This window comes from Hypanus sabinus (genome assembly GCF_030144855.1).
Source record: "Hypanus sabinus isolate sHypSab1 chromosome X2 unlocalized genomic scaffold, sHypSab1.hap1 SUPER_X2_unloc_6, whole genome shotgun sequence".
Classification (NCBI taxonomy): Eukaryota; Metazoa; Chordata; class Chondrichthyes; order Myliobatiformes; family Dasyatidae; genus Hypanus; species Hypanus sabinus.
The window spans coordinates 239724-371907 of NW_026779006.1; the positions used below are offsets into that span (position 1 = coordinate 239724).

At 45.3% G+C, this 132184-nt stretch overlaps 2 protein-coding genes and 1 long non-coding RNA gene across 3 annotated transcripts; 2 read left to right on the forward strand and 1 right to left on the reverse strand.

The window, feature by feature from the left end:
• Nucleotides 1-31265: 31265 nt before the first annotated feature.
• Nucleotides 31266-32684, reverse strand: LOC132385933 (zinc finger protein 239-like). The gene is made up of 4 exons (XM_059958167.1): nucleotides 32591-32684; nucleotides 32312-32482; nucleotides 32003-32146; nucleotides 31266-31288 (listed from the first exon to the last, which is right to left on the reverse strand). Exons 1-4 carry the CDS (start codon nucleotides 32682-32684, stop codon nucleotides 31266-31268), a joined length of 432 nt encoding a protein of 143 aa, XP_059814150.1.
• Nucleotides 32685-61183: 28499 nt separating this feature from the next.
• LOC132385943 (uncharacterized) lies at nucleotides 61184-82004 on the forward strand. Its single transcript, XR_009509350.1, has 4 exons — nucleotides 61184-61616; nucleotides 74967-75082; nucleotides 76028-76055; nucleotides 80748-82004. It is a non-coding gene; the product is annotated as an uncharacterized LOC132385943 (long non-coding RNA).
• Nucleotides 82005-83859: 1855 nt separating this feature from the next.
• LOC132385941 (nuclear factor 7, ovary-like) lies at nucleotides 83860-101058 on the forward strand. Its single transcript, XM_059958173.1, has 7 exons — nucleotides 83860-84286; nucleotides 84753-84848; nucleotides 85259-85492; nucleotides 87304-87326; nucleotides 87413-87531; nucleotides 97387-97518; nucleotides 98934-101058. The coding sequence occupies exons 1-7, from the start codon at nucleotides 83876-83878 to the stop codon at nucleotides 99503-99505; spliced, it is 1587 nt and encodes a 528-aa protein (XP_059814156.1). The 5' UTR covers nucleotides 83860-83875; the 3' UTR covers nucleotides 99506-101058.
• Nucleotides 101059-132184: the final 31126 nt, after the last annotated feature.

The following is a 132184-nucleotide window of genomic DNA, read 5'->3' on the forward strand; positions in this document are numbered from 1 at the left end:
TGGTTTCACTTCTGCGGTCATCAATGATGCCCTCACCCGCATCTGCCCCATTTCCATACTTCGGCCCTCGCCCCATCCCGTCACCACAACAGGGACCGAGTTACCCTTGTCCTGACCTACCACCCCGCCAGCTTCCGGATCCAGCACATTATCCGCCGCAACTTCCGCCACCTGCAACAGGGCCCCACCACTAATCACATCTGTCCCTCTCTACACTTCTCTGCTTCCCGCAGGGATCGTTCCCTCCTGGTCCACACTTCCCTCCCCACAGATCTCCCACCTGGCACTTATCCCTTCAAGCTTTCTCCTTCGCTCCCGCCCACCACCTTCTTTATGGGGCCCCTACCCCTTCCCTCATCAGTCCTGACCGAGGGTCTCGGCCCGGAACGTTGACTGCTCGTTTCCACGGATGCTGCCCGACCCAGCGTGTTGTTCGCGTGCAATTGCCTTCCTCAGCGACGACGCAACCTGCAAGTTAACCTTCAGGATGTTGTGTACAAGGACTTTCCAGACCCATTGCATCTCAGATTTTTGTATTTTCTTTCCATGTGGAAAACTGTCTGCTCAATTATTTGTTCCACCAGAGTGCATAACCATGTATTTACCAGCGTTATATTTCATTTACCGCTTACCTGCAAAGTACACCATAACATCTCCCCCAACGATTGGGTTCAGGCTGACTGGCCTGTAATTTTCTTTCTGCTGCCCAAGTCCTTTCCTAAAGAGTGGAAGGACATTTGCAATTTTACAGACCACCGGAAACACGCTGGAGTCCAATGTTTCCTGAAAGACCTGTACTAATTCCTCCACAATCTCCAGGGTGCAGATCATCTGATCCGGGTGACAAATGAACTTTTAGGTCTTTCAGCATTGAGCACCTTCTCCTTTGTAACAGAAACTGCATTCACTTCTATTTCCTATCACCCTTCAACATGTCTTCCGCGGTGGGGACTGATGTAAAATATTCATTTAGTTCATCTACCATCTCGTTGTTCCCCTTTATTCTCTCTCGGACCTCATTATCTGGCAGTCTTATACCTATTCTCATTTCTCTTTTATTTTCAATGTGTGCTTGCCAGCTTGCTTTTGAAAATTTTTGCCATTTGATTTTTTTTTCGAATTCATCTGTCCTGTATCTTCCTCATTTTCACGGAACCCCCTGCAATTTCAGCTCTGCTGTCATCCCTGCCTGCTCCGACTTCCAATTTACTTTTGACAACTCATCTCTCATAGGACTGTAATTTCCTTTACACCACTGAAGTACCGCGACGTCAGACTTGTGCGATCACCTTCTATTCAGAAGTCAGCCCGAGTCCACAGCACTTTCGTTAACCTTTGAAAATACCTGATTCTACGAAGTTCTTTAAGTTCACAATGAGGCGGAGAAACACTCTTTATTCCCCCTGTGGCAGGGAAGGGTAGAGTCAAGCAGTGCATTAGTGATAGGGGACCTGATAGTTTGCGGTACAAAACTATCAAAAGCCACAAAAGAGACCCAGGATGCTGCCTCGCCTCCCAAGTGCAAGGGTCCAGGTGTAATCGAGCGGCTGCAAGATGTTCCGAAGGGGAAGAGTGAACAGCCAGAGGTCGTGGTGCATATTGGCACCAATATCGTTTAAAAAAAGTGGAAGAGCTTCTACAGACGGAGTATATAGAGGTTGGAAATAGGGTGAAGAGAAAGACATACAAGGTCATAATTTCTGGATTACTTCCAGTGTCATCGGCTAGTGTGGCTAGGAATGGGATGATAGTACAACTGAATGAGAAACTGAGGAGATGGTAAAAGGGGCAGTGGTTTAAGCTTCGATCAACAGAACATATTTTTGAACACGCGGTGACCTGCAGAAGAGGCACGGTTTTCATCTGAAATGGAGGAGAACTAATATTGTGGACGGGAAGTTGGCTAATGCTACTTGGGAGGATTAAGCTGGTATTGTAAGGGGCTGGGAATCGGAACACCATGTCACTGAGTGAAGGACTGGACACAAAGGTAGTTATCAGTGAAAGCACGGACAGGCAAAATCAAGTAAATATGTATGATGAGACATAGTTTGAGTGGCGTGTATTTCAATGCAGGGAATGTTATAGGTAACGTTGATGAACTTTGAACATAGATAAGTGCATGGAGCTACAATGCTGTGGCCTTGACAGAGACTTGGTTGAGAGATGGGCAGGGAAGCGTAATTAATCTACCAGGCTTCAAAAGCTGGAGCAGGAAGTAAAAGAGGTGTGAGTTGCACTACGAATCAGGATGAATATCACAGCCGCACTAAGGGGAGACATGGTGCAGGATTGAGACACTGAGTCTATTAGAGCAGAACTCAGGAACGGAAAGGGTGCTATCAAGCTAATGGGATTGTACTACTACCTGCTGTTGGATAATGAGTCTATTCAGAAGTCCTCTCAGTGGGTGAGCAGTAGGGTGACAGAAACCACAACTCCTTCACTTCCAAGATAGCTACAAATAAGAATGGGATATTTGTAAACTGGAAAAGGGCAACTTACAAGAGCATTAGGCAGGAATTAAGATGATCTAATTGGAAATAACTTCTCTTCTGGCAAATCCAGGTCGGACATGTGCTTAATCCAGTGCTTAATCCATGTGCTTAATCCAGTGCTTAAGGCCTATTTGCACAGAGCACAGGAAAGTTGTGTTCCCGTTAGAGGGATGGACGGGGATGGAAAGAGAAGAGAAACTCGAATGCCCACAAAAGAGAAGAATTTAGTCAAGAAGAAGAAAGAAAAATATGTCAAGTTTAGGAAGTTAGGATCAAATGGATTAGATGAAGGCTATACAGAATACAGAAAAGAGCTTAAAAAAAGGAATTTACGAAAGCCAAGAAGGGCCATAAAACATCCTTGGCAAGTAGTATTAACGTGAATCCCAAGGCGTTTTATACATTTATCAAGACAAATTGATAAAGGGGGCGAGGGTAGGACGCCTCAAGCGTAAAGAGGGAAATATTAGCGAGGATGTGGAGAATATGAGTAAACTACAAAATAAGCACTTTGCTTGATATAACCATATAACAATTACAGCAGGGAAACAGGCTATCACGGCCCTTCTAGTCCGTGCAGAATGCTTCCTCTCACATAATCCCAGCGACCTGCACTCAGTCCATAACCCTCCATTTCTTTTCTGTCCATATACCTATCCAATCTTACTTGAAATGCCAATATCGTACCAGTCTCTACCAACTCTACTGGAAGCTCGTGCCACACAGCTACCACTCTCTGACTAAAGAAGTTCCCACTCGTTTTACCCCTAAACGTTTGCCCCTTAACGCTCAACTCATGTCCTCCTGTTTGAATCTCTCCTACGCTCAATAGAAAAGGCCTATCCACGTCAACTCTATCTATACCCCTCATAATTTTAAATACCTCTATCAACACCCCCTCAATCTTCTGCGCTCTAAGGAATAAAGACCTAGCTTGTTCAAACTTTCTCTGTAACTTAGGTGCTGAAACTCAGTTAACATTCTAGTAAATCTTCTCTGTACTCTCTTTCTATTTTCTTTGACGTTTATTCTATAATTCGATGACCAGAACTGTACACAACACTCCAAATTGGGCCTTAGCAATGCCTTGTAAAATTTTTACTTTCCATCCCAACTCCTAAACCCAATGCTCTCATTTATAAAGGCCAGGATACCAATAGCTTTCTTCACCACCCTATCCACATGAGATTCCACCTTCAGGGAACTATGCACTATTATTCCAAGAGCACTCTGTTCTACTGCACTCTTCAATGCCCTACAATTTACCATGTCTGTCCTATTTTGATTAGTCCTACCAAAATGTAGCACCTCACACTTATCAGCATTGAACTCCATCTGCCATCTTGCAGCCCACTCTTCTAACTGGCTTGACTCTCTCTGCAAGCTTTGAAAACCTACTTCATTATCCACCACGCCACTTATCCTAATATCATCTGCATACTTACTAATCCAATTTATCCCCCCATCATCCAGATCATTAATGTATAAGACAAATAACATTGAACCCAGTACAGATCCCTGAGGCGCACCACTACTCACCGGCCTCCAGCCTGACAAACAGTTATCCACCACTACTCTCAAACATGACATTCCACGCACAAATCCATGTTGACTCTTCCTAATCAGACTCTGTCTATCCAGATAAATAAATATACCATCTCTAAAAATAATTTCCATTAATTTACCCACCAGTGACGTGAAACGTACAGGCCTGCAATTGCTAGGTTTATTCTTAGTACCCTTTTTAAACAATGGAACAACATGAGCAATACACTAATCCTCCTGCACCATCCCCGTTTCTAATGACATTTGAAATATTTCTGTCTGAGACCCGGCTATTTCTACACTAACTTCCGTCAAGGTCCAAGGGAATATCCCGTCAGGATCCGGAGACATCCAATTTTATGTTCCTTAAAAGTGCCAGGACGTCCTCTTCTTTGATCATCATAGTTTCCATAACCTCCCTACTTGTTTCCCTTACGTTACACAATTCAATATCCTTCTCCTTCGTGAATACCGAAGAAACGACATTGTTCAAAATCTCCCCCATCTCCTTTGGCTGCACACAAAGCCGTCCACTCTGATTCTCTAAAGGACCAGTCTTATCCTTCACTATCCTTTTGCTATAAATATAACCGTAGAAACCCTTTGTATTTATTTTCACCTTACTTGCCAAAGCATGGCTGCAGGGTGACCAGGACTGGGAATTAAACATACAAGGGTTTTCGATCATTAGGAAAGACAGGCAAGAAGGAAAAGGAGGTGGGGTGGCTATGTTAATAAAACAAGAAATCACTGCAATAAAGCGAAATGATATTGGCTCAAAGGATCAGGATAACGAAACAATTTGGGTAGAAATAAGAAATAGTAAAGGGAAAAAAAGCAGTGGTGGGAGTAGTCTATAGCCTCCAAACAGCTGTAACTCAGTTGGTCGGATCATAAATCAGGAAATAGTTGGGGCTTGCAATAAGGGAACAGCTATAATTATGGGGGATTTTAACTTTCATATTGACTGGACGAATCAAGTCGGACACGGCAGCCTTGAAGAAGAGTTTATTGAGTGTATTCGGGATGGGTTCCTTGAACAATACGTTACTGAGCCGACAAGGGGGCAAGTAGCCTTAGATCTGGTCCTGTGTAATGAGACAGGACTAATGAACAATGTCCTAGTAAACGATCCCCTTGGACTGATTGACCATAACATGGTCGAATTCCATATTCAATTAGAGGATGAGAGGGTTGGATCTCAAACAAGCGTTCTGAGCTTAGATAAAGGAGACTATGATGGAATGAGAGCAGAATTGCTTAAGATTGATTGGGAAAATAGATTAAAGGGTAGATCGGTACATGATCAGTGGTGTGTATTTAAGTTATTTTACAACTATCAAAAAGAATATATTCCACTGAAAAAAAAGGGTGCAAAAGAAAAAAATAGTTATCCGTGGCTAAGTAAAGAAATAAAGCAAAGTAAAAGACTAAAAAGAAAGTTATATAAGGTAGCTAAATCTAGTGTGAAGATTGAAGATCGAGAAGCTTTTAAAGATCAGCAGCGAATAACAAAAAGATTGATTAAGAAGGGGAAGATAGATTATGAAAGTAAATTGGCGAAAAACATAAAAGCAGATAATAAGAGTTTTTATAGTTACATATAAAGAAAAAGGGTGGCTAAAGTAAATGTTGGTACCCTAGAAGATGAGACCGGGAAATTAATGGTAGGAGGCATGGAGATGGCGGAAACGCTGAAAAAGTATTTTGTTTCAGTTTTTTACAGTAGAGGACACTCAAAATATCCTCACACTGGATAAACAGGGGGCTCTAGGGGGAGAGAAGCTAACTACGATTCAAATCACCAAGGAAAAGGTACTTGTTAAATTAATGGGACTGAAGGTGGATAAATCCCCTGGACCGGATGGCTTGCATCCTAGGGTCTTAAGGGAAGTGGCGGTCGGGATTGTGCATGCATTAGTGATAATTTTTCAAAACTCGCTGGACTCGGCAATGGTCCCGGCAGATTGGAAAAATGCTAATGTAACACCTTTGTTTAAAAAGGGCAATAGACAGAAGGCTGGGAATTATAGGCCAGTTAGCCTAACATCTGTGGTTGGCAAAATGTTGGAATCGATAATTAAGGAAACAGCAACAGGGCATTTGGATAAACATGTCTTAATCGGACAAAGTCAGCATGGCTTTCCAAAAGGAAAGTCATGTTTGACAAATTTGTTGGAGTTCTTTGAGGACATAATATATAGGGTAGATAAAGGGGAACCAGTGGATGTGGTGTATTTGGACTTCCAAACGGCATTTGACAAGGTGCCACAGCAAAGATTATTGCTTAAAGTAAAACAATCATGGGATTGCGGATAATATTCTGGCATGGGTGGAGGATTGGCTTTCTAACAGAAAACAGAGAGTTGGGATAAATGGTTTATTCTCAGACTGGCAGTTGGTGACTAGTGGTGTTCCGCGGGGGTCGGTGTTGGGACCCCAACTCTTTACAATCCACATTAATGATTTGGAGAAAGGGACTAAGTGCAACATCTCGAAGTTTGCTGATGACACAAAGATGGGAGGGAGTGTAATGAGGGCGGAGGACATTGAAACCCTGCAGGGGGACATAGATAGGCTGAGTGATTGGGCAGACATTTGGCAGATGAAATATAATACTGACAAGTGTGAGGCCTTGCACATTGGCAGGAAAAATAATAGAGCAAGTTATTATCTAAACGGAGAGAAACTGGAAAGTGCTTCTGTGCAAAGGGATCTGGGGGTCCTGGTGCAGGAAACACAAAAAGTTAGTATGCAAGTGCAACAGGTGGGCAAGAAGGCCAATGGAATGCTGGCTTTTATTGCTAGGGGGATGGAGTATAAGAATAGGGAGGTCTTACTGCAGTTGTACCGGGTATTGGCGAGACCACACCTGGAGTACTGCGTGCATACTTATGATGGCTCTCGAGGCAGTGCAGAGAAGGTTCACTAGGTTAATTCGGGGGATGGGTGGGTTGATGTATGATGAGAGGTTGAGTAGATTGGGACTCAACTCATTGGAGTTCCGAAGAATGGGAGGCGATCTTATTGAAACATATAAGATTGTGAAGGGACTTGATTGTGTGGATGCGGCGAGAATGTTCCCATTGATGGGTGAAAATAGGACTAGGGGGCATAACCTTAAAATAAGGGAATGCCGTTGCAGGACTGAGATGAAGAGAAATTTCCTCACTCAGAGGGTAGTGGGTCTGTGGAATTTACTGCCCCAGAGAGCTGTGGAAGCTACAACACTCAATAAATTCAAAACGGAGATAGACATTTTCCTGGATAAAAATGGCATTAGGCGATACGGTGAGCGAGCAGGTAAGTGGACATGAGGCTAGGTTTAGATCAGCCATGTGATCTCCTGGGCCAGTTTTCGATAGCCTGGATGGGTCGGAGAGGAATTTTCCAGATTTCTTCTCCTCAATTGGAAAATCGCTTTTTTTTTTCCCGGATGATCACATGGGTTTGGGCGGGATGAATAATAAAATAAAATGGGCGGCATGGTGCCCTGTTGGTTGGCACTGTTGCCTTGTGGGATTCGGTGATAACTAGAGTTAAGATTGGATCAGCCATGATCTTGTTGAATGGCGGAGCAGGCTTGAGGGGCCGATTGGCTGATCCCTTACGAACAATGCAATACTATATAGTTCCCCGAACCAGTGGACACACATCCCTCTGTTGTGCTCGCCAAGTGTTCTCAGTAGCCAAGCCGTCACGACAAAGCGCCAGCGCTGTCTGCTAGCTACTGTCTGACACAAAGCTTCACACGCGAACTCATGTAAACACTCAGAGATGCAGACACACAAAGATTCATTAATAATGAACACATCATGAACTTCTAACATTTTAAGGTGTGGGCAGCAATTTGGCAATGCAAATCTATTTCAGGCACTGCAAAGTATTGGGTCTGTCGGTGGATATGAGGATGCACACAGATTGGGGTGCCCTTTGATTTAGGGGTGTGATGAATCTCAAGATTATTTCATTTACAGATAATTTAATAACAAATACACTTTGAGTTGTGTTCTTCTTATTTTATTTAAGGTGCAGGCAGCTTTTTGTGATTTGTTTGAAGTGAAACCCTGTAATGGTCTAATGTGCAAGTGGGGAATAAGTGGGCTTGAGTTGCTGGGTATGTAGATGGATTTGGGAGTGTCGGCAGGTTTGGGGTGCGCACGGATCTGGGTATGTAGATGGATTTGGGAGTGTCGGCAGGTTTGGGGTGCGCACGGATTTGGGTATGTAGGTGGATTTGGGAGTGTCGGCAGGTTTGGGGTGTGCACGGATCTGGGTGTGTAGGTGGATTTGGGAGTGTCGGCAGGTTTGGGGTGTGCACGGATCTGGGTGTGTAGGTGGATTTGGGAGTGTCGGCAGGTTTGGGGTGCGCACGGATTTGGGTATGTGTGTGGATTTGGGAGTGTCGGCAGGTTTGGGGTGTGCACGGATCTGGGTGTGTAGGTGGATTTGGGAGTGTCGGCAGGTTAGGGGTGTGCACGGATCTGGGTGTGTAGGTGGATTTGGGAGTGTCGGCAGGTTTGGGGTGCGCACGGATTTGGGTATGTAGGTGGATTTGGGAGTGTCGGCAGGTTTGGGGTGTGCACGGATCTGGGTGTGTAGGTGGATTTGGGAGTGTCGGCAGGTTTGGGGTGCGCACGGATCTGGGTATGTAGATGGATTTGGGAGTGTCGGCAGGTTTGGGGTGCGCACGGATTTGGGTATGTAGGTGGATTTGGGAGTGTCGGCAGGTTTGGGGTGTGCACGGATCTGGGTGTGTAGGTGGATTTGGGAGTGTCGGCAGGTTTGGGGTGCGCACGGATTTGGGTATGTGTGTGGATTTGGGAGTGTCGGCAGGTTTGGGGTGTGCACGGATCTGGGTGAGTAGGTGGATTTGGGAGTGTCGGCAGGTTAGGGGTGTGCACGGATCTGGGTGTGTAGGTGGATTTGGGAGTGTCGGCAGGTTTGGGGTGCGCACGGATTTGGGTATGTAGGTGGATTTGGGAGTGTCGGCAGGTTTGGGGTGTGCACGGATCTGGGTGTGTAGGTGGATTTGGGAGTGTCGGCAGGTTTGGGGTGTGCACGGATCTGGGTGTGTCGGTGGATTTGGGAGTGTCGGCAGGTTTGGGGTGCGCACGGATTTGGGTATGTGTGTGGATTTGGGAGTGTCGGCAGGTTTGGGGTGTGCACGGATCTGGGTGTGTAGGTGGATTTGGGAGTGTCGGAAGGTTTGGGGTGTGCACGGATCTGGGTGTGTAGGTGGATTTGGGAGTGTCGGCAGGTTTGGGGTGCGCACGGATTTGGGTATGTAGGTGGATTTGGGAGTGTCGGCAGGTTTGGGTGCGCACGGATCTGGGTATGTAGGTGGATTTGGGAGTGTCGGCAGGTTTGGGGTGCGCACGGATTTGAGTATGTAGGTGGATTTGGGAGTGTCGGCAGGTTTGGGGTGCGCACGGATCTGGGTATGTGTGTGGATTTGGGAGTGTCGGCAGGTTTGGGGTGAGAACGGATCTGGGTATGTAGGTGGATTTGGGAGTGTCGGCAGGTTTGGGGTGCGCAGAGATCTGGGTATGTCGGTGGATTTGTAGGGGGACGGCGGGTTCGGCGTGGGCAGGAATTTGGGAGTGTACACAGATTTGAGGATTGTGCTGACTTTGGGATGTTTTGGTGAATATAGGGGTGCACAGGGATTTGTGGATGTGAACATACATAGAGGTTTGTCAGCGAATATGAGGATCCGTGGATGTGGGACACCCACTGATGAGGGTTTAAAGATGGGTTTGTTGAGGTGCGAAGATTTAAGGGGATGTCAATGATTATGCGAGAAATATGTATGTGGGCGTGTGTTCGCCATGTTCCTGCTATTTTTAAAGTGGACGCAGCTATTTTGTAAAGTGGTTGAAGTGAATCCTGCTCGGTGAGAGTGTAATGTGTAGGTGTGTGCACGGATTTGGGGTCCGCATGGATTTGCGGATGCGCGCATATTCGGGAACTGTCGATGAATCTGGGGGTGCATACGGATTTGGCGGCGAATGTTGCTTTGCGGATCCGCACAGATTTAGGGGTAAGTCAGAGAACGTGTGAGTGTAGTGAATCTCCGGGTTCCGTTTGCTTTTGGGGTGTACGCTGATTTGAGGTTTTGCCAGTGAGCACAGATTTGGCGGATTCGGGGGTGAGCACTGGTTTGGGGACCCGGTGGATTTAGAGGTGAGTCGGAACTCAGGATTAATTCCATATGAACTGTTACCTCTGTTCTTGTTTTTACATGTTTTTCATGTTTCATTGTTTTTGTTAACTGCTTGAAATAATTCTTGCTCCGGGATAATCTGATGTTCAAGTGGGGGTGTCTGCCGAAATGGAGCTGTGAAGAGTCTCAAGGTTGTTTTATTTCTACATACATGAATAATAAATGCAATTTGAAATTTGACCTCTGTTCTCGCTTTGTTACGGTTCAGCGGCCATTTCGTGAAGTGTTTGAAATGAGAGTTCGAGAATATCTGCATTGCGGAGACAGATGGGAAGGGGCTGAACCAAGGGGGATGAACTGAATTGGAGGTGTACGGTCACGTGTACAGTCAGGCAGGGACAAGTAGAGAAACAGACACAGAAACAAACGGACGCACACAAACACTCATAGACAGACAAACACACACACACACACACACACACACACACACACACACACACACACACACACACACACACTCAAAACTGCACGTCCTTATCCGCAAATCCAGCTCTCAGCCGTGTTCTTTGACACATACGGAGTGACATGATTAAAACATACCCCCCCCACACTAGACAGCTCAATTTCATGGCATGTGCTCGGGTTAGGGATTGGTCCTGGATGTGCCCCCAAATGATCTGTGTGTGACAAGGTCTCGGAAGCAGATGGAGGATTTAGTGGATATGAAATTGTGTTTATTCATCAACACAAACAGACATTTTCTTCGAGGCCCTCTCAGTAGAGTCCCACAAGCACAAACTACATCAATAGTTTATACTCTTGAAGAGAATAGAACAGTAGGTGATTCAGGACAATTTCAAAGGCACAGTGACATAATTTACTTCAATATTCTGTGTCAGACAGCTGGTTCCTTTGAAGCACATATTTACAGTGGAAGTACATTTAATTGATAAGACACCTCGGACGGTTCAGTCACATTTGTTGTAACAAACTAACTCCCACAAATGATCTAAATATTATTCATTAATTTAATCACAATCTGTAATCGCAGGGATTGCACCTGTCTGACGTAATTGGTTTGTAAATAATTTTAAAACCTTCATTTTTCAATCTGTTGAAATCTGTCCCTGTGGAATTTCTAAATGGCTTTAAAACCCCAGGCATGCGCTGCCTTAGCATTTCATTCCAAGAGATCGGCTGTCGCACAAAGAGACAAATCACTGACCAGGGAAAATGTCTGCAATGTTCGATATATATATCAGTGCGGAGAAAATATTGTACGTGTTCATTGCCGTCATTGGAATTCCTGGTGAGTGAGCAAAGCAATTCATGTTCGGTATTTCTGTGTGTTCACCGGCGTGAACCTGTTTAAGATAATGTTACAAGATTACAACCTGATCATCATTGCACAAATATCCATCAGAGATACAGATCCTATCAATTTCACATTTGTGAATTTTCATATTTAATAACAAGTGGAACTAAGTCTATGTTTCTCATCTAACTCACGGGATCGAATAGAAAGCTGTTCTAGCCTTGAATGTCCCAGTGTCGGGGCCAAGGAGTTCGCGGGGAAGTTGTGACTGGGAGATGTTTGCATTCTGAAGTACACTTTTCCTAAGTTATTGATCAGAAGAAAACCCTGGTCCTGCGCTTCATGTCTCCCTGTGGAGTCTGTCACAGTCGGATCCCACTGTCCGTTGGTCAATAATTGTGACTGATCACCTGAACCAGTGTTCACGGATCTGCTGTCGTGTGTTATCGAATTGAACTACACTGCAGAACTAATCCATTAGTAGAGCTACTCAGCCACAGGTCACTAAGTGGTTCCTTCTTTCCCTCTGAATCCCGTCATAAATCGGGGCAGCGCTTCTTCCCCGACGAATTCGGAGACCCCCATAAATCGGGGGACTCGACCCGAAACGAAAGATTATTCAATTCCATGGAAGCTGCCTGACCTGCTGAGTTCTTCCAGTTTTGTGTGTGTTGCTCCTTTATATATCCCTTCTCGGCCTCATCAGATGCTGATTTTCCAGAGTTCTGGTCAGTCACACTTAATTCAATGAAACCGGCCCCATCAGCGACTGGAATGGGGATCAGCACAGATCGTTGTTGTTCATGCTGATCGTTCTTATCGCCAACGATTCCCCACACATCGTCTTATCTTCACACTGAAGAAGAGAGGTCAGACAGTGCGACCACTTCTGGTGTTAGATTAGCTGCCGTTTACAGACTCCAGCACTCCCGAGTTTTAGCTAAATCGCGATCCCATGTTAAATCACGCACAATGTTTTCAGTAATGCCCAGTGTCTCCTCTCCCCAGTGAATATAGTGGCAATTCTGATCCTGTCCCGAGGAAAGTGCGGCCTCTCTACCTGCACCACTCGCTATCTGGTGGCCATGGCAGCGGCCGATCTACTGACCGTTGTCACCAGCGTCATTTTGACTCGAATCAGAGTGTACCACTTCCCGTGGAGTTTTCTGAGCATCACCCCTGTGTGCAGTGTTATCGACGTACTGCGGTACACAGCCACAGACTGTTCTGTCTGGTTCACCGTCGCTTTCACCTTTGACCGGTTTGTCGCCATTTGCTGCCAGAAACTGAAAACAAAATATTGCACCAGAAACACTGCGGCTGTGGTTCTGACAACAACCGGCGTGCCAGCGTGTCTGAGAAGTATTCCCCGCTACTTTGTACGGGAACCCAGTGTGATCATCGACAATATACCGTGGCTCTGTATTACCAAGGACAATTATTTCACTGACCCCGGATGGGTAGGTTATGACTGGCTGGATACGGTTTTAACTCCGTTCCTCCCTTTCGCTGTGATCCTGCTCCTCAACGCTCTGACAGTCAGACACATTTTAGTGGCCAGTCGGGTTCGTAAGGGGCTGAAGGGTCAGAACAAGGGGGAGAACCGCCGTGACCCGGAGATGGAGAGCAGGAGGAGGTCTGTGATTTTACTCTTCACCCTCTCCGGCAGCTTCATCCTCCTGTGGATGACATATGTTGTAAATTTCATATATTATCAGGTCGCAGGAAAAGGAAACGATTTCAATGACGCTGAATGGATCTTTCAGTACGTCGGGTTTTTCCTGATGAATTTCAGCTGCTGCACGAACACATTTATTTACGCGGTGACTCAGTCGAAATTCAGGGAGCAGGTGATCAGCGCAGTGAAATATCCCGTCACTGCGGTGCTTCATTTCATTAATAAAGCCGCATCCTGAGTAGTCGCCAAGGCTCACATTCGTCTGCGGATATATCCATCTATTCCCATTCACTGTCAGACATTCCAACAAGGTGGCGGGGATCGACTCAGATGCTCGTTTACTAACCCAATGTGTATCACACCAGTCTCCGCTATCTCGTTTAATGATTGGCTCAGTTAAGGAATTAAGTCAGGCTTTTGGATAAACGGCGGTTGAAACTCCAACTTAAAGGCACATTCCCGTTGTCGGTTTTACTGGACTGTGGCGTAGACAATTGGGAAATAAAATCCTCACTGTTTCTGTCTTCTAGTAAAAGCTAAATTACCCCCAACAAATCCTATCGATTATACGCAATGAAGCACAACACTGCGAATTTAGTTAAAGTCACTCACATGACTTAAGAAAGCGGTTAAATGGAATCAATCAAGGCTCCCCAAAATTCCAATCACGCCTGTATGATTTATTTCACGATGTGCTTCACGCTAAAATGCCCTGTGTTCAATTGTTGCGCAATAAAAAAAAACTTACACGATCCGGAAGCATGTTTTGCAACATGACAAAAGGAATCATTAAGCATAGTAAGTCAAGGCGATATAATTCCTTCCCTTCTTGTTTCTCCCATAAACCCTGCACTTGTATGTTCCCATTCCAGTTCATGTCAATATCGTTCCATCCCTTCTTGTTTTACCACTTTTTCCCCATGCACCCAACACGTTTCTGTATTCTCTGAAGGTGTATCCATTTTCCCATCAGTCTTTCCAAAAGCTCCTAATTTTCAACATACATAATTCTGAACTTCTGATTTGTTAAGTGAAGGGTCTTTATCCACAGTTGAACTTTTGTAATTTACAGTCAACCCACTCATTCCTCTCAATACCTCTGTGATCAGGGACCTATAAGAAGAAAATATATACACAAGTACTTGAATATGAATTAATGCCTGATGAGTTTCCAATAGTAAATCTGATCGACTACTAGAATAACGTGTTTAAGAGTCATCAAAACATAAAAACAATCTGAACAATTATAACGTTATCTGGAAAAAAATTCCTCACCCACCTTAAGCCTAAAATGATGGCAACTACTTGTGCTGTAAAAGGATAAATGTTTGCAAAGTAATTTCTCTATCATGTTCTGTACTTCAGGCATAAAAATGGGCTCCTCCAGCATTCCCACTTAAATTAACTTTCGTTCCATCTGTGACAATGCTTGAAAATTTGACATGATTAGTAACGATTGATGGTTAACATATCATAATAATTTTCCTTAATATTCTGATGAGGCATCAGATTCTTCGGCAGTACAGAATATTTACATTGTATTAAAATGTGCAAGCTAAAATCGACTAATGTGATTGGGAAAAGAAAACAAAGTAGATTTACTGAGAACGCGACACTGGGGCATATTGCATCATCCAACAAGCCCATACTCTAAGCGTGATAAGAGTCCAGATATCCAAAACTGAAAACACTCTTCATGAGTGTTACCACCCGCCCTCTGACACACTTTCAACAGCATGATAATGTCTCTGCCCCCTGAAAATATCAGGTATGTTAATATCAAGTTCAGCTGCCGCAATTGTGCGGGTGATTATCCCATTTCACCCAGTAAAACTGGAACATGTGACGACTTTACTGCATAACAACACAATCTTAAAGTCCATGCTTGCATCACATCCAAGCATTATAAAGTTGAAGATGAAGCTGACACATAAGCCACACAGTCAGAATCTAGATCAGCTCTAATTAAACAATTCTAAATGGATTTAGAAACTCTAAACAAAGATTTTCGTGTAACACCCAATGATATCCACATAGACAGCTGAGAATATTTAATGTTCCTTTTTATTGATCAGTTATTATAACTATGTAGCGCTTCCATGTCAGCTTATTATCCACCCATATGCCTGAAAATCTTTGCACTGGCAGGTCTTCAAGAGTTTGATCGTATGTTCAAATCATCTGCAGATCAATCAATCTTATTTGTAAAACACATAACTTATGTTTAGCTATTGAAAGCTTCATCGTCATCTACTTCCTTTTTTCAAAGATATTAATAAATAATTGTAACTCCTTACACTAAAATACAAATTTCTGCCTCTAATCCAGAAAGCTCCTTCATCTGTACATAATAATTTACCGACGCTATCTCGGGAAATACCATTAACCATATAATTATATAATAAAAGATTACAAATACAGTCTTGTGCGGTCCCAGTCGCTATCTCATACACACCAGGATATATCTTTCCCACTCGTACTTGCAGGGACTTTCCAAATGACAAAAAATACAGAAATAAATGATGCAATTTCCCCTCTCCTAATTTCCAAAAGTCCTTCCTTCCATAAATATTACATGCCTTTTCATTATCAAAAGTACTGTCATTGCAGCAGCTTATTTTAACGGTGCTTTCCTAATATCGTATTCAAAACATAAAACTGAATCCAAAATCACTCTCCCCTTGCACAATATACTGTGATAAAATGATATCAGAATCAATAAAATCAATAATCAATAAAATTGCCTCCCTCTTCAAAAATATAATTCAACCGTTTCAGTACTATACGTCCATAAGTTTACATAAATGAGAGGTTATATTGGTCCGTAACTGGAAGGATCAGATAGGGAGCTCCGAGTTTAGAACAGGCAATACAACTGTCATTTTCCACAAGTTGTAAAAATGAACCACTTTAATACCCCACCTGTTGAATGATATATTTCTACTGCATATGCCACATACGTTTAACTCACATTCACAACTCGAAACGCTGCTCTTTTCATCATAAAACTGGTAACACCAGTTACACCAAGATATATTTCTGCAGCTCTCACAATAATTTCAATTCCCCCAGCAGGACGAGGTGTTTGATCAGTGCAATTCACTGTTGCATGCGGCGACTGAGGAGAACCCAAGTGCGGGACACCGGCACGTCGACTGAGTTGGGGATGCCGGCGTAGACATGAACGTAGAACAGCAATCCGGAGGAATCTTGACAAGGAGACGGGATTTACAGGGACTATATGGAAACTAGAACTGAACTTAGAACTAACGGTTCTATAAGACAAGGGAACGAAGTATCAAACGAGAATAAACCAACAAACTGGCAGACTGTGATAGTGTCGCCATCGTACTTATTTCACAGTCTCTGATGAAAACCAGGTGTACTGTAATAAAGTAAACTAGATCAATTGGAAATCTAATGACTGTTATTAGGACATAAATCACGGAGAAATGAGCGTTAAAGGGGAACAGCCAACAGGAACCATGACTGTACCCCTCCCTCAACGGGAGCCTCCCGGCGACCCCCTGGCTCGTCTGGATGGTCCCGATGGAAATCCCGGATGAGAGAAGGGACCAGGATAAAGGAGCGGGTAATCCAGGAACGTTCTTCCGGGCCGTAGCCCTCGCAGTCGACCAGGTACTGGAGACCCTGCCCCAACGGCAAACGGAACATCCAATAACCACCGGAAGGTGGACGCCGGATGGTCGTCGATGACCGGGTCGGGGGGGGAGGGGTAGAGGGGGTTCGGTCGGAGGGTACAAGGGGCTGACAGAAACCGGTTTTAACTGGGAGATGTGAACTGTAGGATGGATCTGCATTGACGAAGGTAGTTTGAGCCGGATTGCCGTGGTATTGATAATGCTCTCAAACTCGAAGGGTCCCAGGAAGCGGGGGGCGAGATTCTTAGGCTCGTTCTTGAGAGGAATGTCTCTAGCCGAGAGCCACACCATCTGCCCAGTTGGATACTCCGGAGCAGGGGTACGATGGCGGTCGGCAATTTTTCAGTTACGGTTGGCTGAGCGAAGCAGGGCCGTGCGTGTGCCTTCCCAGATCTTTCGGCACCTTGTATATGGGCCTGGACCGAGGCTTTTCCCCGGGCGCAGACGGAACATGCAGAGACACAGGAACGGGTGGCGGCGTCCATGGAGGGTCATCAGAAATGTCTCTTCAGGAGGGTCAGAGTCCGATCGGTCCCGGGATGGCCGGCGAAACGAGAAGTGCGCCCCCACTGGAGAACCTGAGATCGAGCAGAATCGAGTACAAAGAGGCGATTGGGAGATCCGATGCATGGGTCAGGTTGAGTCCGTTGGGCCTCCGTGACTCTGGACCCGATCTCCCAGGCGAGGGCAGCCACTACACAGGATGGTGAAAGGATGGTCTCGGGGATGGGAAGGTCCTTCTCGGAAACGTATTGACCGGAGAGAGCATCGGGCTTCCCGTTCTTGGTTCCCGGACGAAAGCTGAGGGTAAACCTGCACCGGCCAAAAAATAATCCCAACGGGCCTGTCGGGAATTCAGGAGTTTGACGGTCCGGAGCTATTCAAGGTTCTTGTGGTCTGCAGAATGAGGGTTGACCCGATTGAAACCTACCGAATGGTGAATGCCTCTGACAGAGCTGTTGTGGAGAGGATCATACCTCTGGTGGGAGAATGTAAGACTAGAGGACACTCAGATTGGAGGGGCATCCATTTAGAATGAAAGCACGAGGAATATCTTTAGCTAGAGAGTGGCGAATCTGTAGAATTCGCTCATCGTCACAGGCAGCAGTGAGTGCTGTCCGTACGTACATTTAAGGGAGAGGTTGACAGATTCTCGACTGCTCAGGGCATGAACGGATATGGAGAGAAGGATGGAAATGGGGGCCAGTGGCGTACAGTAAATGGATCAGCCATGATGAAATGGCGGAGCAGAAGCGAAGGGACAAATGGCCTAATTGTGCTCTTGTATTTTATAGTTTAATGGGCTCAATCAGGGCAGATCAATTTCCAATTAGTGACAAGACATCGCATCGACCCTTGTGGAAGTCGAGTACGGAAACTGCAAAGGCCTTAGCCTGTCTCCAGGAGTATTTAAAATGTCTTTGGACACCTGTGAGGTGCCGTAGATTAGCTTCCATTGTTCCAGAAAGGCTCTGACGATGAGCCGGGAAAGTAGAGGCGGATGAGCCAGACACCAGCGGTTAACTTATTGTCAGTCAGTCTGAGGGACAGGATATAGAAGTATTTCAAAGGTATCAAATGTTTCAAATGTGGAGTTAATGTAAGACAAATGTATACAATAGACATCCTGAAATTCTACTCTTTGCAACCATCAACGAAAGCAGAGGAGAGCCTCAAAGAATGAATGACAGTTTAATGCTGGCACCCCAAATTCCCCCCAGCTCACCCCATCCACCCATAAGCAGTAGCAAAGCAACCATATCCCTCCTCCCCACCCACCACTCTCTCTCCCCCTCTAATAAGGGAAAATGTTAAGATGCTAAATGACTGTTGTGTTGCTTCTTCCGAGGAACTCGGGTCTCCGGGCACACGGCCAGCAGCCAGCTCGCTGCTTTCGATCTTCCGTCTCCCACGACGCACCGATTTCCTGCAACGCCACTGACCTCGACTCCACCCGCCTGCAGAGCTACGAAATCCCAGAATACTGAAGGCGCGCTGGTGTTTTACCCTCGTCCTTGGTATATCGAATAACGTCCAGTCGTCAGACTCCGAGAACGGGTCCCATTCCCGCAAAGTACCAAAGTCAGTTTGTAATTCCAGGTCGGGGTCTTCAAAAGCAACATGAGAGGGAAAATAGAGATATTAAAATAGAACCAGAGCTCTTTCCGAAGTTGCAAACAATGAGTCGCCGTTAGGCGCCATCGTCCTCCTCAGCTCCACGTAACTTTGGATTTCAACAGGAATAAGGTAAACTGGATTTGCAGCTGACACCTGGATACAGCGCATGAGTGGCAGTGAGGCAGATTATCAAAACATGGAGATGGGTTTAGCAGCTGGATAAATAGCCTGACGATTTTGCAGCTGGAATGTAATGAGGACCGATGTGAGGTGTTGCACTTTGCCGGGAACAACAGGGTCGGACTCAGACAGTGACTGGTCGCGGATTGTGATCTGCGGGGAGCAGAGGGATCCGGGAATACAGTTCCATAGTTCAGGACAGGGTCATGAAGAGAGCCTTTGGCACATTGGCCTTCATGAATCAAAGTACTGAGTACACGAATTGCTATGTTATGTTGAAGTTGTAAAGGACGATACTGAGGACAAGCCTGGACTGTTGTGTGTAGTTTGGAACATAGAAAACTGAACCTGTCCTTACAGTAGAACTACTCACTCTATTTTCCTGGAGTATTGTGTGCAGTTTGTATCATCGAAAACCTACAGTACAATACATGTCCTTCGGCCCACATAGCTGTGCTGAACCTGCCCTTACAATGGAACTGCCTAGGCTTACCCATAGCCCTCTATTTTTCTAAGCTCCGAGTATCTATCCAGGGTCACCAATCAACACGAAAAAACATCAAGAACATAGAACGATTAGAGCGAACATTTATAATGATGTTTCCAGGAGGTGAGAGCCCGAGTTGGAGAGAAAGTTTCAAAGGGTTTTGTCGCACCGAAGCTGAGGCTTTTCCCCCTCAGGTTAGGTGAGGGCTGAATAACAGGTCATAAGTTCAGGGTAAAAGGAAAAAGGTTTAAGTGTAAAATGTGAAGGAACTACTTTACTGAGAGGACAGTGTGAGTGTGGAATGAGACGCCAGTGGAAGTGGAGAAATGTGGTTCCATTGAGACACTTGGCCAGGTACATGGACGGGAGGGATGGTCCTGGTGCCGGCCGAAAGGTCCGTCGGGAAACAGATTATCACACTCTGGAGGAGACGCTGGGTAAGTTGATGTGTGAAGAGTTTGATAACTCTACATCCAATCCCTAAGAATCTTCTCCAGAAACGTGTCTACCCCTAACGTGAGACTATATTTTCCAGGATTATCCATCCCCCTTCTGAAATAACAGAATAACAGATCAGCGCTTTTCTCAGATCTTACTCGTGTTACAGAGAGCACAAATATATTGGTCAAGTTATTAGTGATGTCATTTCCTGCCTCTCTCAATAATCTGCAGTATATCCTTCCATGCTCTGAGTAAATAATGCACCTTACTGCCCGATAAGAGACCAATCACTACCTGTGTTCCTGTACCGATACAAATTTAAAAGGCATTGTGATTAAGTATAGGATAGGAAAGGTTTAGTTGAAGACTCCTGCAGCAGGGAAAATAACCTTTCAACACCTGTGCCCATGTGACTATTCAAGCTAACTCATGCCCAGAGGAAATGGACCACAAGGAGGAAGATGGGACAATCTTGGTGGACACCAGTGCAGCCTGGAAGGGTCACTCTCAATGCTGAAACTGGAGGTTTTCATCCAAAACTTCGACAGTATTCCTCTCAGGAGATTGTTCATGACCTGGTATGTTTCTTAAACTGTTGCAATCTATACAAAGTGTATTTTGTGCAGGAGGTCTCCAGAGGAGATTCACCAGGAGTGAGGAGGATCGGGGTTCATAACTCCCAGAGTGCCTGCTGCCGGCTGGTGGCGCAATTTTCTCTGAATCGGCGGAGGCTGAGGGAGGTCTGGCAAACATCGCCGGGACAGACACTCGGAGTTGTGGACGGAGAGCCACGCCCGTCCCTGTAGATGCCGCGGCCGACGACCACCGACAGCAGTATCGCTGAACTCCGCCATAGCGATGGAGCAGACAAGGAGGGTCTGAGTCTGGGGCAGATTTCCACCAGGCCTATCGTAGTTCAGACCCTTCACTGTCCCTGCTGTCACTGACAGAGGAACCTGTCGGTCAAATGAGATGATTAGTTAATGTAAATTTCAGTCATGGAGAAAAGTGGGAATTTGAAAGCAGCAAATATGTTGCCTTTGGAAAATAGAGGCGGATCAGTTCAACAGGTTAAAGTACAGTTGGGTGTGTCTTATGCAGAGACCTTGCAAAAAGTTAAACCTGACTCTGACTGCTAAACATAATAAAGTGTTCCGAGTCAGAGAACAGACTAGGAATGTGAATGAACCGTATGTGGGATTTGCTGCAGAAATATTTTATTCAGCAGGGAGTTGTATAAAACTGATTATGGTTACAACGCCTGTGGAAACCTTCGTGCTGAGTTATGAGAAAGTATATTTTGTTCTCGCTCACGAAGAGATGTCTGCTGCTGAGATTTTAACGCAGTTCACTGAGGGTTTGTTTGCGGTATGATGGTAATGGTTTGATTAAAGGACAGTTTTTCAACTTGTGTGTCTGAATGGGTACGAGATTTAACATTCACAGAAGTATTTTTACAATGAAAGGTTATGTCACGTTATTCAGCAAACTGAGATGGAATTGATTCCGATTACAAACGGAATTAATAGGAGAAAGGCTGTATCACTGCGGATTGAGGAGTGTGCAGAGGCGATTAGGGAGTGGGACAAGGCTTAGGAAAGTGAAGAAGTATCAGTGTCCCAGTAACCTTATTAATTATAAAAGGGCAGAAGCCGTGGTGAGGAAAGTGGTGATGATTGGGAAGAAGATTTTCTGGGGACATACCGTGACAATATTGCAGGGGATTGGTGGGTCAGACGTCACCAGGACAGGATGATACATGTTATTGTTTGGTCAGATAAATGGGGATACAGGCATATTTCGGGGTTTGCCAGTAGTGCTGACGGATTTGGCGGAGCATCCAGCTTTGCGGATGTGCTCGGTTTTAGGGGTATGTCAGCGAATGTGTGAGTGCACAAGGATTTCGTGGTGTCGGATGCTTTGGGGTGGACACTGATTTGAAGGTTCATTGAGAGTTTTCTGGAGAGCACAGATTTGTTGATACAGACTGATTTGAACAAAGTTGAGTGTGTTGGCGGATTTGGAGGTGAACACTAACCTGGGTGAGGCGGGGCATCTGGAGGTGTGTCGGATTTCAAGGTTTTCCCGTTTATCCGTACTTTAATAAAAATGCAATGTCAACTTTGACCTTTGTTCTTCCTACGTTTTAAATAGAGACAACTTTTCGGGAACTGTTTGAAATGATTCTTGCTCTGGCACAATCTATGGGTTCATTTGTACATACACTACTAATAAATGCAATTTGCCCTCTGTTCTTGTCTTTTTTTATTGTTCAGGCAGCCATTTTGTTAAGGGTTGGAACTGTGCGTTTTGGGGAGACAAATAACAAGGGTCTAAACAAAGGGGATAATGTGAATTAGAGATGGACACGTGTATAGTCCGGCAGGGTTAGGCAGAGACAGTCGGTCTACACACACACAGACACAAAAAGGTTTTGTTGGAGCTGGCTGGATTCGAACTCGGGAACCTTCGCTCCGAAGTCCGGCGCTGTTCCCACGATAACACCAGCCGGCGTAGTGTTAGTGATTCAATACAATTTCACGTGCTACAATGGCATAATTTACTTCAATATTTTGTTTCTAATAAATTGTTACTTTGAAGTACTTATTTACATTGGAAGCACATTTAATTGATAAGATAACTCGGACGGTTCAGTCACCTGCGTTGGGACAAATTAGCTCCCAAAGGTCTTCATATTAATTGAATAGTTTAATCGCCATCCGTCACCGCGGGAATTTCACGTGTCTGATGTAATCGATTTGTGAATAATTTAAAATCTTTATCTTTAAATCTGTTGAAATCTGTCCCTGTGGAGTCACTGAATTGTATTAAAAACCCGAGGCATCTGCTGCCTCAGCATTTCATTCTGAGAGATCGCGTGTAACACAGGGGGGCCAAATCACTGGACAGAGAAAATGTCTGCATTGTTGGAAATGTACAGGAGTGTGCAGAAAATATTGTACGTGTTCATTGCCGTTGTTGGAGTTCCCGGTGAGTGAGCGGAGGGATTCATGTTTGTAATTTCTGATTGCTACCTGTGTGAATCTATTCATGATCAATTTACATATTTCTAACTTGATGATCATTGTACAAATATCCATCAGAGATATCAATCCTGTCAAATCGACTTTCCGATTTTTCATATTCAATGACAAAGGGAACTAAACCTCTGTCTCTCCTCGAACTCACGGGATCGACTCAAACGCTGTTCTTGCCTTCAATGATACCTTGTCCAGATTTGTCCCAGTGCTGAGGACAGGCAGCCCTCGGAGAAGGTGTGACTTGGGGCGCGGGGTTGATTGTCAGTTTCACTGTTTCTGAGTTATTGATCAAAGAGAGCCCCTGGTGCTGTGTTTCCCGTCTCCCTGTGGATTCTGTCACAATCGTATCCCGCTGCCTTTTGGTCAATAATTTGGTCTGATCACCCGATCCGGTTTCCAGGGATCTGCTCACGAGTGTTATCGAATTGAACTGCTGTGCAGAATTAGTCCATTAACTGAGCCACTCGGTCTCTGTTTGCTAAAAGTGTTTCCAGAGTTTTCAGTGTGTTTCTCCCCTCTGTATCACATCTTGGAAATATCAGATGATGAGTTTCCAGAGTCCTGGTCAGTCACGGTTAAGTCAGTGAAACCGGCTCCATCAGCGACTGGAATCGGGATCAGCAGCGGTCTTTGTTGTTCATTCAGCTCGTTTATATCACCGACGATTCCCCACACATTGCTTTATCCCCACACTGATGAAAACAGTTCAGAGATAGTGTGACCCGTGTCTGGTGCCAGATTCGCAGCCGTTCACAGACATCTTTAGCTGCAACTCGATACGGTGTTAATTCCCGCAGAATGTGTCAAGTAATGCCCAGTGTCTGTTTCTCTCCCTCTTTCTCTCCAGTGAATGTCGTGGCGATTGTGATCTTGTCCCGGGGAAAGTGCGGCCTCTCTACCTGCACCACTCGCTACCTGGTGGCCATGGCAGCGGCCGATCTCCTGACCATTGTCAACAGTGTCATTTTGTTTCGAATCAGAAGGCATCACTTCCCGAGGAGTTTTCTGGACATTACCCCTGTGTGCAGTGTTCTCGATGCACTGAGCTACACGGCCACACACTGTTCTATCTGGTTCACCGTCACTTCCACCTTTGACCGGTTTGTCGCCATTTGTTGCCAAAAGCTGAAAACAAAATATTGCACCGGGAAAACAGCGGCTGTGGTTCTAACAACAACCGGTGTACTGTTCTGTCTGGAAAACGCTCCCCGATACTTCACGTGGGAACCCCGGGTAATAATCGACAATATACGGTGGTTGTGTGATCTCAGGGTCAATGTTTTCACTGACCCCGGGTGGATAGGATATGACTGGCTCGATACTGTTTTAACTCCGTTCCTCCCTTTCGCTGGGATCCTGCTGCTCAACGCTCTAACAGTCAGACACATTTTAGTGGCCAGTCGAGTCCGTAGGGGGCTGAAGGGTCAGAGCAAGGGGGAGAACCGCAGTGACCCGGAGATAGAGAGCAGGAGAAGATCTGTGGCTTTACTCTTCACCATCTCCGGGAGCTTCATCCTCCTTTGGATGACACTGGTTGCAAATTTCATACATTATCAGGTCTCAGGAAAAGGACTCAATTTCAGTGATTCTGAATTGATCTTTCACTCCGTCGGGATTTTGCTAAGTGATTTCAGCTGCTGCACAAACACATTTATTTACGCGGTGACTCAGTCAAAATTCAGGGAGCAGATAATTAGGTCGGTGAAATATCCGGTCACCTTGGTGTTGCAGATTATTCATAAAGCCGCGTCCTGATCACAGCCGGAGGCGGCCGCAATTTCTCCAGTCCCGACGCCAGCTCCTTACATTCTCCGCTTGATCTCTCAGTTGTTATTCCGGGTTCGAGTTTCCCATCGACCGGGAGGTCTGGGACATTAGGATAGTGTGTTTCTGGGGAGAGGCGAAACAGCGTCCTGGACTCGCCAGATGTCAGTCAACGAACTACTCTGGAATGATAGCCACCCATTGGTCTGTTTGTATGTCCATTTATCCCTGTTACCGCCCAACAACCACACAGACCGACTTTCCCACAAGGCAGCTGGAGTTCTAGTCTGATTCTAGTTGGCTAATCCAATATCAAACACACCAGTTTCCGCCTTCCTCTTGAATGATTGGCTAACGTGAATATAAATAGGGCGGGCTTTGGATACATGGTGGTTGTCACTCCAAATTAATACACATTCCCGCCACTAACGGGACTGGAATATAGTGCAGAGAATTGGGAAATAATAACCTCGCTGCTTCTTTGCTCTAATGAAAACTAAACTATCCCCGAAATCCTACAAATTGTACCAAACGAAACCCAACAGAATCAAATTAAACTCATTCCCACAACTGAAATGAAAGATATCCGCCCCCGACGACTTCATTTCATTTTATCTACCTGATCACCTTCATCTTGAAATCATGTGTGTTTATATGCTTCATAATGACAAAATCTAGCATGTAGTTTTCCAACACGACATAATGAATAATTCACTGTGCACTGGCTAATTCAGTTCGTAACTATATAATTCCTTCCCTTCCTGTTTTTACCTTCTTCTCCCATGAACCCAACACTGTTAACTATTTTGTAAAGCTGTCTCCTCTTGTGCGCAGTGTCCAACTAGATTTACCAGAAGCCGCTAATTCTTAACCTGCAAACCCTGAAATTGGCTCTGATTTGCAAAGTGGGAGGTCTTTATCCGCATTTAAACATTTAACAGCTTTTGAAACTAAACAGTCAACCCGCTCATTCCCGTCAGTACCTCCATGTGCAGGGTCCCGTGCGCGTGTAAACTAATACTTTGCGTATGAAATAATGTTTGATGAGTTTCCAACGGTAACTCTGACCGACTGCTGGTGTCCAGCTAGTTCCAGACTGACCAACCCGTTTTGAAATTAATCAGAACCGAAAAAGCATCTGAACAAATTACAAATTTACATGGACAAATTTCCTCCACTCAGTGTACGCCTAACATGATGGCCACATATTCTGCGGTTTATACTGATAAATGGTTGGTAAGTTGTTTTTTTTTTTATTTCGGACACAAATAACAGCCACACGATCATTCCCAGTAAAATTGCCTTTTGATTCCTCTGCAACAATGGCAAACTCATCAAAATAATTTTCTTTAATATATTGATGAACTAACAGATCCTCAGGCAGAACACAGTCCTTGGACTTTATTGAAATGTGAGACCTAAAATGAACTAGTCACAGGCAGAACAAAGTGGGGATTCGGAGAACGTGCCAGTGCGGCATCTTGCATAATCCATCAATCCCATCTTCCCAACCTGTGATTTTGGTTCTTTGTTGAAACAGCTGGAGAAACGCACAGGACATACAGATGACATTGAACAACAGACCCAGATCCGATCCCACCAGTCAGAGAGCTAACTATCTACTAGCAACCTCTGGCTTCTCCCACAAAGCTAATGTCTAACCCTATCGGGAAAGCTAAGTTACAAGCTTGTTGAACAAACGCCCTTGCGGGACCATGTCAGACGTCACACTAAATGGCATGTAGAGAATATGAACTGCAACGCCTTCTTTAAGTTTCCACGCAAAGCACAGAGTGGTACCATACATAAACCCACGCCGATCCCCATCAGTCCATATCGATCCAAACACTAATACATACGGTCCTTTACAATATCTTCCAATTACTTTACCGCCATTGATATCAGGCTTTCCGGCCTATAACTTCCTGGTTTACTTCTAGAGCCTTTCTTAAGCAGAAAACACAATTCTCCAACTCTCTGGTCACTAAGGATAATTGTAGAGTGCATTAGGATTTTTGCTTTATTTGACAAGGTGAGGAGAGAGATTGATGAGGGCAGGGCAGTGGATGTTGTCTACACGGATTTTAGTAAGGGGCTTGACAAAGTCCCCTACGGGAGTAGATCTAGAAGATTCGAATGCATGGGATCCAGGGCAATTTGGCTGTTTGAATTCAGAACTGGCTTGTTTACTGAAGACAGAGGGTAGTGTTGGACTTATTTAGGCTGGAGATCTCTAACAAACGGAGTTCCGCAGGGATCTGTGCTGGGACCTCTACTCGTTGTAATGCATACAAATGCCTGGATGAAAATGTACAAGTGTGGAGTTGTGTGTGGCGCCGAGGACTGGCAAGCAATACAGCATCAGTTGCAGATTCGAGTTAAGAAATGGCAGCTGGAGGTCGACCCAGATAAATGTGAGGTGTTGCACCTCAGTCGGGCAAATGCAAGGAGACAGCTAAGCACACGATCATTAACAGAGCTGCTGAGCAGACAGAGCTTGGGATCGAAGATCATCACACTTTGGAAGTGGATACGCACGTCGATAAGGATAAATTGTGTTGCTTTCTCTGGCGGGGGCTGAGGGGAAACCAGAGAGAGGTTTACAAGATCACGAGAGACATAGAGGGTGTGGATGGAGAGTATCCGTATCCCAGGGTTGTAATGTCTAATACCACAGGCCATGTATTGAACGTGAGAGGCATAGAGGGTGTGGATAGAGAGTATCTGTATCCCAGGGTTGTAATGTCTAATACCACAGGCCATGTATTGAACGTGAGAGAAGGTATGTTGAAGTTTGATATGAGGGATGTTTTTACTCAGAGAGCCATGAATGCATGGTATGATGTTAGAAACAAATATATAAGAGGTTTTTAAGGGAAGTTTGGACAGGCACATAGATGAAAGGAGGATGGGGGTATATGGATGTTGTGTAGGTCGGAGGGAATAGTGTTTGGGTGCTTTTGATTTGCTCTGTAGCTTGTTGAACACCATACTGCGGGCCGAATGGCCTGTTCATGCGCTGTAGTGTTCAATGCTCTAACTTAAATATTTCTGCCAATGTTGGCCTCCCACGGGGACTCAGCGAACAGTTTGTCAGTTCCTGGGTATTCGTACACCCTCATTTGCCTCACCACAGCAAAGTCCCTCCCCCACCCCCATAATCAGTCGGTGGTTCATGAAGATGATGCTGTTTTGTCGAACTTCTATACACCCTGTGATCATCTCCTAATTAAATACAAATGCAGAAAACTATCTACGGTCTCCCCTATCTCTCTCGTCTACAGAAATTGATTACCGATCTGATCTTGTACTTCTCTCCCTTGCAACCCCGTTGCTCTTAACGTATCTGTGGAGTCGCTCAGGATTCACCTTTCCTCGGGCTATTGAGACCGAATGAAATCACAGGAGAGACACTGAACCTTGTGGACATAGAAGGGTCTGTAATCAGCAAAGAGAATCAGACACCCTTTGGAGTTAGGACCTGCCCGAACCAATATTACACGACATTATTATATGCTGAATATCAGCAGGACTGTTTTGCATTTCCAATGTTTTCATAATGCTTCCTTTAAATTACATATACTTTTCAAGCACCGCAATCTCCCCTGCAACACTCACAACACCGAAAATGAATTTGAATCGCCGCTGACTCTGGGCTGCATTCATGAATTTGCAGCATCTCAGGACCACGGAGTGTTTCTTTGCTTGCGATCAGCCAGTCTGTCCAGGAACACTATTGTTCTGGTCTGCACTTTAAACTCATCAACAATTGATACTCAGGTCTGAAAACCGTTTCCTGGTGAAATTAACATTTGCTATACTGTATACCATCACTCCGGAATTGCCCTAACAGGGATACACCACGCCTTCGTCCAGATACCTGGATACTTTAAAGCGGCCTCTTGCATGCCTTCTACTGCAACCATCCCTCATTTGTTACCACCCGCCTACAGCTATGACGCAGCTCCGTTCTTCATAACCAGGGCCTCAACACCTCTTCAAAGCCAATATTCCCTTATACTGTTTTATTTTTTTTCTGACAGACACATGCAAGATTTTCACTCTCAAAACTTCACATATTTGCAGGAAAACCACTTGTCCCAGTCCTTCACTTTCCAGATCTCTGCTGACAGCGGTAAAATTGATCTTTCTTCAATTTAGTATCTAAGCATGTGGACCAGAATTGGAAATGTGAAGCAGCGGGTATAGGCTCGAGATCGCAGCGTACCAGCGTGGCGCAGATCTTAGAGCAAGGGATGACCGGGGATTTGGATAACTTAAGCAATGGGCCTAATAGAAAACGCCAGCAATTGGAGTTGGAGGTGAGGGACGGGCCAGTATTTACTTTTACTCTTCCCTGTGCTGAACGAAGTCTGTCCCCTGCAAATAACGGGCTCCTACAGCAGCACCTGGCTTTATGTGTGTGGAATCACTTCCCTGAACTTCAGTTCTGAATGCTCTGTGCTCACTGTTATTGTTTGAGCAATTTTATTTTTTCTGTACAGAGGGTGTTTGACAGTTTTTTTTTTTGTTTCCAGAGGGTTTCTTTGTTTTGTGATTGCCTGTAAGGAGCCAAATATCAAGATTGTAAATAGTACCCACAGCTTGATAGAAAATATATTTTGCCCACTGGTGGACTGCCCTGGAGGTTGAGGTCACAGGGAATCCAGGGATAGCTGACTAAATTGATACACATTTGGATTGATAGTAGAAAACAGATGACAAAGGTGATTGTAGACCTCTCACCAGGAGCGTGCCGTGGAGACTGCAATTGAATAATTCGTAATGTTTGGAATATATCCATCCTGCACCTTCCACATTTCCCCCAGAAACCCATTCCACTGTTGCTCTGCTGTCATCACTTCCAACATCTCCTTCCAATTTACATTGGCCAACTTCTCTCTGATACCACTGTAATTTATTTTACTCCACTGAAATACTGCAACATCGTACTTCACTTTCTCCTTGTCAAATTTCAAGCTGAAGTCAATCATATTGTGATCACTGCCTCCTAATAGTTGTCTTACCTTAAGCTGCTTATTCACTCCCGCTTCATTACATAGCACCCAGTTAAGTATTGCTTATCCCCAAGTAGGCTCAACACCAGTCTTCAGTAAAAAGCCGTCTCATAGGCATTCAATAAACTCACTCTCTTGACATCCATTTCCAACCAGATTTTCCCAATCGACCTGCATGTTGAAATCTCCTATGACTATCATTACATTTCCCTTTTGACACACCTTTTCTATTTCCTGTTGTAATCTGCAGTCCACTTCCCAGATAGTGTTGTGAAGCCTGTATATAACTGCCATCATGTTTCTTTTACACTTATGGTTTCTGAACTTAACCAAAAAACATTTGACATCTTCCAATCCTGTGTCACATCCTGCTACAGATCTGATGAAATTCTATACCAGCATATCCATGCCGTCCTCTCTGCCTTCCTTCCTATCCCTCCATTACGAGTAACCGTGGACATTCAGCTTCCAACTACAACCATTGTTCAGCACGTTTCAGTGATGACCACAACATCAAACCTGACAATCCGCAACAGTGCAACATGATCATCCTTATTTCTTAAACTCTGCACATTGCAATATAGCACATTGTGTAAATTATTTCCGAACCTTATTGATTTTGCATCCCTAATGCCCTGCTCGCTGCAATTATGTCCTATCATAATTATGCCTTCGTGACAGTCTGACTGCACACCAATTTTGCTTCTTTAGCATCCATCCTACCATGAGTTTCCCACCCGCCCCCTGCCGGATTATTTAAAACCATCCCCAATGGCTCTTACAAACTTGCCCATGCGAATATTGGCTCCCGTCGGGTTCAGGACTAATCCATCTCTTTTGAACAGGAGAGATCCCATTGATCCAAGATCTTGAATCCCTGCCACCTGCACCAGCTTCTCAGCCATGCATTAATCTGCCGAATCAACCTGTTCCTACCCTCACCGGTACGTGACAGATGCAACAATCCAGAAGGGATGAGAATATACAAGACAGGTTTAGTAAGTTTGCAGATTACACTGGAATAGGTGCTATAGTCGACAATAAAACAGGTTATCAAAAATTGCAGGGCAATCCTGACCAGCTGAGTACATGGGCTGAGGACTGGCAACTGGAATTTACTTCTGATCAGTCCAGGATGTTGCATTTTGGGACGTCTAATTCAGGTTGGACTTTCGTAGTGGAAGGGACTGTCTTGCGGAGTATTGCAGGGCAGTAAAACCTTGGAGTACACATCCATGGCTTACTGAAACTTCAGTCAAAACCTGACAGGGTGCTGAAGAAAGCTTTTGGCACCCTCACCCTCATACATCAGGGCACTGAGAGTAACGGGTTGGCTGTTATGGTGCAGTTGCTTAGGGCACTGTTGAAACCACACCTGGGGAATCATAAACACAGGTGATTCTGCAACAATTCGAAATCCAGAGCAACACATATGAAATGTTAGACCACATAAGGTCAGGCTACATGAATGGAGGGGAATAAATGGTTGACTCTTTGTGTCAAGACCCTTCATCAGGACAGGAATGGAAGGGGGAAGAAGACAGAATGCAAATAATCAGAGACTAAATGTTGATGCTCAGTCATTCATTGTCGTTTTCCCTCTCATCTGTTTCCCTGGTCCTCATCAGATGCTCTTACCCCGACTACTGTCCAGAGCCAGAAATCTGCCCTCTGCTAACCCGTCTCTGGTTTCTGACTGAACATCCAACTTATGGTTCCCCATTCTGCTTTCAGACGCTGTCGGGCAGGGGAGTATTCTCACACAGCGGTGTGACACGTAGTCCTTTAGAAGCAGTTAAAATGACCCACAACGTTGAAATGAGCTGGGAGCAAAGTAGTTAATTACTGGTGTTGTTCATCCTGAAGTAGAGTTTCTCTCTGGGCTCAGCAAATTTGAAGATTAAATATCCGGCACGCAAATTATTTAAACCTTCTTGCCAGTGTGAAATCTATAGTGCCACAAGGTTGGATGACTGAGTGAATCTTCTCACATACAGTCAGAAGAACGGCCTCTCTCCAGCATGAACACGCTGGTGTGTCTGTAGTGTGGTTGAGTGCGTGAATCCTGAGCAGGTGAGTGGTTTCTCACCCATGTGAACTTGCTTGTGCATCTGTAGGTTTGTTGACCGAGTGAATCCCTTCCCGCACTCTGAGCAGGCGAATGCTTTCTTCCCAGTGTGAACAGACTGGTGTGCCAGGAGAGCAGTTGACTGGGTGAATCCCTTCCCACAATCTGAGCAGGTGAACGGCCTCTTCCCAGTGTGAATGCGCTTGTGTACCTTCAATTGTGATGACTGTTTAAAACCCTTCCCACGGTCTGAGCAAATAAATGGCTTCTCCCCAGTGTGAATTCGCTGGTGTGTCAGTAGGTCAGATGACTGAGTGAATCCCTTCGCACAATCATAGCAGGTGAACGGCTTCTCTCCAGTGTGAATTTGCTGCTGTAACTTCACTTGGGACGGCTGAGTGAATCCCTTCCCACAGTATGAGCAGGCAAAAGTTCTCTCGCTAGTGTGCATTCGATGGTGTGTCAGTAGGGCAGACGACCGAGTGAATCTTTTCCCACAGTCTGAGCAGGTGAACGGCCTCTCCCCGGTGTGAATTCGCTGGTGTATCAATAGGTCACACGTCCGAGTGAGTCCCTTCCCAGAATCAGTGCAGATGAAAGGCCTCTCACCAGTGTGTATTCGCTGGTGAGTCAGTCGGCCAAATGACCGAGTGAATCCCTTCCCACAAACAGAGTAGGTGAATGGCCTCGTCCCAGGGTACATTCGCTGATGTACCTTCAGTTTAGATGACTGATGAATCCGTCCGTGTTACAGTGACGCTCAACCCAAGTCGGTGGAAGAAGACATTTTCCTCCCATTCATGGCTTCGGAAACTGGACAGTCTTCCTGCCTGTTAAGTATTGGGACATCTTTATGTGTCTCGGTTTGATTCTCTGGGTTGGTATTATTCACTACTCCCTCACAACTACGCAGGTGAGTTGCTGCCCACTCAGGGAAACGCTCTGCACCGATTGCCTGACTTGCCGGACAGATGGAATGTTAGTTTAAAGTGATTTGCGGTTTTTCGGTTGTGCAGAAATTTCCTGTGCAGACCGATGGTCGGTCCACACACTTATTTAAAAATAGAGGGAACATCAGTAACATTTCAACTTCTGGTTCTTTCTCACAGCACCGTTAAAAGGCTCAGAGATTACATGGGTAATGATGGATTCTTTCCAATTACTCTGATGACCTGTTCCCCACAGGTGACTAATGGTGGCGAACTCATCGATGCACTTCTGTGATGTGAAAGCTGCAGGTCACCTGTTACCCAGGAAAGGGTATTTGCTGTCGAACTGTACCCAGAGAGAGAAACATGCTGTCACGGGTAGAAAGGTCCGGAAAAAGAGGAGGCAGAGCAAAAGTGAATTTCTGTAGATCTAAAGCTGATGGAAGGACGTTGTTGTTTTTTTATTCAACACTAGTTGACATTTTCACGGACTTGAAGGCAAACACTTCATCTGTACTTAACTCAGTACTACTTTTGCTCCAAGTTCCTAATACAGTATTTGGATTTAAATATGTGGAGCTCAGCAGCGTTTGTGAGATCCATCCGCTCTCCTTCCCTTCCCTCTGTTCTTCCAAACACGCCATACTAACTGATAGGAAAATCACTGATATCAGCCATGCCTGCCCCTTTACCCAGTAAACCCCACGAAACAGAAAGCTGTCTCTCGGCCTCGGTCGCAGTGATGCGCATGCGTCACAGAAAGGCACCAGCGCTTTCGCTCATCAAGGTTACCCGCGGCCTGTTTACGAATCGTGCGACTGAGAGAGAGGGAAAGGACCGGGACTGTCCTGGGGTGCGGAGCCTCAGTGTGTCCGGAGATCATAGTAAGTGTATCTCAGTCACAGTTCGGTCGTGGGTACCGATAAAATTTCTGCCAGGAGTTCCGCTCCAACCTGCTGCCAATTCTGAGACCTTTGGCCAAAATGCGCATGCGCTGCTTTCCGGAACTGTCAGTCAGTTTTGCTCATGCGCACTTTATCGTCTGGTCACACACACGGAAATCTGGATCGAACAAGAGAAAGCCTGCAGATCCAAAGCAATTCACACGAAACGCTGCAGGAACTCATAGCACAGTCAGCATCTAATTACAGAAGCAGAAACTCAGAGTGGGGAATAGAGGGGGACGGGTCTCTGTTTACCAGAAGGAGAAAACGATATTCATGCCACCAGGTTGGAGGGTACCCAGATGGAATCTGAGGTGTTCCTCCTTCACACTGTCATCTTGACACAAGTGGAGGCCTTCGATCAACACGTCGGAACGAGAATGGGAAGCGAATTTGAAACGTTCAGCCACCAGGAAGTGCCCCTTGTGCTGGATAGTAATCATAAGACATATAGCAGCAGAACGTCGTAGTTTAGAATTTAATCCTCACTAACGCCCTGTGCAACTTCAACGTAAAATCTCAATTCCTGGTATTAATAATGTGACTAAATGAGAAGCGAGAGTGTATATGGAACCTCTGGAATTTAATGCTGGAGAGGTAGCAATTGTGAAGAAGGAAATGGCAGAGGAACTGAACAGTTGTTTGGGACCAGGCTTCACTGTGGGAGACACCAGCGTTATGCCAGAAGATCGACTGATCAGGAGGCAGAAGCGTGAGAAGTTGCCATTACTAAGGGAAAGGAAATGGTGCTGAAAGAAGTGGCTGACGAGATTGTGGAGGCATTAGAAATGATATTTCAGGAACACTAGATTCTGGAATGGCTCCAGAAATGTTGGGAAAATTATAGCTGTCACTTCAGTCTTCAAGGAAAGGAGAGTGGTGGAAAAAAGGAAATTAAAGGCCAGTTAGTCTGACCTCAGTGGTTGGGGTGATGTTCCGGTTGATTGCTCAGGATGTGGTTTCACGGTACCTGGAGGCACATGATAATATAGGCCTCAGGCGGCATGGCTTACTGAAGGAACGCCCTTGCCTGATAAATCTATTGGAATTCTTTGACGAAATAATAAGCATGATAGACAGAAGAGAATCGCTGGATGCTGTGCACGGATTTTGAAAAGGCAGTTGACATGAGTGCGCTTAACAAGTTAAGAGCAGATGGTATTACAGCAAAGCCGGTAGCATGGATAATGCATTGATCGTTTGGCAGGAGGCAACAAATGGAAATAAAGGATTGGTTGGTCTTTATTGGTTGGTTGCCGATAACTAGTGGTGTACAACAAGGGTGTGTGTTGGGACAGCTTATTTAATACATCATATGTCAATGACATGAGGGATGGCATAGTTGGCTTTGTGTCCAAGGTTGTGGATGACGTAAATGTATGGGGAGGGGCAGGTAGTTTTGAGAACGCAAAGTGGTTAAAGAACGTTTTAGACTGATTAGGAGAATGGAGATATAAGAGAAAGATGGAATATGTTTTCGGGAAATGAACGGCAATGAAATTTGGAATATAAGCTTCGACTATTTTGCAGATGGAGAGGAAATTCAAAGTTTGAGGCGCAAAGTTACTTGAGAGCTCCCGTGCAGGATTCACAAAATTCTAATTTGCTGGTCGAGTCTGTGGTGAGGAAGGCAAATGTGAAGTCAGCATTCATTTCGCTGGAACTGCTATACAAACGTAAGGATGTAATGTTGAGGCTTTATAGAGAACTGCTTAGGCTGCACATGGAGTATTGTCAGCAGTTGTAGGATCCTCGACTGAGAAAGGATGTGCTGACATTTGACAGGTTTCAAACGAGGTTCAAGTAAATGAATCCAGGATTGCAGGTCTTGACATACTAAGCGCCACTGTGTCTCTTCACATGGTCTTATGAAGGCCAATGTGCCAAAATGCCACATTATGATTCTCTCCAGGAATTATGGAACTTCCCAGATCTCTCTGTCCTCCGGCACACCTCAATTCCATGTCATTCACTCAAGTGCTACCTTGCCTGGTTTTCGCAAAATGTAACATCTCACACGTGGCTGAATTGAATTCCATCCGCCATTTTGCAGCCCATTTTCCATCTGTTTTCCTGATGCTGCAAGAATTGATCACATACTTCGCCATCCACTGCCGCTCTGAATCAAGTTGTTATTTGCAAAGGCAGTTTACCACATTGCCATTGAAATACGTGTACTTACATCCAGTATGGTGTACCTTACAATGTCTTCCAACGAGTTACCCACGACTGATGTCAGATTCACCTGCCCCTAATTTCCCGGGTTATTCTCAGAGCCCTTCTTGACTAATGGGAGTTAACCCCCAACTTTCCGCCCATGGCTGAGGCGTTTTGAATATCTCTGCCAGTGCCCATGCAATTACTACACTAGACACCCACAAGAGGCGAGGGGAAACCCAATCTGGGCCTAGACATTCTTCATCCCTAATTTGCGTCAGGTTGGCAAAAACCTCTTCCTTTGTAATCTGTATATTGTCCATGACCTCAGGGCTGTTTTTGGCCCATTTCCTTCGTTCATGTGTCGATCACCCAAGCAAAAACAGATGGAATCGTTTAAGATCTTCCCCATCTCTTTCGGCTCTATTATTGCATGATCATTCTGATGGTCAAGGGCACCATTTTTGTCCCTTGCAATCATTTTGCTCGTTATACATCTGCAAAGGTCCTTGGGATTTTCCTTTACCATAACCGCTCGATACAACTCATGCCCTCGTTTAGCCCGACCCAATCATCTCTTAAATATTGCATGCATTTCATATACTTCACAAGACAGTCATTTAATCCCAGGTGTCGATGCCTGATATGCCTCTCTCTTGTTCTTAAAAAGGCCCTCAACATCCTTCTAAATCAAGATTCCCAAAAGTCTTGCGATTTATTCCGACAGGAACCTACACGCCCTGAACTCTCAATACTTCACATCTGAAAGTACCGCACTTAGAAGGGATCCTAACCAAGTCCACACCAGCCTGAACTCTTTCGATGACATCGAAATTAGTCTTCTTCCAATCTAGAATTTCAATCCGTGGACCATTTGTGTATATCATCATAATTATGTTAAAGGTATGCAGAAATGAGTTCAGTGGACCTTGACACTGTCTTATGCACCCTTTTTCAATTTATTCCCACCTACGTTCTTGACACTTCTCATGCTTCGAATTTTTTCAATGATTTTAAATTCCCTGGCCCCCCAATGTCTTACTTTCACCATGGACGTCCAGTCCCTATATACATCCACCCCCACCGAGATGGTCCCAAAGCTCTACGCTTTTTTCTTTTTTTTTTTTGGATTCCAGACCTAACCAATTTCCCTCTACCACCACTCTCCTCCGTCTAGCGGAATTAGTTCTTACTCTCAATAATTTCTCCTTTGGCTCCTTCCACTTCCTCCAAACCAAAAGTGTAGCCATGGGCACCCGCATGGGTCCCAGTTATGCCTGCCTTTTAGTTGGCCTCGTGGAACAGTCCATGTTCCAAGTCTGTGCGGGTATCGGACTCTTTTCCTTCGGTACATCGACGACTGCATCGGCGCTGCCTCCTGCACGCATGCTGAGCTCGTCGACTTCATTAACTTTGCCTTCAACTTTCATCCTGCCCTCAAATTTACCTGGTCCATTTCCGACACCACCTGCCCCTTTCTTGTTCTTTCTGTCTCCATCTCTGGAGATAGCCTATCTGCTAATATCTGCAATAAGCCTACAGACTCTCACAGCTCCCTGGACTATTCCTCTTTCTACCTTGTCTCTTGCAAAAAAGGCTATCCCCTTCGCACAATTCCTCCGTCTATGCCGCATCTGCTCTCAGGATGAGGCTTTTCATTCCAGGACGAAGGAGATGTCTTCTTTTTTTTAAACAAAGGGGCTTCCCTTCTTCCACCATTAACTCTGCTCTCTAACGCATCTTCCCCATTTCTCGCACATCAGCCCTCACTCCATTCACTCGCCAACCCACTCGGGATAGGGTTCCCCTGGTCCTTACCTACCACCCCACCAGCCTCCAGGTCCAACGTATAATTCTCCGTGACTTCCACCACCTCCAAAGGGGTCCCACTACCAGACACATTTTTCCTTCCCCCCCCCTTTCTGCTTTTCGCAGGGATCGCTCCCTACGCGACTCCATTGTCCACTCGTCCCCCCCCCCATCCCTTCCCACCGATCTCCCTCCTGGCACTTATCCTTGCAATCGGAACAAGTGCTACACCTGCCCTTACACTTTCTCCCTCACCACCATTCAGGGCCCCAGACAGTTCTTCCAGGTGAGGCGACACTTCACCTATGAGTCGGCTGGTGTTGTATACTGCGTCCGGTGCTCCCGACGTGGCCATTTATATATTGGTGAGACCCGACGCAGACTGGGAGACCGTTTCGCTGAACACTTACGCTCGGTCCTCTAGGCAAAGCAGGATCGCCCAGTGGCCATACATGTTAATTCCAAGTCCCATTGCCATCCTGATATGTCTATCCATAGCCTCCTCTATTATCAAAATGAATCCAAACTCAGGTTGGAGTAACAAAACCTTATATACCGGCTGGGAAGCCTCCAACCTGATGGCATGAACATTGACTTCTCTAACTTCCGTTAATGCCCTCTTCCCTTCTTACCCCATCCCTGATATACTTATCCGTTTGCCTGTTCTCCATCTCCCTCTAGTGCCCCCCCTCCGTTCCTTCTCCCGAGGCCTCCCTCCCATGATCCTTTCCCTTCTCCAGCTCTGTATCACTTTCGCCAATCACCTTTCCAACTCTTAGCTTTGTCCCACCCCCTCCGGTCTTCTCCAATCATTTCACATTTCCCCCTCCCCCCACCACCTTCAAATTTCTTTCTATCCTTTCGGTTAGTCCTGACGAAGGGTCTCGGCCTGAAACGTCGACAATGCTTTACCCTATAGATGCTGCCTGGGCTGCTGTGTTCCACCAACATATTGTGTGTGTTGTTGTTTGATTTTCCAACATCTGCAGATTTCCTCAAGTTTAATCAATCTGATGGCCTGGTGGAAGCCGCTGTCCCGGAGCCTTACGGTCCTGGCTTTTTTCTTTGCTGCGGTACCATTTCCCAGATGGTAGCAGCTGAAACAGATTGTGGTTGGCGATGACTGGGTTCCCCAATGAAACATCGAGCGTTTTTACCCACCTGTCATTGTAAATATCCTGTAAAGTGATCATTGGATGCAAGTTCTTCCCAATACACTACTGTCACCTGTGAACTTCGCCCACTGACCCTGGCAGACGAGTTTCAACACATCTTTCCGGGGTTTCATTCTGGAGCGCACGATCGACGTTCTGTCCCACTGACCAGTGAATGCCCTGTACTGTTAAAAGGAGCTGCAAACATTTGGTAAATTATGGCCGGACGAGGACACAGAAAGATGCGATAGAGTAACCGGAAAGTATCTCAAAACACAGGCCGTCATGCTCCCCTTGAACGTTTCACCTTTTACCGTTATGGGAGCTGCAGTTAATAAGTGAAAATTTAAAAACACCCTCTGTCACAAACATCTTTCTTGCAGGAATCTCTGATCTCTCTCCATTTTCTTTCCTGGAACTCGCTCGGACTGTTCGGTGCTGTCTGTAGTATAATCCCATTAACATTGTCAAACGTTCCTGTTTTCTCAATTACACCGATAGCGCCTCACTGATGAGTTTTCCAGTCTGTCCTGACTGAGAACCGCTGTGACATTTTCCATGACTAGTAACACCACCTCTCCTCCTTTAATCCCGCCAGCTCTGTCGCGTCTACAACAACGAAATACATTGAGGTGCCAGCCCTGGCCTCCTGAAAATGTCTGACTGATGGCTGCAATGTCACAATTCCAAGTGTTGATCGATTACCTGCGCTCTTCTGTCTTTCCTGCGACACGTCTTGCATTGAAATATCCGCAGCTTAGGACTCTAGGTGCGCGCTCAGTCTTTTGATTCCTGCGTTTGTCTGAGGTTTTACCGACATCTGTGTCCACAACCTCTCCAGTGACTGTTCTGGCCCTCGGGATCGCATTCCCCTGAAACTCCAGCTGAGACCGCACCATGGAGCAATGGCCAACCCTCCCGCCAGGACTTCTTTATCATTTCAGTGATTCACCTCCCCCCACAGCGTCACTTGTACAAATCCCATCCCAGCTCTCTGGATCAGGCTTTTCATTCCAGAACTAATGAGAGTTTCTCCCCCTTCAAAGAAATGGGCTTTTCTTCCTCCACATCAACGCTGCCCTCACCCGCATCACTACCAGTTCGCGCACTCCATCCTCTCGCTATCCGAACGGAGAGAGGGTTTCGCTAGTCCTCACCTACCACACATTGGCCTACGGGTCCAGCACATAAATTCTGTAATTTCCGCCATCCTCAAGGGGATTTCAGTATCGAGCACGTTCCAACCCCCGTCCTCCACATTCTGCTTCCCCTGGGGATCGCTCCCTATGCGAGTTCCTTGTCCATTCGTCCTTCTCCACTGGACTCCCTCTTAATACTTGCACATGCAAGTGGAACATGTGCCAAACTTGCCCCTGCACCTCCACCCCTCAGGTCCCCAAACAGTCCTTTCCGCTGAGGCGACATGTTACCTGTGAGTCTCTTTGGGTCACGTTCCCGGTGTTGCCTCTTGTGTACCGGTGAGATCTGTGGTAGACAGGGAACTATTTTGCTGAACTCTCACAGTTCGTTTGCCAGAAAAATAAAGCGGGTACTCCCGTTGGCCACCAATTTCATTTATAGTTCCATGTCCATTCTGACTCCGGGTGGAGGAGCAACGCCTTCAATTCCGCCTGGGTAGCTCCAATCTGATGGCATGAACTTCGATTTCTCCAACTTCCGGTAATTGGCTTCAGCCCCTTCACCATTCCTCCATTCCCATTTCTCGTTCTTACCTCAGCGCCTTTCCTGCCCAACTCCTCCCTCTGGTGCTCCACCGCAGCCATTTTCTTCTATGCTCTTCTCTCCTCTCCTGTCGGAATCCCCCATGTCCAGCCCTTCATCTCTTTCACCAAACAACTTGCCAGCTCTTTACTACACCCCTCCCCCTCATCCTGTTTCACCAATCACAAACCACCTTGTAATTCTTCCTATACACCGCCAGTTTTTTGCTCCGACTTCTTACCCCTGTTTCTAGTCCCGATGGACGGTTATGGCATGAAATGTCCACTGCTCAATCGTGTCCACTGATGCTGTCTTGTCTGCTGAGTTCATTCAGCATTTTGTATGTGTTGCTGTCTATTTCCAGCATCTACAGGTTTTCCCGGCTTTCCCCGAGGATATCAATCCCCCTCCATTTCAAGCGAAAACCATCTCTCCTGTACATGTCTCATGTTCCGTGTAAGAGAACCCAATGATCCAGACATCTTAGGCTTTCCCTCCAACAGTAACTCGTTAACCAGATGTTAAACTGCATAATCATCTTATTTTCCTATCGCCCATTGTTCTGCGTCCTGAACCTTGGGATGTAATTACATATCTGCATGTTGAGTCTATCACCCCCTCTGCCTCTCTGTGTTATAAGCGACCTTGTTCGCTGCAAGCAGCATCTTACTATCTTTGCCGAGTTTCGCGAGGAGCTGATGAGGAAGACAGAGTTGTTGATGTTGCCCACATGGAGTTTAGTAAGGTTGTTTTCAAAGTACCGCAGTGGAGTCTCTTCCCAGATCATGGTGCAAAAGATCCACAGTGAACTGGCCATTTGGATTCAGAAATAGCGTTCCCGTTGAAGGCAGTGAGTAGTGTTGGATGGGACTTATTTTGACTGAAGGTCCGCGACTGGAGCTGTTTCACAGGGATCTGAACGTGGAGCAGAGAGAACCCGTCCCATTCCGCACTGACGTGACGGAGGGCTCGAGTTTGAAAACAAATCCTTCTCGTACGTGGAGAAAGCGAAGGTGGCGATGAAGCTGTGGCCTGTAAGTGTATATAAATGACGTACATGGAAATGTAGGTGGGTGGGTTAGGAGGCTTTTAGGTGGCGTGTAGAGTGGCGGTGTTGTGACAAAGGGCACAGAGGTATTTAGATCGGAGAAATTACAGATGGAGCTTATCCCAACCTGATTTGAAATCTTGCATTTAGTCGGATCAAATATGCAGAGAAGAGGTACTGTTAATGACCAGCCTCTGAACCGTGTTGATGACAAGAGGGATCTTGGGGTCCAAGCCCATAGCTCCCTGAATGTGGCCTCATAGGTCAATACTGCCCTCCAGCGCGTCTGCCGTATTTCACGCACCTCTGCCCTCACCCCATCTCCCCACCAGGGATAGAGTCCTCCTGGATCTCAGCTATACCCTACCAGCCTACAGATCCAACGTAACTTCCGCCACCTCCTATGAGATCCCACCACTAGCCACATCTTCCTCTCCCCCCCCCACCCCCCCTACTGTCGGCTTTCCGCAGGGATCGCTCCCGACGCGATTCCCTTGTCCATTCAATCCACCATCCCTCCCAACCGACCTCCCTCCAGGCACTTATCCCTGCAAACGGAAGAAGTGCTACAGCTGCCCCCACACGTCTTCCCTCACCACCATCCCAGGCCCCAGACAGTCCTTTCAGGTGAGGCACCACTTCAACTGCCAGTCAACCGGGTCGATATACTTTATCAGGTGCTCCCGATGTGACCATTTATACATTAGGCAGACCCGCCGCAGGCTGGGAGACCGTTTCGCAGAACAACGGCGCTCGGTCCTCAGGCAGTGGCGGGATCTCCCTGTGGCCACACACTTCAATTCCACAGACCACTCCCTCTCCGATATGTCTGTCCATGGCCTCCTCTACCGTCAAGATGAGGCCACACGCAGGTCGATGGAGCAATACCTTATCTCCCACCTAGGTAGCCTCCTACCTGCCGGCATTAAAATTCAACTCACAGACGTCCGTTGATACCCCTGACCCTACCCCCCTTACCCCATCCATATCTATAATTTTAGTCTGGTTCTCTTTCTGTCTCTTTTCCCCCCTCACTATAATCTCCCCCCACCCTACCGTTCTTTCTCTTTTATTTCCCATATTCTCCACCTTTCTCCATCCCATTTCCCTTCAGCCTATCACTTCCCAGCCCTTTACTTCATCCCTCCCCCCACTTCTTATCCCCCACTCCACCTTCCCAGGTTACTTCACTCCTGATGAAAGGTTTCGGACAGAAACGTCGTCAGTACCTACTCTCATAGATGCTGTCTGGCCTGCTGAGTTCTGCCAGCATTTTGTGTTTTTTATAACACTGCTGAGACCGTATCTGGCTAATTGCATTCAGTCTGGTCGCCCATTACAGTACGGATGTTTTTGCTTTGGAGAGTTCAGCAGAATGCTGCTTGGATTAGAGGGTGTGTCACAAGGAGTGGTGGGATAAGTTGTGTTTTTCAATGGAGTGGTGGAGGCTGAGACGATCTGCGGGAGGTCTATAATCCTATAAGGTGGACATATAGAGGGTGTTGACCCTTGGCCAAGTGGTTAAGGCATTCGTCGAGTGATCTGAAGGTCGCTAGTTCGAGCATTGGATGAGGCTGCGTGTGTGTCCTTGAGCAAGGCACTTAACCACACACTGATCTGGGACGACACCGATGCCAAGCTGTATAGGTCCTAAAGCCCTTCCTTTTGACCACGTGAAGAAGGGAGACTTGCAGCTTTGGCATTTTTCCTATAAAAAAAAACCTTGCCCAGTCTTGCGCCTTGGAAGGTTTCCATGATCTATCGAGACTAACGGAAGCCTACATACGGCCAGTACCGTTTCTGAGAGTGTTGAAGTGTTTCATATCAGAGGGGATGCATTGAAAGTGAAACATAATCATTTCAAAGTTGATGTGCGGGGCAATAACTTTCTTTTGCACGGAGAATGGTGGAATGCCGGGAACACACAAACTGTGCTGTGCCGAGAGGCAATAAGAATAGAAGTATTCAGGATGATCTTTGAAATGTATGTGCAGGAAACGGACGGTTATAGACGTTATGCTGGAAGAAGGAATTGGTTTAGTGGGGCATTTCATTACCAGAGTAATTCCTGTGGTGTACTGTTCACTGTTCCGTGTTCCGAAAGCGCCTGCTTTAGGTACCGTGACCGGGCAACTAGCTCCAGTTATGCACCATTCCCTGGAAAAAGACTTTGTCCCCCCCCCCCCCCCGTGAACACTTTAAATCTTCAGATTCCTACGTTAAGCGCAATTCTTATTTACATCGGTGGAACATTACAACCTTCTCGTGCTGACGACAAACGTGAATTTAGATAATCAAATGTCAATGCAAAAACAGACTAGACCTGAAACATCTGGCTGAGCTGATGAGGATTCGGACGTGTCTTTCATATGGATGAGAAAGTAATCCGGACAGCGTTTACAGGCAATGGATTTGTAATAAACGCAGATGGGATAAAGGTTTACACACTGCTTAATATTGTTGTGTTACCTTTAAGGCATTTGTTTAGTTTATCATATTTTCGCTTTAGTAATTCGATTGTTATCATTTTCTAGTTAAAGGTAAGATTGTTTAAAGTAAATTCGTTGTCTATGATACATGGCGGCATGCGATGACGTCACACCCGGTTTCGCCGCGTCTTGTGGGAAAATACCGGTTTGGAGAAACGGGAAGGAGAGGGCTCACATGTGTGCAGGGTCAGCGCGAGAAAAGTTTTCTTTCTACGCACTAGAAACATTACTGAAGCAACGCCGTAAGTTCATAAGATAATCGATATTTTGTATTTAAAATATTAACGCTGATTCTGTTAAAATGAATGACGATTGATAAAGTTTATGTTTTTTGTTATTTGAAGAGTTGCGGATAGTTTGTGTTGAAGTGTATTTAAAACCAGTCGATGATGTAGGTAGATTCTGACTGTATGTTGCACTTTAATATAATATAGTTGTTGTAGTTTTACTTTTGCAAGTATTTATGATGTAAATGTGATGTCAAGAAGGTAACGAATACTGTACAAATCTTGTATTGTTTTATCAACAGTTTTCACCATACGTTAATGTGGAAGAGTGAACAGTAAACGATTAATCTTACTCGGACAGCCTCATTGACTGGTTTATGCTTCGAGTTTCGTTCAGAGTTCTCTTACACCTGCGCGAGAACACTACAGTGAAAAGGCGGCATTACCAGGTGTTTCAAGTGCTGCAGTGACAACAGGATCCAGCATCAAGTCGTTGCCATCCATCGACAGGGGCAGTAGGGCATCAACAAGTAAGGCCGCCCAAGCAAGAGCTAAAGCAGAAGCCGCCAAGGTCCGAGCGTTGGACGCAGAACAAGAAACAAAATTGAAAAAGGAAGCGGCTGCCAGAGAAGCAGAAAACCAAAAGGAAGAGGCTGCCAGAGAAGCCAAAAAACAGTTGGGAAAGGTAAGGATAGAGTCAGAGTTAGAAGTGCTGACTACACCGAAAAGCAGAAGCTGCCAGGGTGGATGCAGAGATAATAGAAAGTGCTGAAGAAATGCACGTTCTGGTTGACGTAAAATCTACTTCAGAAAGGTCCAGATTGGAACGCACAAGCGACTATGTCCGATCTCAAATAGACTGAAGATTCGCTCTTCCTCTCCATACTTAGATGCTCACATCCCACCTCTCGAGGAGTCTCAGGAAGGCCCAAATGCATCACATTCACCTGAGGAAGACAATGTACCCTTGCAACTCCGCGACGAATTCAAGTATGAAAGGGCTCAGGACAAATACTTCTCGACACCAAACTTACCAGATTTGGCGAGAAATGAGGCAAAGGCCGAATTCAGAACAGCGAATTCCATAACAGATGTACATCCTCGGTCAGATACCCGCCGACATATTCCCCCAGCCAGCGTGCCACTAGCAGTTGAACCCATGGCACAGCATTTAGCAGGTCGAGATCTCGTCACAGGACTATACCAATTTGACGATAAGCCTGGATATTACCGTGCATGGTACTCCTCATTCGCCAACGCTATCGACGAAGTCCAGCTCAGAGTAACCCAAGAGTTGGATCTTATGACGAAATGGCTCGGAAAAGAATCACGCGAACAGGTGAGACGCATACGTTCAGTGTACGTCAACAACCCCAAGCTAGCCTTAAGCAAAGCGTGGGAGAGACTTCGGGAGGACTATGGGGCCCCCGAAATTATTGAAGCGGCGCTATACCGACGTCTGGAAAACATTCCTAAGGTGTCAGCCAAGGACCACACTAAGTTAAGAGAGATCTAAGATTTACTCATGGAGATTCAAGGCGCCAAAGAAGATGGCTATTTAACTGGTCTATTATACCCAGATACTCCATCCGGGATTAGACAAATCGTGGACAAACTTCCATTTGGGCTGCAGGACAGGTGGCTGTCTGTTGCCTCAGAGTACAAGGAAGAGAACAATGGTCGATTTCCTCTGAGTATTTTACTAGGTTTGTGTGCAAGGACGTGAAGAAGCGAAACGCCCCTAGCTCATGAGTCCAGGTAGCAGTACAATTTACACCAAGCCAGTTAAATCCACTTCGAATAATTTCAACATTAATAAACCTGTCTCAGTGCGTAAAACTGAAGTCTTTACAACTAATAATGACCCTAGCAAGAATTGTCCATTGCACAACAAACCCCACCCCCTCAAAAATGCAGAACGTTTAGGAAAAAAACCCTTTAAGAGAGAATGGCCCTTCTCAAGGAGAAAAAAATGTTTTAAATGTTGTTCCTCTACCTCTCACTGCGAGAGAGTGTACGATCTCCTTGAAGTGTCCGGAATGTAATAGCACTAATCACCATGCATCCCGGCCCTTTACTGCAAACCGACAAAGCTCCTTCAGCCTCACAACAGGACGGCGGGGAGGGAGAGGCTCACTCGAAAACAACTGTTGTCAGCTCCAGCTGTACAGAGGTTTGCGGTCAAGCTCAGTCAAGCCGTTCTTGCCTCACTAAGGGAGCCAAAGACAAGGCCATCAAAGCCTACGTAATTCTGGACGATCAGAGCAATCGCTCACTAGTCAGATCAGAGTTCTTTGACTTGTTCAACATTGAGAGTAATCAGTTCCCATACTACCTTAGAACTTGCTCAGGCAGCGTGGAAACATATGGAAGGAAGGCAGAAGGCTTCCAGCTCGAGTCCCTGGATGTTAAAGTTGTTATCTGTCTCCCTCCGCTCTTAGAGTGCGATGAAATTTTGAATAACCGCACTGAGATCCCGACGCCAAGTGCGGTGCTACACCAGCCACATCTCCACTACATTGCCAAGCACATCCCAGAACTGGATCCAAAAGCAGAAATACTCCTGCTATTAGGAGCAGATGTTCTCCAGGTGCACAAGGTTAGGCAGCAGATCAATGGACCACACGACGCCCACTTTGCGCAGCGCCTGGATCTGGGCTGGGTGGTGATAGGAGAGGTGTGCCTTGGCAATGTACACAAACCGACAGTTTGCACACTCAAGACCAATGTGCCAGAGTTTCATGTGTATCAGGGAAGCACGACAAGGCTTTAACAAATGTAAAGTAACTGACGAGACGCTGGTTCAGTCAGTCTTCGCTCAAACTGAGCATGATAATAAACTTGCTCCATCAGCTCAAGACGCCATTTTCTTAAACATAATGGACACCAAAGTCTTCAGAGATGAAGCAAATAATTGGGTCGCCCCACTACCTTTCAGAGAACCATGCCAGTGCTTGCCAAACAACAAAGAGCAGGCAGTCAAGCGGTTCACGTCCTTGCCAAAAATCCTGAAAAAGGAAACCTGAGATGCAGCAACAATACGTAGCATTTATGAAGAAGATCTTCGCTAATGGACATGCTGAAGTAGCACAACCGCGGAGGGAAGGCGAGGAGTGCTGGTACCTCCCAACGTTTGGGGTTTACCACCCACAAAAGCCCAATCAGATCAGGGTGGTCTTTGGGTCCAGTGCTCAGTGCGCTGGTATCTCCCTTAATGACGTGCTCCTTACAGGCCCCGACCTCAACAATACCCTTCTCGGGGTCCTGCTGCGCATCCGGAAGGAAAAGGTCGCAATCTTAGCGGACATCCAGCAGATGTCCCATTGCTTCTTAGTACAGGAGGACCATCGCAATTTCCTCCTTTCTATGGTACAAGGACAATGACATTAACAAGGAAGTTATCGAGTACCGGATGAAAGTCCACGTTTTTGGCAATAGTCCATCACCTGGCTATCTATGGGCTGCGAAGAGCCATCGGAGAGGGCGCACAGGAGCACGGCGATGACACCGTTGAGTTTGTAGAAAGGCACTTCTCTGTCGATGACGGCTTGATATCACCACAGACAGAAGAAGAAGCAATCGATCTGCTCCGACGTACTCAAGCCTCACTCGCAGAGTCAAACCTCCGCTTGCATAAGTTCGCATCAAACCGTCAGGCAGTAATGGAGGCCTTTCCACACGATGACTGTGCTCCAGTAATCAAAGACCTAGATATAGATGGAGAAACCGTACTCACACAAAGGAGCTTGGGTCTCCTTTGGGAGATTACGACTGACACATTCACGTTCTCCGTGCCGACCGTGATCAAGCCATTCACCCGCCGTGGAGTTCTCTCCACTGTCAACAGTGTTTTCGATCCCTTGGGTCGACTGGCGCCAGTTACGATCCAGGGCAGAGTCCTTCTCAGAGAACTTACCTCTGAGCTCTCCGACTGGGATACACCCCTACCAGAAGACAAGCTAAGCAAGTGGGAGGCTTGGGGAGATTCAATCAATATCTAAAACAGCTTCATATCCGACGTAGGTACACTGCGACCTCACTCACTGAGGCGGCGCACACAGAATTGTGTGTTTTCTCGGATGCGTCTACCAAGGCCATCGGTGCCGTGGCTTACTTGAAAGTAGTCGGGAAGGATGGTCAAGTTGAAGTAGGATTTGTAACCGGTAAGGCGAAGCTCATTCCTCAGTCCGAGCCGACAATTCCAAGGCTTGAACTGTGCGCAGCTGTGCTGGCTGTGGGAATGGCGGATCATATCCAGGACGAGCTGGACCTAGAGCTGGACGATATCAAGTTCTACACAGATAGCAAAGTCGTGCTTAGTTATATTCATACCGAATCAAAACGCTACTACGTGTACGTTCATAATAGAGTTCAAAGTACCCGGCTGTCCTCAAAGCCTGAACAATGGCATTATGTACGTATCGAGGATAACCCTGCAGACCATGCCTCGAGATCCTTACCTGCATCCCGCCTGGCTCAGACATCCTGGTTCACCGTACCCCACCCCCCCCACCAACATAAAAAAACTCAAATGAGCGAGACATTTGAGCTGATTGAACCCAAAGGAAATTCGGAAATTCGGCCGCAAATACAAACAGGAGTCACCTACCTCGAAGAATCGATACGTACTAACGAACGCTTTCAGCGGATCTCCACTTTGAATTCTTCAGTGAGAGGACTTGCGTTCCTCATTCACGTGGCCAGATCACACAAACATTCATCCCGAGACGGTAAATGAAGGGGATGGCACAATCATAACTTACCTCGCACTGCGGAAGAATTGACCCTGGCAAAGAACGTCATCTTTAAAGCAACTCAAAGAGCAGCTTTTGCAAGGGAGTTTTCGGCTCTCCAAGCAAATAAACAAATACCAAAGGACAGCCCTTTGAGGAAATTCAAACCGATCCTGAACAACGATATCATTTGCATTGGAGGCCGGTTAATACACTCCCAACTTCCAGCTGCAGAAAAGAGTCCAGTAATCCTGCCCAAAGACAGCCATGTATCCTTACTGCTCACTCGCCATCACCATGAACAGGTAAGGCATCAGGGTCGTCACGACGGAAGGAGCAATCAGGGCAGCGGGACTGTGGATCTTGGGAGGTAAAACACTAATCAATTCAGTACTCCACAAATGTGTAACCTGCAGGAAACTGCTAGGCAAGTTGAAAACTTCTGACCAAGGTGATGTGAAAACTTTCCAAAGGCCAGTTACAGAAGTCATTCTACTTCTAGCTAAGGACTGATTTAGAGACTGAAGTTTTGTATTATGTTCATAATGGCCTTACGAAGCTCAGGCGAGGAGTACCTTATAGGCATTTGTTTAGTTTATTATATTTTCGCATTAGTAATTCGTTCGTAATCGTTTTCTAGTTAAAGTTCAGGTTGTTTAAAGTAAATTCGTTGTCTATGATATATCGCGGCATGCGATGACGTCACCCCCGGTTTCACCGCGTCTTGTGGGAAAATACCCATTTGAAGAAACGGGAAAGAGGGGGTTGTGTGTGCAGGGTCAGCGCGAGAGAAGTTTTCTTTCTAAGCACTAGAAACATCAGAGAAGCAACACCATAAATTCATAAGATAATCGATATGTTGAAGTAAAAATGTTAACGCTGATTCTGTTAAAAGTAATGACAGTTTATTACTTAGATTTGAGGATAGTTTGTGTTGATATATTTAAAAGCAGTCGATGGCGTAGGTAGATTCTGACAGTATGTTAGACTTTATTGTAATATAGTTGTTGTAGTTTTACTTTTGCAAGTATTTATGATGTAAATGTGATACCAAGGAGGAAACAAATTCTGCATATATCTTGTATTGTTTTATCAACAGTTTTCACCATACATTGATGTGGAAGAGTGAATAGTAAACGGTTAATCTTACTGGGACCGCCTCATTGACCGGTTTATACTCGGTGTTTAGTTCAGTGTTCTTACACCTGAATGAGAACACCACAATGGTTACACCTTTACAGAATACATAAACGTGTAGGGTGTAAGGGGTAAAATGAGAATGGACTGAATTATATTGACATGAACTAGAATGGGAACATAAAAATAATGGGTTTATGGAGAACCTAGGAGGGAAGGAATTATATCGCCATGACATACTATGTTTAATTATTCCCTTTGTCATGTTGCAAAACATGTCTCCGGATCGTATAAGTTTTTTTTTTATTGTGCAACAATTGAACACGGGGCATTTTAGCGTGAAGCATATCAGGAAAGAAATCATGCAGTCTTGATTGCAATTTTGGTGGTCTTAACTGATTTCATTTATCCTCTTTCTTCAATTAAAGTGTGACTAATTAAATTCGCAATGCTGTGTTTCATTACGTATAATCGATAGGATTTGTTGGGGTAATTTAGCTTTCCTTAGAAGACAGAAGCAGTGAAGATTTTACTTCCCACTTCTCTTCCCCACAGCCCAGTCCAGTTGATAACGGGAATGCGCCTTTAAGTTGGAGTGTCAACCGCCGTTTATCCAAAGCCTGACATACTTAATTAAGCCAATCAGTAAACGAGCTGGCGGAGACTAATGTGACTCACATTGGGTTAGTAAATGAGCATCTGACTCGACCCACGCCGTCTTGTGGGAATGTCTGACAGTGAAGTTGGTGAGCGGAATGGGAATAGATGGACATATCCGCAGACGGATGTGCGGGCGGCATTCCGGAGTAGTTCTTTGTCTGGCATCTGGCGGGAAGAATGAGGTTCTGAATCTTTTGGACGGGGCTTTGCCCCTCCCCACACACACACTATCCTAACGTCCCGGACTGCCGGTCGCTGGGACAATCCGCTCTGGAATAACTCCTGGGAGATCAGGCGGTGAATCTGAGGAGCTGGAACCCGGACTGGAGACTCGGCCGCCGCCTTTGGCGACTGCTCAGGATGCGGCGCCGTTAATCAACTGAAGCATCGAAGTAACGGGATATTTCACCGCGCTGATCACCTGCTCCCTGAATTTCGACTGAGTCGCCGCGTAAATAAACGTGTTCGTGCAGCAACTGAAATTCATCAGGAAAACACCGACATAATGGAAGATCCATTCAGAATCATTAACATCGAATCCTTTTCCCGAGACCTGATAGTGAATGAAATTTACAACCATTGTCATCCACAGGAGGATGAAGTTGCCGGAGAGGGTGAAGAGTAAAACCACAGACCTCCTCCTGCTCTCCATCTCCGGGTCACTGCGGTTCTCCCCCTTGCTCTGACCCTTCAGCCTCTTACGGAACCGACTGGCCACTAAAATGTGCCTGACGGTCAGAGCGTTGAGCAGCAGGATCCCAGCGAAAGGGAGGAACGGAGTTAAAACCGTATCGAGCCAGTCATAGCCCACCCACCAGGGGTCAGTGAAATAATTGTCCTTGGTAATACAGGACCACGGTACATTGTCGATGATCACTTTGGGTTCCCATGTGAAATATCGGGGAACGTTTCTCAGACTCGATAGTACGCCGGTTGTTGTTAGAACCACAGCCGCAGTTTTCCTGGTGCAATATTTTGTTTTCAGTTTCTGGCAGCAAATGGCGACAAACCGGTCAAAGGTGAAAGAGACGGTGAACCAGACAGAACAGTGTGTGGCTGTGTAGCTCAGTACATCGGTAACACTGCACACAGGAGTGATGTCCAACAAACTCCGCGGGAAGTAATACACTCTGATTCGAATCAAAATGACGCTGGTGACAATGATCAGTAGATCGGCCGCTGCCATGGCCACCAGGTAGCGAGTGGTGCAGGTAGAGAGGCCGCACTTTCCCCGGGAGAGGATCACAATCGTCACTACATTCACTGGAGAGAAGGAACAGACACTGGGCATTACTGAAAACATTCTCCGGGTATTAACATGGGATTGGGCTTTGGCTAAAACTCGGGAGTGCTAGAGTCTGTAAACGGCTGCTAATCTTACACCAGAAATGGGTCGCCCTGTCTCTGACTTTTCTTCTTCAGTGTGGAGATAAGATGATGTGTGGGGAATCGTTGGCGATTAAAACAATCTGCAAGAACAACAGCGATTGGTGCTGATCCACATTTCAGTCGCTGATGGGGCCGGTTTCACTGAATTAACTGTGACTGACCAGGACTCTGGAAAATCAGCATCTGATGAGGCCGAGAAGGGATACAGAGAGGAGCAACACACACAAAACTGGAGGAACTCAGCAGGTCAGGCAGAATCCATGGAATTGAATAATCTTTCGTTTCGGTCGAGACCCCCCTTCAGACGAAGCGCTGCCCCAATTTATGACGTGTTTCAGAGGGAAAGAAGGAACCACTTAGTGACCTGTGGCTGAGTTGCTCCGTTAATGGATTAATTCTGTAGCACATCTCAATTCGATAACTATCGTCAGCAGATCCGTGGACACTGGTTCAGGTGATCAGACCCAATTATTGTCCGACAGGCAGTGAGATCCGACTGGGACAGACTCCACAGGGAGACATGAAACACAGGACCAGGGTTTCACTCTGATCGATAACTCAGAAACAGTGAACTTTACAATGTAAACCCCTCCCAGTCACAGCTTGTGGGGGAGCTGCCTGTCCCCACACTGGGACAACTCCGGACAAGGTGTCATTGAAGGCAAGAACAACGTTCGAGTCGGTCCCGTGAGTTAGATGAAAGACAGTAGTTCAGCTCCGCTTGACATTAAATATGAAAAAATCAGAGTGTTGAACTGACAGTATCAATATCTCCGACGGATATTTGTACAATGATCATCAAGATAGCTTATCAAATGATCACAAATAGATTTACATGGTTAACACATAGAAATAACAAACATGAATTGCTCTGCTCACTCACCAGGAACTCCAATGACGGCAATGAACACGTACAATATTTTCTCCACACTACAGTACCTATCCAACAATGCAGGCATTTTCTCTGTCCAGTGACCTGTCCCCACTGTGCTACAGGCGATCTCTCGGCATGAAACGTTGAGGCAGCACATGCCTGGGGTTTTAATACCATTTAGCGACTCCACAGAGACACATTTCAACAGATTTAAAAATAACTGTTTTAAAATTATTTACAAAACAATTGTCAGGCAGGTGCAATCCCCGTGGTGACAGATTGCGATTAAATAATTAACTAGTGCAATGTTTGGACTGTTTGTGTGAATTAATTTGTCCCAACAAAGGTGACTGAACCTTTAGTGGTTTCTTATCAATTCAATGTGATCCCACTGTAAATATGTACTTCAATGGAGCCAATTGAGAGACACAGAATATTGAAGTAAATTATGTCATTGTAGCTTGTAAAATTGTATTGTATCACCTACTGTTACCATTCTCCTCGAGAGTACACACACTTGGATTAGTTTGTGTTTGTGGGACTCTAACGAGGGGGTCGCCAGGTAAAGATCTGCTTGTGATGGTGAATAAACACTTCCATATCCACAAAATCCCCCCGCATCTTCAGAGACTTAGTGACAGTCAGAACATTTCGGTGCTCGTCCGGGACCCACCCTTAACCATAATACATGATCATAAATTCTAGTAGGGGGATGAGTATGTTTCAATCATATCACCACGTATGTGTTAAAGAATACGGCGGAGCGCTGGAGAGGCGGATAAGAAAGTGCAGTTCTGTGTAGCGTGTTTCTGTGTCTCTGTGTCGATCGACTCGTTGTCTCCGCCTGACCCTGCCTGACTATATACATATCCACAGACCTCGAGTTCAATTTATCCCCTCGGTTCAGTCCCGTATCTTCTCTTTCCCAGAGTGTTGCATTGAACGTGGCCATGTTTAGGGTGGTTCAAGAGTCTCCGGCATTCCAAATAAAGTTTATGGGGCGGATTCCTACTTTAGTTTCTACAAGCGGTCCAGCTGCACCATCCAACCATGTGGTGAACACACGTTCAATTTGGACTCCCCCTAGGTAACTCTGGATACAAGTCGTGGCTTTTCGTCAGCACTATGGGCAATGCATTGTACGTAACACAGTTGTCCTTCCAGGGGCAATGGGCCATTGTTACATCCTGACAAATCCCAACCCACCTGGGTTGTGGGCGATCAACGGCAAATAAACTTTGTGTCCAGAATTGCATCGTTTCTTTGGGAATCCAGTACTCATAACAGTGTTTCAACCACGTGTTTGCTAACCCAGCCATTAGGCGGCGCTTTTGAGCTCGGTGGCAGCTCATCCTGATCAGCACCCCGTCTCCCTTCATTCTGCCACTGCAAACCTTGTTCTGTGATAGGGTCGTTTGGAAACCCTATTTCGCCTTACCCTCCTCTGTACCTTTCTCCCTCAATCCCTTTTCCCTCGTTCACATCATCCTTCTGAGAGCCCATGCTTCAGCATGTGTGGGATTTGAACGGATCAATCATTTCACACGCCCTTCTGCTCTCCGTACTGTGCGATACCAAGTTCCTCGGCCAGTTCCTACTCTGTCACGGAGTCAAATTCTGCGTATGCAAAGTGGGACCAAAAACACTCGAGAAAACCGGCCACAACCTCGTCACAGATATAAAACTTCCTCCATTTCCACTGTCTACAGTCATGCAAAACCTCCACTGTCACCTCTATTAGTCCTGCAGCTTCTAATGGAACCTTCTGTACATCACCCAGTGTCTCCTGAGCGGGTGTCTGTTCCGCCGGCAGGGCTGAAGGGAAAGCTGAAGTTAGACAGAAAAGGGTTAGCTTAACTTCCTCTGTTTCATATGAACCGTGAGTTGTCCTGTCTGCTGAATGCACCGGGAAAGTTTCCGAGAATCATCTCTCATTCACTGTTCCAGCACTCAATTGGGCCAAGTCAAAAGGGACGGAATACCGTGTCACACACGCCCCACGCCCTCGGCTCTGATGTGTCCTGCAGTCCCTCCATTGCAACAGGCGCCATTGGGGCACTGAGTATTGAAGGTTCCACCCACTTTCGGAAAAATCTGCTGGAAGTCAGGCCACTTCCCCAATAATCCTGGCTTTTATACTATTAGTCCCGGAGTGCAGGGGCAAAGGATGGCAGACGTGGCTGTTTCTCATGGAGCTCGACTGTAGTGGGTTCCCGGCACGGCCAGCATGGAGGTAGCTGTCTGTGCTGGGCCTTGATGAAAAGAGCAAGAAGCAAGCAGCTGGCAGGATGGGGGAGGGAGCAGAAAGAGCCCCTTACTGGGTATGGAGCTGGAGAGAGTGGTTGAGTTCGAGGTCAGGAACAGTTGGGCAGTGACTTGGCCCTCACTTCTGATCCACCAGCTGGACAATGTAGTGGTTAAGGGTTGAAACTCTCTATAAAGGTTGGGCACTACCTGACCATATCTGCCCCTGGACAAAGGCAACGATTACATAATCAGGTGACTGAAGAGAGCAACCCGGTGTGTGATACATGCGTCTCTTCATACGCTAAATCACCCCAATCTGCATCACCATCATCGTCAGTCCTCGCACATATCACTCCTCTCCGAGCTGAGAGTTCACTTTGCAGACTTTCCATCTGTTTTAAACACTTGCGATCAGCGCAGCCTTTCTTCTCAGCTGCCGATTTCTTCATGACATTCGTAACAGCCGTAAATCCCGACCCTGACTTTTCCTTTCTCTAATTCTGTATCCGCCTGTTTATACTCCTCTTCAGGTTTCTCATTTTCTCTTGTTAACGCTTTCACACTGAGCCTGAAACTGTCTCATGTGGATCAAATTCCCCTGAACCTGCTCCGTCAGAATTTCTAACTCTTCCCTGCACTTACACAATTCCTCTGCCAGTTTCAGTATTTTCTCTCTTCACTTCCGTTACATCATCCAACAAACATTCCATCATAACAATTTTAATCCCTTGTAATTTCTTTATTTTTACTAACTGTTTTCCACAATTGTTCCTCCAGAGTCCCGGAACCTTGGCTGTCAAACTTTTCTAACCACGCCTCATATTCTGACCATTTCCTTAATAATTAATGATGAAAGTAACCTCTGAAATCCTCTAAATCCCTGGGTTATTCCTGTCCTTCCCCTTTCACAGTTTAATATCCTAACCTACTGTGTCGTTTAACTCGTCACCAGGGTCCCAGACCACTTTTCTTTCTTTTTGAGTGCACCCGGGGCGCGAATATATGTTCACCGTTCATCAACTGAGATCAGTTTGGAAACTCACCAGGCAACTCGTAATCAATCTCAGCTCGCATTTTATTTTTCCTGCACAAACAACAAAGTAACTATGTTGACCCCAGGCTAACAACTCAAAACATGAATTCCACTGCTCCCTCTGTACTAATACACACCCTGACCACTTCTCAAATTCACAACACTGAAATAGGGGATTCCACTGTATCCAAATGATCCATCATTTCTTCTCCAGTCTCTTCCTTGGGGGATCTTCCTTGTGATAGTTAGTCGCAGGAGTTATCACACCTTTGCATTTGAAACTCTTTACTTGTTTTGAAACAAGCATGATTTGAAACATTTGAAACAACTCTTATCAGTTCAGAGGACGCATCTTATTCTTGTTGGCTGAGGTCCATCAGGCTGATGACTAACAGATTTCCATTGGATGTAGTCCAAGGGCTAATCAACATCATGCCAAAGGTAATTTCTTTTGTTCTCCTCCACTATGGTTCCAAACAGACAAACTGTGTCGCTCAGACTCTCAGCAGAAATATGGAGATTCCTTCTGCAGAACTGCCACTGTACGTAATACACACCTTATCTCAGAGAGACTTCAGGTTCAGAGATAACGAGATTGCTTCTGCAGACCTGACAGTGTACATAATACACAGATTATGTGAGAGTGATTTCAGGCTTACAATGGGAATACCAGTAACTTCTTGTGTAAAGTTGATCTGATCAGGTTATCCCACAACAATCAGTTCACTAAATGGGGGTTACAGAGCAGCTTCACAAAATGGCAGCCTCTATTCCTTCGACCTCATTGCCAAAACACAGACAAGTGATCACTCTACTTCCACTGTCATCGACCCATTCACGTTCGATATTTTCTTGCATATGTTAATCCATTCAGACAGTGGTGTATTTTGGTGCAGAGCAGTCAGGATGGGATGCTCCTCCAGTCAGATGTGGGAACTCTGGACATCTGACAGTTTTCCGATGACTATTTGCAGGAAGTGCACCCAATCACATCGCCTGACTGACTGGTTCAGGGAGTTGGATGTACTCAGGATCATTCGGGAGCCTGAAGATACTATCAATGAAACATCTGAAGAGGTGGCCACACCCAGAGTACAAGCTTCGGACAGGAGAAGCGTGACCACCAGCAGAGGTAAGGGTCATTAGGAAGACAGTGCAGGGCTGTCCTGTGGGCGGTCTCCTCAGCAGAACACCTTGTTGGATACTGCGGGGTGGGTGGGGAGTTGATCCATTGGTGCATGGAAGCAACAGAAAGGCCGGCAGCACTGTCCACTCTGAAGCTTAATAGGGACGTGTACATTTTGGCCTTGTGGCAGTTATAAGAGATGATATTCTGGGGAGAGAAAGGAGATTCTGTAGGTGTGGACAGGATTTAAATTAGAACTGATTTCTGCGTCACAGATCCAAACCATTAAACTCCAGTCCCATTAAACGGGAACATTAGCCGAGGAATACCTCCCACGCCCAGTGAACAAAGTGCAGAACTGGGTTTGATAAACAGCAGCAGTAATTGCCGAGTTCGGCACCAACATTCACTTTTGAACTTTATTCAGCAACTGTGATGGTGAAATATCCAGCCTGTAGCCTGTCGCCTGTTTAAACAGTTTCCCCAGTGTGAACTCGGTAGTGCGTCACAAGGTGGGATGACTGACAGAATCTCTTCCCACATTGGGAGCAGGAGAATGGCCTTTCTCCAGTGTGGACTCGTCGGTGTGTCTGTAAGTCGGATGACTGACTGAATCTCTTTCCACAATCAGAACAGGCGTATGGTCTCTCCCCAGTGTGAATACGCTGATGTATCATCAGTTGAGATGACTGAATAAATCCCCTTCCACAGTCTGAGCAGGTGAACGGTCTCTCCCCAGTGTGGACTCGTTGATGCACCTTCAGTTGATATGACCGAATAAACCCTTTCCCACAGTCTGAGCAGATGAACAGCCTCTCCCCAGTGTGAATTCGCTGATGTGTCTTCAGTTCAACTGACCGAGTAAATGCCTTCCCACAGTCTGAGCAGGTGAACGGCCTCTCTCCAGTATGAACTCGCTGGTGAGCCTGTTGCCTGGATGAGTCAGTGAATTTCTTCCCACAGTCTGAGCAGGTGAACGGCCTCTCCCCAGTGTGAATTCTCTGATGCACCTTCAGTACAGATGAATGAGTGAATCCTTTCCCACAGTCTGAGCAGGTGAATGGCCTCTCCCCAGTGTGAATTCGCTGATGTTCCTTCAGTACAGAAGACTGAGTGAATCCTTTCCCACAGACTGAGCAGGTGAACGGCCTCTCCCCATTGTGAACTCGCTGATGTACCTTCAGTTGAGATGACCGAATAAACCCTTTCCCACAGTCTGAACAGGTGAATGGCCTCTCCCCAGTGTGAGTTCGCTGATGTATCTTCAGTTCAGATGACCAAGTGAATCCCTTCCCACAAGTCCGAGCAGGCGAATGGCTTCTCCCCAGTGTGAAGTGACTGGTGTCTCCGCAGTTGCGATGACTGAGTGAATCCCTTCCCACAGTCTGAGCAGGTGAACGGCTTCTCACCAGTGTGAACTCGCTGGTGTGTCAGTAGGCTGGATGACCGAGGGAATCCCTTCCCACAATCAGCGCAGGTGAACGACATCTTATCAGTGTGAACTCGCTGTTGTGCATGCAGGTGAGATGAGTGAGTGAAGAGTGAATCCCTTCCCACAGTTCTTTGTCAATTCATAAATCAAATATCAGATGTAGTAAACCCCTTGCACAATCAATGTAGTTGAAGAACTGATCTCCAGTGAACAAATGCTGGTGTGTTCTCAGCTCCCCGGTTCCAGTGGATTTCAGTGAGTTACAACAGAAAACTTCATTTCAGACACAAAGCACTTTTCCAGCTGTGATGACAAAATTCTTCATCTCCAAGGATCAACAGTGATACATTGTTAAATATCTAGTAACTCCTTAAATATCTGGGCAGAGACAGCAAACTGACATGTTGTTCTGCTTAAAATTCCCGTACACAATTTTTGTCATTTCTAACCTGTAAAAAAGATTTACAAAAGACATCAATAAATGAAAGTCATCATTCAGAGAAGTGTATGGTCATCCACTTTGTTAGAGGCAATAGAGAGGAAATAATGTTGAAGAGTAGGAGAATATAAAAGCAAAGATGTATTGTTGAGTATTTATAAAATGTGGCCTCACTTGGACTGTTGAGAGCAGATTCAGGCCCCTTAAGTAGAACAGATGTACTTACATTGCAGAGCGTTCAAAGGAAATTTACAAAAATATTTCAGGATTTATAGGGCTTGTCTGATGAAGAACATTTGATGGCTCGGGGCCTCTACTCACTGGAGTTCAGAATAATGAAATCTATCGAACATTGAAAAGTCTCTATAGAGTGGATGTGGAGAGTTTGTTGACAAGAGTGGGGGAGTCGAAAACCAGAGGACGCAGCATCAAAATCGAGCTTTGTTCTTTCAGAATGGAGATGAGGAGGAATTTCTTTAACCGGAGCGTGGTGACTCTGTGGGATTTGCTGCTATGAGTTGCTCTGGAGTCCAAGTAATTGGGTCTATTTTCGGGAAGAGGGTGATGGATTCTTGATTAGTCAGGGCAGGAAGGGATATGGGGAGAAGGCAGGAGAGTGCGGCTGAGATGGAAATGGATCAGCTGTAATGAAATGGTGGAGCAGACTCGATGGGCCAAACGACCTCATTCTGCTCCTGTATCTGATTAATTTTCACAGCCGATATATTATGAAATAATTTTAATCTCCTTTCTGAACTCTGACATCACACTGTTACAGCGAGGATCAACCCAAGTTGGGGGAAAAACTCTCCTTCTAACTGCTCATGACGCCGGCAACTGGTCTGTCCATCCAATTCCCCAACAGATTTCCTGTGCGTGAGAATGGGAATTTCAATCTGTGACTTAGCTTAGGCTGATTCCTTCCATTAGTATTATTCTCTGTCCCATATTATTCCGAGCTGCGCAGTAACTGAAATGTTCCCACACAGACAGCCTTTGCTGCTGCACAGCTGGTGTTTTGTTGATGCCGTGCTGTTTTCATGATGTTTAAACATTTAACTTTCAGACAAATACTCGGTCCATACGTTCTGAGAAAAATAAATTAGAGAAAACATTGGTATTATTTCAAGTTCTGGTCATGTACGACAGCACTACAAAGAGCATGTGATGTTACATGGCAAACCCTGGAGAGTTTCAAATTACTCTGCCCCTCCGCACAGGTGATTGATGGTGGAGAGCCCATCAGAGGCAATGCCAATGAACATGATGGGGAGGGCAGTCCTTGTTCTCATTGGAGTGTGGCATATTTGTGATGAGAACGCTACAGGTCACTTGTTACCCAGGCCAAAGGTAATTGGTATCATTATGTACCCAAAGCGAATGGTACTAAACAAGTTCTCACAGGTAGAAAGGTCCAGATCAAGATGGAACAAAGGTGATTCCCACAAGGACTAAAGCTGTCCATCGTGCGCACGCGCGAAACTCACCGCGACCTTACGCATGCGCATGTGATCGTCTGGTCACGGACGGCGATTTCTGGAACTAACAGGAGAAAGTCTGCAAATGCTGGAAATCCAAAGCGACTCACACAAAACGCTGCAGGAACTCAGCACTTCAGGCAGCATCTATAGAAAATTATAAACAGACGGCGTTTTTTGGCAGAAAGCCTTCTGCAGGGCAGAGAAGCACGGGGGAAGATGCCAGAATAGAAATGTGGTGGGGGAGGGGAAGAGGCGAGCTGGAATTTGATGCCGGGTGGGTGGGGAAGGTCAAGAAAGGGTGGGCTGGAGAATAAAGAATCTGATAGGAGGGGAGAGTGGACCAGAGAGAGGGCGTGAGGAGGGTCCCGGGAGGAGTGTAGGAAGGTGAGAAGTACAAGGTCAGAGTGGGGCATAGAGGAGGGTGACGGTAATTTGTTCTCCTGAGTGGAAATCGATGTTCATGCCATCAGATTGGAGGGTACCCAGACAGAATATAATGTGTTGCTCCTCCACGGGGAGAGGAGCTCATCTTGGCACAAGAGGAGTCCACGGATCGACACGGCGGAACAGGACTGGGAATGAAGAATTAAAATGCTTGCTGACTGGTAAGTCAGACTTGTGGAGGATGGTGCGAAGTTGCTCCTAATTGATGACTGCACCCGCAGGGTGGCGGAGCAACAACTTATATTCTGCCTTGGTACGAGTGCACCAGTCTTGTCTGTTTGAATCCAGAGCCCAAGAAAAGCTCTCTTTCGTGTCTCAGTGGTCTTTGACCCCCTGAAGAACTGTTTCTGAGTGACAGCTAAGATCCACCTGCAATTCCTCGGCCCACTTTCCCAACTCGTCTCGATCCCACTGTAACCTTAGACAACCCTCACTTTCTCCACACACCGGTTTAGGTGACATCCACAACCTCACTAATTGTTTGATCTGCATTCTCCAAATAATTAACATACATCATTGTCCAGTTGTAAGCGGATGAATTTACTTTCTCTTTCATCTCCCAGGGGGACGAGACTGCCTGGATCCGGGGTGGGGGGGGTGGGGTGCAGGGAAACACGGGCTTTCAGTGTCTGAGCCGGTGAGGAAGCCGTAAGTGGCCAGCCCACAAGACAAGACAGCAGATCCCCTTGGCAATCAAACCGACCCTCATCAGGCCTTTCACTCCGTGTCCAATCCCCCTCTCAGTGCGAACTCAATCGCCACTGCGACTCCTTCAATGGGGCGACTGAGTCGTGCAGACGGTGTGAAACCACCTCATTTGCGTCGGGACCATTTCCATTCCACCCATACCCAGGCAAAGGAGCTGGTTTTAAATTTGTTTTTACATTGGTTTATTTCTGATTTTAAAAGTTGTCATTTCTGTGTACTGATGTCTGTTTGTCATCCTGAGCAGTTCTGCCTGAAGTTGTTTGGCCTGATTGTTTCTTGGCGAAATTTGACAATGGCGTCTCCCCGGGTTTGGACCTTCATGTCCGTAACCCAACAGGAACCGTCCCTGCTCCCACTCCAGGCTCAGCTGAGAGTGACTGTACTGGCACTGGAGACGGCCCAGTCCCTGACCTCCCAGACTGCACCGTCGGGTAAACCCCGTTACGACTGATACCAGGACATCCCAGAATAAAGGACGAGCCCTTGTCTGGCATCTGCTGGCTCTGACATATCTCTACCCACCCGTACAAGTACAACACTAACACCCCCCGCCCCCAGCGCCGACACCTACCGTCAGTGGGTCCATCACCAGGGACACACATCATGTTCTCTGGCGGCAACAAACCAGCCCGAAGACCCCGGTCTCCGGTTGGCAGCAGCTCATTTGAGGGACCCGCCATTTGGGCTCCACCTCATTCGGGGGCAGACGTTGTGGGTGGGTGAAGCTCATTTCACACTCCTGTGACCCTCTGAGTGAAGAGGTATCCCCTCATGTGCCCCATAAACTCCCCATCTTTCACCCCTAACCCCCTGTCAAGTATCTCTCTGCTGAGACTCACAGAACACAATCCCAACACTGAGTGTTTCTTCATCAAGCAGCTTTATTCTTTATTACCTGCCGGGGGTAAGTTCACCTCCATTCTCACCAGGGATGGGAGGGGACTTCAAACACAGCGTTTACAAAATATTCCTTCTGTCCCCTCGTTTCGGTCACATGGAAGAGTAAAATAATCATAATCTGATTATTATTACTCTAATGGTTATTCCATAATGTAAAACCGTATTCTCTCATCCAGATTCCAAAAATGGCTTCCTGAGGGATTATCATTGCGGAAATGTACAATGTAAACCAGTATCCCACCATCGTCCCAGAGTCCCAAATGGCCACCGGCTTCCTGGGGGGTTATCATTGTGGAACTGTTCAATGTAAATCAGTATCCCACCATCGTCCCAGAGTCCCAAATGGCCAGTGGCTTCCTGAGGGGTTATCATTGTGGAACTGTACAATGTAAACCAGTATCCCACCATCGTCCCAGAGTCCCAAATGGCCACTGACTTACTGAGGGGTTATCATTGTGGAACTGCTCTCCCACTTCTCTCATTCTATCTGCTGCCTCTCAAATATAATCCATCAGGTGAGTTACATTTTCAGATTTGTCTGGTGTGTTGGTGCAACACTCTTGTCCAATTAAAGCACACATATCCCAATTTTTATCTAATATAAAGTCTCGGGTGGCTGGAAAACGATGCTGGAGAGGCAGTGACGGGAGACAAAGAAATGGTAGACAGACTGAATAAGTGTGTTGTGTCTGTCTTCACAGAGGAAGACACCAGCAGAATGGTGGGACTTCCGGGTGTCAGGAGTCAGAAGTGTGCAAAGTTACCAGAACCAGAGTGAAGGTTCTTGAGGAACTGGAAGGCCAAGTTAGATAAGTCACGTGACCCAGATGGTGTACACCCCGGCTTTCTGAAAGAGGTGGATAAAAAGATTGTGGCCCCATTAGTAATGAACATTCAGGAATCACAATGTTCCGGAATGGTTCCTCAAGAATGTAATATTGCCAATGTCACACCACTTTTCAAGAAGGGAGAGAGGCAGAAGAAAGGAAACTATAGGCCAGTTAGTCTGTCCGCAGTGATTGGGAAGATGTTGGAGTCGATTATTAATGATGAGGTCTGAGAGTACCGTGTCACAAGATAAAATAGGCCACAGTCAGCATGGTTTCCTGAAGGGAAAATCTTGCCTGACCAACCTGTAGAAATTATTTTAAGAAATAACAAGCAGGACAGACAAAGGAGAATCGATTGATGTTGTTCACCTGGATTTTCAGACGGCTTCTGACATGATGCCACACACGAAACTGCTTTAACAACCCACGAGCCCATGGTATTACCGGAAAGATTCCAGCATGGACAAAGCCGTGGCTGACTGAGAGGAAGCAAAGAGTGGGTGTAAAGGGAGCCTTTTGATGAGTGGGTTCCACAGTCGTCAGTGTTGGGACTGATACTCTTTCTGTTAAATGTCACTGATGTGCATGATGAAATTGATGACCTTGCTGCAAAGTTTACAGGTACTATGAAGATGGTTGAGGGTCAGGTCGTTTTGAGGAAATAGAGAGACTATGGAAGGTCATCAACAGATGAGGAGAATGGGCGAAGAAGTGGGAGATGGAATTCAGTGTCAGCAAAGGGTATCAGCATGCACTTTGGTAGAAGAAATGAAAGGGCTGACTATTTTCCAAATACTTCCTAAAGGTCAATTTGCAAATTGAGTCTGTGGTGAAGAAGGCAAATGTAATGTCAGAATTCATTTCAAGAGGAATTGAATATAAACGCAGGGATGTAATGTTGAAATTTTTGTAAGCACTGGTGAGGCCTCACTGGGAGTACTGTGAGCAGTTTTGGACTCATCTGAGAAAAAGATGTGCTGAAACTGGAGAGTATCCAAAAGAGGTTCACGTAAATGATTCCCAAATTAAATATGTTGTCATATGAGGAGTATTTGATGGCTCTGGGCCTGTGTTGAGTGGAATTCAAAAGAATGAGAGCAGACCTAATTGAAATATATCAAATAGTGAAAGGATTTTAAAGTGAATACGGAGAGGATGTTTCCTATTTTGGGACAGTCTAAGACCAAAGGACACAGCCTCAGAATAGAGGGGTGTCTTTAGAATGGAGATGAGGGGGAATTTCTTTAGCCAGAGAGTAATGAATCTATGGATTCTATGGATAGTGAATCATAGGCAGCTGTGGAGGCCAAATCTTCATGTACATTTAAGGCAGAGGTTGATAGTTTCTTGACTGGTCAGGGCATGATGGGCTACCAGAAGAAGGCAGGGGATTGGGGCCAAGAGGGAAATTGGATCCGCTAAAATGAAATGGCGGAGAAGACTCGATGGGCCAAATGGCCTAGTTCTGCTCCTATATCTGATGGTCTTATGGCAATCATCAGCAAGAGCCAGGAGCTAATTATTGACTTCAGGAGGAGGAACCAGGAGATCTGTGAGCCTGTCCTCATCAGAGATCAAAGGCGGAGAGGGTCAGCAACCTTAAATTCCTCAGTGGCATCACTTTCCAGGATGTGTCTTGAGCCCAGCATGGAAGTGTAATTACGAAGAAAGCACAGCAACATCTCCATTTCCTTAGAAGCTTGCAAAGATTCAGCATGACATCTACAACCTTGACTAACTTCTGCAGGTGTGTGTGGAGAATATGTTCAGTGGTTGCATCATGGCCTGGTATGGAAACACCAAAGCCCTTGAAAGGAAAATCCTGCAGAAAGTAGTGGATACGGCCCAGTACATCACGGGTAAAACCCTCCCCACCACTGCGCACATTTCTCTGGTGTGCTGTCATAGGAAAGCTACAACTATCATCAAGGAACCCACCATGTGAAACATGATCTCTTCTCACTGATGCCATCAGGAAGAAAGTGCAGGAGTCTCTGGACCCACACCACCAGGTTCAGGAACTGTTATCACCCTTCAAACATCAAGTTCTTCAAACAGAGGAGATAATCTTACTCAAATTCAATTGCTCCATCACTGAACTGTTCCTATAACCCATGGACACATTCACAGATTCTTCATCACCTGTTCATGGTAATTATTTATTACTTTTTTTTTTCTTTTGTATTTGCACAGTTTGTTGTCTTTTGCACATTGTATTTTGTCTACAATGTTGGGTTCGGGCTTTCATTGATTCAATCATGATTCTTTGAGTTACTGAGTTTGTCCGAAAAAAAAATATCTCAGGATTGAACATGGTGACATGCGTAAAAATCGATAATAAACTTACTTTGTAAATTTTGAATTCTACATTTAAATTACTCTCTCAAACACACATGTGCTTTGTAATTTCTAAAGGTTCAGCATCGACTGGCTAAATGATTTGGCTCTGATCAGAATGATTGTCCCATCACAATGACCCCTCTTCTGAGGTACCCCAGCTACAGGAAAGATTCCTGAATCAAACTGGGATCACTGTTTCAAGCGTGTACGCACACACACAGACACACAGCTGTGATGAAGAGCTTTGAGGGGGTTGGTCCTGACTGGAATCAACTCCTGTCTGTGCATGGACCTGGACCCACTGCAATTTGCCGATCACCACAATCTGTCTACAGCAAATGCAATCTCACAGGCTCTCTTCTCAGCCTTAGATCACCCGGACAAAAGCAATGCACAAGTCAGGCTGCTGATTACAGCTCAGCGTTCAACACAATCAGACCCTCAATTGTAATCAACAAGCTCCAAAACCTGGGCCTCTGCACCTCCTTCTGCAACTGGATCCTCACCAGGAGACCCCAGTCTGTGTGGATCAGAAATAACATCTCCTCCTTGCTGACAATCAACACTGGCACACCTCAACGATGCGTGCTCAGCCCACTGCTCTACTCTCTCTGCACCACGTCTGTGTGTCTAGACTCATCTACAAACTTGCTGACAACCCAACTATTGTTGCTGGAATTTCAGACGGTGACGAGGAGGAGTACAGGAGTGAGATAGATCAGCAAGTTGAGTGGTGTCACAGCAACAACCTTGCACTCAGCATCATGAAGACAAAGAATTGATTGTGGATTCAGGAACGGGAAGTCAAGGGAGCACACACCAGTCCTCATTGTGGGATCAGAAGTGAAAAGGGTGAGCAGTTTCCATTTCCTGCATGTCATCATCTCTGAGGAACCATCCTGGGCCCAACATATTGATGCAGTTACAATGAAGGCACAACATCCGCTATATTTCATTCGGAGATTGAGGGGAATCGGTCTGTCACTAAAGACACTTGCAAATTTCTACAGATGTACTGTGGAGAGCATTCTAACTGGTTGCATCACTGCCTGGTGTGGAGAGGCCACTGCACCGGATTGGAAAATCCTGCAGAAAGTTGTAAACTCAGCCAGCTCCTTCATGGGCACCACAGCATCCAGGACACATTCAAAAGATGAGGCCACAAAAAGGTGGCATCCATCATTACGGACCCCCATCACCCAGGACATGCCTTCGGCTCATTGCTACAGGACCGTGAAGAGACACTCAATGTCTCAGGAACAGCTTCTTCCCTCCACCGTCAGATTTCTAAAAGGACAATGAACTCTCGAATACTTCCTCAGTATTTTCCCTCACGTTTGCCACTACATTTCAAATTTAATTTTATAAATACTTGTTCTAATTTAAAGTTTTTATTACTATGTATTGCAATGTACTGCAGACACAAAGGAACAAATTTCACCACATATGCGGATGATATTAAACCTGATTCTGATACACCAACACACACAGCTGGGCTCAGAATACAACACTCCCACATTCCTCCCTTTGTGACACCCTGCTTGCTCCATGGCCCCCGGTATGAAGCTCAAACTGTTGCAACACCTGCCCTTTAAATTCATGGCTGAGGCTGTGTTGTGTCTGTTCACTGTTTGAGTTCGATATTAAATGAAGAGCATTGAATGGGAAGTAAGGTTTGAATAGAAGAATAACGATCTCCTCTGAAGGTATATGGGGTCCTGGTGAGAGCGTACATGGAACACTGCACAGGTCTGGTCTCCCTCCCGGAGTCAGCTTGTGGGATGAAGGGAATGAAGGGATTTCCCAGATTGATTTAGGAGGTGAGGTAGTGTCCTTGGAGAGATTATACTAACCGGGCCTGTCTCAGAATTAGAGAAATAAAAGGCCGTCTGACTGAGACAGACAGAGTCTCACAGGGTATTGACAGTGTTGAGGGAGAAATGATGTTTCCTTTGGCTGTGGTGAGGAATGGGGGTCACAGAATCCGAGTACACCTCAGCACGACTGAAATGAGGAGGAATTTCCTCATCCAGAGGGCAGTGAAACTTTGGAATTTTCTCCACAAGGTTTCTAAATTTGAAGGACAAATTTTAGGGCTCTGCGATGCTGGGAACGTTGCGTGAAAGTGGCGCTGAGGTCAAAGATCAGGCATGTTCTGTGTGAAAGGCGGAAAAGACGGAAAGTCTGTTTATTTGTTCCTAAAGTCAGAGTTTACCTTTGCGCCTGGTTCTCCCTTGACCTTCAGCCTGTCCTTTTGCACAGGGGAGCGCTCACACACCGGAGTTCCATCGGCAGCCGCTGCGGGCCAGCTCCCGTATCCCAGCAGCAGGAGATAGGACCGGGAGGAAACTCCGGACAACAGGCCCCGATCCACGGCGGGTAAAGACCGGGCACCCCCTGTGTGATTGAAACATCTCACGGTGTCTCCGCCCGAATCTTCACCTCCACCATCGGAAGGATTCAAAACTCCGGCCGCTGTTGCAGCCTTTACCCGGGGATCTGCTCCCAATCTCGGGTCTCTCACCGGGTCCACTCGTTCCCGGTTCCAAACTTCGGTCCGCCCAGCATCCCACCCACTGACACTCCTCAGCCAATGGAGGCAAGAGTCTCTCAGGGGTGTTCTCTGATTGGCTGTGAGTGTGTCCGAGGACGGGCTGCTGCCGGTTGCTGGATATGTCAGTCAAGGTTTGATATCAGAAACAAAACAAGTTCCCAAAGGCTCAAAGTTCAAAGTAAAATTAGTAAACCCAGATAAGACATTTTCAAAACAGAAAGTAAAATCCACATTAATATAATGATCTATAAATTGACAAACATCAACCCAAAATGTTTTAACATATTCACAATCCCAAAACAGATGAAAAAAATCCTCTGGTTATAAACCACAAAAATAACAGTTAGTTTCAATATCAGAATTAACCCGTCAGATAAACACTATTTGGATAATATCTATGCATAGTTTTAAATAAGCCCCAAATACTCCTCCACCTCAGATTACCCAAGCGACTGTTCCAAAAACTAACAGTGTACATATAAGTCACCACATACAACACCTACAAACATACAGAGCAAAGCTACAGAACGGTAACTATATCTGGATCACTGAAAGATCAGCCAGAGTGCAGAAGACAACAAACTTCGCCAATGCAAATAAACAACGAGAACATGAAATAACCGCAGCGGCTGCCGATAGATGTCCGGTGCTCTCAGCACTCCCTGTTCAATCTGACAGGACAAGAAATAGTGAGGCGCAAAGGTAAACTCGTGTTTCAGAAAATAAGAAATAGAGAAGGTGTGGCCATTCGGCCCCTTGCGCCTCTTCTGCCCTTCACTCAGAACATGCTTGACTTTTGACCTCAGCACCACTTTCCTGCAACTTCCCATCACCGCTGAGCCCCAGGATATGTCCATTCAATTCCGAAACCTTGTGGAGATAATTGCAGTGATTCAGTGCACTCTGGGTGAGGAAATTACTCCTCATCTCAGCCCTGCTGAATTGTTCTCGGATTTTGAGTCTGTGCCCGCTGGTTCCACACCTTATGGGAAACATCATTCCAGCCCTTCCGCTGTAAATATCCTGTGAGATTGTATTTCTCTAATTCTGAGACAGGAATGCGATCTGTCTCTGTCAAACCACCTCCTATTTCACTCATTTTGAGACAGTCCCAGTACGATGATTTGTTGTGGGAGCCTCTCGATGGACAGCAGGTGAGTGCAGTTGTCCTGTGTTGTTCCACACCCTGATGGTTGAGGGGTAGTAACTGTTCCTGACCCTGGTGGGGCGAGTCCTGAGGCTCTTGTACCTTCTACCTGATCACAGCAGTGAGAAAAGAGCCTGCCTGTGTGGTGAGCCTGATCACAGCTGCCTGTATCACCGTCCCCTCTGACCTGTCCTATCCAGGACCAAAGAGATTGTGGAGAGTAAATGTGGTACTCTGTCGAGTATCACTGTGATCCGTCCCCTCGGGCCTGTCCTATCCGGGACCAAAGGGATTGTGGAGAATAAATGTGGTACTCTGTCGAGTATCACTGTGATCCGTCCCCTCGGGCCTGTCCTATCCGGGACCAAAGGTATTGTGGAGAGTAAATGTGGAACTCTGTCGAGTATCAGTGTGACAAGTGTGCTCTTCATCTGCACCATACGCACGATCCTGTTACCCGTTCTGGGTTATTCGTCAGGACCCGAACTCCATCTCCTCTCTACCGGATCTCTGTGCTCACTCTCACTTTTCCCCAGTCCCGTTAAAGAGTCAATTGTGCTCCATATTCATCAGAATTTATGTCACCCGGGGCCAGGTCTGACATGGCGAATTGAGATTAGTTAACTTACAGGAGTGGGCAGGCTTGGGTCTGAGAAGGTTTAGAAAAGTCTGCACTGCCAGCAGGACACACTGATCTGTCCAGGGGTTTGCCGGCATTGGAATCTCACGTATCCTTAAAACGAGCTATAAACTACGCAAGGGATTCTCCTTTTTTCTGTAGTTATCGGGTAAATTCACCAAAATCCGCTTCCAGTCGTGCTGTCATTCAAATGGGTTCCCTTACCTCAGCGACCCACCGTGCCAGGACTTGTATTACATCAGCCCCACTGGTGGCTTCCGGTCACCTTCGGGCGTCTGCCTGGGAAAGGGGAACCCACTCCCTGTCCCTGCCCGAGAGTTTCCATATACAACCCTGAGGAGTGGCACAAGTCCCCTGACAGGGTCAGGAAAGGGGAACCCACTCCCTGTCCCTGCCCGAGAGGTTCCATATATAACCCTGAGGAGTGGCAGAGGACCACGGGCAGGGTCTGGAAAGGGGAACCCACTCCCTGTCCCTGTCCGAGAGGTTCCATATATAACCCTGTGGAGTGGCACAAGTCCCCGGGCAGGGTCTGGAAAGGGGAACCCACTCTCTGTCCCCGTCCGAGAGGTTCCATATATAACCCTGAGGAGTGGCACAAGTCCCCGGGCAGGGTCTGGAAAGGGGAACCCACTCCCTGTCCCTGTCCGAGAGGTTCCAGATATACCCTGAGGAGTGGCACAAGTCCCCGGGCGGGGTCTGGAAAGGGGAACCCACTCCCTGTCCCTGTCTGAGAGGTTCCATATATAACCCTGAGGAGTGGTACAAGTCCCCGGGCAGGGTCTGGAAAGGGGAACCCATTCCATGTCCCTGACCGAGAGGTTCTATATATAACCCTGAGCAGTAACACAAGTCCCCGGGCAGGGTCTGGAAAGGGGAACCCGCTCCCTGTCCCTGTCCGAGAGGTTCCATATACAACCCTGAGGAGTGGCACAAGTCCCCGGGCAGGGTCCGGAAAGGGGAACCCACTCCCTGTCCCTGCCCGAGAGGTTCCATATATAACCCTGAGGAGTGGCACAAGTCCCCGGGCAGGGTCTGGAAAGGGGAACCCACTCCCTGTCCCTGTCCGAGAGGTTCCATATATAACCCTGAGGAGTGGCACAAGTCCCCGGGCAGGGTCTGGAAAGGGGAACCCACTCCCTGTCCCTGTCCGAGAAGTTCCATATATAACCCTGAGTAGTGGCACAAGTCCCCGGGCAGGGTCCAGAAAGGGAAACCCACTTCCTGTCCCTGTCCGAGAGGTTCCATATATAACCCTGAGGAGTGGCACAAGTCCCCGGGCAGGGTCTGGAAAGGGGAACCCACTCCGTGTCCCTGTCCGAGAAGTTCCATATATAACCCTGAGTAGTGGCACAAGTCCCCGGGCAGGGTCCGGAAAGGGAAACCCACTTCCTGTCCCTGCCCGACAGTTTCCATATATAACCCTGAGGAGTGGCACAAGACCCCGGGCAGGGTCTGGAAAGGGGAACCGACTCCCTGTCCCTGCCCGAGAGTTTCCATGTATAACCCTGAGGAGTGCAGGCAAGTCCCCGGGCATGGTCTGGAAAGAGGAACCCACTCCCTGTCCCTGTCTGAGAGGTTCCATATATAACCCTGAGGAGTGGCACAAGTCTCCGGGCAGGGTCTGGAAAGGGGAACCCATTCCATGTCCCTGTCCAAGAGGTTCTATATATAACCCTGAGCAGGATCACAAGTCCCCGGGCAGGGTCTGGAAAGGGGAACCCACTCCCTGTCCCTGTCCGAGAGGTTCCATATATAACCCTGAGGAGTGGCACAAGTCCCCGGGCAGGGTCTGGAAAGGAGAACCCACTCCCTGTCCCTGCCTGAGAGGTTCTATGTATAACCCTGAGGAGTGGCACGACCACGGGCAGGGTCTGGAAAGGGGAACCCACTCACTGTCCCTGTCCGAGAGGTTCCGTATATAACCCTGAGGAGTGGCACAAGTCTCCGGGCAGGATCTGGAAAGGGGAACCCACTCCGTGTCCCTGTCCGAGAGGTTCCATATATAACCCTGAGGAGTGGCACAAGTCCCCGGGCAGGGTCTGGAAAGGGGAATCCACTCCGTGTCCCTGTCCGAGAAGTTCCATATATAACCCTGAGTCGTGGCACAAGTCCCCGGGCAGGGTCTGGAAAGGGGAACCCACTCCCTGTCCCTGTCCGAGAGGTTCCATATATAACCCTGAGGAGTGGCACAAGTCCCCGGGCAGGGTCTGGAAAGGGGAACCCACTTCCTGTCCCTGTCCGAGAGGTTCCATATATAACCCTGAGGAGTGGCAGAGGTCCCCGGGCAGGGTCTGGAAAGGGGAACCCACTCTCTGTCACTGCCCGAGAGTTTCCATATACAACCCTGAGGAGTGGCACAAGTCCCCTGACAGGGTCTGGAAAGGGGAACCCACTCCCTGTCCCTGTCCGAGAGTTTCCATATCTCACCCTGAGGAGTGTTACAAGTCCCCGGGCAGGGTCTGGAAAGGGGAACCCACTCCCTGTCCCTGTCCGAGAGGTTCCATATATAACCCTGAGGAAGGGCACAAGTCTCCGGGCAGGGTCTGGAAAGGGGAACCCACTCCCTGTCCCTGCCCGAGAGGTTCCATATATAACCCTGAGGAGTGGCACAAGTCCCCGGGCAGGGTCTGGAAAGGGGAACCCACTCCCTGTCCCTGCCCGAGAGGTTCCATATATAACCCTGAGGAGTGCAGGCAAGTCCCCGGGCAGGGTCTGGAAAGGGGAACCCACTCCCTGTCCCTGTCCGAGAGGTTCCTTATATAACCCTGAGGAGTGGCACAGTCTCCGGGCAGGGTCTGGAAAGGAGAACCCACTCCCTGTCCCTGCCCGAGAGGTTCCATATATAACCCTGAGGAGTGGCACAAGTCCCCGGGCAGGGTCTGGAAAGGGGAACCCACTCCCTGTCCCTGTCTGAGAGGCTCCATATCTCACCCTGAGGAGTGTTACAAGTCCCCGGGCAGGGTCTGGAAAGGGGAACCCACTCCCTGTCCCTGTCCGAGAGGTTCCATATATAACCCTGAGGAGTGGCACAAGTCCCCGGGCAGTATCTGGAAAGGAGAACCCACTCCCTGTCCCCGTCCGAGAGTTTCCAGATATAACCCTGAGGAGTGGCACAAGTCCCCGGGCAGGGTCTGGAAAGGGGAACCCACTCCCTGTCCCTGTCCGAGAGGTTCCATATATAACCCTGAGGAGTGGCACAAGTCCCCGGGCAGGGTCTGGAAAGGGGAACCCACTCCCTGTCCCTGCCCGAGAGGTTCCTTATATAACCCTGAGGAGTGGCACAGTCTCCCGGCAGGGTCTGGAAAGGAGAACCCACTCCCTGTCCCTGCCCTAGAGTTTCCATATATAACCCTGAGGAGTGCAGGCAAGTCCCCTGGCAGGGTCTGGAAAGGGGAACCCACTCCCTGTCCCTGTCTGAGAGGTTCCATATCTCACCCTGAGGAGTGTTACAAGTCCCCGGGCAGGGTCTGGAAAGGGGAACCCACTCCCTGTCCCTGTCCGAGGGGTTCCATACATAACCCTGAGGAGTGGCACAAGTCCCCGGGCAGGGTCTGGAAAGGGGAACCCACTCCCTGTCCCTGTCCGAGAGGTTCCATACATAACCCTGAGGAGTGGCACAAGTCCCCGTGCAGGGTCTGCAAAGGGGAACCCACTCCCTGTCCCTGTCCGAGAGGTTCCATATATAACCCTGAGGAGTGGTACAAGTCCCCGGGCGGGGTCTGGAAGGGAGAACTAACTCCCTGTCCCTGCCCGAGTGGTTCTATATGTAACCCTGAGGAGTGCAGGCAAGTCCCCGGTCAGGGTCTGGAAAGGGGAACCCACTCCCTTTTTCAATGAATTCAGGTAATGCCCCTGGTCCGGACGGTTATACTGCCGAATTTTTAAAATCCTTTTCTTCTGTACTTGGTCCTTGGCTTTGTAAAAATTTTAAAGATGCGTTAACTGTAGGTAAATAACCACAAACTTTTTATGATGCCTCCATTTCTCCAATTCTTCAAAAAGATAAAGACCCCACTGAATGTGAATCCTATCGGCCAATATCCTTGCTGAATACGGATTCTAAGATTTTTCCTAAAATTCTTGCCACCAGATTAGAAAATGCATTACCTCAAATTATCTCGGAAGATCAGACCAGATTTATTAAAAACTGTTATTCATCTTTTAACATTAGAAAATTTATTAATATAATTTATAGTTCTTCATCTAAAATACCAGAATGTCATTTTTTTAGATGCTGAAAAAGCGTTTGATAGAGTTGAATGGCTATATTCGTTTTATACATTGCAGAATTTTAATTTTAGCTTGAAATTTATATCATGGATTAAATTAATGTATTATAAACCTTTGGCTTTGTTTCTTACCGATAATCAAAGACCTCCTTTTTTTCAGTTGTCCCGTGGGACCAGGCAAGGTTGCCCTTTAAGTCCTCTATTATTTGACATTGCTTTGGAACCTTTAGCCGTTGCCATTCGTGAATCACCTAATATTTTTGGTATTACCCGTGGGTAAGGGACTTATAATTTATTATTATATGCTGATGATTTGTTACTATACATATCTGACCCTGAGAGATCTATTCCTGCTGTTTCATCCTTGCTTGCTCAGTTTAGTAGCTATTCTGGCTACAAACTGAATTTTAATAAGTGTGAATTATTTCCATTAATTATGCAAGTTCCAATTTATAAACACTTACTGTTTTAAGTTGTCACAGATCATTTTACTTATTTGGGTATTAAAATTACCAAGAAACATAAGGGTTTATTTAAAGTTAATTTTTTACCTTTAATTGATCAAATCAAGCAACTTGTTACCAGGTGGTCCCCATTATCTCTGTCATTGGTCAAATTAATACTATCAAGATGATATTATTACCCAAATTTTTATATTTATTCCAAGCATTACCAATTTTTATTCCTAAATCTTTTTTTGATATTATTGACTCCAAAATATCCTCGTATGTATGGCAGAATATAAATCCTAGATTAAGTAAAAAATATTTACAAAGCCTAAGAAGGAAGGTGGTTTTGCTTTGCTAAACCTGAGATTTTACAATTGGGCAGTTAATATTCAATATTTAATATTTTGGACACAAGAATTGGTCGTAGTACCTTGCCCACAATGGGTAAATTTGGAGTGTAAATCTGTACAAGACTTCTCATTGTTTTCTATTTTAGGATCTTCGCTTCCTTTTGCTTTATCTAAACCAAATAAACAAATAGCTAATCCTATAGCTAAACATATATTAAGAATATGGTTTCAGTTTCATAAATTCTTTGGCTTGAATAATCAAGCCCTATTATATCTAAATTCTTTTTCCAGCCCTCTTTTATGGACTAAGCCTTTGTGTTATGGAAAACAAAAGCTACAACATGTTTTCGTGATCTATTTTTAGATAACAGTTTTATGTCCTTTGAACAGCTATCCAGACTAAAACTCTTTTTTTTTTTCAGATACCAGCAAGTTAGAAATTTCTTGAATGTGAGTATTTTCTGCAATTATGTCCAATGGATATTATAGAAAAAATTCTGGCTCTGAATCCTTGCCAGAAGGGTTAAGTAGCCATCATTTATCATATGATCATGAAAATACAGCCAGGAGTATCAGAAATAATTAAGAAGGAATGGGAAAAAGAACTTCACTCTCTTATACCCACAGTGCAGTGGGAGAAAATTTTACAATTAGTCAACTCTTCTTCTATTTGTGCTAAACATGCCTAATACAATTTAAGGTTGTTCATAGGGGTCACATGTCCAAGGATAAACTCGCTCAATTTTATTCTTATGTTAATCCAACCAGTGACAGATGTCAGTCTGAAGTCACTTCATTGGCCCACATGTTCTGGTCTTGCCCCTATTTTCAAAATTACTGGAAAGATATTTTTGGTATTATTTCAACAGTTCTGAATATCAAATTGCAACCGCATCCTATTACTGCAATTTTAGGTTTACCAATGGTGGATAATAGTCGTTTATCCCCCCCCCCAGCTTGGCGGATAATTGCATTTGTTACATTAATGGCGAGAAGATCTATCCTACTGAATTGGAAATAAATTAGTCCTCCAACTATATTTCAGTGGTTTTCTCAAACTATTTCTTGTTTGAGTTTAGAAAAAATTACAAGTGTTGTCTTTGACCCTTCAGTTAAATATGAAGAAACTTGGAGACCATTTATTCAACATTTTCATATAAGCTAAACTGACTTTTCCTAAACCTTACTTTTAATATCCTTAATTATTTGGATGGAGGTGCGGAGTTATTGACGCTACTGTGTATAATTGATATAATGCAATGGCCCATGTCGGTTAGGATTTTTTCCTTTTTTTTGGTGGGGGGAAGGGTTCCTTATTTTATCCATTTTTTGTAACCACTATGAGTTTGGGAGGTTAATATCATGTATTTATATTTATACCTTAACCTATTATGTACTCTCAAGCTCATGTATTCATGTTTCATTTATGTCTGTTTAAAATCAATAAAAAGATTTAAAAAGAAAGGACTACTCTGAGGAAAAGGTGGAATAGGCGCAACGGGCCGAGTGGCCTGCTCCTGTTTCCTTTTTCTAAAGTCCGAGTTTACCTTTGCGCCTGGTTCTCCCTGGGCCTTCAGCCTGTCCTTTTGCACAGGGGAGCGCTCACACACCGGAGTCCCATCGGCAGCCGCTGCGGGCCAGCTCCCGGATCCCAGCAGCAGGAGACAGGACCGGGAGGAAACTCCGGACAACAGGCCCCGACCCACGGCGGGGAAAGACCGGGCTCCCTCTGTGAGGCTGAAACATCTCACGGAATCTCCGCCCGAATCTTCACCTCCGCCATCGGAAGGATTCAAAACTCCGGCCGCTGTTGCAGCCTTTACCCGGGGAGCTGCTCCCAATCTCGGGTCTCTGACCGGGTCCACTCGTTCCCGGTTCCAAACTTCGGTCCGCCCACTGACACTCCTCAGCCAATGGAGGCAAGAGTCTCCCAGTGGTGTTCGCTGATTGGCTGTGAGTGTGTCCGAGGGCGGACTGCTGCCGGGAGCTGGAGATGTCAGTCACCGTTTGTTCTCAGACTCATAGCAAGTTCCCCGAGGCTCAAAGTTCAAAGTAAATTTTATAATTACTTTTTAATATTTTAAATTTTTATTGAACACAAACAAAGACAGAAACACTAAACATATGCTAACAAAGCCAGGGAATCACACAAAAGCAGCAACGAATATATAACCATTAACTTTAAATATACAAATAAACAAGGAAATCCGCTCTAAATACTGTTGGACAGAAGGGACTGTATCTAAGAGGAGTCACAAAACAAGAACGTTTACAGAGATAACACAAAATATTGACAGATTTGTACAGTCTTTACAGGTTTCTGGTTACGGGAAGTGTTCAGAGTATAAACGTATAGTTTGAAGTCTGAGGTAAAAATCTAAATGAAGGTTTCTTATTGCTGTGTTTGCATTTATGGATACAAAATTTGCTGTAAATTAACAAAAGATTTATGATAGAGAAATGATCCCTGTGAGATTTGGTATTACTAGTAAACCCAATAAGACATTTTCAAAACAAAAAATAAAATCCACATTAATATATTAATCTATAAATTGACAAACATCAAACCAAAATGTTTTAACATATTCACAATCCCAAAACAGATGAAATAAATCCTCTGGATATCAACCACAAAAAGAACAGTTAGTCTCAATATCAGAATTAACCCTTGTCAAATAAACATTATTTGGATAATATCTATGTATAATTTAAAATAAGCCCCAAATACTCCTCCACCTCAGATTCCCCAAGTGACTATTCCAAAAACTAACAGAGTACATATAAGTCGCCACAAACAACTCCTGCAAACATGCAGAGCAAAGCTACAGAATGGTAACTATATCTGGATCACTGAAAGATCAACCAGAGTGCAGAAGACAACAAACTTCGCCAATGCAAATAAACAATGAGAACATGAAATAACCGCAGCGGCTGCCGATAGATGTCCGGTGCTCTCAGCTCTCCCTGTTCAATCTGACAGGACAAGAAACAGTGAGGCACAAAGGTTACCGAGTGTTTCAGAAAACAAGAAATCGAGAAGGCGTGGCCATTCGGCCCTTGCGCTACCACTGTCCTTCAACTCAGAACATGCTTGACTTTTGACCTCAGCACCACTTTCCTGCAACTTTCCATCACCGCTGAGCCCCAGGATATGTCTATTCAATTTCGAAACCTTGTGGAGATAATTGCAATGATTCACTGCACTCTGGGTGAGGACATTTCTCCTAACCTCAGTCCTGCTCAGTTCTCCTCGTATTCTGAGTTTGTGAGTGCTGGTTCCACACCTTCTGGGAAACATCATTCCAGCACATCCACTTTAAATATCTTGTGAGATTATATTTCTCTAATTCTGAGACAGGAATACAATCTGTCTCAGTTAAACCACCTCTTGTTTCACTCATTTTGAGACAGTCCCAGTACGATCATTTGTTGTGGGAGCAACTCTATGGACATCAAGTGAGTGCAGTTATCCTGTGTTGTTCCACAGCCTGATGGTTGAGGGGTAGTAACTGTTCCTGACCCTGGTGGGGCGAGTCCTGAGGCTCTTGTACCTTCTACCTGATTACAGCAGTGAGAAAAGAGCCTGCCTGTATGGTGAGCCTGATCACAGCCGCCTGTATCACCGTCCCCTCTGGCCTGCCCTATCCGGGACCAAAGGGATTGTGGAGAGTAAATGTGGTACTCTGTCGAGTATCACTGTGATCCGTCCCCTCTGGCCTGCACTATCCGGGACCAAAGGGATTGTGGAGAGTAAATGTGGTACTCTGTCGAGTATCACTGTGATCTGTCCCCTCTGGCCTGCCCTATCCGGGATCGAAGGAATTGTGGATAGTAAATGTGGTACACTGTCGAGTATCACTGTCACCCAGAAACACTTCCTGCCCCTTATTATTCTTGTCTGTGATTGCAGTGCGACAATCTCTGGCCTAATGTCCCCTCTTTCTACAAACTCCGTTTCTGTCCTTAGCCAAGTGTCCTCTTCATCTGCACCATCCGCACGATCCTGCCACCCGTTCTGGGTTCTTCGTCGGGACCCGAACTCCATCTCCTCACTACCAGTTCTCTGTGCACACTCTCGCTTTTCCACAGTCCCTTTAAAGAGTCAATTGCGCTCCCTATTCATCAGAATTTATGTCACCCGGGGCCAGGTCTGACACAGCGAATTCAGATTAGTTTACTTAATGGAGTGGGCAGGCTTGGGCCTGAGACAGTTTAGAAAAGTCTGCACTGCCAGCTGGACACACTGATCTGTCCAGGGATTTGCCGGCATTGGACTCTCACGTATCCTTAAAACGAGCTATAAAGTACGCAAGGGATTCTCCTTTTCTCTGCAGTTATCAGATAAATTCTCAAAATCCGCATGCAGTCGGGCTGTCATTCAAATGGGTTCCCTTACCTCAGTGACCCACCGTGCCAGGGCCTGTATTACATCAGCCCCTCTGGTGGCTCCTGGTCACCTTCGGGCATCTGCCTGGGAAAGGGGAACCCACTCCTTGTCCCTGCCCGAGAGGTTCCATATATAACCCTGAGGAGTGGCACAAGTCCGCCGTCAGGGTCTGGAAAGGGGAACCCACTCCCGTTTTCAATGAATTCAGGTAAAGCCCCTGGTCCAGACGGTTATACTGCTGAATATTTTTAAATCCTTTTCTTCTATACTCGCTCCTTGGCTTTGTAAAATTTTTAAAGATGCGTTAACTGTAGGTAAATAACCACAATCTTTTTATGATGCCTCCATTAATCCAATTCGTAAAAAAGATAAAGACCCCACTGAATTTGCATCCTATTGGCCAATATCCTTGCTGAATACGGATTCTAAGATTTTTACCAAAATTTTGGCCACTACATGAGAAAATGTATTACCTCAAATTATCTCTGAAGATCAGACCGGATTTATTAAAATCTGTTATACATCTTTTAACATTAGAAAATAAATTAAAATAATTTATACTTCTTCATCTAAAATACTAGAATGTCATTTCTTTAGGTGCTGAAAAAGCGTTTGATAGATTTGAATGGCTATATTTAGTTAATACATTGCAGAATTTTAATTTCAGCTTGAAATTTATATCATGGATTAAATTAATGTATTATAAACCTTTGGCTTCACTTCTTACCAATAATCAAAGATCTCCTTTTTTTCAGTTGTCCCGTGGTACGAGGCAAGGCTGCCCTTTAAGTGCTCTATTATTTGACATTGCTTTGGAACCTTTAGCCATTGCCATTCGTGAATCACCTAATATTTTTGGTATTACCCGTGGGTAAGGGACTTATAAGATATTATTATATGCTAATCATTTGCTACTATACATGTCTGACCCTGAGAGATCTATTCCTGCTGTTTCATCCTTGCTTGCTCAGTTTAGTAGCTTTTCTGGCTACAAACTGAATTTTAATAAGTGTGAATTATTTCCATTAAATATGCAAGTTCCAATTTATAAACACTTACTGTTTTAAGTTGTCACAGATCATTTTACTTATTTGGGTATTAAAATTACCAAGAAACATAAGGGTTTATTTAAAGTTAATTTTTTACCTTTAATTGAACAAATCAAGCAACTCGTTACCAGGTGGTCCTCATTATCTCCGTCATTGGTTGGTTGAATTAATACTATCAAGATAATAGTATTACCCAAATTTTTATATTTATTCCAAGCATTAACAATTTTTATTCCTAAATATTTTTTTGATATTATTGACTCCAAAATACCCTCGTATGTCTGGCAGAATAAAAATCCTAGATTAAGTAAAATATATTTACAGAAGCCTAAGAAGGAAGGTGGTTTTGCTTTGCCAAACCTGAGATTTTACTATTGGACAGTTAATATTCAATATTTAATATTTTGGACACGAGAATTGGTCGTAGTACCTTGCCCACAATGGGTAAATTTGGAGTGTAAATCTGTACAAGACTTCTCATTGTTTTCTATTTTAGGATCTTTGCCTCCTTTTGCTTTATCTAAACCAAATAAACAAATAACTAATCCTGTAGTTAAACATACACTAAGAATATGGTTTCAATTTTGTAAATTCTTCAGCTTGAATAAGTTTATCTTATCAACCCCTATTATATCTAACTTTTTGTCCAGCCTTCTTTTATGGACGAAGCCTTTGTGTTTTGGAAAACAAAACGTATAACATGTTTTCGTGATCTATTTTTAGATAACAGTTTTATGTCCTTTGAACAGCTATCCAGCCTAAAACTCATTTTTTTTTTAGATACTTGCAAGTTAGCAATTTCTTGAATGTTAGTCTTTTCTGAAATTATGTCCAATGGACATTACAGAAAAAAATTCTGGCTCTGAATCCTTGTCAGAAGGGTTTAGTAGCTATTATTTATAATATGATCATGAAAATACAGCCAGGAGTATCAGAAACAATTAAGAAGGAATGGGAAAAAGAACTTCATTGTCTTATACCCACAGGGCAGTGGGAGAACATTTTACAATTAATCAATTCTTCTTCTATTTGTGCTAAACATGCCTAATACAATTTAAGGTTGTTCATAGAGCTCACATGTCCAAGGATAAACTCGCTCTATTTTATTCATATGTTAACCCAACCAGTGACAGATGTCATTCTGAAGTCGCTTTATTGACCCACATGTTCTGGTCTTGCCCCTGTTTGCAAAATTATTGTAAAGATATTTTTGGTATTATTTCAACAGTTCTGAATATCAAATTTGCATTCGTGTTTCATTTATGTTTGTTTAAAATCAATAAAAAGATTTAAAAAGGACTATTCTGAGGAAAGGATGGAATAGGCGCAACGGGCCGAATGGCCAGACATGCTCCTGTTCGTTATTTTCTAAAGCACGAGTTTACCTTTGCGCCTTGTTCTCCCTTGGTTTTCAGCCGTTCGGATTGCACAGGGGAGCGGTGAGAGCTCCGGAGATCCACCGGCAGCCGCTGCGGGGCAGCTCCCGTCTCCCAGCAGGAAGGGACGGGTCTGGGAGACAACTCCAGACAACAGGCCCCGATCCTCGGCGGGGAAAGGCCGGGCGCCTCCGTGTAGCTGAAACATCTCACGGAATCTCCGCCGGTCGCTTCAGCTCTGCCTTCGAAAGGATTCACGACCCGCCGGTGGTGCAGCCGAAACCCGAGGAGCAGCTCCCGGTCTCCGGCCCACTCGGTCCCGGTCCAAACAGCGTCCCGCCCACTGACACCCCTCAGCCAATGGCAGCATCCCTCTCCCAGCGTTGATCGCTGATTGGCTGTGTGTGAGAGAGCGGGCTGCTACTGGGAGCTGGAGATGTCAGTCACAGTTTGTTCACAGAATTAAAGGAAAATCCCCGAAACTCAAATTTCAAAGCAAATTTTATTATCAGAGTACAGATAAGTCACCACATACAACCCCGAGAAGCATTTTCCTGCGGACGTACTTAGAAAAAGTATAGAATAGTAAACATAACAGAAGCAGGCAGTGAAAGATCAGCCAGAGTGCTGAAGGTAACAAACTGTGCGAATGCAAATACAGGAACAGCGATAAAATAACAACGTGATTTAGAAAATAAGAAACAGGAGCAGGCGTTGCCACTCGGCCCGTTGCACTGTTCTGCCCCTCACTCAGAACATGTTGAACTTTGACCTCAGCGCCACTTTCCTGAAACGTTCCCAACATCGCCGAGCTCCTAAATATGTCCGTTTACTTTAGGAAACTTGTGGAGAAAACTCCAAATATTCACTGCACTGTGTTGGGGAAATTTCTCCTCATCTCAGTCCTGCTGAGGTGGCCTCGGATTTTGAGTCTGCGATCCCTGGTTCCACTGCCCAGCCAGGAAAAACATCATTCCTGCCCCTACCCTGTAAATACCCTGTGAGACTGTGTCTGTCTCAGTCAGGAAGTTTCTCCATGTGAACCTTGTGTTAATGAAATTGGTGACAGTTCTTTCAGACCAGCAGCTTTGACCACAAGAACACCAGACAGTGGTCAGCACGGAATGTCCTGCAGTTACTGCAGGAGAAGGACTGGATGGACACAGTGGAGTGGTTCCCTGAGCAGACATTCCAGAACATCTGGCAGAATGCCTCATCACCAGATCTCTCCAACGGGCAGCACGATTACTGCTGTCCTGATGAAGGGTCTCGGCCCGAAACGTCGACAGTGCTTCTCCCTACAGATGCTGCCTGGCCTGCTGTGTTCCACCAGCATTGTGTGTGTGTTGTGTGATTCCCCGAGTCTGCAGCGCGCGTAGTGGACAATCGCGGTACTGCAGGGGATCAGCAGCTCCCCGAAAGTGAAAGCATTCTGAATCAGGAAGTGCTGGAGTTAACATGGCTTCGAAAGGAGAGACCGAGAGTTTGAGCGAGGAGGTGATTTGTCCGGTCTGTCTGGATTTCTTCACCGATCCGGTTATTCTGGAGTGTGGACACAACTTCTGTCGGTCTTGTATCACACAGTGTTGGGAAAGGGAGGAGAGAAACTCCTGCCCGGAATGTAGAGAGGAGTTTGCTGACCGCACCCTCAGGGTGAATCGGGCCTTAGCAAATCTGACACAAAAAGTTCGGAATCTAAGCCTGAATCCGAAAGGGAAGGAAAGTAAACGTCACTGCGAGGAACATGAGGAAGAATTGAAGCTGTTTTGTGAAACGGACAAGACACTGATCTGTGTGATCTGCAGAGACGCGCAGGAACACAGAGAGCACCGCTTCATGCCGATTAAAGAAGCTGTTAAAATCTACAAGGTAAAAACTAACGTTAACTTAACATATTTCCTTTGTCCTTTGCTACACCTGACTCCTAACCTCCTCCCTCGTCGCCATTCAGGGCCGCAAACAGCCCAGTTCCTCCCGTTTCTTCCATGGTCGATTGTCCTCTCGTATTAGATTCCTACTTCTCCAGCCCTTTACCTCTTCCACCTGTCCCCTCCCAGCTTCTCACTTCATCACCCTCCCCCACGTCCCCCTCACGCTGTCTCACCCGTCACCTGTCAGCTGGTTCTCATCCCCAACCATTTTATTCTGGCTCCTGTCACATTCCTTCCCAGTCCTAATGAAGGGTCTCATCCCGGAACATCGACTGTTTATTTCCCCTGAATAGATGCTGCCTGACTCACTGAGTTCCTCCGGCATTTTGTGTGATAATCGGGTTTGATCACCTGTTACTTTTGAAGCATCTTTGTTTCTATTTCCTTCACTCTCTGACTTCCAGGATCAGCTAAAATCTTCCCTAGACTCTCTCACAAAAAAGGAATCAGACTTCCAGGAAAAGGAGCAGCAACAGAAAGAGAAGATTTCCGGAGTTCGGGTGAGGCTTCCTGAGCGGAATTTCTGATTTTACTGTCGAGTTTTGCTCCCTTTAATGCAGAGTAGCCGAGTATCGCAGCTCCAGTGACCTGGGTTCGATCCTGACCTCTGCTGCTGTCTGTGTGGAGTTTGCATGCTCCCCCTGTGACCACGAGAGATTCCGACACATCCCAAGGACATGCCGGATGAATGGCTAATTACCGTTAACCCTGTGAAGGTGGGGAGGGTGTGTGTGAATCAGATGGGAGTTTATGGGTCAATAAGTGAGAGTAGGTTTCAGGAAAACGTGAGGGAATGGTGTTGACGGGAATGCTCTCAGAAGTAGCATGGACTCCAATAGACCGAACTGAACGACAAAAGGAAACAGAGCACAGCAATGCAGTATATTAATCTTCACCTTTCATTCAACAGGAACAGTCACACAGCCTTCAGTCCCACGTCACATCCCAGTTTGCTGAACTGCGCCAGATTATCACTGAGAAAGAGCAGAGCTTACTCAGGGATCTCAGGGAAGAAGAGAAGAGGATTCTCAACCCAATGGAGAAAAATCTTCTAGCACTTCAACAGAATATAAGGAGTATTCAGGAGGAAATCACTAAGTTAAAGGAACAGATGGATCAGAAAGATGGTGTGATATTTCTCAAGGTGAGGGATTATATTTCAATTTGTTTCTGTCAAAGGGCACGAAATGAACAGTGGTATATTTGAAATAAACACAGCACAGCGGCCAATTCTAACAAATCAATCGCCGCTGCTGGCGACCTCACACAAGTTGTTATATTTGCATGACGTGCCCTCCCATCACTCCAATAATGACATTTCAAAATGTCCAAGATACGCTTTCAGTCCTTCATTAGCCAAATACAACCTTGAAGCGATGAAACTTCAGGGTAATTCATTGTAAAGTAAGCTGCAACACAGCGGTCAAGAACAGAATGACATCCGCCCGTCCCCAGCTCAAAACTGCCCATAACAAAGTACAGATACGTATCCTTTTCCCTTCGCTTTTACCATGTCCCCACTCAGGTGACGAGTTACCATAATAAACACGTAACACAGAATACAATGCAGACAGAAAACAGATGCATTGCTCCTACACACAGCATTTACAAATGGCAGTAAACTGTTTCTCACCAGGCAACTGATGCAACGATTCAGGGTTGTTGTTGTCCCATAATAATAAGATTATTAAGGGATTGGACACGCTGGAGGCAGGAAGCATGTTCCTGCTGATGGGTGAGTCCAGAACTAGAGGCCACAGTTTAATAATAAGGGGTAGCCCATTTAGAACAGTGATGCAGAAAAACTTTTTCACCCAGAGAGTGGTAGATATGTGGAATGCTCTGCCCCAGAAGGCAGTGGAGGCCAAGTTTCTGGATGCATTCAAGAGAGAGTTAGATAGAGCTCTTATAGATCGTGGGGTCAAGGGATTTGGGGAGAGGGCAGGAACGGGGTACTGATTGTGTATGATCATCCATGATCACAGTGAATGGCTGTGCTGGCTAGAAGGGCCGAATGGCCTACTGCTGCACCTATTGTCTATTGTCCTAAAACTGGGCTTCCACAACTTCTGTACACCCCAGGACAAAATGCAAATCTCTCTGAAATTATTTACTCCGATCATAACACAGAGCTGCTGACTGTTTCCTTAATTACCACATTAAATATCCTCTGAAACTCCCATTAACACCCGGTTCCAGTCACAGGCTGTGAGTGTGTCTGTTGCAGTTGGTGTGAGGGTCTCTCTGTCAATCAGTGAGAACAAAGAATGTGACCCACACATTAGACTTATCCTCCATATCCGGTTTCCATCAGATTATGGAAACTTTCACTGTCTCTTTATTTTTTGGATATATTTCGCATGGGATTATATCCCATTCTCTATCATAAACAGGCCATTAGGTCCATCTTCTATCAGTATCCCTGCTTCACAATCCTCCTGCCACCTACTCACCACAACCAGCAACAGTGCCCCGAAATCTCTGGTCCCTCACCTGTTTATCCAGCCTCCCCATTACAGTCAGTCTCTGCTGTTCCATTTCATCCACTCCTGTGGCAGCGAGTTTCACATCCTCCTCACTTAATTTCTTGTGGAATTTGTTAAAATCCATCTGGAATTACATCTCCCCACGAGTCTCCCCATAAATAGAGGTACTTCCTCCACCTGCACACAATCACATACATCACTGATCTTAAATTCCTCCATCCTATCAGACTGACTTCATATCCAGATGATAATGCACAGCCTGTCCTGTCTTCCCTGTAAGTTTCATCCTCTCAGTAATGGTCTGACATTCAGAAACTTTCCCTGTCATTTACCCCATGGTTCTGTATTGTCCGTGTGTCTGAGTGATTGTGGGAGTGGGAATTTTCAACACCTTGTAATGATTTGGATGAAATTCAGGATGTGGACAGTAAGTCCAAGTCTAATCAGATTTGCGTTTTATTTATTTCAGGAGGAAGCTCGTCGGAACAGAAGGTAGGACAGGCTCTTTACTGAAACCCTGAATGGATTTGAAAATAGTTCAGAATAGCAATTTATAACCAGCAGTTTAATATTTACAGGATTAATGACGATGTCCAGGAATTGTCAGTGACAGATGAGACCCTACCGGTTGAAAAATTCGATCACCTCTATTTGTTGAACACAGTGCTGAGAGAAACGCTTGGTGCTGTTAATCGAGGTAAAACTTACAAAGATTCATTTCTCCTTGTTTATGAAGATCAATTTAGTTCCAATTTGAGGCAAAGATTGTCTGTAATACTGGGGTGCAGGGGAACTGAAGTTTATTCCACATCAACACCACTGACTGGGAGGCATCACTGTCATATGGTCAGCTGGAGATGTCAGACCCCTGGACACACCAGCACAGGGTCACAATACAACCAATACACGGGACTGGCGGATGAACCACTGTGTTCCAATCCCAGGCGAATGCACTAACACACCAGTGCATAAGTTTGGATCCAACCAGAGGAACTGATGTTGTGATGTTGTTGTGGCCATCGCGGAATCATGGTTGTAGTTGGGATCTGAATGTCCAAGGTTACACAATGTATTGGTGGTATAGGAAGGTCGGGTGAGGGGGTGGTGTGGCTCTGCTGGTAAATCAGTAGCAAGATGTGACATAGGATTGGAAGATGTTGAATCTTGTGGGTTGAGGTAAGGAACTGCAAAAGTAAAAATGACACTGACAGCAGTCATATACAGGCCTCCCAACAGTCAGTGGGTTGGCACCCACAGATTACAACTGGAAATAGAAAAGGCTGATGAAAAGGGCATTGTTATGATAATCATGGGAGATTTAAACATGCAGGGCAATTGGGAAAATCAGGTTGGTAAAGGATCTCAAGAGAGTGAGTTTGTTGAATGCAATGTGATGGCTTTCTAGAGCAGTTTGTCGTTGAGCCTACTCGGGGAACAGCTCTACTGGATTGGGTGTTATGTATTGAACCAGAGGTGAGTAGTTAAAAGAAACCTTAGGAGGCAGAGCTCACAACATGACCGAGTTCAACTTGAAATCTGATAAGGAGACAGTAAAGCCTGACATTGTAGTATTTCAGAGGAGTAAAAGAAATTACAGTGGTCTGAGAGAGGAGTTGGCCAAAGCAAATTGAAGGAGATGCTGCCAGGGATGAGAGCAGAGCAGAAATGGTGTCAGTTTCTGGGAAAATGAGGATAGATGTACTCCAAAAATAAATAAATACTCAAATGGCGAAATAGTACAACCATGGCTGACAAGGGAAGAAAAGTTAATGTAAAGGCAAAGGAGAGGGCATACAACTAAACAAAAATTATTCGGAAGGGAGAGGATTGGGAAGCTTTTAAATATCTACAGAGGGGAATTAAAAGGATGATTGGGTGGGAAAAAATAAACAAGAAATTGATTTGAATTGAACTGGCCTGGTTGAAGAAGCTGTACCGGAGCCTGTTGCTCCCGGCTTTTATGCTGCGGTACCGTATCCCGGATGGTAGCAACTGGTACAGGTTGTGGTTGGGGTGACTCTGGTATCCAATAATCCTTCTGGCCCTTTTTACACATCTATCTTTGGAAAACAAGATAGCAAACAATATCAAATTATTTTTCAAGTATTGTAAAAAAATAAAACAGAGATATAGGAGAGTGGATATAGGACAGCTAGAAAATGAGGCTGGATGCATAATAACAGAGGATAAAGAGATGGCAGATAAGCCAAATATTTTGCACCAGTATTCACCGTGGAAGACACCAGCACTGTGCCCGGTGTTGAAGAGTGCGAGGGAAGAGAAGTGAGTGCAGTTACCGTTACAAGGGACAAGCTGCTCAAAAAGCTGAAAGCCCTAAAGGTACATAAGTCGCCCAGACCAGATGAACTGCACCCCAGTGTTCTGAAAGAGGTCGCAGTAGAAATTATGGAGGCATTCCAAATGATCTTTCAAAATCATTGGACCCTGGCATGGTGCCAGAGGACTGGAAAATGGCAAATGTCACTTGACTCTTTAAGTAAGGAGGAAGGCAGCAGAAAGGAAATTATTGACCAGTTTGCCTCACCTCTGTGGTTGGGAAGAAATTGGAGTCAATTGTTAAGTGTGAGGCTATGGAATACTTGGTGACACTGGACAAGATAGGACAAGTCAGCATGGCTTCGTTAGGGAATATCCTGCCTGACAAACCTGTTGGGATTCTTTGAGGAGATTACAATCAGGATCGATAAAGGGGATGCAGTGGATGTTGTATATTTGGAATCTCGGAAGGCCTTTGACAAAGTGCCACGCATGAAGGTGGTAACCAGGTTAAGAGGCCATGGTATTACAGAAAAGTTACAGGCATGGTTAGAACATTGGCTGATTGGTAGGAAACAGCGAAGGAGAGTAAACGGAACCTTTCCTGGTTGGCTGCCAGTGAGTCGTGTTCCACAGGGACACAGGTGTTAGGACACCTTCATTTTATGCTGTATATCAAGATTTAGCTGATGGAATAGACAATAAGATAGAGGAGCAGAAAAAGGCCATTCGGCCCATTGAGTTTGCTCCAATATTCAGTCATGGGAAGACCCAATTCTTCCGGACATCCACACTCCCCTGCTTTCACCCCATACCATTTGATGCCCTGGCTAAATGAGAACCGGTACATCTCTGCCTTAAATATGCCTTGGCCTCCACAGCCACATATCGCAACAAATTCCACAGATTCTCCACAGACACTGACTAAAGTAATTTCTCTGCATCTGAGTTCTAAAAGGACGTCCTTCAATCCTGAAGTCACACCCTCTTGTCCTAGAGTAGATGGCTTTGTTTCCAGGTTTTGCAGATGATACGAAGATTGGCAGTGGGGCCGGTTGTGTTGAGGAAACAGTTAGGCCTGACAAGGACTTGGATGAGGAGAATGGGAAAGAAATTGGCAAATTATATACAATGTTGGAAAATACATGGTCCTGCACTTTGGTCGTAGAAATAATGTGCAGATTTTTTTTTCAAATGGGGAGAAAATCAAAAAATCTGAGACGAAATTGGACTTAGCAGTCATTCTGCAGAACTCCCTAAAGGTTAACTTGAAGGTAGAGTCACTGGTGAGGAAGGCAAATCCAATGTTAGCATTGAATTCAATCGGTTTAAATAGCATTCATTTCAAGAGCAGGGATGTGATGCTGAGGATTTATAAGGCACTGGTGAAGACTCACCTTGAGTATTGTGAACAATTTTGGGCTCCTCGTCTAAGAAAAGATGTGCTGGCATTGCAGAAGGTTCATTTCATAAGGATGATTCCAGGAATGAAAGGGTTATCATAGGAGGAACGTTTGATAGCTCTGTGTCTGTACTCGCTGGAATTTAGAAAGATGAGGGGTAATCTCATTGAAACCTTTCAAATGTTGAAAGTCCTAGAAACCTTTCGAATGTTGAAAGTCCTAGACAGAGTAGATGTGGAAAGGATGTTTCCCATGGTGGTGGAGTTTAGGACAAGAGGGCACAGCCTCAAGACAGAGGGGGAATCTATTTAAAACATGTGGAGAAATTTGTGCCAGCAGCTGGTGAATTTGTGGAACCTGTTGGGTGTATTTAAGGCAGAGCTTGATAGGTTCTAGATTGGACACAGCATCAAAGGTTACGGGGAGAAGACCAGGGAGTGGGGCTGAGGAGGGAAAAAAGGATCAGCAATTATTGAATGGCGGAGCAGACTCGATAGGAAAATGGCCTAATTCTGCTCCTATGTCTTATGGTGATCAGACCACTACATTGAAGCATTGTGAGAATGAGCTCGGACACACCAACAAGCATTGACATGGGTCAAGATTTCATCTCGGGAGAAGCACACACAGCATAAGCGGCCTGGCAAAGCTCCCTCACACACATACACAGGAAGGATTGGCAGATTGTAGTCAGAGCCTCAGCAATGTACGTTGTTATTTCCCTCAGTAACCTGGAAACCAGACTCTTCAGAGACAGTCATTTATTGATTTAAACAACTCAATCACGTGTGACACATTGTCAACACACACCAGACTTGTGATGACACACTGTAACATAAAAACTTCTTCAATGTGCATACTCTCCTTCAATGTGTATACACTCCACACGGATATTTACCACAATCAACACACACACACACACACACGCGCGCGCGCGATATACTATCAGAGTGTGACACACAGCCACAGAAATAGGCATAAATTCCCATTTAGGATTGAAATCTGCCGTCCTTACCCAGTCTGTCTGTTCTGTGGCACTGAGCTGCCATCTGACGTGACGTCACATCAACACTTCACAGACAGACTCCGGGGTGAGATTCCTCAGCAGGATGATCTGAGAGGGTTTGATGGATGTTGAACTCACAGCCCACTTCATCAATCTGCAAGACTAAGATATCTTCTTGAGCATGTCCCATTTGTGTGTGTTTGCCCCCCCCCCCCCATCCCTCTAACCATTTCCCATCTGTGTATTTATTTTAAAATATGTTATTTTTTACCTGTTTCGACAGCGTCTGAGGGCAAATTCCGTTCACCAACCTCCCTCTCTCTGAGAATGTTACCCGATTTCCCATCTCACTTTCAATCGGAGGCCTTTGGTTCTGTACTCCCATTTCTTGGAAAAAGAACGTTATTTAAGCTCCTTAGAATTATTTACCTTGATAAGGGGTCACACCTGAACATCCTACACTACAGCTGAATAGCCCAAGCTTACTCACTCTTTGCTTTTAACCCAAGCCCCCAGTCCTGGTAACATCCTCCTGAAGCCTCCTGTCCAGTGTAATGACATCCTCCCCATATTCGGGAACCGGAAATGCAGACAATGCTCCAAGTGTGGTCCATCATCGACATCAAAGGCCTTGCTGAATTTCATGTGGACAGTGTGGAATAGGCTGATGAATACACGACTGAAGGTGTTTTTTAGATTGGAACAAGAAGTGCGGCGTGGGAGCTAAATTCTGAAGGAAGGCAGTTTTCTAAAATAAAAACTTTGCGTACTAGAACGGCGAGACTGCGCAGGACAGCACGGAGAGTTTAAAAAGATGACCACCCTATACAGCGGGCAGCGGAGTGGGTGGCAGCAGAGTGTAGGGCTTTGGCTCAACGGGCTTAGGTGGTAACGGGAAGAGCCGAGAGCGAGGCACCGACTCTTTTTCTCCCCTTGGCAAATCGGCCTGGACGGACAGGGGAACAGCAGGGCACATTAGCTAATGCTTTAAAAAGTTCATGTGCTTGGCGAAGTAAGTGGGTGAGTAGACCTATCTTTCTTTGTTTCATTCCTGTAGAATTAGGTAGCATGTCTGCAGGGTCAGTGCTTTGTTCAGGGTGTCAGATGTGGGAATCCTGGGAGACTTCCAGCCTCCCTGATAGCCACATCTGCACCAGGTGAACCGAGATTCAGCTTCTCGGAGACCGTGTTAGGGATCTGGAGCAGCAGCTTGATGACCTACTGCTTATTAGAGAAAACAAAGAGGTGATAGACAGGAGCTACAGGGAGGTAGTCATCCCTAGGCTACAGAGGTCAAAAAACTGGGTGACTGTCAGGAGAGGGAAGGGAAATGCCAGGGTAGTGGAGAGCACCACTGTGTCTGCCCCCCTCAGCAACAAGTATATCGTTTTGGATGCTGTTGAGGTGGATGACCTGACAGGGGACGGCCACGGTGAGTGGGTCTCTGGCACTGAGCCTGGCGCTGTTGTGCAGGAGGGAAGGAGGGAGAAGAGGAATGCGGTGGTCGTAGGGGATTCCATAGTCAGGGTAACAGACAGGAGATTCTGTGAGCCTGATAGAGATACCCGCATGGTGGGCTGCCTCCCAGGTGCCAGGGTACGGGATGTCTCGGATTGGGTCCAGAATATCCTGAAGGGAGAGGGCGAGCAACCAGCTGTCTTGGTACATGATGGTAACAATGACATAGAGAGGAAAAGGGAGGAGTTCCTGAAGAGAGATTTCTGGGAGTTAGGAATGAAGCTGAGAAGCAGGACCTCCAGGGTAGTAATCTCAGGATTGCTGCCTGTGCCACGTGCTAGCGAGGGCAAGAATAGTAGGATCAGGCAGATGAATGTGTGGCTGAGAGACTGGTGCAGGAGGCAGGGCTTCAGATTCTTGGATCATTGGATCTCTTTAGGGGGAAGTATTAACTGTTCAAAAAGGATGGGTTACACCTGAACCCGAAGGGGATCAATATCATAGCAGAAATGTTTAATAGAGCTGTTAGGGAGGGTTTAAACTAATTTGGCAGGGGGATGGGAAAGAGGTGACATAGGATTGGAAGGTGCAGAATCTTTATGGGTTGAGCTAAGAAATCGCAGGGGTAAAAGGACCCTGATGGCAGTTATCTACCGGCCTCCTAACAGCTGCAGCGATGTGGACTACAAATTACAACAGGAAATAGAAAAGGCTTGCCAGAGGGGCAGTGTTATGATAATTGAGGGGATTTTAACATGCGAGTGGATTGGGAAAATCAGGTCGACACTGGATCTCAAGAGAGAGAATTTGTAGAATGTCTACGAGATGCTTTTTCAGAACAGCTTGTTGTTGAGCCCACTAGGGGATCAGAGGTACTGGATTGGATATTGTGTAATGACCCAGAGGTGATTAGAGAGATTGAGGTGAAGGAACTGTTAGGTGACAGTGATCTTAACATGATTGACTTCACTGTGAAATTTGAGAAAGAGAAGCAGAAATCTGATGTGTCAGTATTTCAGTGGAGTAAAGGAAATTCCAGTGGCCGAGAGAGGAACTGGCCAAATTTGACTGGGAAGGGACACTAGCGGGAGGACAGCAGAGCAGCAGTGGCTGGAGTTTATGCGAGAAGTGAGGAATGTGCAAGACAGATATATTCCAAAAAAGAAGAAATTTTCGAATGGAAAAAGATGCAACTGTGGCTGACAAGAGAAGTGAAAGCCAAAGTAAAAGCAAAGGAGAGGGAATTCAAGGAAGCAAAAATTACTGGGAAGACAGAGTATTGGAAAGTTTTTAAAAGCTTACAAAAGGAAACTAAGAAGGCCATTAAGAGGGAAAAGATGAACTATGAAAGGAAGCTAGCAAATAATATCAAAGAAGATACCAAAAGCTTTTTCAAGTATATAAAGAGTAAAAAACCGGTGAGAGTGGATATAGGACTGATAGAAAATGATGCTGGAGAAATTGTAATGGGAGATAAGGAGACGGCTGAGGAACTGAACGAGTATTTTCATCTGTCCTCACTGAGGAAGATATCAGCAGTATACCGGACACTCAAGGGTGTCAGGGAAGAGAAGTTTGCGCAGTCATAATTACGACAGAGAAAGTACTCAGGAAGCTGGATAGTCTCAGGGTAGATAAATCTCCAGGACCAGATGGAATTCACCCTTGTGTTTTGAAGGAAGTAGCTGTGGAGATCGCGGAGGCATTAGCAATGATCTTTCAAAAGTCAATAGATTCTGACATGGTTCCGGAGGAGTGGAAGATTGTAAATGCCACTCTGGTATTTAAGAAAGGGGCAAGGAAGCAAAAAGTAAATTATAGACCTGTTAGCTTGACATCGGTGGGAGTCAATTGTCAAGAATGAGGTTACGGAGTACCTGGAGGCATATGACAAGATAGGCCAAACTCAGCATGGTTTCCTTAAAGGAAAATCCTGCCTGACAAACCCATTGAAATCTCTTGAGGAGATTACAAGTAGGCTGGACAAGGGAGATGCAGTGGATGTTGTGTATTTGGATTTTCAGAAGGCCTTTGACAAGGTGCCACACATGAGGTTGCTCAACAAGATAAGAGCCCATGGAATTACGGGAAAGTTACATCTGTCGATAGAGCGTTGGCTGATTGGGAGGAAACAGAGAGTGGGAATAAAGGATCCCATTCTGGTTGTCTGCCAGTTAAAAGTGGTGTTCCAGAGGGGTCCGTGTTGGGGCCACTTCTTTTTACGTTGTATATCAACGATTTGGATTATGGAAAAGATGGCTTTGTGGCTAAGTTTGCTGATGATACAAAGGTAGGTGGAAACTCCCCCACCTGAGGAAACAGAGAGTCTGCAGAGAGACTTGGATAGATTTGGAGAATGGTCAAAGAAGTGGCAAATGAAATACAATGTTGAAAAGTGTATGGTTATTATTTAAGTGGAGAGAGAATTCAAAGTTCTGAGATGCAACGGGACTTGAGGGTGCTCGTGCAGGATACCCTTAAGGTTAGTCTCCAGGTTGAGTCGGTGGTGAAGAAGGTTGACATTCATTTCTAGAGGAATAAAATATAAGAGCAGGGATGTGATGTTGAGGCTCTATAAGGCAGTGGTAAGACCTCACTTGGAATACTGTGTGCAGTTTTGGGCTCCTTATTTAAGAAAGGATGTTCTGACATTGGAGAGGGTTCAGAGAAGATTCACCAGAATGATTCCGGGAATGAGAGGGTTAACATGTGAGGAACATTTGACCGCTCTTGGACTGAACTCCGTGCAGTTTAGAAGAATGAGGAGGAACCTCAAGGAAACATGTCGAATTTTAAAAGGCATGGACAGAGTGGATGTGGCAAAGTTGTTTCCCATGGTGGGGGAGTCTAGTACGAGAGCATGACTTAAGGATTGAAGGGCGCCCACTCAGAACGGAGATGCAAAGAAATTTTTTTAGCTAGAGGGTGGTGAATCTGTGAATTTGTTGCGGCAGTGGAGTCCAGGTCATTGGGTGTATTTAAGGCAGAGATTGATAAGTATCTGAGTAGCCAGGGCATCAAAGGTCATGGTGAGAGGGTGGGGGAGTGGCACTAAATGGGAGAATGGATCAGCTTATGATAAAATGGCGGAGCAGATTCGAAGGGCCGAAGGGCCGGCTTCTGCTGCTTTGTCTTATGGTCTTATTTGAATGCACCAGTATACGGAATAGGGATCTTGTAGTACAGGTAGAGTTTGACAGGTACAAACTTAGGCAGGTACGACTTTGATCGAAGGAATAAAGGCATAGACAATTCTGTAAACAGGGCGAAATTCAAAAATCAGAGGTGCAAACGGACTTGGGTGTCCTTGTGCAGGATTCCCTGAAGGTTAACTTGCAGTTTGTGTCAGTGGTAAGATTGGCAAACTCAATGTTTGCTTTCATTTCGAGAGGATTAGAGTACAAGAGCAAGGGTGTAATTCTGAGGATTTATAAGGCATTGGTCAGACCACACTTGGAGTACTGTGAGCAGTTTTGGGTCCCTTCCATCGGAAATCATGTGCTGGCATTGGAGGGGGTGCAGATGATTCACAAGAATAATTCCGGGAATGAAAGAGTTAACATATGAGGAGTGTTTGATGGTACTGGGCCTGTACTCACCGGAGTTCAGAAGAATGGCTGATTTATCATCCCTCTCAACCCTATTCTCCAGTCTCCTCCCCATAACTTTTGAGACTCTGACTAATCGAGTTTACTTATTAACTCCTGCATTAAAAATCAAACAGGAGAAAATCTGCAGATGCTGGTAATCCAAGCTACACAGGTCCTGATGAAGGGTCTCGCCAGATCTCTCTGACACCTGTCGGGAGAGAGTTGATGTTGGGAGGATGTGGGTGGGTGGAGAACGGTGAGCACAGCCTCCGACTATAGGGATGTCCATTTAGGACAGAGATGCGGAGGAATTCCTTTATCCACAGGATAGTGAATCTGCCACAGGCAGCGGTGGGGGCCAAATAATTGAGTATATTTAAAGCAGAGTAACACAAACAAATTGTTGGGGGAACAGCAGGCCGGGTAGTTTCTATGGAAAAGAGTAAACAGTCGACGGTTCAGACTGAAACACTTCATCCAGACCTGTGTTGCTTAAGGGTTCCTGTAAATTCATCCCCTGTCCTAATGAGGGGCTGCGGGGGATGGGGCTCTGGGAAAGGGGACAAAGTCATCCTGATCTGCCATCTTTGCCCCCTCTAGCTTCTCATTACGTCTACACACACAGATCACCCACAGGGTTTCCACCCCACCCCCTCCTGGTTCAATCTGCCATTTATTTCTCCGCTACTGGTTCCCATTATCACCTCCTTTACTGTCTCAAACCATCACACTGCCCCACTTCGCACTCACAAATGAAAGTGAACATTGTATGACGGGCCTGTTCCTGTGCTGTACTGCTCTATGTTCTCTGTTCCCAGTTTCGAAGAATGAGAGGAGATCTCATGGAAACACAAAATTCTTTCAGGGGTCAACAGGCAGGAGTGAGCGAGGATGTTTCCCCTGTTCAGCGGAAAACCCTTGTGGAGACATCTGCTTTTGTCGAATCAAAGGTTCGTGTCGGCCACCCGACCGCGCCTGAGATCTCCACCACCCCCCGATCCCCGGGTCCCACTGCCCGAGTCTCCCCCCGATCACCGGGGCCGCGCTGTCCGAGTCTCCCCCCGAACCCCGGGGCCGCGCTGTCCGAGTCACCCCCCGATCCCCGGGGCCGCGCTGTCCGAGTCTGCCCCCGATCCCCGGGTCCCCGCTGTCCGAGTCTCCCCCCGATCCCCGGGGCCGCGCAGTCCGAGTCTCCCCCCGATCCCCGGGACCCCGCTGTCCGAGTCTCCCCCAGATACCCGGGGCCCCGCTGTCCGAGTCTCCCCCGATCCCCGGGACCCCGCTGTCCGAGTCTCCCCCCGATCCCCGGGGCCGCGCTGTCCGAGTCTCCCCCCGATCCCCGGGACCGCGCTGTCCGAGTCTCCCCCCGATCCCCGGGGCCGCGCTTTCCGAGTCTCCCCCCGATCCCCGGGGCCGCGCTGTCCGAGTCTCCCCCCGATCCCCGGGGCCGCGCTGTCCGAGTCTCCCCCCGATCCCCGGGGCCGCGCAGTCCGAGTCTCCCCCCGATCCCCGGGACCCCGCTGTCCGAGTCTCCCCCCGATCCCCGGGACCCCGCAGTCCGAGTCTCCCCCCGATCCCCGGGACCCCGCTGTCCGAGTCTCCCCCCGATACCCGGGGCCCCGCTGTCCGAGTCTCCCCCCGATCCCCGGGGCCGCGCTGCCCGAGTCTCCCCCCGAACCCCGGGTCCCCGCTGTCCGAGTCTCCCCCCCGATCCCCGGGACCGCGCTGTCCGAGTCTCCCCCCGATCCCCGGGGCCGCGCAGTCCGAGTCTCCCCCCGATCCCCGGGGCCGCGCTGTCCGAGTCTCCCCCCGATCCCCGGGACCGCGCTGTCCGAGTCTCCCCCCGATCCCCGGGGCCGCGCTTTCCGAGTCTCCCCCCGATCCCCGGGGCCGCGCTGTCCGAGTCTCCCCCCGATCCCCGGGGCCGCGCTGTCCGAGTCTCCCCCCGATACCCGGGGCCGCGCCGTCCGAGTCTCCCCCCGATCCCCGGGGCCGCGCTGCCCGAGTCTCCCCCCGATCCCCGGGGCCGCGCTGTCCGAGTCTCCCCCCGATACCCGGGGCCCCGCTGTCCGAGTCTCCCCCCGATCCCCGGGGTCCCGCTGTCCGAGTCTCCCCCCGATCCCCGGGACCGCGCTGTCCGAGTCTCCCCCCGATCCCCGGGGCCGCGCTGTCCGAGTCTCCCCCCGATCCCCGGGGCCGCGCTGTCCGAGTCTCCCCCCGATCCCCGGGGCCCCGCTGTCCGAGTCTCCCCCCCGATCCCCGGGGCCGCGCTGTCCGAGTCTCCCCCCCCGATCCCCGGGGCCGCGCTGTCCGAGTCTCCCCCCCGATCCCCGGGGACTCACTAATTCTCTGCTTCTCCCCCCAGTCTCTGTCACCCTGGATGTGGAAACGGCGAATCTGTGTCTCGAGGTGTCTGGGGATCGGAAGAGTGTGAGACGGACCGGGACCTGGAGGAATCTCCCTGACACCGGGAAGAGATTCACAGTCTGGGCTTGTGTGCTGGGATCGGAGGGATTCACATCGGGGAGACATTACTGGGAGGTGGAGGTGACGGGGAATCGGTTCTGGTGTCTGGGAGTCGCCGCAGAGTCTGTGAAGAGGAAGGGACGTGTCAGTCTGAGTCCGGAGACCGGATTCTGGGTCATCAGGCGGGTTGGTGACGTGTTATATCGGGATTGTGACGTGTTACATCGGGATTGTGACGTGTCCGGTCGCCCCTCCTCCGAGTCCCGTCTCGCTGCCGGTCCCATCCCCGGGAGGGTGGGAGTTTATCTCAGTTACGAGTCCGGGACAGTTTCATTTTACAACGCGGAGACCAAGTCCCATCTCCACACCTTCACTGGGAATAAATTCACGGGGAAACTTTATCCTTTCTTCCGGACTGGGAATGTAAACCAGTGGCTGAGAATCTGCTCCGGTTCCGCTCCGGGTCTGTAAACGGGTCGGGTCCCGGGACCGGCGTCAGGAGTAAAGTCCCTGCAAATATAAATGTGCGCAGAGTGCAGCTAAATACCTGGCTAAGGGGATGGTGCAGGAGGGAGGGCTTCATGCTTCTGGACAATTGGGCTTTGTTCCCGGGAAGGTGGGGCCTGTTCCGACGGGACGGTTTGCCCCTAAACTGGGCGGGGGAGGGGGAATAACATTCTTGCGGGTAGATTTGCCAGTGCTGCTCCGGGGAATTTAATCTAGATTTGCAGAGGGAGGGGAACCAGAGTGTTAGAGCAGATAGTGAGGTGCAGGAGGATAAGGAACATGAGAGGACTGCATGTATAAACGGAAATGAAAAAAAAAGCGGATGATATACATATTCTCAGGTACATCTATTTCAATGCACGGAGTATTGTCGGTAAAACAGATGAGTTTAGGGCTTGTGTTGACACGTGGGATAACGACATTACTGCTATTAGTGAGAAGGGCCAATTTTGTGGAAATGAAAAAGGATCCAGGAAGAGTGGATTGGGATAAGTTTTTTTTCTGGCCAGGATGTGTTCAGTAAGTTCACAGGCATAAGAAATTAAATAGAGATTGGGTTGGAAATGTTATAGCAACTTCATTTAATTCAAAATCGAGAGGAGTTGCAATTTCGGTTAATAAATCTTTACCAATTAAAATACAAAATGTAATAATTGATTCTGTGGAGAGATATGTGATTATACATTGTCAAATTTTTTCAGAATTATGGACTTTTATGAACATTTATGCACCAAATGAAAATGATGCAAAATTCATACAAGAAGATTTTTTGAACTTGGCTGACGCAAATTATAAAATATTAATAAGCAGAGATTTTAATTTTTGTTTAGATCCAGTTTTGGATAGGTCAACTAAAGTTGTTACAAAATTAAAAGTAATAAAACTAACTTTATCATTAATGGAAGATTTAAACCTGATTGATATATGGAGAAAAATTAATCCAAGAGAAAGAGATTATTCATTTTATTCAAATAGACATAAAACTTAGATGGAGATTTAAAACAATTTTATTAAAACGTCAAGATTTTTGTGATTTTATGAAAAAACAGATTCAATTTTTTTTGGATACAAATTTACATTCAATTGAGGATAAAATTGTATTATAGGAAGCGATGAAAGCATATTTTAAGGGGTCAGATTGTAAGTTATACATCTAAAATTAAGAAGGAAAATTGGGAAAAGATATCATAAAGTTAGAAAAAGAATCTCAATGATATATGACAGAAGAAAAATAAAGACAACTTGTTAATAAAAAACTACAATATAATGCACTCCAGACATATCGTACAGAAAAAGTAATTATGAGAACTAAACAGAAATATTATGAATTAGTTGAAAGATCACATAAAATTCTTGCTTGGCAGTTGAAAACAGAACAGGCTTTTAAAACAATAAATGCAATTAGAACAAGTGTAAATAAGGTTGCTGATAAACCTTTAGAAATTAATGAAACTTTATTTTTTTTATACTGAACTATATCAATCAGAATCACAAAATAAGATTACTGAGATAGATAAATTTTTTATCACAAATAACCCTTCCAAAATTTAATTTGGAAGAACAGAAAGGATTAGATATGCCCTTTACATTAAAAGAAGTTGAAGAAGCTTTAGGATCACTTCAGAGTAATAAATCCCCAGAAGAAAATGGTTTTCCTCCTGAATTTTATAAAAAAATTTAAAGATATATTAATTCCTCCCTTTATGGAATTAATATACCAAGTGGAAAGAATGCATAAACTCCCACAATCTTTTTTAACAGCGATCATAACGGTATTGCCAAAAAAAGAGATCCTCTAAAACCAACATCATATAGGCCTATTTCTTTGTTGAATACAGATTATAAGATAATAGCAATAATTTTATCTAATAGAATATCTAAATATTTACCAAAATTAATACATATGGATCAAACAGATTTTATTAAAAACAGACAATCAATGGATAATCTAACCTGGTTACTTAGTATAATTCATCTGGCACAAAAAAGAGAGGAAATGAGTGTGGCATTTGCTTTGGATGCAGAAAAAGCATTTGATAGATTGGAATGGGATTTTTTGTTTAAGGTATTGGAAAAATATGAGCTAGGAAGATCTTTTATACAATGGATTAAAACCTTAAATACTAATCCTCAAGCTAAAGTAGTTACAAATGCTCAGATTTCAACACCATTTTGCTTAACGAGGTCAACTGGACAAGGCTGCCCGTTATCACCTGCTTTATTCGTATTGGCAAAAGAACCATTAGCTGAATTAATTAGAACAGATTCAGATTTTGGTGGTTTTAGAGTTAATCAAGAAGAATATAAGATTAATTTATTTGCTGATGATGTTTTGATTTATTTAACAAACACATTACAATCTTTGCAAAGATTATCTTTTAAATTGGAAGAATACGGGAAAGTATCAGGGTATAAATTAAATTGGGATAAAAGTGAAATTTTACCCCTTACCAAACGAAATTATAATCAATGTCGATTAGTAACTCAATTTCGATGGTCAATAAATGGGATAAAATATTTAGGTATCAGAGTTGACAATGATGTAAAAATTTATATAAACAAAATTATTTGCCATTATTAAAAAAAAATAAAAGAGGATCTTGATAAATGGATGATGTTACCAATAACATTAATAGGTAGAGTTAATGCTGTAAAAATGAATATATTCCATAGATTGCAATATTTATTCCAAACTTTACCAATACAATTACCGCAGAAGTTTTTTCAAGAACTAAATAAATATGTAAGGAAATTTCTTTGGAAAGGAAAGATGTCAAGAATATCATTGGAAAAATTGAGATGTAAATTTGATTTAGGAGGGTTACAACTTCCAAATTTTAAGAATTATGATAAAGGAAATCAACTTAGATTTATTGCATCTTTTTTTGATGAAAAAAAAACCCGGCATGGATTAGAATAAAATTAGATAAGATAGGAGAAAACATACCAGAAGATTTTACATACAAATGGGAATCCAAATTGATACGGGAAAAAAAAGAATCTCCTATATTAAGACTCTTGATTGATTTATGGAATAAGGTAAATATGGACGATAAGATAAAGAAATCTTTATTAGCAAACTTTAATTCAAAATAGGCTTATTCCTTTTACAATGGATAATAAACTTTTACATAATTGGTTCCAAAAGGGGATTAAATATATACGTAATTGTTTTGAAGGAGGTATATTGATGTCGTTTGATCAATGAAAAAATAAATATAAAATATCAAACAACACTCTTTTCTCTTATTTTCAATTAAAGGACAATTTACGAAAAAAGCTGGGTCAAACAATGTTGATGCCAAAACTTAGTGAAATAGAAATATTAATTCAAAAAGGAAAAATTAAAAAAAATACATCTTGTATGTACAATTTGATTCAAAAACAGACTGAATCTGGAATTCATAAATCAAGACAAAAATGGGAAACTGATTTGAATTTTAAAATTGTTGGAAAAAGTTGGTCAAGATTATGTTCTGATAGTATGATAAATACAATAAATGTTCAAATTAGATTAATACAATATAATTTTTACATCAATTATATATAACACCACAGAAAATAAAGAGATTAAATTCAAATATGTCTGACCAATGCTTTCGATGTAATCAAGAAATTGGTACTTTTTTACATTCTACTTGGTCTTGTTTTAAAATTCAACCATTTTCGATATATCTGACTTTTATTGGAACAAAGTACTGGAGTTCAACTCCCAAATAGTCCAATATTATTTTTATTAGGAGATATTGAAAGGACAATACCGAAAATTAAATTGAATAAGTATCAGAAAAAATTTAAAAATATTGCATTGGAAGTAGCTAAAAAAGTTATCGCAATTACTTGGAAATCTGAGTTATATTTAACTATGGATCATTGGAATAATGAAATATATTGTTGTATTCCACTTGAAAAAATTACATATAATCTGAGAAATGAATATCATATATTTTTCAAAATTTGGCTCCCATACCTACAAAAGATGGGATTAAATATAGAGGTCCATTGAAGATAAAATTATAATGTAATTGGGGAAAGTAAGAATACATATAAATATTATTTTGAACTCCATGGAGCATGTGGGTATCCTCCAATATCGAGGCAATCTTTTTCTTCCTTATTTCTTTCTTTAGATAAGGGTTAAGGTGGGGAGGGGGAGGAGGATTAATATTATTTTTCTTTTTCTTACTAATTTTTCATTACATTTATTCTTTGTAATTTTCTAAAAATTTAATAAATAAATAAAAAGAGCATCCCAGTAATCCAACAGCCCACTCACCTTTGCTACCCTTTATGTCATTTCCTTACGTTTAACACAATTATTACGTGCCTTTTCCAGCTCAAACTGTGAATTGATTTATAGTCAGTCCCATAATTTAATAGCTTTTATTTGAAAACTATCTACCCTCGCAAAGATTGTACTTAAGACTGCATTTGATTTTTCTTCAGCCTTGTACGCTTCACATTGAAGTAGTATGTGTTTCGACGGTTTCATAATGACAAAATGTACACGACACAGAATGAAGTTTTCCAATTAGTTACAAGGCGTAATTAAGCATAGTGTGGATATTTCTGTCATGTGAATATCATTCCTTCACTTGTTTTAAGCCCTTCTTCTATAAACCCAACAGGTTTATGTATTCTGGAAAGGTGTCTGTCTTTACGTCCATTATCCTACGTCTTGCCATAAGCCCCTAATTCTTAACACTACCAACCTTTTAGCTTCTAATTTGCTAAGTGGGTCTATATCCACAGCTTAACATTTAACAGCTTTTGGAGCTAAACAATCAAAATCATCATTTACCTCAACAGCGTGATGTGCAGGGCCCCATAATGTGCAGACATATAAATCAAACTTTATATATGAAATACCGTTTGACAAGTTTCCAACAGTCAATCTGACCTACTGCCAGAATGACCTGTTTAAGACTCATCAAAACCGAAATGTATTCTGAGCAAATTATAAGGACCAATTTCTTCCATCCACTGTAAGCCTAAACTGTTGGCAAAGAATTCTGCCTTCTGTGCTGATAAATGGCTATAAGTCATTTCTTTATCATTACCTGCAATTCAGGCACACAAAAACAGCCACACCAACATCCCCAATTAAATTATCTTTAAAAATCTGTAAAAATGGTTACTGTATGATAATAACTTTCATTAATATACTGATGACCAACAGACTCTCAGGCAGAACTGAATCCGATCGTGTAAAAACTAAAATCACCTGAAGTCATTGGAAAAAACAATGTGGGGTTACAGAGAAAGCTACAGTGGGACATACTGTATCATCAAACACACCCATATTCGCAGCGTGGTAAGAACCCAGCCACCCAAAACAAAAAACACTCTTCTAGTGATGTCCCCAACCGTCCTCCAGCGCACCTTTAACAGGATGATCATTTCCTTGACCCGCAAATTAATCCAGTATGTTGACATCAACTTGAATCTTTGAGGGCAATTGTCCCATTGCAATCAGTAAAGCCAAAACAGGAGACAACATTACCGCACCAGAACACAATCTAAAAGTCTGTAATTGTATCACATACAAACACTTTTAATTTGAAGATGAAGGTGATCCACAAGCCACACAGACATAATCAAGAACAGATCAAATTAAACAAATATAATTGGTCAAAGATTTTCATGTTGCACCCAAGAATACCCACATAGATGTCTGAGGAGATTTAAAGCTCCTTTACATTTATCAATTATTTTACTGATAGTTGCTTCCCCGTCAGCTTATTATCCATCCACATAATGAGAAATCTTACCACTGACACTTCCTCAAGACATTAATCCTATAAATTAAAATCAACTGCAAGTCTATTAATGCTGTTTGTAAACCACGTAATGTGTTTTAACGACTGAAAGCTTACAATCCTCATCAATCTGCCCACTGTTTGATCCATTAATTGTAAATTGCAGTTAATACCTCAAATCCATAAAGCTAAGTCATCTGTATATTGTGGTTTTCCCATCTCAGAGAAAATATCATTAATCATAATATTAAATAATGAAGGGCTACAAATACTGCCTTGTGGGATCTCATTCTCTATCTCATAGACACAGACATGCCGACCTTTACTTGGACAGTCCATACAAAAAAAAAACTCAGAAAAATTATACAATGTCCCCCTTACTCCTAATTTAATCAAAAGTCCTTTCTTCCATATCATTTCCCTTTTCAGTCTCAAGAAATATTGCTATTACAACATCTTTATTTAATTGTGCTTTCCGAATATCATCTTCCAAACCTAAAACTGAATCTAATGTCATTTCACACTTCCAAAATCCACTCTAATAAAACACTTTATCACCACTCTTTCCAAAATATAACTCAAGCGCTTGATTACTATACATTCCATAAGTTTACATAAATGAGACTTTCACGATATAGGCCCTTAACTAGAAGGATCAAGTGGGGATCTGCCAGGTTTTCAGGCACTACTATTTCCATTTTCCATGAGGAAAGTAGATGCACAATTCAAATATTTAATATTTTACAAATGCGAATTATATACAATTACAATTTCAAATATCACTCTTTCCTGGAGACACCTGACCTGCATTATTAATAGACTTCTTAAATTCATACAAAGAAATCTCTCCATCAGTGATACTATCATTGCTGTAGCTGACTTCCAGCACATCAGGGTATTCACTGAAAAACATATCCCTATATTGTTTAACTTCTTCACTTAAATTAATCTCATCAAATGACCCAGCCAGTAACACAACCTTCCCTGTTTCAGTAACAATCATTTTGCCCTCAATAATCAACACTGGAATATTATGATCCCCACAAATCCCATTTTCTAAATCATATCCCAAACAATTCCAAGTTTGATATCCCTTCATATAACCTCCAATAAATCACCTACTTCCTCACCACGGCCTTTGCCCTTTTATTGTTAATAATGTAACTCGGAGACTGATGCACCATCACATAAAAACTCACATTTCTCCCAATTTGCTTCCTGTCCCGTTATAAATCCAAATCCAAACTCATAAAGACTGGAAGGCTGACTGACGTTCACATAAACTAATCACCTTCCGAGTTCCCATTTGAGCGACAGGCACTGCAGCCAATGACAGCAGGGGTCAGTGTTACGTCTGAGCTACGATAGGCTGGAGGAAATCGGCCCATGACCAGCCCCTCCTCTTCCGCTCCATCGCCATGGCGGAGATCAGCGAGTCGCTTCTGTCGGTGTCGCCGGCCTCGGCGCCCACAAGGACGGTTGTGATTCCCCTTCGCGCCTCGGTGGGTCTGTTTCGGGGACGTCTGTGGTGGCTGACGAAACATGCTTTGACAGGGAGCGAGCGAGGACCAATGACTACAACTCCCAGAAGGCCCCACTGATGACGTTGTGGTGGTGTTTCCGGGTAAGGTATCAAAGCAAAATGGAGGAAAATGTAATGCATTAAGTTTTCTGTACTGTGTCGTGCCTTCAATAAACAATTAAACTAAAAGAGAGATTCCAGCGAGAAATAGATAGAACACAGAACTATACAGCACAGTACAGGCCCTTCGGCCCACAATGTTGTGCTGACCCTTAAACTCTGCCTCCCTTAGCTTAAATTCCTCCATACATCTGTCTAGTAGTCTTCACTAGTGTATCTGCCTCCACCACTTACTCGGGCAGTGCATTCCACGCACCAACCACTCTCTGAGTATAAAATCTTCCTCTAATATCCCCCTTGAACTTCCCTCCCCTTACCTTAAAGCCATGTCCTCTTGTATTGAGCAGTGGTGCCCTGGGGAAGAGGCGCTGCCTGTCCACTCTATCTATTCCCCTTAATATCAACTATACCTCTATCATTTCTCCTCTCATCCTCCTTCTCTCCAGAGAGTAAAGCCTTAGCTCCCTTGATCTCTGATCATAATCCATACTCTCTAAACCAAGCAGCATTCTGGTAAATCTGCTCTGTACCCTTTCCAGTGCTTCCACATTCTTCTTATAGTGAGATGACCGGAACTGGACAGAGTACTCCCTGTGGCCCAACCAGAGTTTTATAGAGCTACATCATTACATCGCGACTCTTAAACTCTGTCCCTCAAGTTATGAAAGCTGACACCGCATAAGCTTTCGTAACTACTTTGTCTACCTGTGAGGCAACTTTCAGGGATCTGTGTACATGTAGCCCCAGATCCCTCTGCTCCGCTGCACTGCGAAGTATCCTGCCATTTACTTTGTACTCTGCCTTGGAGTTTGTCCTTCCAAAGTGTACCACCTCACACTTCTTTGGGTTGAACTCCATCTGCCAATTCTCAGCCCACTCCTGCATCCTTTCAATGTCTCTCTGCAATCTTAGACAATCCTCTTCATTATCCACAACACCACCAATCTTTGTGTCTTATGCAAACTTGCCAACCCATTCTCCTACCCCCACGTCCAGGTCGTTAATAAAAATCACAAAAAGTAGGGGTCCCAGAACTGACTCTTGTGGGATACCACTAGTCACAACCCTCCAATCCAAATGTACTCCCTCCACCAGAACTCTCTGCTTTCTGCAGGCAAGCCAATTCTGAATCCACCTGGTCAAACATCCCTGGTTCCCAAGCCTTCTGACTTTATGAATAAGCCCACCGCGTGTAACTTAATCAAATGCATTACTAAAATCCATGTAGATCACATCCACTGCACTACCCTCATCTATATGTCTGGTCACCTCTTAAAAGAACTCCATCAGGCTTTTTAGACATGATCTGTCCTTCAGAAAGCCGTGCTGACTGTCACTGATCAGACCATGATTCTTTAAATGCCAATAAATCCTATCTTTCTGAATCTTTTCCAACAGCTTTCCCACCACAGATGTAAGGCTCAATGGTCTATAATTATCTGGACTATCCCTACTACCCTTTTTGAACAAGGGGACAACATTCGCCTCCCTCCAATACTCCGGTACAATTCCCGTGGACAATGGGGACATAATGATCTTCGCCAGAGGCTCAGCAATCTATTTCCTTGCCTCGGATGCAGAACTGGGAAGCGCAGATGGAGTTCAACACAGATGAAGAGGTTCATTTCTGCAGGTCAAATTTGAACACAGAATATAATATTAATGGTAAGACTATTGGCATTGTGGACGGTCAGAGAGATCTTGGGGTCCATGTCCATTCGACACTCAAAGCTGCTGTGGAGGTTGGCAGTGTTGTTAGGAAGGTGTCTGGTGTGATGGGCTTCATCAACCGTGGGATTGAGTTCAAGAGCTGTGAGGTGATGTTGAAGCTATATTTCTCCTAACCTGTACAAAAGTAATTGTACCCCAACGCGGCAGGGCTGTGGGCTTAGTTGGACCCCACTTGGGAGTCCTGTGTTCAGTTCTGGTGTCCTCACTACAGGAAGGATGTGGATACTACAGAGAGTGTAGAGTAGATTTACAAGGATGTTGCTCTTGGATTGGAGAGCATGCCTTATGAGAATAGATTGAGTGAACTTGGCCTTTCCTTCTTGGAGCGACGGAGGATGAGAGGTGACCTGATAGAGGTGTATAAGATGGTGAGAGGCTTTGACCATGTGGATAGCCAGAGGCATTTTCCAAGGCTTGAAGTGCCTACACGTGGGGACGTAGTTTTAGCTGCTTAGAAGTCGGTACTGAGGGAATGTCAGGGGTAAGTTTCTTACACACAGAGTGGTGGGTGCGTGGAATGCACTGCCGGCAGCGATGGTGGAGGTGGATACAACAGGATATTTTAATAGACTCTTAGATAGCGTCATGGAGGTTAGAAACACAGAGGGCTATATGATCGGGAAATCCGAGGCAGTCTCTAGAGTAGGTTACATGGTCGGTACAACATTGTGGGCTGAAGAGCCTGTAATGTGCTGTAGATTTCTGTGTTCTGTGTCAAAGACAGGCAGAGGGATTAGTTTAAATGGACAGGAGGACAGCATGAAAAGGTTGGGCCGAAAGGCCTGTGTTAGTGCCGTAAGTGACGGGTTCTGTCCCAACCATCGACTCTAATCCCCTCAACAGATGCTGCCTGACATGATAACGTTCTTGAAACGTTGCATTCAGTTCCGCTTAGCATTCTGTACAAAGGATGTTTTGTGCTGGAAGAGTGCAGAGGAGATTCATCATGATTGAGGGGGCTTCTGTTCATAAGTCCATAAGGCATAGGAACAGAATTAGGCCATTCAGCCCATTGAGTCAGCCACCTTTCCATCATGGCTGATCCCAGATCGCACTCAATTCCAGATATCTGACCTTCCGCCATATCCTTTGATGCCCTGACCGATCAGGAAACGATCAACTTCCACACTCGGCCTCCACCGCAGTCTGTGGCAGAGAATTCCACAGATCCAATACACCTTGGCTAATAAAAAAAATAAGCTGCTTACCTCTGTTTGAAAAGGTGGCCCCTCAACTTTGTGGCTGTGCCCCACCACAGGAAATACCTTCTCCACATCCACCTTATCCAGTCCTTTCAACATTCGGTAGATTTCATTGAGATTCCCCGCATTTTTCTGAGTTCCAGTGAGCACAGGGTCAAAGCTGCAAAGTCCTCCTCACATTTTAACCCCTTCATTCCCAAAATAATCCTTCTGAACCTCCTCTGGACTCTCTCCAATGACAACACATCCTGTCTGAGATGTGGGGCCCAACACTGTTGACACTTCTCCAAGTGTGGCCTGACTCATGTCTTATAAAGCCTCAGCATTATCTCGTTGCTGTTATATTCATGGGGCGAGATTGGACTGTGTCTACAGGGGGATCTTGGAATGCAAGTTCATAACTCCCAGACAGTGGTTCCATTGTCAGGCAGTTATGTTGCAGCTGTATAAATCTCTTGTTTAACCACATCTGGAGAATTGCATTCGAATGCAAGAATAATGTGGAGGTTTTGAATGGTGAGCCGAAGAGGCTTTACAGGATGCTGCCTGGATAAAGTGAGACCGGACAATCTCGGGGAATTTTCTCCGGAGTGGCAGAGGCTGAGGGAGGTCTGACAGACGTTTACAGGAATGTGAGAGACACAGACAGAGTGGAGAGACGGGATTTTTTCTCTAAGGAGGAAATGTCCAATGCCAGAGGGCATGAACTTCAGGAGAAAGGGGGAACACATCCTCATTGGACCTTTTTTCACTATTGAAGTATTTTGTAATTTAGTGCATTTTGTCTCTTTTCTCTGCATAGCTGCTGTTGAAAAACAAATTGAAAAGGCAATGATGTTAAAAACCTGACTCCGAATGTTTAAAGGAGATTTGCGTTTCGAGTTTTGCTTTTCATTCTCATAGTGGTGGGTGTCTGGAGTGAATTTCGGGTGGTGGTGGAGGCAGGTGCAAACGAGGCTATTAGGTACCACGTGGATGTGAGGAGAATGGAGGGATGTGTTCCTTGTGTAGTCAGAAGGGATTGGTTTTGTAAGGCATGAAGTGACAATTGGTTCAGAACAACACAGTGAGCAGAAGGGCCTGTTCAAGGACAAGTACAGCAAGCAGAGCAGGTAAACTGGATAAAGTGATCCCACTCAGAGAACAGACTGTGACGTCAGTGGATATATGCCGGCATCACAGTTCTCTCACCAAAGATACTTCACTGCTGGATAAAATGAAGTTTGTGATGTTTATAACCAATGCGGTGAATTGTACTGCTCAGACATCTCATCCTACTGAGGAAATTAAAATTATTGTGAAAGCTGCAGAAAGGTATCTTGGTGTAACTGGTGTTCTGTGGGAAGCTGTAAATGAAGCTCTGATTTGTGGGGGTTTCTGCATCCCAGTCTACTTGTGAAGATATGTAATGGGATTGAAATATTGAAGTGAAATGCAAGAAGCCTGATTTTACATGGCCAACACTTTCAGCAGTTTATTTCTGATTTGTCAGATTCTTCCGATGTTATATCTGTTCAGGAAACCTGCACATTTTAAGTTTTATTCCTGTGCAGGATTATATTGTCGTTTGGCTTGACAGGTTAGTTGGTAGAGGGGTGATGTCAGTTTTATAAGGAAAAGGGGCAGAGTATAGTGTTGTGAATGGGAATAGACTGCATCATGAACTTGTAGAAAATCTTGATTTTAACTTTCTGAATCACATTTGGAGGTTTGGCCATCTACTTTTCTCATGGAAAATGGTTGTAGTAGTTCCCATTCTAAAACCTGGATCTCCCCGTCTGATCCTCCTTCTTGTAGGCCATTAAAGTCTCATTTATGTAAACTTGTGGAATGTATGGTAATCGAGTGTTTGAATTATATTTTCGATAAAAGAGGTAAATTCACGTTTTATCAGAGGGGAATTTGGAACGGTAGAATAAGACCATAAGACAAAGGAGCAGAAGTCGGTCATTCAGCCCATCGACTCTGTTCTGCCAATTCATCATGAGCTGATCCATTCTCCCATTGAGTCCCACTCCCCCGCCTTCTCACCATAACCGTTGATACCCTGGCTACTCAGATACCTAGCAATCTCTGCCTTAAATAACATTGGAATCAGTTTGGGTTTGGAAGATCATATTAGAAAAGTACAGTTAAATAAACATGTTGTAATAGCAATATTTTTGATATTGAAGAGGCAAATAATATTTATTGAAGGACGGACTTTTGATTAATTTTTGGAAATGCAATTGAGAGGGCTATTGTACAATTTTTCTGATTGTTTCTATTTGTACGTCTTGTAAAGGTATGGGTGGGCAAGTATGACATTAAATTCATTTTTATATTTGGAAGATGGTATTAGTAAAGCCAGTTAAATATAGATGTTGTAACAGTAGTATTTTTACTATTCAAAAGGGAAATGGTATTTATGGAAGGAAAGAATTTTTATGAAATTGTGGAAATGAGGATGGAGGGGCTATTATCTAACTTTGAGTTGTTTTAATTGAACATTTTGTGTCAGGTATGGGTGGGACAAGTTATGTGTTTTTCAGACAGGATTAATGGACCTGCACTTGATTGGAAATGATATGGTCAAACTCCTTAAAAGGTGTCAGTGGTGAGATTTCCAGGCATGTGGATGGATAATAAGCTGACATGGAAGCACCGGACAAAAATAATTGATAAATATAAAGAAACATTAAATACTCTTCGTTATCCCTGTGAGTATTCTTGGGTGTGACATGAAAATATTTGATGACCAATCTCATTTGTTTATTTGGATCTATTCTTGATTATAGTTGTGGTTTATAGATCAGCTTCAACTTTATTATGTTTGTGTGTGATACAAGCACAGGCTTTGAGACTGTGTTGTGGTGCAGTCAGGTCGTCCCCTGTTTCGGCTTTACTGATTGAAATTATGGAGTTTGAATTTAATCTTAACATATTGGATTAATTTAAGGGGGAAACATGAGTATGCTGTTAAAGGTGTGCTGGAGGACTTTTGGGAACTTCACAAGAAGAGTGTTTTTAGTTTTCGTTGCCTGGGTTCTGATCACATTGGAAATATGTGTTTGTTGGGTTATGCAAATCGTCCCACAGTTGTGTTCTCGGTAACCCCACCTTGTTTCTGTCAATGCCTTTATTTGATTATAAGATACTCAATTTAATGAAGTCTAACAATTCTGTTCTGCCTGAGAATTTGTTGGTTCAGTGTATATTAAGGAAATTATTGAGAAAGTTGAACCATTTTCCAGAGGATCAAAATATAATTTAACTGGGATTGTTGATGTTGCTGCGTTCTGCGTGAATTATTGGTAACAATAAAAAATGACCTACCAGCTATTTATCAGGTGCAACAGAATCGCTTGTCATCATTTCACGCTTACAGTGGGTGAGGAATTTTTTTGCTGCAAAGTTGTAATTCTTTCAGATTCCCTTTCGGTTTTCAAGAGTCTTAAAAAGGTCATTCTTGCAGCAGGTCAGATTTACTGCTGGAAACTCATCCAACATTGTTTCATATTCAAAGGTTTGAATTCGGGGTGTGCACTGATTTGGGGTGCATGAAGACACGGGTCCTGAGGAGTTGGTAGATCAGAGGGATCTGTGAACACAGGTTCATAATGACTTGAAAGTGGCGTCACAGGTAGACAGCATCAAAATGAGTGCTTTTGGCACATTGGACTTCATAAATCAAAGTATTGAGTACAGCAGATGGGATGTTATGTTGAAGTTGTATAAGTCGTTGGTCAAGCCTAATCTGGAGTATTGTGTGTAGTTTTTGTTACCTGCCTAAAGGAAAATTATCAACAAAATAGAGAGAGTGCAGAGAAATTTACGTTTGCTGGGACTTGAGGACTCGAGCTTTAGAAAAAGTTAAGGACTTTATTCCCTTTAGTGTTGGAAAATGCAGGCAGGATTTTTCATCTGAGGTTGGGTGAGATGGGAACTGGAGGTCGCAGTTTAAGGGTGAAATGTAAAATAATTATAAGGAATCTGAGTGGGATTTCCTTCACTCTGAAGGTGGTGAGCGTCGGGGAAGAGCTGCCAGTGGAAGTTATGGATTTCATTGTAGAAAAGTTTGGATCAGTACAGGGACGGGAGGGGTATTGAGGACCATGGTCCAGCTGCGGTTATGGGACTCCGCAGAATAACAATTCGGTATGGACTAAATGGGTAAAAGGGTTTGTTTGTTATAGTGCTCTCTGACTCCAAATAAAGTGTCGATGAAGGGGAATTGGTTGGGGCTGTTGTCGGGAAGCTTTCAGGATTTCCTGCTGGGGACAGATGTGAATTGATACTAGATATCCATGGTCAAGGTGTGGCGCTCTCTCTCTCTCTCTCTCTCTCTCTCTCTCCCTCTCTCCCTCTCTCCCTCTCTCCCTCTCTCCCCCTCTCTCTCTCCCCCTCTCTCTCTCCCCCTCTCTCTCTCCCCCTCTCTCTCTCCCCCCTCTCTCTCTCCCCCCCTCTCTCTCCCCCCCTCTCCCCCCTCTCTCTCCCCCTCTCCCTCTCTCTCCCTCTCTCTCCCTCCCTCCCTCCCCCCATTGCCATTCACCCCGCTTCCAAAAAATTGCCCGTTTCTCCTCTTTACCTCAAACTCTCCTGCCCCCATTTTCACCCCTTCCCTCTCTTGCCACCTCTGCTTCCCCGTTCCCTCACCGTCACTTTCTCTCCATCTCATGTCTCCCAATCCCTCATCCTTTCTCTTCCTCCTCTCGCCTCACCTATTTCCCTCTTTTTCACACACTCTCTCTCCTCTCTTCATCCGTTCACTTCCCCACTGACACACCCTTGTTCTCCGCACATTCCTCCCTACTCTACCCACTCACTCAATCCCCTTCTTCTCTCCCTTATTGTCTCTTTCTCCCTTTCTACTCAATGCTTCCCCTGCCTCTCACCCTCACCACAATTCCTCCTTTACTGCAGCTCGTTTTCTGGGCCACCCTCCCGTCCCTACATCCCCCACCCGTACTGTGATGACGGTTGACTCGCACAGTGAATTGTCTGATGTTGTACAATTCTTCGTTGTTTGGACAGTGACAATGTTTTCTCGGAAGATGAAGGCTTGTGGTTTCCAGGAGAGGCCAGTTTGTTCCCTTTTTATGTGCTACAGAATAGGCCGGGTTAGGGAGTGTGGAGGAGAGAGGAGAGAGGAGAGAGGAGAGAGAGAGAGAGAGAGAGAGAGAGAGAGAGAGAGAGAGAGAGAGAGAGAGAGAGAGAGAGAGAGAGAGAGAGAGAGAGAGAGAGAGAGAGAGAGAGAGAGAGAGAGAGAGAGAGAGAGAGAGAGAGAGAGAGACTAAATACCTACAGCCTCAATTTCTTACCCCTGTCCTCCTCTCTTCATCCGTTCTCATCCACACTGCCCAACTCTTTCCTCCACACATTCCTCCCTAATCTTCCCCCTTTTCTGTCGCCTTTTTCCCCGCCACCCACCCGTCCCCACATCCCACACTTTGATGACGGTTGACACGCACAGTGAATTATAGATGTTGTGTAATTCTTCATAGTTTGGAAAGCAGCAATGTTCTCTCAGAGATGAAGGCTTGTGGTTTCCGGGAGAGGCCGGTCTGTTCCCTTTCTGTGCGCTACAGAATAGGTGGGGGCACGGAGTGTGGAGTAGACGGGATAGCCATGTGTTCTCAGCAGCTACGCCGTCACGACAAAGACCGAGCGCTGTCTGTGACCTGGTCTCTGACACAAACACACACAGACACACAAAGAGACGGACAGACACATACAAGGACGCAAAGGAACACATAGAGATGCAAACAGACAGAAATTCTTTAAAAATGAATGCAGTTTGCTTTTTCAATGTTTTAAGATGGAGGCAACTATTCTGTGAACTGTTTGAAAGTATTCTTTCTCTGGGATAATCTAATGTGCTTGTGGGGATATCAGCGGGTTTGCGGGTTCACATGGAAATACAACATTCTGTAAAGTTGTCTCCATTGATGCCCTTTATCTCATCAATCTTGATTTAATTATCAATCCAACAACCCCTTCGCTTTGGATGTGCTAGTTGAAATTTTAACAGCTTTTGTAACTGATCCGCTGTGTGCAGGGACCCATAAGAAGTGGAAATATAAACCAATACTCTGCTTATGAAATAATGTTTGATGAGTTTCCAACAGTAAATCTGTCCTACTGCAAGAACTACCTGTTTTAAGACTCATCAAAACCGAACAGGCATCTGAACAAATGACAACTTTACATGAACAAATTTCCACCACCCACCGTAAGCCTAAAATGATGGAAACAAATTCTACTGTATATACTGATAAATGGTTGGTAAATCGTTTCTTTATTGTTACTTGTAATTCATGAACAAAAAACAGCCACACTGTCATCCCGGTTAAGTTATCTTTTGATTCTTCTGCAGCAATGTTTAACACATCATTATAATTTTCCACAATATACTGACAAATCAAGATTGTCAAGCATAACAGAATCCTGAGACATTAAATTGTGTATGCTAAAATCAACTAAAGGGATTGAGAAAAACAATGTGGGGTTACCAAGAACACTTCAGTGGGACATATTGCATAATCCAGCGAACCCATATTCACAGCATGATGAGAACCCAGTCCGTGGACAACAAGCTGTGTGAACTGATAAGTGAAATCTCTCACCAGCGGGAAACAAAAGAACGTAATGTTTTGTGCTTTGCGGAGACCTGGTTGACGGAGGAGACACCGGACCACGCCATCGAACCCTTTGGGTTCTCCCTGTTCCCTGTGGACAGGTGGAAACCACTCACTGGGAAGAGTAAAGGAGGTGGGGTATGCTTCATGGTCAACAATGCTTGGTGCAACCCCCAGAATATGCATGTGCTCCAATCCTTTGTTGCCCAGATGTGGAGCAGCTGTTTAGACCCTGCTGGCTGCCCAGGGAGTTCACGGTGTTTTCATCACAGCAGTGTACATTCTGCCCCAGGCTGATACTGACCTGGCTCTCAAGGAACTGTACGAAACCCTCAACACGCTGAAGACTGCCCACCCAGAGGCTGCCTTCATTGTCGCCGTGACTTTAGTCCAGCAACGCTGACTGAATCCCTCCGAAGTGTTGTCAGCACATCCAGGTGAGCTCTCGAGGAGCTGGCACACTCAACCTCTCCATAACGCTTACAAAGTACTCCTCCGACCACACTTCAACAATCAGATCACTCTCTGATCCGGCTTCTGCCGATGTACAGGCAAAAACTCAAACAAGAAGCGGCCATAGATGATCCGTCCACTGTTGGTCCGACCAATCGGACTTCATGCTGCAGGACCGCTTGGATGACATCAATTGGATTGTCTTCCATGATGAGGATGTGACCAAGTTCACGATGGGGTCACGTGCTTCATCTGAAAGTGTATCGAGAATGTTGTTCTCCAGAAATCGGTCAATGTCGTTTCTTTATCGTTACCTATAATGTGGGCACAATAACAGCCACACTAACAACCCCAGTTAAATTATATTTTGATCCTTCTGTATTAACATATCACAATAAATTTCCTTAATGTACCAATGAACTAACAGATTTCAAGGCGTAACAAGTCCCGAGACTTTATTAAACCGTGTATCCCAAAATCAATAAAGGCATTTACAAAAACAAGTTGGGGTTGCCGGGAATGCCACAGTGGGACATATTGCATAATTCAACGAACCCACATTCCCAGCGTAATAAGAACCCAAGCACCCTAAACTATAACACTCTTCTTGTGATGTTCCCAACAGTCCTCCGACACACCTCTAACAGGATGATCATTTCTTTGCTACTTCAAATTAAACCAGTACGTTAACATTAAATTCAACCTCCGAAAAATCAATCAGTAAACCTGAAACAGCAGACGACTTTACTGCACCATAACAGAATCTTGTCTCACAGCCAAACATTTGAAAGTTGGAGATGAAGCTGATCCATCAGCCACAGAATCAAGACAAGATCTAATGAAACAAATGTAAATGGTCAGCAGAGATTTTCATGTTGCACCTGAAGAATATCCACAGAGACACCGAGAATATTTATTGCTCCTTTATATTTATCAATTATTTTACTGATACGGTGCTTCCCTGTCAGCTCATTGTGCATCCACCTGTCTGGAAATCTCACCACTTACACGTCTTCAAGAGTTTGATCAGATGATTTCAAATCAAGCACAGGTCTATTAATCCTGTTTATAAAACATTTGACTTGTGTTTTTTGCCGCTGAAAGCTTAAGTCCCATCTATTTGCCAACTGATTAATTGCTAATGGCATCCTATATACAGTTAAATTGACATTTCTATCTCAAATTCATAAACCTCCATCATCTGTAAATAGTAATTTACCCACCCCTGCACCTATCTCAAAGAAAATATTCTTAATTATAATAAGAATTGATAAATACTGCCTTGTGCTTTCTTGTATCTCAGAAACTTGCGTATAACTTGCACAAGAAATCTAAATAAAAAAATCTCATAAAACTTTACAGTCGAACTTCCAAAAATTAATCAAAAGGCCTGTGTAAAAGCTGAGGAAATGGCATGTAAGTAGCAAAATTGAGTGGGATGTTGGATCATCGGGATGCTTTTAAAGTTCAACAAAAGGCAACTAAGAAGCCATAAGAATGGTAAAGGAGAAACACGAGAGCAAACTCGCCAATAATATAAAACAGGCTATTATATTTTAGCTACATAAGGAGCGAAAGGGAGATGAGAGCTGATATTGGAGCACTGGAAAATGATGCTGGTGAGGTAGTAATGGGAAACAAAAAATGGCAGAGAAACTTAGTGAATACTTTGCATCATTCTTCACTGTGGCAGACACAGAAGGAGCGAGTGCCTTTGCTATTACAAAGGAAAAAGCGCGTGAATAACTCAAAGGTCTGAAGGTGGACAAGTCCCCTGGAACAGATGGACAACAACCCAGAGTCCTGAGAAAAGCTATTGAAGAGATACAGATGCATTGGTCACGGTCTTTCAAGGATCACTTGATTCTGGCATGGTCCCGTCGGATCGGAAAGTAGAAAATTGCACTCTTTACGAAGGGAAGAAGGCAAAAGAAAGGAATTTCTAGGCCAGTCAGCCTGAGTTCCGTGGTTGGGAAAGTATTGTAATCATTTAAGGAGGATGAGTTTCCGAGGTACTTGGAGACTGATGATAAAACAAGTCAATGTCAGCATGGTTTCTGTAAAAGGAAATCGTGCCTGACAAACCTGTTAGAGGTCAGTGAGGAAGTGAAAAGGAGGATGGACAAATGAGAGGCAGTTGATATCATTTACTTCGATTTTCAGAAGGCCTTTGATAAGGTACCACACATGAGGTTGCCGAGAAAGATAAAATCCCATGTTGTTACAGGAAAGATACTGGCATGGACAGAGGAATGGCTGACAGGCGGGAGGCATCAGGTGGGAATAAAATGGGCCTTTTCAGGCTGGCTGCCAGTGACTAGTGTTCCTCAGGGGTCAGTATTGGAACCGCTACTCTTCACATTGTGTATCAACGATTCAGATAATGGAATTGATGACTTTGTGGCAAAGTTTGCGGATGATACAATGATAGGTGGAGGGGAAAGTAGTGCTGAGGAAACAATGTGATTGCAACAGGACTTAGACAACAGAAGGATTGGTTAAAAAAGTGGCAGATTGAATACGGTGTTGGGAAATGTATGATAATACATTTTGGTCAAAGGAATAATAGTGCAGACTAGTGTTTAAATGGGGAGAAAATTCAAATATCAGAGCTGCGGGGGGACTCGTGCAAGAGACCCAGAAAGGTATTTCACAGGTTAAGTCTTAAAGAAAGAAAATACATTGTTGGCTTTTTTGAAGAGGAATGGAATATTTAATTAAGTATATAATCCTGATCCTTTATAATACACAGGTTAGGCCGTACTTGGAGTTTTGTCAATGTTTTTGGTCCCATACCTCAGAAAGGAAGCAGGATCTCATCGAAACCTACCGAGTGTTGAAGGGACGAGACAGGGTGCATGTGTTTCATATGATGGGGCATCCAGAGTAGACGGCACAGCCTCAACATTGAGGGGAGATGTTTTTGAACAGAGGTAAGCAGGAATATTTTTAGCCAGAGAGTAGTGAACCGGTCGAATACACTGCCACGGGCTGCGGTGGAAGCTGTCTGTGGGTATATTTATGGCGGAAGATGGTCATTTCCTGATCGATCAGGCCATCAAAGGACATGGTGAGAAGGCAGGTGTATGGGGTTGAGTGGGATCCAGGATCTGCAATGATAGAATGGCGGAGCAGAATCGATGGGCGGAATGGCCACATTCTGCTCTTATGTCTTACGGTCTTTCCAAGATTCAACTTGACCTCCCTTTTCCAGTCAGCACCGCCCCGGCTTGTCCCCGTTAAACTGACTCAGTGCGGGTGGACTTTAGGACCCGGGGCAGCTCAGGACCGAATCCGCCGTGTTTCTGTTCTGTTGATGGACGTGGTGAGCGAGTTAACATTAATAGATCGATAATTCTCATCTCGTGTTTATTTCACTCTCCGCACATTTATATTTACAGGGACATTACTCCTGACATTGGTCCCAAGACCCAGCCTGTTTACAGAACCGGAGCGGAACTGGAGCAGATTCTTAGACACTTGTTTTCATCGCAAATCCAGAAGACAGTTTAACGTTTTTTCGTGAATTTATTCTGAGTGAAGGTGTGGAGATGGGAGTTGGTCTCCGCGTTGTAAAATGAATCTGTCCCGGACTCGTAACTGAGATAAACTCCCACCCTCCCGGGGTTGGGACAGGCAGCGAGTCGGGGTTCAGGGGAGGTGGCAACACTGAACAAATCATAATTCAAGTCCGATAACCCCTGTCCGATGACCCAGATCAGCCAGATAGTGGCGTCTGTGTCCACAGGACACTCGAAGCTGCTGCGTCGGTTGAGAGTGTTGTTAAGAAGCCGTATGGCGTACTGGGCTTCATCAACTGTGGGATTGATTTCAAGAGCTGTGAGGTAATGTTACAGAGGAACAACGCCTTAGTTAGACCACACCTGGAGTACTGTGTCCAATTCTGGTTACCTCACTACGGGAAGGATGTGGATACTATACAGCGAGTGCAGAGGAGATTTACAAGGGTGTTGCCTGGATTGAAGAGCATGCCTTATGAAAACAGGCAGAGTGAACTTGGCCTTTACTCCTTGGAGCGCCGGAGGGTTAGGGATGACCTGATACACGTGTATAAAATGATAAGAGGCACTGATCGTGTGGATTGCCAGAGGCTATTTCCCACGGATGAAATGGCTAACACGTGGGGGCACAGTTTTAAGGTGCTTGGAAGTAGGTACAGAGGGGGTGTCAGAGGTAAGTGTTTCACACAGAAAGTGGTGGTGCATGGAATGCATTGCGAAGGTGGCAGAGGTGGATAGAACAGGGTCTTTTAAGAGACTCTGAGTTAGGTACATGGAGCTTAGAAAAATAGAGGGCTATGCGGTAGGGAGGTTCTTGACATTTTCTAGAGTATGTGACATGGTCAGCACATCATTGTGGGCCGAAAGGCCTGTAATGTGGTGTAGAAGCTTTGTTCACTGCCAACGGCGAGATGCCGAACAGTGTTGCGGAGAGACAGCTCTTGGGATGCAAGTTCACAGCTCGTTGGATGTGGCGAAACAGGTCGATTAGGTGGTGAAGGAGGCTTATAGAATACCGGCTTTTATTTGTGAAGCGCTGAGTTCAAAATCCAGGAGGTTATTTTGTAATTTATAACACTCTAGTCAGACCATGTCCGGAGTATTTATCTGAGGCTTCTGTGGTGCATATCTGGACAGTTCGGACGCAACATCCATGGTCGACCCTCTCCGACGGAGGCCTCACAAACTCACACTGAGAAATCTTCAAATGACCAATGTCCCAGCACCCGACCCTGCGGTACACCACTTGCTCCAAACTTCCCTCAGAACAGAGATGAGGAGGAAGTTATTCGGAGTGGGGTGGTGAATGTGAGGCATTAATTGCCCTTATTCCTGCTGTCGGTGGTTGCCGGCCTCTGCGTCCACAACGACAGGCGTGGTTCTCCTCCGACGTCACGGCGAATCTGTTCCAACAGATGTTTGTGATGGCTGAGGAATAGTGTTGAAGCAGGGAGCGAGTGAGAAGCTGAGACATTTGGACTACAACTACCAGATGGCCCCGCGGCCCCGTATGTTCGGCAGCTGAAGCTGACTGAGCGCGGTACCCGATGGGAACTGTAGTTCCTATGAAAAGCGAGCGTTTGTGACTTATTCTATCATTGAACAATTTGTGTCATTTGTCACTCTTTATGTAACCCGACAATTACATCGTGACAATGGGGCCTGTGGTGACGGAGGGGAGAATCGGTGGTGCATCACGCTCAGCTTTGGGGTCAATGCACAGTCACAATCGATTCTCCTTTTGACTCCCGTTCTCCACGGCCGGCAACAAAAGTCGTGAATCTTCACTGCGAATTCCAGATTAATCACGTCCTTTCCGAGGCGGCCGGCCAGAGTTGCACAGTTCTCCAGCCGTGGTCTCACCGACATAAAACAATGACGGCAGGGGAACAGGCCTTTCTGCTCACTTGTGTTGTTCTGAACCAATTGAACTGGTCACTTTATGTCTCAGTAAACCAGCCCCTCTGCCTACACAGGGTCCACATCCCTCCATTCTCCAACCATTCACGTGGTAACTAAAAGCCTCTATCACTTCTGCCTCCACCACCACCCCCGGAATTCCTCCCAGACACCATCACTATGAGTCCGAAAACAAACAAAAGTTGCAACACACATCTACTTTAAACATTCAGAGGCAAGTTTAACATTACAGTCTAATATAAGATGTTTATTGTTAAAGCAGCAGTGTCATGAAAAGAGTGAAAAATGCACTAAATTACAAAATACACAAACATCGCAAAAAGGACCCGTGAGGTACTGTTCCCCGTTTCTGCTGAAGTGCGTTTCGTCTGCGAGTAGACATTTCCTACTTCGAAACACAATACCGGGCGGCCAGTGTGTCTGTGCTTCTCAGGTACCTATAAACTTCTGTAGGGCTTCCCACAGCCTCTCCCGAACAGAGCAAATTCCCCTGGATTGTCCAGTCTTATTTTATCCAGGCAGCATCTTGTTATCGTGTTCTAATTACCATCCAAATCTTCTGCATTATTCCAGTATTAGAATGCAACATAACTGCCTGACACTGGAACCACTATCTGGGAGATATGAACTCGTATTCCCTCTGTAGATTAGCCCATGAATACAGAAGCAAAGGGATAGCGTTGAGCCTTTATCAGTCACTATTCATGCTGTACTTGGAGTATCGTCAACATTTTTGTGCCCCGTATCTCAGAAAGGAAGTGTTGTCCTCGGAGAGAGTTCAGAGGAATTTCACCAGGATGATTCCGGGAATTAACGGGTTAACATACGAGAAGCATTTGACAGCATTGCGCCTGTACTGACTGGAATTCAGAAGAACGCGGGGCGATCTCATTGAAACCTACCGAGTGTTGAATGAACAGATCGGGTTGATGTGGAGGGGATGTTTCCTCTGGTGAGCGTATCCAGCACTAGAGGGTGCAGTCTCAAATTGAGGCGCAACCTTTCAGTACTTTCCTTGTTTTTACTGACTCTGTCTCAGGAGACAGCTTATCCACTGATGTCTACTGCAAACCCACGGACTCTCAAAGCTGCCAGGATTATAACTATTCCCATCCTGTTATATGTAAAATCGCGATGCATTTCTCTCAGTTCCCCCGTCTCCAACACATCTGATCTCAGGATGAGGCTTTTCATTCTGGAGCGAAGGAGATGGCCTCCTTTTTCAAGAAAGAGGCTTCCCTTCGTCCACCATCAACGCTGCCCTCAACCGCATCTCTTCCATATCGTGCACGTCCGCTCTTACCCCATCCTCCCGCCAGCCTACCCGGGATAGGTTTCACCACCCCAACAGCCTTCGCCACCAGCACATACATTTTGGATTGGACAGTTTAATAATGTTTAAGGATGCTGTCATGTTTGAGAATCTGTTAGCTCATCAGTATACTAAGGAAAATTATGATGATATGTGAACCAGTCATCATTAACTAGGTTAATCATTTTAACCGTTTTTTGCAGACGGATCGAAAGATAATTTAACTGGGAATGTTGGTGGAGCACTTTTTTTTCTGACTGAATTGCAGAAAAGGATGAAGAAATGACTTACCTACCATTTATCAGTACATACGGCAAAATTGGTTGCCATCTGTTTTCGACTGAGAGTGGGTGAAAGAAATTTGCCCAGATAAATTTGTAATTTGTTCAGAGTCCTTTTCGGTTTTGATGAGTCTTAAAACAGGTGACTTCAGTAATAGATCAGATTTACTGTTGGAAATTCATCAAACATTATTTCCTATTCAAAGTCAAACACGAGGAAATCTGCAGATGCTGGAAATTCTAGCAACACAGACAAAATGCTGGTGGAACGCAGCAGGCAAGCCAGCATCTATAGGGAGAAGCACTGTCGACATTTCAGGCCGAGACCTTCGTTAAGCCTAACTGAATGTGAAGTTAGCCTTTCAGTTTAGAGGGGTATTAGAGGGGTTTAGGGGAATGAGCGGGTTGATTGTATACTTACCAAAGCTGTTAAAAGTTTAACTGTCGGTAAAGAGCTTCCACCTAGGAAATCAGCAGGTAAGGGTTTTTTAGTGTTAATAATTGTGGGCTTATGGTAATACCGGTGGGATAATGGTCACAAGGGGTGATACCATTACAGAATACATAGAAGTGTTCGATTTATGGGAAAAGGGCTTAAAACACGAATCGTCTTCCAATTGACAATACTATTCCTCATGTCGTGTTGGTAAACATAATTCTGGCTCGTGTACGTTTTGTCATTATGAAACAGTTGAACACATTTTAATTCAGTGCGAAGCGTATCAGAAAGAAAGAAATCAAATGGAGGCTTCATTACAATCTTCGGGGGTTGTTAGACTTTATTTAAAAGCTCTCTGACGTAATGGGAGTGACTTTAATTTAATTCATAATATTGTGTTTCAATGCATACGATATCTGGGACTTTGGGGTAATTTAACTTTCGAACGGAAAAACAATGGAATCGGCCAGGGTTTTATTTCCCAATTCTCCGCACCACACTCCAGTCCAGATGGTGGCGGGATCAACGCCTTGAAGTGGGAGTGTCGACCGTCGTTTATCCAAATCCCGCCATATTCCTTCACGTTAGCCAATCATGGGGTTGCGCCTTCCGGAGCAGTTCTCCGACTGATATCTTCCCGGTCCAATGAAATACTGATCCTCCCGGACGGTGCTTTGCCCCACCCCATACACAAACTATGCTAATATCCCACAGCTGCCGGACGATGGGATAATCGGCCTGGGAATAACACCTGGGAAATCAGGTGGTGAACGTGAGGGGCTGGACACGGACTGGAGACACTGCGGCCACTTCCGGCTTGTGCTCAGGACGCGGCTTTATTAATGCATTGAAGCACCGAGGTGACCGGATATTTCACCGCGCTGATCACCTGCTCCCTGAATTTCGACTGAGTCACCGCGTAAATAAATGTGTTCGTGCAGCAGCTGAAATTCTTCAGCAAAACCCCGACGTAGATAAAGATCCTTTCGGAAACATTGAAATCGAATCCTTTCCCTGAGACATGATAATATATGAAATTTACAACCGCCGTCATCCACAGGAGGATGAAGCTGCCGGAGAGGGTGAAGAGTAAAACCACAGACCTCCTCCTGCTCTCCATCTCCGGGTCACTGCGGTTCTCCCCCTTGCTCTGACCCTTCAGCCCCTTACGGACCCGACTGGCCACTAAAATGTGTCTGACTGTCAGAGCGTTGAGCAGCAGAATCACACCGAAAGGGAAGAGCGGAACTAAAACCGTATCGAGCCAATCATATCCAACCCACCCGGGGTCAGTGAAATAATGGTCCTTGGTAATACAGAACCACGGTATGTTGTCGATGATCACTGCGGGTTCCCGCGTGAAGTATCGGGGAACGTTTCTCAGACAGGTCAGTACGCCGGTTGTTGTTAGAACCACAGTCGCAGTTTTCCCGGTGCAATATTTTGTTTTCAGCTTCTGGCAGCAAATGGCGATAAACCGATCAACGGTGAAAGTGACGGTGAACCAGACAGAACATTGTATGGCTGTGAATTTCAATACAGTGATAACACTGCACACAGGGGTGATGTCCAGAAAACTCCACCGGAAGTAATACCAACTGATTTCAAATAAAATTACCTCGGTAACAACGGTCAGTAGATCCGCCGCTGCCATGGCCACCAGGTAGCGAGTGGTGCAGGTAGAGAGGCCGCACTGTCCCCGGGACAGGATCACAATCGCCACTAAATTTACTGGATAGAAAGAGAGAAAGTACAGACACTGGACATTACTGAACAAATTCTGCGGAGATTTACAACGGATCGTGTTTCATCTGAAGATCAGGAATGCGAGAGTCTGTGAACCGTTGTTAATCCAACATCAGACAGGGGTCACACTGTCTCTAACTGCCCTCTTCAATGTGTAGTTAAGTCGCTGTGTGGGCAAATGTCAGCGATAAAGACGAACTGCACGGACGGCACAATCGGTGCTGATCCCTATTCCAGTCGCTGATGGAGCCGGTTTCACTGATTTAACCGGGACTGACCAGGTCTCTGGAAACTCAGCATCTGACGGGGCCGAGAAGCGATACAGATAGGAACAACGCACATAAAATACTGGAGGATCTCAGCAGGTCAGGCAGTTTCCATGGAATTGAACAAACTCTAGTTTCGGTCCGAGATCCCTCGTCTGGACGAAGCGGGGCCCCGATTCCCGACGGGTCTCAGAGGGAAAGCAGAAACAAGCTAGTAACCTGAGGCTGAGTTAATGGATTAATTCTACAGCGCAGTTCAGTTCGATATCACACTTTCGCAGATCCGTGAACACTGGTTCAGGTGATCCGACCCAATCACTGACCAACAGACAGTGGGATCGGACTGTGACAGACTTCGTAACGAAACGTAAAACACAGGACCAGGGGTTCTCTCTGAACAATAACTCAGGAACTGGGAACTTCACGATGTAAAACCCTCCGAGGTACAGCTTCCCTGGAAGGTGCTGCCCCCGCATTGTGAAAAATCTGGATAATTCCCATTTAAACCCACCCTGTCACACCTTTCTATGCAGCTGCCTGTGCCCAGCAATGGGACTGCTCTGGAAAAGGCTCCACTGAAATCCTCCCCGTCACACCCTCCCGGAGAGCTGCTTGTCCCCAGCACTGGAGAAACTCTGTGCAACGTCCCGTTAAAGGCAAGAACAACGTTCGAGTCGGTCCCGTGAGTGAGAGGAGAGGCAGCGGTTTAGTTCCGCTTGTCGTTAAATATAAATATCAGAATATGGAACTGACAGGATCGATACCTCTGACGGAGATGTACACAATGATCATCAAGTTAAAAGCTTGTTAACTGATCATGAACAGCTTCACACCAGTAAACACTCAGAGATAACAAACATGAATTGCTCTGCTCACTCACCAGGAACTCCAACGACGACAATCAACACGAACAATATTTTCTGCACACTCAGGTACCTGTCTAACATTGCAGACATTTTCGCTGTCCAATGATCTGTGCCACAGGTGATCTCTCGGAATGACATGTCGAGGCAGCACTTTCCTTGGGTTTTTAAAACCATTTAGCGACTCCCCAGGGACAGCTGTCAACAGATTTAAAAATAAATATTTTTAATTATTTACAAATCATTGACGTCAGACTCGTGAAAGCCCCGCCGTGACAGAATGTGATTAAATTAAAGATTTAATATTTAGACCATTGGTAGGAGATAGTTTGTCCCAACAAAGGTGACTGAACCTGACAGGTATCTTATCAATTAATTGTGCTTCCACTGTAAATATGAACTTCAAAGGAACCTGTCACAGCGGTGCGGACATGGCCAGAGTGCGCAGCGAGAGACACTGAAGCAGTTCGACAGCACACAGACTTTAACGCCAACAATGTTAAAGGGAAAAGCAAACAAAAACGCTCGGCCAAAGAGGCCGTGAATTAAAACTCTCAAATGGAAAACGAAGCCTACACTGCGGCTGAAAAGAACAAGTGAGAATTAAACGAAGACCGCTAGTCTTCAGATTCAGGTGACTCAACAGTCCAATTTCACAGGCAAGGCGGAAAGGGAAGTGTTGCTGTGTCCGAGGTTCAAGTCCGGACAAAAACTACGACGGCACGAATGTGGTTAAATACGATCACAATGAAATAATAATTGGCTGCCACGTGCATATTCGCGAGCGCAATTGCCGAATCTGCCGCGCTGCTGAATCCGTGGTTGTGACAGAAGCATTTGTCAGGCACTGAATATTGAAGTAGATTATGACACAGTCGCTTGTGAAATTGTACTGAATCACCTACTGTTGCCATTCTCCTCAATATAAACTATCGATGTAGTTTGTGCTTGGCGCACTCTAACAAGAGGGTCCCCAAGAAAATGTCTGTCTGTGGTGATGAATAAACACTTTCATATTGAAGAAACCCTCCAGTTTCCTCAGTGACAGTCACAGGCAGAACATCGGGGGCTCGTCCGGGTCCACCCATAACCGTAATGCATAGCCATCAAACTCAGCCGTCTAGTGGTAGTGGTTGTGTGTGTTCTAATCATCTCACCCCGGATGAGTCAATGAGCTGTGGATAGTGTGGAGGGCTGTCAGAGGTTACAGCGGGACATTGATAGGATGCGAAACTTGGCTGAGAAGTGGCAGATGGAGTTCAAAACAGATATGTGTGAGGTGGCTCATTTTATTAGATCAAATATGATGGCCGATAGAGTATTATTTGTAAGACTGTTGACAGTGTGGTGGATCAAAGGGATCTTGGCGTCCGGGTCCATAGGACACTCAAAGCTGCTCCGTAGGTTGACTCTGTGGTCAAGAAGGCAAGTGGTGCATTGACCTTAATCATCCGTGAGACTGAGTTTTGGAACCGTGAGGTAAATATAGGACCCTGATCAGACCCCACTTGGAGTACTGTGCTCAGTTTTGGTCGCCTTACTACAGGAAGGATGTGGAAACCATAGAAACGGTGCAAAGCAGATTTACAAGGATGTTGCCTGGATTGGGTATCATTCCTTATGAGCGTAGTTTGAGTGAACTCAGCCTTTACTCCTTGGAGCGACAGAGGATGAGAGATGACCTGTTAGAGGTGTATAAGAGGATAAGAGGCACTGATCGTGTGGATAGTCAGAGACTTTCTCCTGGGCTGAAATGGTGAGCACGAGAGGGCACAGTTTCAAGGTGCTTGGAAGAAGGCACAGGCCAAGGATAGGTTGTTTGACGCAGAGAGTGGTGAGAGCGTGGAATAGGTTACCGGCGACGGTGGTGGAGGCGGAAACGATAGGGTCTCATAAGATTCTCCATGTTAGGTCAGAGAACTTAGAAGAATAGAGAACTATGTGTACCCCGAGGTAGTTTCTTTGATAAGGACATGTTCGACACAGATCTGTGGGCCGGAGTGTCTCCATTGTGCGGTAGGGTTTTCTAAGTTTCTTTTCCATGTTCTCTAGAAGGTGAAGACAGTGTAGTTGTGTGTGTGTGTGTGTGTGTGTGTGTGTGTGTGTGTGTGTGTGTGTCTGCTTGCTCCTCAACAACTTTAAAATCCCTGGCTCTGATCACCACACTTTGTGTGTTTGTGTGTTACTGTGTTTCTGACGCTATGTGTGGGTAACCCATTGTCTCCGCCTGACCCTGTCTGAATGAACATTTGTCCGTAGACTTCGAGTTCACTTTAAACCCTTGTTTCGGTCTCTTCCCATCTGTGTCCGCAAACTGCAGATGCTCTCGAACTCTGATTTCAAACACTTCACAAAATGGCTGCCTGAACCATTAAAAAAATACAGAACAGAGCTCAAAATTCAAATTAAATTAATGATCAATGTATGAACAAATGAGACAATCTTGAGATTCGTTTCGGCTCCAACTCAGCAGACACCCTCACATGCACATTGGATTATCCCAGAGCAAGTATCATTTCAAATAGTTCACAGAACGGCTGAGTTAACAGCAAGAAGTAATTTCATTCCAAACTGCATTTATTATTGAAGTAACAATGATTAATATAACTAATACAACTGCGTAGGGAGTTCAGGGAGTTAGGTGCGAAGCTGAAGAGCAGGGCCTCCAAGGTAACAATCTCAGGATTGCTACCTGTGCCACGTGCGAGTGAGGCAAGGAACAGAAGGATTATACAGATGAATACGTTACTGAAAGGATGGTGCAGGAGGGAGGGCTTCAGGTTTTTATGATAATTGGGCTTTGTTCCAGGGAAGGTAGGATCAGTTCCGAAGGGAAGGTTTACACCTGAACTGGAGCGGTACTAACATTCTTGCAGGGGAGTTTGCTAGTGCTTTTTGTGTTGGGGGGGGGGGTTAAACTAAATTTGCAGGTGGCGGGGATCCAGAATGTGACAGAGGATAACGAGATGAAGAATAAAGGACAGGTGGGGACTACACGGTTCCGGAATATTAAGTGAATAGTAGAGAAAGGTGAGGCGGAATAAGTGTTAAGGAGGACACATGTACAGAGGGATGGTCTAACGGAACATGGAGTTAAATGTGCAGAAAGAATAAGTAAATTTAGGAAGGACAACAAAATTCTAGGGGCCTATAGCCCGATGGGAGTTAGGGGAGCTGGGTTAAACACAATAGGCAGCGATTCAAACAGAGAGAGGAGAAATGGGCTAAAAATGCTATATCTGAATGCACGAAGTATCAGAAATAAGGCGGATGAGCTTGAAGCCCAGGTGCGAATGGGTAACTATGATGTTGTTGGGATAACGGAGACATGGCTGCAGGGAGATCAGACCTGGGAAATGAATGTACAAGGGTATACGTGCTATCGTAGGGACAGAAATGTGGGCGGAGGGGGTGGGGTGGCCCTGTTGGTGAGGAATGAGATTCAGTCCTTTGCAAGGGGGGACATAGAATCAGGAGAAGTGGAGTCTGTGTGGATAGAACTGAGGAAAAGTAAGGGCAAAAGGACCCTAATGGGTGTTGTCCACAGTCCACCAAACAGTGGCATGGATATTGGGTGCAAGTTGTATAGGGAGTTAACATTGGCATGTGGCAAAGGTAATGTCGCAGTATTTATGGGGGATTTCAAGATGCAGGTGAACTGGTAGAATCAGGTTGGTGCTGAACCCCAGGATAGGGAGTTTGTACAGTGCCTATAGGATGAATTCTTGGAACAGCTTATACGAGAGCCGACCAGGGACAAGGCTATTCTGGATTTAGTGTTATGTAATGAACAGGATTTGAGAAGCGATCTTGAAGTAAAGGAGCCATTAGGAGGTAGTGACCATAATATAAGTTTTTATCTGCAATTTGAGAACGATAAGGGCAGCTTGCAAGTGTCTGTGTTGCAGTTGAACAAAGAAGACTATGGAGACATGAGGGAGGAGCTGGCCAAAGTTAACTGCACGGATATCCTAGCAGAAAAGACAGTGGAGCAGCAATGGCAGGTATTCTTGGGAATAATGCACAAGGTGTAAAATCAGTTCATCCCCCGGAGAAGGAAAGATTCAAAGGGGGGAAAGGGGCCACAGTGGTTGACAATGGACGTCAGAGATTGCATAGCATTAAAAAAGGAAGTATGACAGAGCTAAGGTGAGTGGGAGGACAGATGATTGGGACCTTTTTAATGAACAACAGAACTTAACTAAAAAGGCAATACGGGGAGAAAAAATGAGGTACGAACACAAGCTAGCCATGAATATAAAGGAGGATAGCAAAAGCTTTTTTAGGTATGTGAAGAGAAAGAAGATAGTTATGAACAATGTTGGGCCCTTGAAGAATGAATTGGGTGAAATTGTTATGGGAAACAGAGAAATAGTAGATGAATTTAATAAGTACTTTAGATCTGTCTTCACTAAGGAAGACACAAGCAATCTCCCAGATGTATGGATGGGCCAAGGACATAGAGTAACTGAGGAAATGAAACAGATTGACATTAGGAAGGTAACGGTGATGAGTAGACTGATGGGACTGAAGGCTGACAAATCCCCAGGTCCAGATGGTCTGCATCCTAGGGTACTAAAGGAGGTGGCCCTGGAAATTGCGGATGCATTGGTAATCATTTTCCAATGTTCCTTAGATTCAGGATCAGTTCCTGAGCATTGGAGAATGGCTAATGTTATCCCACTTTTTAAGAAAGGAGGGAGGGAGAAATAATCACACATTTCTACTGTCTGATATTCCGGTGTTCATGTGTTCTGCTGCTGTCTTCCATGGTGAAGACTAACGCAAAATAACATTGACTTGATCTGCTATTTTTTGTTCAGCTTTGCTCCCTCTCCAGCATCATTTTACAGTTGTCTGGTATCCACTTTACCTCTCTTGTACGTTTTGT

Excerpts from the sequence above, each read along its gene's own strand:
- LOC132385933 (XM_059958167.1), bottom strand. The coding sequence starts at position 32,684 with ATGTACCCTGGGACGAGGCCATTCACCTACTCTGTTTGTGGGAAGGGA. Across the intron at positions 32,483-32,590 it reads TCACCAGCGAATACACACTG|ACTGTGGGAAAAGATTCACT; the intron begins GTGAGAGGCCTT and ends TCACCTGCTCAG. Across the intron at positions 32,147-32,311 it reads GCCGTTCACCTGCTATGATT|ATTGTGGGAAGGGATTCACC; the intron begins GTGCGAAGGGAT and ends TCACCTGCTCAG.
- LOC132385941 (XM_059958173.1), top strand. The coding sequence starts at position 83,876 with ATGGCTTCGAAAGGAGAGACCGAGAGTTTGAGCGAGGAGGTGATTTGT. Across the intron at positions 84,849-85,258 it reads AGAAGATTTCCGGAGTTCGG|GAACAGTCACACAGCCTTCA; the intron begins GTGAGGCTTCCT and ends TTCATTCAACAG. Across the intron at positions 85,493-87,303 it reads ATGGTGTGATATTTCTCAAG|GAGGAAGCTCGTCGGAACAG; the intron begins GTGAGGGATTAT and ends TATTTATTTCAG.